The 144,179-nt window shown below is 44.7% G+C and overlaps 4 protein-coding genes across 10 annotated transcripts in view; all 4 read right to left on the bottom strand.

Moving 5' to 3' along the window:
- Nucleotides 1–5,561: 5,561 nt before the first annotated feature.
- Nucleotides 5,562–33,767, bottom strand: SMAD4 (SMAD family member 4). Of its 2 annotated transcripts, none has more exons than XM_081929797.1 (12): nt 33,541–33,767; nt 20,398–20,719; nt 19,948–20,122; nt 16,884–16,913; nt 15,564–15,779; nt 13,184–13,303; nt 12,944–13,057; nt 12,296–12,346; nt 11,750–11,927; nt 11,162–11,330; nt 9,248–9,386; nt 5,562–8,246 (listed from the first exon to the last, which is right to left on the bottom strand). In XM_081929797.1, the coding sequence occupies exons 2-12, from the start codon at nt 20,644–20,646 to the stop codon at nt 8,035–8,037; spliced, it is 1,653 nt and encodes a 550-aa protein (XP_081785923.1). In that variant the 5' UTR covers nt 20,647–20,719; nt 33,541–33,767; the 3' UTR covers nt 5,562–8,034. The 2 variants fall into 2 exon arrangements, with proteins under 2 accessions (XP_081785923.1, XP_081785922.1); XM_081929796.1 differs by having other exon boundaries at nt 11,750–11,933; nt 33,541–33,766.
- A 2,867-nt stretch (nt 33,768–36,634) lies between these two features.
- ELAC1 (elaC ribonuclease Z 1) lies at nt 36,635–48,944 on the bottom strand. 3 transcript variants are annotated; one of them, XM_081929899.1, is made up of 5 exons: nt 48,269–48,944; nt 48,089–48,131; nt 44,478–44,658; nt 42,916–43,383; nt 36,635–37,295 (listed from the first exon to the last, which is right to left on the bottom strand). In XM_081929899.1, the coding sequence occupies exons 1-5, from the start codon at nt 48,361–48,363 to the stop codon at nt 36,811–36,813; spliced, it is 1,272 nt and encodes a 423-aa protein (XP_081786025.1). In that variant the 5' UTR covers nt 48,364–48,944; the 3' UTR covers nt 36,635–36,810. The 3 variants fall into 3 exon arrangements, with proteins under 3 accessions (XP_081786025.1, XP_081786026.1, XP_081786027.1); XM_081929900.1 differs by lacking the exon at nt 48,089–48,131 and having other exon boundaries at nt 48,269–48,375; XM_081929901.1 differs by lacking the exons at nt 48,089–48,131; nt 48,269–48,944 and adding an exon at nt 47,611–47,652.
- Nucleotides 48,945–51,877: 2,933 nt separating this feature from the next.
- Nucleotides 51,878–91,093, bottom strand: ME2 (malic enzyme 2). Its single transcript, XM_081929786.1, has 16 exons — nt 90,935–91,093; nt 77,390–77,511; nt 72,967–73,100; nt 70,259–70,408; nt 68,608–68,683; nt 66,836–66,997; nt 64,763–64,866; nt 64,214–64,323; nt 64,009–64,106; nt 62,862–62,975; nt 62,645–62,759; nt 60,801–60,943; nt 58,644–58,746; nt 57,929–57,999; nt 57,368–57,466; nt 51,878–56,601 (listed from the first exon to the last, which is right to left on the bottom strand). Exons 2-16 carry the CDS (start codon nt 77,495–77,497, stop codon nt 56,437–56,439), a joined length of 1,752 nt encoding a protein of 583 aa, XP_081785912.1. The 5' UTR covers nt 77,498–77,511; nt 90,935–91,093; the 3' UTR covers nt 51,878–56,436.
- A 10,105-nt stretch (nt 91,094–101,198) lies between these two features.
- MAPK4 (mitogen-activated protein kinase 4) overlaps nt 101,199–144,179 on the bottom strand; it is a 90,222-nt gene continuing 47,241 nt past the window's right edge. For 3 of the 4 annotated variants that reach the window (XM_081929783.1, XM_081929784.1, XM_081929782.1), the window contains exons 3-6: nt 117,001–117,166; nt 104,013–104,174; nt 102,670–102,871; nt 101,199–101,925 (exon numbers count right to left, since the gene is read on the bottom strand). In XM_081929783.1, coding sequence (XP_081785909.1) covers nt 101,238–101,925; nt 102,670–102,871; nt 104,013–104,174; nt 117,001–117,166 — 1,218 coding nt within the window. In that variant the 3' untranslated portion in view covers nt 101,199–101,237. The remainder of the gene's footprint in view (nt 101,926–102,669; nt 102,872–104,012; nt 104,175–117,000; nt 117,167–144,179) is intronic. The other variant, XM_081929785.1, reaches the window with a different exon arrangement.

Consider the following 144,179-nt stretch of genomic DNA (forward strand, 5'->3'; position numbering starts at 1 on the left):
GGAAGCTGTACGCCAGCTCCCTCGGCCAATAAAGCGATATGAGTGCCGCAACCCCAGTCGGTCACGACTGGACCTCATGGTCAGGGGTACCTTTACCTAGGTTCAAATCTGGCTGCAGGGACCTTTGATATGTGATTGGAGCCACAGCAGTGCTGAAGTATAGTGGTACCTCGGCTTACAAACGCTTTGGGTTACAAACTCTGCTAACCCGGAAGTAGTACCTCGAGTTGAGAACTTTGCCCCAGGATGAGAACACATATCATGCGCCAGTGGTGCAGCAGCGGCAGGAGGTCCCATTACCGAAAGCGTGCCTCAGGTTAAGAACAGACCTCCAGAATGAATTAAGTACCACTGTACTTCAAACCTTTTCCTCTATGACATTTCCTGGGTCTAAATCCTGCTCTTCCACACACACACCCATCTACTATTTCCCCAGCTGGAAGGGACGGTGGAGAGCAATACAGACAGTACCTATGTTGTTCCTTGCCACTTGGCGCAGCCTCTTTTAAAAACCTGTTAGTGCAAGTTGTTATTCTTCAGGTTTCAGTTGACTATCCCTCAGCTGCAGAAGTGCCAAATCCAATTACACCTTTCCATTCACAGAAAGGCTTTTGATCCAGAGACTAATGGAAGAGGATTTTCACCAATTTACCCTATAGGCCTTCCACCCCCCGCCCTCCATCTGCTCCAGGACCAGGCGGGCTGGGGACCCTTCCAGTTCTACACTGATGAAGGCGTTGGGGGAGGGTGTTAGGGGAAATAGAAATTGGCAAAAAACACCTCCCCTGGCTTGTTATCGGAGACCCATCACCTGAAAGGATTGGGAATCCATCGCATACCTGCAATTTCAGGTTGTGCAGTTATAGCTGATTGGGCACAAGAAACCCACTTGCCCCAAAGGAACGGACTTTATGCGATAAGGAAAAGTGACAGGGAAAAGTATGGGATGACGTCATCTAAATTCCCCACAAGCGAAGAATTAATACTTGCATCCAACATCATCTAATCTCTCCAGAAACAAATGTTTATGACTCCTCAGAGTCCACTTTTCTGCGTACCAAAGAGCTCTCATTTTGTAAAAGGGCACAATTGCATCGTGTGTCTAGTGCCCATGCAGGCAAATGTATGCAGATGAAGAATAAGGCCTTAGACCTTTGATGCAGTTGGAGGATGAATGACAGCTAACGGATTGAGGTTGAATCCTGACAAGAAGTACTGTTTTGCGGGGACAGGGCGGGTGGGTGTGGGGGACTCCCTGGTCCTGAATGGGGCAACTGTGCCCCTGAAGGACCAGGTGTACAGCCTAGGAGTCATTTTGGACTCACAGCTGTCCATGGAGACGCAGCTTAATTCTGTGTCTAGGGCAGCTGCCTACCAGCTCCATCTGGTACGCTACCTGCCCGCAGACTGTCTCACCAGAGTGGTGCATGCTCTATCTCTCGCTTGGAGTACCGCAATGCGCTCTACATGGGGCTACCTTTGAAGGTGACCTGGAAACTACAACTAATCCAGAATGCAGCAGCTAGGCTGGTGACTGGGAGTGGCCGAGACCATATAACATGGGTCCTGAAAGACCTACATTGGCTCCCAGCACGTTTCTGAGCATAATTCAAAGTGTTGGTGCTGACCTTTAAAGCTCTAAATGGCCTTGGTCCTGTATATCTGTATACCTGAAGGAGCATTTCCACCCCCATCGTTCAGCCCAGACACTGGGGTCCAGCTCTGAGGGCCTTCTGGTGGTTCCCTCACTGTGAGAAGTGAGGTTACAGGTAACTAGGCAGAGGGCCTTCTTGGTAGTGGCGCCTGCCCTGTGGAACGCTCTCCCATCAGATGTCAAGGAAATAAACAACTATCTGACTTTTAGAAGACATCTGAAAGCAGCCCTGTTTAGGAAAGTTTTTAATGTTTCATATGTTAGTATGTTTTTAATATTCTGTTGGGAGCCACCCAGAGTGGCTGGGAAAAGTCAGCCAGATGGACGGGGTAATAATAATAAGTATAATAATAATAATAAATAATTCCACCCACTACAGACCCTCAAATCTATGGTGAACTGTTGCTCATGTATAATTGGGCAACCATATTTGAAAAAAATGTTTGAACTGAAGGCACATGCCAACTGGTTTTTTAAATCTATGGAAGGCAGACTATGCCTTTAAAGTACATTCTCCAGCCTTCCAAGAGATTTTGTCAATGAGTGCTACACCTGCCTTGCTCAAGCAATTCTACAGCATCTGCAGCTTCCGGACCATTTACTAGTCCCAAGGCAATAGTATTTTGAATTCAGGCAGGTGTACCTGAGGACAGAATGTACAATGAGAACCATTGTACATCAAACAACTCCCATAATTGGTTAGCATGACCACATCTCCAGTGTCATGGAGTCGGACACTGGTTTTCTTCCTATCTTGCTTTGTCAAAGCACATTGCTGTTCTGGGTATACGGTATTTCCTGTTAAGAATACAACAGAAGTTGGAAATGGAGATGAGTCAGCCAACTTGGGCCTTGTTTTTCAAGGTGTGGCTATTGCTGTTCCAGAAAGGCCAGCGTCCTTGAAAACAGTCCGTGGGATAATTTCACCAGTGACTCACCTGTACTGCAAATAAAAGAGCCCAAAGGTAATAATTAATGGTATATTGCAACATCTGGATAATTGCCTGCTTTTTGTGGCTGATGTGAATGGCGGGAGGGGATCGCAAGGCTGCAAAGACTTCAGAGGACTGCTCATTGTTAAAATTAATATTCAAGGTCTACTTGACACTGCAAATTTAAGAAGCAGCTATCTAGTACTTAGGGTGGTGAAACCTTTGCTGATGCTTGGTGGTGTCATTAGAAAATGTTTAGCTGCTCAGGGGGCGGTTGGACAGTCCAGCTTCTCTGAGGGAAGGGAACATTGTCAGTTTGGCTCGGCTGGGAAGAAAACCTCCAGCACAGGCAAGATTGGAAGCTCAGGAGAGGATCCCAAGACCTATGGAAATAAAGAGAAAGGGGACTTCTAGGCAACACAGGAGAAGGATGAGAACACAGCAACTTGTAAAAAGAATAAGTGGAGAATGAGACTTGCCAGGTAAGGAGAGATAGGGAATTGAAAAGGTGTTAAATCAGAGAGGGAGCGCTGAAGAAACTTCACAGCATGTAAGATGAAAAGGAGTTGCATGCTAGGGGGCAAGGAAGAGTACTTAGGAGTTTGGGCAAGAGCTGAAGCAGCAAAGGAAAGTGGGACAAAGTAGGCAGTGATCTGAAAAGCAAGAACCGGAGGGAAGAAGTATGTGGTGAAGACAGGAGTGAAAGAAAGGAGGAGCCAAGAACAGAGGAATGGAGTTATGTGCTGTTAGGAAGTGAGCGAGCAAGGGAGAGTTGGAAGACTAGCAATTATGGACCAGGGAGCCAAAGCAGAATAGGGTCGCTACAACTGGAAATTCGACCTGTCAAGGGAAGACGGCTGCGTGGGGTTTTTCACTGCAGTTTTGGGAGCTGACCACAGGTGTTTTTTCAGTGGAAGTGCTTAGATGTGCAACACACACACACCAGCAGCCCAAAATACCATCTAGTAAGAGCCAGGCATGTAAAAATCCCAAGAAACTGAACTGCAGAACACAAGCAGTATAGATGTCTAATGGGCATGCTTGACTTCTGCTGTTTTCCCCAAGCTTTCCAAGTCTCTAATGTACATTGACAGCCAGTGTGGTACAGTGGTCGAGAGTGTTGGACTAGGACCTGAGAGACCAGGGTTCAAATCCTTGCTCGGCCATGAAGCTCACTGGGGAACCTTGGGCCACTCACTGCCTCTTAGACTAACCAACCTCACAGGGCTGTTGTGCAGATTAAATGAGGGGGAGAACCATGTACACCTTTGGAAAAAAGGTGGGATATAAATGCAATAAATTTATATTTGCATAGGAGACACAGCCAACAACTGGAAGAAGAAATGGCATTTGTGCACCCAATACATTAATGTCTTAAGGGTCAAACTAGATTCTTGCAAATAGAGCTTTCTTTTTTCATGTGAAAAGGATGAAGCAGACACATTTTATGAGACATTTCCTTCCAAACGTGGAAGAGTGAGGACACCTAGTGGTTACTTGCACTGTCAAAAGTTGTTTCAAGCAGCCCAATTATCATCAAAATTTAAAATCTGCCTTGATGGATCATAGCAGAGTCAGCTTCTATTCTGCAAGACAGATCCCAAACCCTCTGGACATCAGTTAAACAGGAACTTCCTGGCCACCACCAGCTGGCATACGGCTCACAGGAAACTCTGGGAGACAAGTTAACATTCACAGGTCTCATTGGTCCACTTCATGGCATTAATCTTGCAGCTCTTGACCAAAAGATTTTTATGTGGGCATAAGCTTTCATAATAGGGACGCGGGTGGCGCTGTGGGTTAAACCACAGAGCCTAGGGCTTGCCAATCAGGTCGGCGGTTCGAATCCCCGCGACAGGGTGAGCTCCCGTTGCTGGGTCCCTGCTCCTGCCAACCTAGGAGTTCGAAAGCACGTCAAAGTGCAAGTAGATAAATAGGTACCGCTCCGGCGGGAAGGTAAATGGCATTTCCGTGCGCTGCTCTGGTTCACCAGAAGCGGCTTAGTCATGCTGGCCACATGACCCGGAAGCTGTACACCGGCTCCCTCGGCCAGTAAAGCGAGATGAGCACCGAAACCCCAGTGTCGTCCGCGACTGGACCTAATGGTCAAGGGTCCCTTTACCTTTTTAAGCTTTCATAAGCACAAACCAGCCAATGAAACATGTTTTAACTTTTTTTAAAGGTGCCCACAAGAATGTTTGTTCTTTATGTAGTGTGAGACAGACTTGACACAGCTGCATCTTTTAAGGATTTGCAAACTCATGCAACCCACAACTGCCATTTTCCCCACTGAGAACAAAGGTTCAAATTAAAACCACTTGGTACAATCGTATTGAAATCTGCAAAGACTAAATACCTTGGCTGTCATAGACAAAAAGCAAGGTATCACAGCAGCTCAACATCTACAGCAGGTAAGGCGTTTTTCATGACCAAATAATGCAGAAGTGGGACTCTTCCCCCAAATATGCATCTCTTACCAATTCCTTTGTACAGCACAGCAAACTGTTATTTTCAAGCAATGAGTGTATGCTCCAGGGGGCGTTCTTGCTTGTTAAGAAGATCCCAGCAGGCAATTATACACAGCCTATCTCTATATTTTATTTTGCAACAGGAGTGACATCAGCTCCGGAGGTTTTCGAAAATGGGGAGTGTTTTCTTTTCCACTTTGAAAGACCTAAAGCAGAGCTGTTTCTCAGGCAAGAGTTTCACAACCAGGAAGGTGCCAGGACCATAATTACCTCACAATTCTACAGCGGCATTATGCAAGCACATATAGATCCTAGAAGCAGAATACAGCCTGAGAATTTCAACTTTCACTTACTTACTTACTTACTTACTTACTTACTTACTTACTTACTTATAAAGAAAAACTCTCTTTATAGAAGATACAGAAATAGGGGATAAGGGAGGTGACCTATGCAGGTTTTCCAACATGCCCAGTGTCGTGACAAGAGGAGGAATTATGCAAAATAGGCAAGTATGCAAATTTGCTTTATTTCTATTAATTCGTACAGTTTGAAGCATTCCATTTTTCTTCACACAATTCTGGGTTTTCATGATATACATAGTCTCCAGGTTGGAAGAAATTGTTTTGCCCCCCCTTTTTTTATTACACAAATTGGAACTGGGGCTACACAGGGCTCTCCTTCAATCACTGACCATTCAAAGTAGCCCAAGATGTATACTGAGGATAGACTTGGGAGGGGAGCAAAATCTGGCACTCACACATCCTCTCCCCACAAGGCCTCCAATGCTTTTTTTGAAAGAAAGCCAAGGCAACTGGTACATTTGCATCTCTGAAGTGAGACTCGCCTAGGAAAACCTGTCTGACTGCTTTGATGCTTCTTGCACTATTTACAGACTTGGAAAAGCTCTAGCACACATTGGGTTCCAGCTGCCCTCCACTCTGATGCCCTGGTGTGCTTGTCAGGCCCTATACTGATGACTAACTCATTCAGAGGCTACACTTGGGGCCGGGTTAACCATTCTGCTGAGCCTGATTTAGAGCAGCCCCTGTGTTTCAGTTCAACATTTAAGAGCAGGGCAAAAAATTCTCTTCCAGGAATTGCAAAGTTTCAAACACCCACACCCCACCCACAAAATGCAAAGCTGTATTTTTTTGCTTAAGCGTGGGGGCGGGGAAGAAATTCTACATGAAGAATAAAAAATGCTGAGTACTTAAAATTACTTAACTTCTATTGGGGCTGTCACTCATTTAAAGAACTCTTTCCTTGATTAATTGTATGGCTTTTAATTGATTACTCAATTAAGTCTGCATACGTTTGCATAGGAATAACATAGTTTTGAAGAAAAACCATGCTTTGTCTTAAGGTTATAAAAACAGGCACCATCTTACAGAGCACTCCTTTTTCAGGCAGCAGGGGAGAAGGACACTCCACTAAAATTGGAGGCTGCCACCTACAGTTTTATGTATGCACTTATACTGGCAATTATTAAGTTTAAAATAAAATAAAAAATTGCCTGATTAATCAGGACACCTTTTCAGATGATCAATAGTTTTATAATCCTTTGGTTTCATAGAAAACTGGAGGGTGAGGCAGAAAATAAGTCAGGATGAATTGAGGAGGGAGACTAATACAGGCAGGAGACTCAGATACCAGGAGCTGGGTTGGGCATAGGGGAGAGATGCTGCAGGCCAGATGTGCTCCTCACTGTTCTTTATGCCTGCTAGCTAGGGGAACTGCCAGTGTCCATTCCTGCCACCGTTTGTTCTTATAATACTGGATCTACGTAAAGGGGAAAGACAGCTGAAACCACAGGGTTTGAAAGCAAGCCGGAAAGTAGAGAGAAACCCTCCCATTGATTCCTGCAGAATTTTCAGGCAGAAACTTTATCCAGGACTCCAGATGAAAGGATTCAAAACGTAGGAAAATACTTACAAAAACTGTCGATAAATTTCTATGAGTTCTGAGAGTTTTTTCCAGTAGTTTTATTAACTAGAGAAAGCATAATATTGCATCTGTCATACAGCCAATACATTTGCAACTTCTACCTGAAATTCTCTATACAAAGTCAATGCAAATAGATAAAATCATTGATGGGATAAAGAGCTTAAAATAACCAAGAGGTATAAAAACAAGTTTGCCATCTTGCCCTGAGTAGAAATGTTAAAAAATATAAAATCTGGATTCTCGGCGACGCAACCATCAACATGATTATGAGGTTTTGAAATGGCACTCCAAGTGCAGTAAAACACATATTAATGCTATCTCAACTGTCCAGGTTTTACAGCCTTTTCACTGTAGCGGAAATCAGTTGGGAATAGTAATGAAAATATGTATCATTGCACACTGGTTACATAATTTAGCTGGCAATTCTCCTTGCTGAATATTTTATGTTGCATTTACATTTAGTGCCAACTTCGAAGCCCATCCATTTCTAGTGTGTTTCAAATGATTATGTGTACATAAATATTTCACATACAGAGCCTTGCTATGAGACGTGCCCCAGTGCTGTAGCAAAGTGCAGCACCAGAAACCATCCCTTTAGAATAATCAACATGATTTTGCTCATTTGGGGTGGATCTAGCTAAGGGGCAAGCTGAATAAGTGCTTAAGCGGAGCCCCCCCAAATCCATGCCACCAAGAGAATGGAGCCGGGGGGGGGGGGGTTCCCTTAATCAAGCCAAGTGAGATTTCCAAGGCCTAAGCACAGCAGTGATCACGCCAAGACCACAATCAAAACTTTGCTGCTTGGCGTCAGCTTCCCACAACTACAGAACAAGCCCGAAGGTGTGAAACTATTCAGAATTCCTGCAGGTTCTGATTTATTTTTTCTGCTGAGAGCAAGGTGGCAAAGACATTTTCTCTTTAAAACCTGGTTAAAAGATTAAGCAGAACGGAAGCAAAATATATCTTCCGGTTAATAAAATTGTATTTTACAATCCGCCATCCTCACTCTATAACAGCTAAGAACAGCAGCAAGGTCTCAGTCTAGGGGCTGGGGGTCTGCAATAGGCATGGTATGAAGAACTTCGTCTAGGAGCTGCAGGGCCCGATGCAGGTGGATTTCGATCCAACACGGCGTCTCCTTAATGCTCTGCCTCGGGTAATCAGGTCCCCAACCTTTGACAAAGCTCATCCTGAGGATACACAGGCGGCGAAGGTCATCCACGCCAATTCCAGCTGCAGCTGACAAACCTAAAAAGAGCCAGGGACTACATTAAACACCCTTCTTAGCTTTCGGTTTCAGGTAAGCAATTTGCCAGCCTCAACCCAGCTTTCGAGTGGCTTGGGTGCTTTAACAGCAACAATGCTTGCTGCCAAACACTTCCCAGATTTCTGAAAATATTTAAAATTTGTTTGCTGGGTGAGCGGCAACAGTTTCCAATAGTCTCAAAATGTTTATGCTCTTGGCTAAAGAAAATATGCAACAAATGTGTAACAGCTATTAATGTCCTATTAGAATCCTCAAAGCCTAAATCCTGATGCCAAAGCTCAATTTAACAGAGCCTAACATTCCAGCAGCATTTCAGAAGAAACTTACACTACCCTGCAGAATCCATGATTCTTTTGACCAATTTTGGTAGCAGGTCCTAACCAACCCCTGCTTCTGCCCTGCAGGGAACTTTTTTAAACCATCTTCCAGATTTAAAAAGCAGTAGGAGATATAGCTGTCTCATCTGAACTGCAGCCTCCAGTTTCCTGCTTCATGACATTCCAAGCATTTATCAAAACCTGCTGCACCATGTGAATTCCCATGGGAAAGGAATTCTGTAAATGCTTTCACACCCAGCACTCCTGTCAACTCACCACAGGGGTATGTCATGTTGAAAGGGGACAAAACAAATTCCCTGATGAAAACCAAGATAGACACGTGTACAGCTCAAGCCAGACATCGTGCAAAGCTATGGTTCAATAGGGTTGCAAACCACGGTTTGTTTTGTCTGAACTGACAAACCCCAGTTCTATTAATTTGTCTGCCTCCAGAGATCACTGCATCTGGAAACGGGAGTGATAAACAAAAAAAGGAAACAAGTGAACAATTATAAATCATGGTTTGTTTACACATTTGGAAGCTCAATCCACAGTTTGGCATGGCATGATCAAATTTAATTTATCCCTGCCAAAATCATTTCAAAAGTGAATAGTAGCAAAGAGAGGTGGGGAAAGCTGGTAATTTACTTTTATATGCCACTTACTGATGGCTGGAGCGATTCCTCCTACAGATCCTGGCCCAGGAATATTTCCTGCAACTGCGGCAGCTTGAGCAGCAGCTGCAGCCTGTGCTGTAGCAGCCTGCTGTTGCATCTGACGGTGACACTGACGCAAATCAAACACCTTATTAAAAAAGAAACAGCAGAGATTACAAATTAGTCTTCGAAAGAACACCCGCCAAAATTAAAACAACTGGGAATTCCCACCACTTAAGGCTTTCACAGTGCAGAAAGTGCAGGTAACTCAAAAAATTAGGACAAACTTGTCTGGCTAAGTTTATTTCTAGAACATATAGCTGACTGTTCTCTCCCTTTGCTATTCTCCTTCTAAGAATCTCCTTCTAAGACTCTGACGCCACTGGTTGTATGCACTGTGTATGCACAACAAGAGCGCTGCAAACTGGGAAGGCAGACACCAGGAATCATGCAGAAGAAGCCACATAAATGTATTCTGTGTAGGGACTGTTACTACATAGAGTAGCAACTGTTTGTTAAGTTCCTGCCACATGCTTCAGGAACAGAAGACCATGGACCAGACTGAATTATGGTGGCTTCTGTGAAAAGGCACACAGGAAACTTAGGCACCAAATCAGACCAAACTATTTGTGCACATGAGAATTATAATGAATGGCTGGGCAACAACATAAACAGCACGCTTACACCACATGGTTTGAGGCTATTGAATGTTGGAGAAGTGACATGTTGGAAAGACAGAAGCGCGCACACACCCGCCCCTGGGGAGGATACATTAAGGGTGGGGGTATAGGAAAAGAACAAAGCGAGGGAAAAGTGCTGAACAGGGTGGAACTGAATTTGGGGAAAAGAGTAGGGATCTATAGTAAATTATGTGGGAAACTGCAGCCCAACACAAGCATGCATGAGTGCTAGTTAACACATGAAGGTTTTAAGACCACAGAGTTCTGTTCCTAGTCTCAGCTAAGTCACACCCCTTCTCTTCCACAAGGGAAGGTGTTTCTATTCCTTTCTCAAACTCTCTTGTCGCCATGTAATCCACCAGGACGGATGTGTATGAACTTGGTCCATGTTCAGATCACATGTTTGAAATTATATGCTGTATTTTGCACCCAAGAGTAATCTACCTGTGCTCTCTTTGCTGCTGCATGGAATAATACATGAACCACTTTTGGATTTAGTAATTAAAACATTTTAAACTTATTTATAACAGTGTGTGGTCTGCTCATTGCAAGGGTAGAAAGCGGGGCAAGCATTTTACGGTAGACCAAACGGGATATGCAAAAGGGTTTAACAACCAAGATTCCACACTGTGCTGCTAGCTAACTGAAGAGTGTGCAAAGCCCCATGTTTTGAATCTAGGCGCCCAGCCAAGTCTTTTGTTAAATACCCACATGTGGGTCAGATCTATTTTCCTTCCACAAATTAAGGGAGGTGAGCCTGATTTCATGACGTTTGAGAAAGACCACAAATACATGCTAGCATGGGCATGGGTTGAGTTCTTAAAACAGTTCACATTATAGATAGAATTAAAATGACAACCTGTCAACATCTCACAAAAATCAACTTGCATAAAACGATTAATTTTAATGTTTGAAGTCATCAAGCCTAATCGAGGGTTTTAAATCTGATCATGGGTCTCATGGCTTACAGAGAGAATGAATGAAACCAATGTCTGTGAGCCCGGCAGCAAACCTCGAAGGAATGGTCTCCATCTTCCCACCCCTTCCTAAGACTGCTCTTCATAAGCTTATATTTCAATTCTTATTTTGGCTATAGGCTGTTCTTAGAAAATAAAAACTTGTTTCCCTTCTACTTGCAACGCCAAACACAATTACAGTAAAAAGAAAAAGAAATAAGGAGAAAAAACAAGTCAGGAAAGGCTTCTAGAAAATATTGACTGCCACCCAACAGATTCACACAAACCTTTATATATGCACTTGGATAAATTTTGTGGACTGCATCGCCTGGCGCACGCCCTGCTTCCCGATCTAGGTAGTAACTCTGAACAAAGACTGCATGATCACTGAGGCACCGAACCCACACGTCACCTTCACCCTTGCATTCCAGCTGCACACCTTTGCCTATATGCAACCTGAAAAAGACCAGACCACTCAATGCAAGAAGGGGAAACAGTTATATAGAAAATCAGTTCAGTTTGTAGGTAGCTCCTTCAGGGGGAGGGATACTTAAAAAACATTAATTTCCAGTAGGATAGCAGTCCTAATCTGTGGACAGCAAAAACAATAAAGAGTCTTGTGGTACCTTAAAGTGAGAATTCCATGTTTTAATACTGCACAAAACAACTGTTGATAACACAGGGATCCTGGGATTAGTGCTGCCTTTTGTCTGTCTTGAATATTCCAACCTTTAGCTTCATTACATGAAATTTCCTTCTGTACCTGCCTTTTTTCTAAACTAAAGCTCCCCAAATGTTGCAGCCTTTCCCCACAGATTCGCTCCAGCCCCTTGTTCATTTTGGTTGCTTACTTTTCCAGAAATAACAAAACATACCTCGCTCTCTCAATGGCTTCTGTTCTATGAACGTTGGAGAGCTGACCGAGGCAAAAGCGGTCTCCACCTGAAGGGTCCACATATCCATCAACTGTAACAATTGGGCAGCTTGAAGGTACTTTAAATGTTTCGCCAACTTGGACATCCATCTCAAAATAGGCAATTGAACACCAGTATTCTGGAGCTGATTTTTATCCCCCCAGGAGTAGGGAGGAGGAAGAAAGAGAAGAGAAGTGAATGCAGAGCACCAGGCAAACAAGCAGCAGAGAAGGAGCAGAGGGAATCAACTTCTAGAACATAGACACTCAAGCTTTTGCTAAATCTCTTCACTGCGTGTCTCTAGAAATAGGGAGCTTATTCAATTTTGCCTTTCAAAACTGTAACGTTTTTCACAGGTTTCTTTAAAAAAGTTTACATATGGGGTTTTTTTAAGGTCAGATGAATGGTAGAAGAGATTTTAAAGGGAGCATGAAGCTGCTTTCAATTTGACATTCTTAACTCATAGAAGAACACCAATTCAACTGAACGTTCTTTATATGCACTTACCAGGGTGGTTTGATATAGGTGGCTGGAATGCAAGTTCATTATGAACTGGCCCTAAAAAAAATGCAAAATAAATACAGTCATGGTGCTTATTCATTGTCTACTCTCCTCACAAGTCCCTGCATCCTCCAAAAACAAATGACCACTAAATATTTGGATTTATTAGTTACAGTAAATAGGACAGACAGTAGAAATCAGTGGGGGGATCGTGTACAGTGCAAATTGTATACATAAACTCAGATAACTCAGCCTTTATAGAAACACATACAGAATGCCCAAATGTGTAAGGCAGAAACGACTTGTGGAATAGTACCCCAACCATTGCTCAAAGTGTTGTTTGTACAAACATTTGCAGTTTGTTAAACATAAGAATAAGAGATGAGCATGGCTACTTGAAACATGCGTGGAGTTTTCCTTGTTTCGTTACATTTATATCCCACCCTTCCCATATCACTTCCTTTCCTGTGTGGTAGGTTTGGGTAAGAACAGTGACCTACCCGAGACCAGACAAGGGCCTCTGTAGCTGAGCAAACACCTAAAGTCAGATCTTTCTGGTCCAAGCCCACTGCACCATTACTGCCTCTCCTGCAGCCACCAAGATGCTGCACAAGAAGTAAGTGCATCTCAATGCGGTAATAAAAGGGTGCTTACAGTAATGTCCAGGATGGGGCATAGGTGGATGATGTTGAAGATGCCCATTCTGATGGTGAGGGATGGTAGGTGTATAGGCGGCAGTTCGACTCCCAGTCCAAGTTGTTGTACTGTCTTAAAAATGCAGAGCAGAAAAGTCTGACCAATTTGCTTTACCTAGGAAACCCCCTCAGGGCTCCATTTCATTTGAAAAACTAGCAGTGCCCTAAAACACTGATGTACGGTATAAAAAATACTTACTGTGGTGGTAAGTAGCTGGCTGAGCTGTAAAGCCATTCTGCTGTGTCCCTGGCTGAGGCCCTGAAGCAATCTGCAAAAGTCCATCACTGTGGCTACCTGGCAGCATACTGGGGGGTTGACCTGGCAAAATTTAAAAGAGTTAATACCTGCCTTAAAATGAGTTATCATTAGACAGATGTTAGCATCACAATTCTGCTTCTTTGCTCTTTATTTTGTAAAATTACTTATTTGATTTTGGCACCTTCAGGAAGCCATGACACAAAATATGGTTCATTACTAACACTGGCTGCTTAATGCCAAATAACTTATAAACGGAATTGCTCTATATGCCCCAAACCTGTAAGGTGGGAAGAGACAAACTAGATCAAAGAGATTCCTTGTTGATGTTCTGCAGTGTGTGTGAATGGGCCAGGAAACAGTTCTAGTATACCAGGTAAGAGAAGGCTGTGGATCAAATTATATGAGTGCTAAAGACTGATAGAAGTATGGGCTACATACACCTTTCCCCTGCCCCAAAAAACTGTAATGGATCTTGTTTGATTCCCTATTCTTTCATTTACATGTGTATGGATTAATGACAAAAAAGACACTGCTTGACAGCCTTTTTCTTAGTTATACTTGGAGGTGCATGGACTTATTTTCATCCTCTGGGTAGGTTTTAAATGACGGTCTGAAAGTCTTAGTATTAACTTTCACATAAGTTAGTTTGGTTATTCGTCATAGTGGTTCTGTGTCTGTTTGTTTACTGAACAAGTGAAGTGCAATGATGTACAGAAAACTCCCCATTTACAATCGCTCTATTTGTGTGCGATCTTGTGGTGCCAGGATCTCAAAAGTGGAACCTGGAAATGGGGAACACATCCTCTTTGGGCTCTGGAGAGGGTCTTCTCATGAGCTGGAGGCCCAGTGGGGCTTTGCTGAGGCCTCCCCACCTAACCGCTGATGAGCAGGGTAGCGCAACAGCAGCCACTGCCCCATGTGTCAGCTGTGGAAGAGCCTGAGAGGCAGAAGCACTTAGCTGAGCCAATAGAGGAACAGCAGGGCTTGCTGATCAACTCAGCTGACGCGTGGGGGCTATGCAAGCCCCACTGCCCCTCCGTGATGCTCCCAATAAACATGGTTTCTGTTTCACGCAGGGGGCCCCAGAACGTAACCCCCACATAAATTGGACGTTGCCTGTAATGCAGATGTACTAACATACTTTATTGAACTTCCTCTGCTTACATATTTACCTACTTCTTGAAAACTCAATAAAACTATTTAAATGAAAAAAGAATTAGCTTTCGCATGTTGATACTCAATGGTAGATACTTTCATGAACAGTGTTATCCAGCATATACCGCCCTATACCCAGGGGTCTTCCATTAACTCTTCACTATCAAGTCACTAAAGCATTTCTCAGTCTTCTGACTTCTGTACGTACTTCAGGTAACTGCACACACAACTTCTCTCTACAACAATGGGAACTAGAACTGAATTTCAAAATGTTTTCTAATGCTAAACTGTTGACCACATACTTGCACAAACAAATCTGCACTCACACAATCTACACAGCTGTGAGCATGCAAGTGTGTGTGTGTGTGTGTGTGTGTAAGTTTAGCCATGTTTCCACCGCTCATAAATTATCTTCTTCAATCCAATCATTTGCACAACACTAGGAAACAAATGATAACAGCTTTCGAGACTTACATTCCTACTCAGCTTAAGGGTTACTTAAGAAGCATATGTCATATAATTACAAAGCATTATCAAATTTCCCCACTAATTAAATTGCAGTAAAATCAATAATGAAATGTAACAAAATATCAATCAAGGATGTGAAGAAGAGAAAACATATAAGGTAATTTGAGACTGCGGCTGTATTCTAAACCCCTGACCAGCAGCAGTGGGGCTTAACAGGAGTGGTGCAGCCACTGCAGCGTCCACAGTCCTGCAGTTCACACTGGCCAGAGTGGAAGGGAAGCAGGGAGAGAAGAGGGGGAAATGTCTGTATGCTACACTAGTCCCCATGCTAGCACAGTGAAGAGGCCAGAATCGCATGTGACAGAAGCACAGCCAACTCTACCCCCTCCGTCGCATTTTGGTGTGTTCCACTGGCAACAACCAGCAGGGAGAACACTGGAAGTAGCTTCCATTTGGGCAGGTGCCATGGGGAGTTCTCCAGTGGAAAAGCTCCTGTGTCAGCACAGCCAGGTGGAGGAGCATCACCACCTCATCCAAACCCCCTCCAATACGGCAGAGCAAGGTTTGCTTTGCTCTTTGAACCACATCAGTATTCCAATTTGTAATCTCGCCAGTTTGAAATAGAAGTTAATTTTGCCAAGTTTGAAAGAAGTTGAAACAAGTTTTGTAATCTTTAAAATAAACAGAGTTATCTTACTTGTGGAAGCGACAGGAATGTTGGGAAAGTTGGTGGTGCTGGTGGTGCTAGACTCAGAAGGAGCTAACATGGATGGGGTGCTGTAGGTTTCAGTAGATGCCCTGTTACTAGGCGGATGTTGGATAGTCTGAACTGAATGGCCTTCAGCAGTTGACAGCGATGTCTGCCCCTCAAATTCATGAACATATTCATCTTTCACCAACATGCTTGAGGGTGCTGCGATAAGAGAAAAGGTTAAGTTACAAGGAAATACTAAGGGACGGAATACACTTTTTTAAAAAAAATCTCAGAAAGGACAGCAATTGTTGACATTATCCACAGACTAGAAAGAGAAGATACTGTTTTAAATTACAAGGAAGGAAACTTAGGATAAGTGAATTGGGGAAACTCTTCTAACTATAAGGGCAGATCTGTAATAAAGTAAGCTGCTTGGTGATATATTCAAAATAAGGTTGGACAGGCAACCCCTTTAGGGATGTATTTCCCCCCATTATTTATTTCATAAAATGTGTACACCACTTGACTGTAAAAGAAAACATCAAAGCAGTACACCAAATGAGTAAAACAATAAAATTATATTTTAAAGTGACTAATTGAAACATTAAACAATTAAGACCAGCAATAAACTAAAAACAGTCATCAGCATTCTACATAACAAAAACATTTTAGGGGCCAAAACTCTTAAAATTCAGAACTGGTATTATGCTTTATGTATGTACAGATTATTCAGTTTTGGAAAGCGGAGCAAACAAAGCAATTCACATCCTCTTCAAATCAAAGCCTATTTGCCTTGTCTATGCCTATTCCAGTTTATTTTGTTGGGCCTCCTAATCCCTTCGATCCATCCCACATTTGTGCTCTAGGGATTAAATCGGAAATTTCTGGGGCTTGCTTAGAACCCCTAAAAGTTTCAACTGCTTTAGAAAATCAAAATAATACAGATCAACTATAATATGAACAGAACACAGATACCTCTTTATATTATGTAGGTACAATTCAGCACCATTATCCAAAGATGCACATTTGGATATGCAAATAATTCAGTGATAAAACAGAAGTGGTCAGACACAAGACTCTCCATCTCTCTCCCTCCATTTCCGGGTATGAATTAAGTTATTTTACTATTTCCCGCCACCACGCCTATATGCAGGCGGGTGTGAGTCCATCGCACACAAGCGGAAGATGTCTGTATATCAATTAACTTGAGTATTCTCAAAGTAATTTCCCTAGCAATGCTTTGCATAAGCTTTAAATTGAAGAGGCATTCACCTTAAAGAGATATTGCTGTTTATACTTCTTATGATTTCACGTATAGCTTACCTGAACTCTGCAGTGTCAATCCTGAAAGATCTTTAAAGAGGAAAGAACATATAAAGTCACTAATTCAGTTTTAAATACCAATAAACAAATATTTTACTATCTATAAAGCCTATAAACAGAAGGTGGGTAAATAACTGCAGGCATACTGTATATGTCAGTGAAGCACAATTAAACATTTCCTTCAGTGTTTGTGGAAAACTGAAATTTTACTCTTAAAATACTAATTAAAATAACTTTCTATCACAACTTTTATACCAAACTGGAAAACTGTCTCCTTACCTGTTCCCTTCCCTCTACCACAATATTGGAGTTAAATATGGAATCGTTTCTAAATATTGGAAATGTTTTACTTGTTTTTATATATGATAATGTTTTCAAATTTTTTGAATTCTTATAATTGCTTTTAGCCAGGAAATTGTGTAATTGTTGTTATAGCTGATGCTTTTTTCCTTCAGTGTCTGTGGAAAACTGAAATTTTACTCTTAAAATACTAATTAAAATAACTTTCTATCACAACTTTTATACCAAACTGGAAAACTGTCTCCTTACCTGTTCCCTTCCCTCTACCACCAATATTGGAGTTAAATATGGAATCGTCTCTAAATATTGGAAATGTTTTACTTGTTTTTATATATGATAATGTTTTCAAATTTTTTGAATTCTTATAATTGCTTTTAGACAGGAAATTGTGTAATTGTTGTTATAGCTGATGCTTTTCATGTGAAATCATTTTGAGATTTCTATGGAAAGCAATTCATAAATGGAATTTAATGAATAAATTACATGATTAAGGTCTTCCCTGCTCAGTCAGTGAGGTGGCTTTAATAATACAGTGGTGCCTCGCAAGACGAAATTAATTCGTTCCACATGTTCTTTCGTCTTGCGAGTTTTTCGTCTTGCGAAGCATGGTTTTCCATAGGAATGCATTGAAAATCAATCAATGCGTTCCTATGGAAACCGCCTTCAGACCAGGTCCGGGGACAGCCTGTCCCCCGACCTCTTCTGAAGGCTGGGGGAGGGCGGACAAGGGCTTTTCTTCCCACCCCCAGCATTTTAAAAAAAACCCGGGACAGCAGAGGACTTCTCCGCTGTCCCGAGATTTTTTAAAATGCTGGCGGGCGGCAGCGAAGGCTTCGCTGCCGCCCGCCAGCATTTTAAGATCGCCCCGGACAGCCTCCGCTGTCCCGGGGTTTTTTAAAATGCTGGCGGACGGCAGCGAAGGGTTCGCTGCCGCCCGCCAGCATTTTAAAAAACCCCGGGACATACTCCGCTGTCCCGGGGCGATTTAAAAGCCCCCGGGAAGGCAGGCAGGGGGGACAAAGACTTTTGCCCCCCGCCAGCCTTCAGAAGAGGTCCTGGACCTCTTCTGAAGGCTGGCGGGGGGCAAAAGTCTTTGCTCCCCCCTGCCTGCCTTCCCGGGAGAGCGGAAAAACGCGCTGCGATTCTCCGCTCTCCCCGACGGCTTTTGAAGGCAGGCGGGGGGGAGCAAAGACTTTTGCCCCCCGCCAGCCTTCAGAAGAGGTCCAGGATAGCGGGAAGCGCTTCCCTGCTATCCCGGACCGCTTTTAAAATGCTGGCGGTGGGGAGCAAAGCCTTTCGGCCCCCGCCGGCCTTCCTGGACTTCTTCTGAAGGCCGGAGGGGGGGAAGGCTTTGCTCCCCACCGCCAGCATTTAAAAGAGGTCCCCGAAGATTTCCCTATGGGCTTTCTTCTTGCGAAGCAAGCCCATAGGGAAAATCGTCTAGCGAAGCGACGCAAAAACCGAAAAACCCTTTCGTCTTGCGGGTTTTTCGTCTTGCGAGGCATTCGTCTTGCAGGGCACCACTGTAATAAAAAGCCTAACAAATCTCCAAACCTGGACAAGGGATCGACCCTTCCTCTCCACCACGAAAGACACCCCCCCCTTTTGTGTTTAGACTCTCATCCAACCCATCTTAGAGGAACTTTAAAAGATCCTTCAAAAGGAAGGAAGGTTCATGACACAACTGTTTTCAAAAGCCTTCCTGAATGCTCTATACATTTTGTTGGAAGAGACTGCATTAGCAATAGGTGCCACCTGTGAGGGATGGCCTAAAAATCTTATAAGATAGAACAGCATTGCTCAGGGGTCAACTTTTAGCAAGAACAGGTTGGCTGCAACAGTACAGAACACAACCCTGATGCAACAGGTATCCCGATTCCTGCAAGGAAAAGACACAGCTAGACAAAAAATGCCAGAATACCACAGTAACCAAAGCCAAAGAAGAATTCCCAAGGTCATCTATGGCACTGGACATCAACTGGTAGCACAGGACCTACTTCCAGGTCATGGCCTAATCTAAGGTGGCAGGACTACCACCATACAAATATATGGCCTTTTTAATTTTTTTAAAGAAAGGGAGGGCCACCAAATGAATGTTTAGGTTGGGTCTCAAGTCAGAAAATGGTGAAGACAACTGCTCTGTGATATGGTATTTCAAATAACCCTGTCCAAAGAGAGGCAGGAACTCATGTTAACCCCACAGCTGTTGTACCTCTTCCTGCTATTGCTTTCCCTAAGAGCAGAGAAATACAGAACATCACTCCCTGGTGTAAGATTTGGCCTGCATCCCCACTAAAGTGGGAAGGAAAGGTCTGGGTTGTTCCACTGTCAGGAACAACCAGCAGATTGTTCTCCCGGCAGATCTCCCCAAGCGCTGAAGTTACTTTGTGTGAGGGAAAGGCACAAACAAAGAACTGCTGGCTTAAGTGACAGAGGTGAAGATCAAGAGGACCTGAGGGCTGCAACCTTGCTTCTACCAGCACAGCATTCATGGTAAGCAGCAGCTGCCACAGCAGCAACCTACCTGTAGACTAAAAAGCAGTAGATTCCTTCGTCCTTTACAAAAGCAAATACATGCAACTAGGTTTTGGAGGGATGGGCCCTTGTCCAGCCCCAAGGGTGTTTTGCAATAATCTAGAATCAACTGGCTACATGAGGTATCATGAAAAAGCACAGGACAGCAGGGTGAATGAAAAACCTGCAATACTCCTTCTAATGAAACATTAATGAAATGCAACTCCACATACAGTATGAACATACTTACCAATGCCGGGTGATACAACACGCTCATAATGATATGGATTCACGCAGACACTATCACACTTCAAGTCAAAAGCATACTGACAATATTTGACATGTTTGAGTTCGTTTTTGTGAAGATCAGGCCACCTCCATAGCCGTGCATAAATTACATGAGGGAAACCCTTACGACCAGCCACCTAGAAAGATTGAAGATCAGAAAAATTTCAAATGAGAATAGAAAATCACAAAGGATGACAAGGATCAGAATCAAATGTCACTAAGCGGTAGCAACACAACACTTTATACCCTGTGAATACCACAAGGACCCAACCCCTTTTATAAACCCCAAATTGATTTCCATGACACAAAGCAAATTATGCTCTCGTACCACTACTCTCCCTTCTTCAAAATGTCCCATACCCTGCTGCTCTCAGAGTAAGGATATTAAAGTATCATATGTGCTTCTACCAACCTGAAGTCTTCCATCCAATGTTCTCTGAATTGTAACACACTTGCTAGGATGAGCTCCATTTGTAGTTATAGCTGTAATCAAAGAATCCAATTCATCTTTTTTCTCCTTCAGTTTCTTTACTAAGCTTTCAATTGCTCGCTTTGCAAATGTTTCACTCTCCCCTCCTTGTCGATGGCACATCAAACTGTGAACAATGCTCAGACAAGCATCATTACTTGTTGGTGTGTTAGTAATAGACATATTGTCCATTTGGTACAGCTTTTACTTCCAAGACCAAATAATCTTGCCAGTCAGTGGGCCAAGAACTGTCTCCAACATGCACCTAGAAGGAATAGAGAACAAATATCACAAGAATGGCCATGAAATGTTTACTGTCTGGGCCACCAGGAAGTATCATGTATGAGAAATCAACATGTTTTTTCCATGTGCAATATTTGAGTGTGTTCAAGCTATTTTTCGAGACGATTATTCAACAGGAAGTAAGCATACTCCTGTTCTTCTGCAACTACGGTATGTAACAGCCTTCCCACAGTATCTATACTTATTTGACAATGTTTTATCCTGTTCCCTGCCCCCAAAATGTAGCTCAGCTGATCTATCTGGTTTAACCCTTTATGCACTTTGTTTTTCAAAAAGTAACCACTGTAATAGGATTGCTGCATCGATACGAGCCAAATCACGTGAGTTTATCGCAATTTTAAAATTAGTACCAGTAAGAAATTGAGTAAGGGGGTGAGGAAGAGCCCATCATTTTCATTAATCACCACATATATTTTTATAATGTCTAGTTCCGCTCTCAAGAGCCACACTAGACATCAAAGCAGAGGATACATTTAGTGTTTCCCAAATTATGTTGGCTTTTTAATACTTTGCCGCTGCCAAATCAGAGATGGGGGTGAGGCCCAAATCTGACTGGCAAAGCAGCAGGGCAGAAAGAGTGTTAAAAGTTTTCCTCATGCACAATTTTTGCTTTCCTTTATAAAGGGGGAAAGATATAGAGATGAAAGCAACTAGGAAAGCCAATTCTGATTTGATAAACAGTCCAAAGAAAAAGTGCGAAGCATTCCACACACATACACATCTGCACCAATATTTAAGTTTCCTGGACACACTAACCCCTTTTTGCAATAGAATATAACAGAATACAGTGGTGCCTCGCAAGACGAAATTAATTCGTTCCGCAAGTCTCTTCGTCTTGCGAGTTTTTCGTCTTGCGATGCACGGTTTTCCATAGGAATGCATTGAAAATCAATTAATGCGTTCCTATGGAAACCGCCTTCCCCCGACCTCTTCTGGCGGGCGGCATTTTAAAATCGCCCGGGACAGCGGAGGACTTCTCCGCTGTCCGGGGCGATTTAAAAGCCCCTGGGAAGGCAGGCAGGGGGGACAAAGACTTTTGCCCCCCGCCTGCCTTCAGAAGAGGTCCAGGACAGGCTTCGCGGACCTCTCCGCAAGCAGCGGGAGCGCTCCTTGCGGAGAGTTGCCAGCGCGCTCAGGCTTCGCGGCCCCGCCGCCGGGCTTCGGGACATCGTTCCAATGCCGGGCGGCGGGGGGAGGCTTTCCCGCCCCGCCGCCCGGCTTCGGGACATCGTTCCGATGCCGGGCGGCGGAGGGAGGCTTTCTCGCCCCGCCGCCGGCATCGGGACGATGCCCTGAAGCCGGGCGGCGGGGGAAAGGCTTTCCCGCCCCGCCGCCCAGCTTCGGGACATCGTTCAGATGCCGGGCGGCGGGGGGAGGCTTTCTCGCCCCGCCGCCCGGCATCGGGACGATGCCCCGAAGCCGGGCGGCGGGGGGAGGCTTTCCCGCCCCGCCGCCGGGCTTCGGGACATCGTTCCGATGCCGGGCGGCGGGGGGAGGCTTTCCCGCCCCGCCGCCGGGCTTCGGGACATCGTTCCGATGCCGGGCGGCGGGGGGAAGCTTTCCCGCCCCGCCGCCGGGCTTCGGGACATCGTTCCGATGCCGGGCGGCGGGGGGAGGCTTTCTCGCCCCGCCGCCCGGCATCGGGACGATGCCCCGAAGCCGGGCGGCGGGGGAAGGCTTTCCCGCCCCGCCGCCCAGCTTCGGGACATCGTTCCGATGCCGGGCGGCGGGGGGAGGCTTTCTCGCCCCGCCGCCCGGCATCGGGACGATGCCCTGATGCCGGGCGGCGGGGGGAGGCTTCAAAAGCCGTCCGGGGGCTTTTAAATCGCCCCGGACAGTCCCGGGGCGATTTAAAAGCCCCCGGTTAGGCAGGCAGGGGGGGCAAAGACTTTTGCCCCCCGCCCGCCTTGGGAAGAGGTCCTGGACCTCTTCCGAAGGCAGGCGGGGGGCAAAAGTCTTTGCCCCCCCTGCCTGCCTTCAAAAGCCGTCCGGGATAGCAGGAAGCGCTTCCCTGCTATCCCGGACCGCTTTTAAAATGCTGGCGCTGGGGAGCAAAGCCTTTCGCCCCCGCCGGCCTTCCTGGACCTCTTCTGAAGTCCGGGGGGGGGGGAAAGGCTTTGCTCCCCACCGCCAGCATTTAAAAAAAGGTCCCCGAGATTTCCTTATGGGCTTTCGTCTTGCGATGCAAACCCATAGGGAAAATCGTCTAGCGAAGCGTTGCAAAAACCGAAAAACCCTTTCGTCTTGCGGGTTTTTCGTCTTGCGAGGCATTCGTCTTGCGGGGCACCACTGTAGAATATTACCAGAGAGCAAGTTCATGCCCCTAGCTCTGCCCCTGAAGATATACAGTTCCCCCTACATTCTCTATTCCACAGTATTCACATATTAGGCATGCTTCATGATGGATTCCAGCTCTAATGGAAACCTATGCACATAGGCTTTCCCCTTGCGGAAGTCCTTGTGCAACTCTGCACTCTGGTAACTGAGTCCTGGATGGCCTCAACAATGGGCTGCATCCACTTAGTCATACTTACAGCAGACTCATTGAAATAAATGAGAATTGAGTTAGTCATAACTTGTTCCTTTGATTTCAATGGGTATACTCTAAGCATTTAGTCTGTATCCAATCCACTATACCCTGTCAACAGAGTAGCTGTAATTCTTTCCAATTAAGACTTATTGTACAACTGACATTTAACATTCAGAGCAGCCAGGAAGTTATAAAATCACTTCCAAGAAAGCATTAGCAACACACAAATGTCCTGTTGAATCACAGAGCTATCATCAGACTACATTTTATGCATGTGTGGCTTAAGGTAGTCCCCACAAAAATGCCACTTTGAGCTGACCAATGCACTGATTTGGTATGGGATTATGTCTTTGCAACGGAGGCGTAGGAATTCAAAGCAGATGGCAGTTCTTCCAATTAACATTGCTATTATGGTGCAACATGCTGCCTCTGTTCATTCCTTGGGATATTTCTGTCCCAAAGGGGTATTTGAACAATTAAGAGACAACATTTGTAAGCTGCATTGCAAAGATAATGCCTCGCATGCTTTAAATGTCATTGCAGATACGGCATAGCTTGCTTTAGCATCTCTTCTATTTACTGGTGTTTACGCCAAAGAAAACAATATCAACAGGGATCTGTGAAAATCACAGGATGTTCTGATGTGTCAATTAAAAGTTAGAAATTCCTTCCCTCACTTCCTGGTTCCCTCCAGATGCTGCTGAGCAGCCTTGAACGGCCTCGGCTCACATGGCCAAATGTCATGATCAAGGAGAGTTGCACTCCAACAACAGGAGGACCCAGGTTGGGGCCGAATGCTTTAGTTTCTCAGCTTAACACATACCACCCGCTTGCTTTTCTCTCAGTCACTGATAGGATAGCCCTAATTTGCTGCCATTTGCTGCCTTGTGGTGCTGGGGCACACATGATTCAGAAGGTGCACATCCATAAAGCCAAAATCCCCTGCATCAACCTTCTTGAACTTTGGGTCCCCAGATGCAGCTAGAATACAATTCCTTTCACTCTTGGCTAAACTACTTGGAAATTATCAGAGTTGGAGTCCAGAGCTGGCAACCCAAAGTTGAAGAAATGTGCGCTTTTTTTTTTTTTAAGAGTTCCAATAAAAAAGAACAGGCAAAATGCTCTCTGCTAGTGGTGATTCTAGGTGGCTTAACTACAGCATGCATGTAAAATCTCCATCTACAGATGTCCTTCCAGTACCCTATTCTCTCAAAGGATCTCAGGGTTGACGGGTATACGTGAGTAAATGCATATCCCCTCAGTCTTGATGCTTAATTCCCAGGCTGCAATAGTCTTGTGGGGACATCCTCATAAGGACAGATACAAAACCATTACTATACATTTGGCACAAGCGGAAACATGGAAATGTAAAGTGCTTCTCATGATGTGGCCACCAAATGCAAGGTGCTTCAGCTTAGATTGCTGTGACATCTGTTCCACAAGCCCTGGCTGGCATCCAATCAATAATATACTTCATTAATAAAGAATAGCTAGAGGCCTCAAGCTGCCACTGCATCTATTTGTGAGCTATATAGACTTGAAGGTAGCGAGGTGGGGCAACACAAGTGCAAACTTGTCTTCCATGTTTGCAGGTCACATTGCTCTACATGTTTCCCTCTTTAACACCCTTCTCTTGTTGGTTGCTTTGTTTTCCTCCTTGCTTCAGGCACCTTCACAAGTCTCTTCCTCCTACATCAGGGTTGGCTAACTTGAGGCCCTCCAAATGTCATATCTCCCATCAACCCTACCCATTACTATGATCTGAACCCCTGCTGCTCCTCTTCCCTTCCTAGCTACAGTCTGACCCTGGTTCAATACACAAAATGGACAAACTGAAGCTCAGACCAATATGTTTACTAGGATCCTGCTGAATCGGTTAGTGACCTGACTGTTAGTCTTGGGAGTTGAAATCATGCTTATCACTGTAAGAGGACTGATGTGATGCATGCATTATCACAATGCTTACTCAGCCAGTCTTCAGTTGGCTTTCTGGGCTATATTTCCTAGGGTACAGCTGTGGCCCTCCGGGTTTCATTGTTTCCCGTACCTCTTAGCACTGCCCAAGACAGGAGGCATTGATGGGAGTGAAAGTACAACATAGGTACTGCACCACAGTTTGCTCACTGCTGCCCTATGCAATTCATAAAGACCAGAACCAGGCCATTAACTCTTCCTCTTTCTAATCATGTACACGGTATTTCTTCTGCCCAGGCAGACACACGTGGTTTAGAGAAGCAAAAATACACCCATATGCATGTGATGTATTTTATACATACAATCATAGAATTGTAGAGTTGGAAGGGTACTTGAGGGTCATCTAGTCCAACCCCCTGCAAAGCAGGAATGTCAACCAAAACATCTATGACAGATGGCTATCCATCCTCTGCTTTAAATGTCCACTGAAGGAGAGTCCACCACCTTCTGAGGGAGCCTGCTCCGCTGTCAAACAGCTCTTATCACCAGAAAGTTCTTCCTGATGTTGAGTTGGAATCGTCTTTCTTGTAACTTGAAGCCATTGATTCAGGTCTTACCCTCTGGAGCAGGAGAAAACAAGCTTGCTCCATCTTCATGGGACAGCTCTTTAGATATTTGAAGATGGCTATCATATCTCAGTCTCCTCTTTTCCTGGCTAAACATACCCAACTCCCCCATAGATGATGCTAAATAGACTGTTTTGAAGCATATTCCTAGAATTGGCCTCTTCTGTTTTTTGTGTGGGAAAATTTTCTTGATAAATTAATAAGGATGTCAAGAGCCAAGATATTCAACACTAGAGTAATGCTGCTACTGAAATATAAGGTAAAACAATAAATACATATCTCAAATGATATGTATTAAACCATCTAATGGACCAAAGTTTAACCTCAACTCATTTCTAGACCAATAATCTAGTACACAGCTTAGATACTTAACTGCTGAAAACATGGCACAAATTCAATAATCACAATCACTGACACCAGCTACAACAAATTTCAAGGCTGGGGTGAATCATTCAGCAACTGTGCAGAGCAATAATGCTTTTAAGATCATCACGCCACTGGTCTAATGGAAGCCATTCAAGCACTTGAATCAACAAGAGGCTACTGAAGTTTTAATCTAGCTTTTGAGAGCAGTAGCAACCACCACTGCCTTCTCAGCAAATAAAAATAGGATTTTAATTTGTATTCAAAGGGGGGGGGGGTATTCACTTGCCAGTCAATCAAAGGAAAGCAATTAGACAGCACCCCTTAAAATTAATGGACTAAGTTAGTCAGGTCTTTTCAATGGATCAACTCTGAACAGGACTAACATTGAATACAACCCCCAATTTTAACCTTGCGGTGCATAACTACCTCATCCTGCAACACCATATATTTATACATTTCCTTTTACTGACCTGGGTGAAATATGCTTAATGTTGTAAAAACAATATGACAGAAGAGCAGCTCAGGAATTCCAGATATTTAAGCTTGCTTGCTTACTTTAAAAAAAAATCTACCTGTTTTTTATTTGTGTGTGCACACATGCACACTCACATTTAACTCTTTCTTACACATGTTTAATTCTCAGGTTTATCTGTAGATTCCAATCCAATGCACACTTACCTGGAAGTAAATTCCTTTAAGCTCAACAGAGCTTCCTCCAAATTTATCTCTATCTATACATGACTGCACTGTAATAGGGCTTATCCACGCTTCTATTTTCTCCCGCTCTATCTAGGAAGGTATAATGCTCCGTATCCGAGGCAGAATGGGCTCCCATCCCCAAGCTTTCCCCACAAAACCCACTCTTCAAAGTTCAATCAGAGTAAACATCAATTCAGGTTTTGCGCAGAATTATGCTTGCTCTGACTAAGCTTTAAAGAGAAGAGTTTTGTGGGGAAAGCTCTGGAGAAGAAGAAAAAAGAGGCTCAGACACAAAGCTGTAAATCACAAATTGTGCCTGGAAAGAGGAAAGGAAAGGAAAGTGTAGATAAGCCCATAGTTGGCATATAAAGTGATTAATCCTTAAAGAAATATAATCATCATTATATATCCTCCTTCCTCTCAAAGGCACCCACAACAGAGTGACTAAGACTGCAATCCAAACCCATCTACCTAGGAGAAAGCTCCACTGAATTCAATGGGATGTACTTCTGAGCATACGTACCGGTAGTTAGGATTGTGGTCTAATCTGATATTGGCTACGGTCAAATAAACAACAAAGCTAGCTTTACAAGTTAACAACCTCTACAAACCTAGGTAAATAAACATAACAAAATGTATTTATTGTAGAATTTATATTGCACCTATTTACAGTTGAAGGCAGCCAACAATGCAAAAAAAAAACCAACCCCCACACAATAAAAATGGTGACAGAACAAAAAAAATAAAAAACAGGAGCTTCTAGAACATACAAAGCTGAAGGAGTAGAACCTAAATCAAACAGGAATATTCTTTACAAATGTACAACTAATCCAAGCTTGTAAATAGCAGCTTGACAGGTCACCTGTCCAGCAAACCCAGTGCTTGTAAATTGGAAATATGTCAGTTCTTTTTTTTTTCATGTAGTTGAGATGCCCACATGACTAATAGAGCCATTGCCAATGTTTTTGAAATGTTCGTATTGTTTTCACAATTTTGTTGTTTCCTGTCCCGGTCTCCTTTGGAGGAAAATGACTGATAAAAATGAAAATAACAGTAATAATCCTAAATTCAATGGTCCAAAATATGTGGAGGGCAGCAGCCTGGGGAAGGCTCATTTAGATTATTCATTGACCGATGTAAATCTGCTTCAATGAAACACATTCTGCAAGAAGTAGACTTAGGTGTGTCTCTCACTGTCCCCTTTCTACCTCAAAAGACCTCCTCTTCTTGTCACCAATTAAAATTTGTTACCTTTAAGTAGCAAGAAGTTGTTTTTCAAAAAATGCTTCATGTGGTTATATAAAAGGATCATGAAAATGACTGCAGCATTTGTCCATCTGTGCCAAACACTGAAACCATCAACTAAGCACCCAACTCCATTTGATCTTTTTATTCACTCCAGAAGTTATGTGGCTTTTATCCTTCTTAAAAACCTGTGACAATTTTATTTAAAAAATCAAGAAGTTACATCTCACTTTACAGCCAGACGAGGCTCTCAAAAACATTTACAAAATCAGCACAATAAAAACATCATAATTATCTAAAAGTAGCATACAGTAAGAAAAGCTTTCCAAAGAAGCCACAACCATCACATGGAAGCTCAGAGAGAAGGGGATATCATGTTAGCGCATCCCACAGTAAGGTGGGAACTACAGTGGTACCTCTGGATGCGAACGGGATCCGTTCCGGAGCAGAACGCTACCTGCATCTGCGCGGGTCGCGTTTTGCCACTTCTGCGCATGATGTCATTTTGAGCATCTGCGCATGCGTGAGCGACGAAACCTAGAAGTAACGCGTTCCGTTACTTCTGGGTCACTGTGGAGCTCAAACTGAAGCAACTTTAACCCGAGGTATCACTGTACTGAGAAGGTTCTGTGCCTTGTAGCCAGCCAAACTTTAGAGTCTAAAGGCAGGTGGGTTATCTGGGATGACCTTAAATGCTGCTGGGATTTATGATGTATTGCGTAAGGTTAGGGTGACCTTCAGTGTGCGCAAGAATGCTTACATCAAGGATCATTACTAAGTATCTTAATGTCTGAAGGCACACCAGTCCCAGAATGTGAATTCATAAACTGAAAAAATCTCAAAACTCATAGATTTAAAAGCTGAGTTTTATAATCTGTAAAACCTAACTGTTAATTAAATGGGAACTCAGATCTACTATGTGATTCTGTTCTGCATGCACATTTGATTTTCTGATGGCATAATGGAAATTCAAAATATGAATTTGATTATCAAGGGAAAATCCATGTTAATAATAATACAGTAAATAATAATAATAATTTATGCTTAGCCATGGGTCAAAAGCTCTGGGTTTCATTAAAAAGTAGCATCAAATTACATTGTGTGAAAGCATGGTTTAGCATCAAAACTAAAGAATAATGAATAGGGAGTATATACAAACAGGAAAACTGATGATAAAGATTTCAACATAGCAACATACAATAGTGAGATAAGGGACAGCAAAGACTTAAGACATATAAATGGATACTTCTGTCAGAAGCAAAAACGAACAAATAAACCCCAAAAGCTTTGAATAATCAAAAGGAATCACTTAACTCTGGCTAGCAATAGGACACTGTTTTGTTTAAGAATGTGAGAAATCCCACATAATAGGGGAGGGGGAGGAATGGAAGAACCGAGCTGGAGAGCAGTGAGAGTGCTTGCAGCATACAAAGTGCTTAAATACGAGAAAATAAATAAGTTTCTATAAAGTAATTGAGATTATAATGTCAGAGGTGTCCCTAATACTTAAATGACATTAAATGAGTACACTAAAATGTAACATACTGTTACTAACCAGAACATCCAATCCATTAACAATACAAAGGGGGGGGGGGAGATGTAATGGCAGGATGCGGGGGAGATTGTCAGGAGGCAAAGAATGCTTCTTTACTGGAAACACTCTCAAATGTTTGGTCCCAGTAAAAAGCCATTCACAACTGCATGGAAGATCACCTTATCATCTGAAAGAAAACAGCAAGGCAAGGGTAGCTAAAAGTGTACAGAATTAACTTAATGGACAGTTAGGATAATTTGCTTAAGTGTAGCTATAGGGGACGCGGGTGGCGCTGTGGGTAAAACCTCAGTGCCCAGGACTTGCTGATCGTAAGGTCGGCAGTTCGAATCCCCGTGGCGGGGTGAGCTCCCGTCGTTCGGTCCCAGCTCCTGCCCACCTAGCAGTTCGAAAGCACCCCTAAGTTCAAGTAGATTAATAGGGACCGCTTTATAGCGGGAAGGTAAACGGCGTTTCCGTGTGCGGCACTGGTGCTGGCTCGCCAGTTGCAGCTTCGTCATGCTGGCCACGTGACCCGGAAGTGTCTTCGGACAGCGCCGGCTCCCGGCCTCCTGAGCGAGATGAGCACGCAACCCTAGAGTTGGTCACGACTGGCCCATACGGGCAGGGGTACCTTTACCTAGCTATAGCAAGGGAATCTAATCACAGTCGAAAAGTAAGATGCCTACAAGATTCCCATATTCTCTGATATCTAGGAAATGTGATCATCCTATTCAGAATGGATAGTAGTTTTTGCATCTAAGGAAAATTCGACTCAGACAGCTTGACTTAGCCCACTCCTAACAGGCTGGTGGACTCACAGTCAATGATGCATACAAGCAACTGATCAGTTTTTTAATGTCAAAGAAAAAAAATCATTGGTGCATTAATTGTGGTGGGGAAAGCTATCTAAAGAGAATGTATCCATAAAGCATGGGTGCTAGTCTCTGGCGCTCTAGATGTTGTTGAACTCTGAACTCCCATGAGTCCTAGCCAGTGTGGCTAATGGTCAGAGATAATAGGAACTGTGGTACAAAACATTTGAAGAGCCACAGATCACCCAGCCCTGCCACCAAGTCTACTGGAAATAGCTATCCACCTCTATCACCCACTGAATACTACCACCACACTGTCAACCCTTTCAACAGCAGTCACAGTGTCTAACCTTTTCCAATGCCTGGTTGCCTGAAGTTGGCCTTCATTCCCAGAATACTGTCTGCTCATAGCTTTATTCAACTCTGTTTGCTGGACTTGTTCAAGGATGTGTTATCACCCGACATTACTTCCAACCCACTCCCTTCCAACACCTGCTAGCACCCAAGGCTACACACTAATCATGACACATGTTCAACACATTCGCTCTAATCCTTGCTATTCATCTCAGTGATATTTTTTTCTGTGCTTCTGAGTTTAAGCTTATTTTACATATCGATTTTTCCCATTCCACCAACATAAGTGGCATCAACATGTCATGGAGTGCATATGGAACTTGTTCTCACAGGAGGCAGCAATGGCCACCAACTTGCATGGCTTTAGAAGAGGATGAGACAAATTCATGGATGAAAAAGCTATCAAGGGCTACTAGCCATGATGTTGATGCTCTACCTTCATGGCAGAAGACAGTAATGCTTATGAATAATAGTTGCTGGAAACTTCAGCGCTCTTGTCCTGGGGTCCTGCATGTGGATGTCCACAGGCATCGAGCTGGCTACTGTGAGACCAGCCTTATTCAGGAGGCTCTTATGTTCTTAATCCACATTAATGATAGCGAAAAGAGGATAAAATGTGTGTGATTGCATGGGGGATGGATGACATGCATCCCTACTTGACAGATGAACAGTAGAATAAATATTCACAGCAAATCCATCCCTACTTAATATGTGATGGAAAAACATCTTGTAAGCTATTATAAGTTCGTTGCCATTCACAATAGAGCTCTTTTACCATGCAGTATTTTTTATTTACTTAACAAAATGTATATAGCGCTTGATTGTAATAAAACCACTCAGTGGTTTATGTACCTCTGAGCAACGCAATGAGGCAAGATTAGTTTTAACACAGTGCATTGGGGAAGTTCTTTTGCACAAAAGTCTGAGCTAATAAGATTGAAGTCAATAGATAACCCACCCTTCTTTTCACAAACTGAGGCTGAAAGGCAATAGCTAGCAATACCCCCAAGGCTAAATCTAGATATGGAACCTAGATCCAACACTGACTCACATTTCTACAGTACTTTTACATCAGGCTTTGTGTTTTAACAATAATGTGAAGAAGCATAAAGAACTTCTTCCGACACTTACTAAAGAACTGAATAGCTTCTATAACCTTGTATTTCAGTACTTCACAATCCTTGTATGACAAAGACAAGTTTCTTATATTGATTGTACAAAATGCTTCCCACTTACTACCACTGATTCAGGCAGTATTATTCACTTCCAGATCACTTTTTTCGGGCACATCACAGCATGCTTTACAAAGCTTCTCTCTCGACCCACCAATTCACCTCTTGTGAGTGTGTAATCTCCTTCTATATTTTAAATATGGATGGGGGCTATTATCCAGAAAGACATAATAATAGAGTTTTTAAACATGACATTCAGGAGCAACTTTTCAGATCAAGTTTTAATGAAGTTGGTTATAGTATAGCCAACTCCTTCATTAACTTACTGTAGAGGTATACAGCAACCCACAGAAGCATATGTAGAATTACAGCTTATTATTAAAATTAGTTTTCTGAATTCATTCTTTAAATGAAAATTAACAGAAGTATCCATGCATTTTATAATAATACCCACAGACATAACTGTCTCATGTTGCTGAAGGCACTTCATTACTATGGTTACTACTAAAGGCTAACAGGTGTTTTTTAATAAAAAATGGCATGAGCCTTCAAGGACTAGAGCCAGCTTCATCTGATGCAGATGAACTCATCACAGTAAGACTGCTAGTCTCCAAGGTGCCACAGGACTGTTAACCGCAATAATTCAAAAAGAGCAGCCTTGTGGCCCATGAGAGATTTAGAAGATGTACAGTGGCAACAGTTTTTCTTTCCTGCATCGGATGAAGCAGACGCTATTCCATAAATGCTCATGCAAACAATAACTCTGTTTTAGGTTTTTTACGGTGCCACTAAGCTCTTTGTTCTTTTCGCCACAACAGTGTCACCACAAGCTTTACGATACTTTAAAAAACTAGCAGGTTTACTGTGGCAAGTGTTCTCGCTCCGCTGCAAACAGAACAAAAACCACTCATGCCATTGCAGGGGGTTGGACTACTAGACGACCCTCGGGGGAATCGCCCCCCTCCAAAAAAAAAAAACCTTCACGATTCCACCAACTAGTCATGTTAAGCCTTTAAAAGGTACCATTGGGGGGGTCTCCTTCCGCTGCAAGAGCAACAGATGAAAGAAACACTTCTGGAACTCTTACACCGCGCAAAGGGGGCAGGAAAAAAAATTAGAATAATGAAGTCTCAAAGCGAATTTGCAAGGGAAGCCCCCCCTACCCGCCCAGAGCCACTGCTGGGGCTTCAATCTTAGGCAGGAGTTACTCGGGAGTAACTCAAGTAGACTAAACGTGCAGAGTTTCCTTTTAAAATAATTACAAACGGGGGTCCCGGGGGAAGGGGGGGGAGAGTAGGGAAAACAGACCTCCCAGGCTCCCTTTGTCTCTGCTTCTCTGCTCGCGGCAGATTTATTACAATCACAGCCTGGCAATGTTTATACACAGAGAGAGATTACTCCTCCTCGCCTCTTAACTCGGGAAGGAGCTTCAAGGCCGAGTAAGTAGTAAATAAAGCGAGCGGAGCGAAAACAAAAGCCCGAGCGGCGGAGAGGGGAGAAGAAGAAGAAGAAGGGGCTGAGGGGGCGTTACCTGGGCCTCGGCCGGGACCCCGTGTCGGGCGGCGGCGGTGGCGGCAGCAGCAGCAGCAGAGGCGCCGCCGCGGCCTGCCCGCCCGCCCTCCGGTGAGGGGCCTTCCTGGGCGCCCCTAACCCACCTCCTCGGCCGCCCCTCGCGATCGCCTTCCCGCCTCCTCAGCGGCCCTGAGGGAGACGAGCCGGGAGGGGGGAGGCTTCCTGAGGGGCGCCGCGGCCTCTCGCTCTGCGCACGCGCGAGGGGGGGCCGAGGCACGAGGAGGAGGGAGGAACGTTCCAGCCGCCGCCGCTGCCGCCACCTCCTACGTCGTGCCCCTGGCTGGCTGGTGTTGTTGTTGGTGCCGCTGCTTCTGCCGCCGCAGACACGGCCAGGCAGGCGCCGTAGCGCGCATGCGCCACATCCGGGTTTTTTCCCCCTCTCTCTCCCTCCCGCACTTGCTGCTGCTTCTCTCTGTCGCGCCGCCGCCGCCGCACGCCGCCCTCTGCTACGGCTCCTTCACCACCTCCCGCAAGCGTGCGCACAGCGCGCATGCTCAGTCGAGGACAAGCCAGGCGACGGCGCCCTAGGTTTTTTTCCTCCTTGGAAAAGAATGCGGGCGGGCGCGGAGCAACCGCGGGAACCAGGAGAGGGAAAGGGAGTTGGGTTTTTGGTTTTCCGGAGCGTCGTCAGCGTGCGAACACAGAACGGGCGGGCGGTTTTTTTTTAAAAAAATCTTTTGCCCTGGAATTGCTGGCTGGCAATTTCCTTCAGGGAAATACCGCCGATTTTGCTAAAAAAAAAAAAAAAACCGCACTGCTTATTGTTTGCAGCGTGCACGCGGTACTGGATTGCTACCAGGTGACAGCTACCAGCCTTGATCTGCCAGCAGCGCTGGGTTTAGGGCACACACACATTTTCAAAGAGAGGTTGGATGGTCATAAATCATAGGTGACCTAGTTGAGATTCGCGCATTGCAGGGGGCTGGACTAGATGATTCTCAGGACCCCTGCAAACAAGTCTGTTTGTATAAAGCAAGGGATCTGAGGGGAACCACCAAATGACGTCCCCCTCCTCACTTTTGGGATGGGGTGTAAGGTCCTTACACCCAGCCCAACTTCAGCTTGGGTCAACAAGGCGAGAGAATCCAATTGTGAAAAGCTGGGCTTGCTTGCTGGTTGCCAAAGTCCAGGGATTTCCACGGTTCAAAATCCCGGCCCTGCCAACCATAAAAGCACCTAGCACTTGGGATGCGATTAGATGCAATAATTGCAAGTTGCAAGGGACCTGCTTGCAGGGAGAAAGTGTTGAACTCCCAGTGATTAGCTGCAGGAAATTTTTCCTTGGCTTGGGACGCTGAACAGGAGGAAACCCTGGGGATAGCCGAGCCAGGCTATGCTATTTAAAGGGGAGAATGTGCGCAGCAGTTGGGATCTTCGGCCCAAGCCACGCCCTCTTTCTTTGAACATGGGAAAGATTCAGCCTTCATGGCCAATGGGCCTGCCAAGTTTAAAATTAGATCAAGGACATCTGAGCTTGGATGGGATCTCGGGGGAGGCAGAAGTATTTTTAAACTCTGGATGCACTTGGATCCAAAAAGCAAAAGGGGAAGTAAAAGATATCCAGTTTCGTGACATTTTAGAAGCTGCAGAGGAGATGAACCACATTTCGCAATCCTTCGTGCAGCTCGCTTCTATGCAGCGGCTTCTGCTAAAGCGAAGCCTCCAACACATAGTTGCCTTCTGCTACATTCCTTTCCATGCAACACAACGCAGTAATTTGAACACCAGTTCTTGTACTATTAAAGGTAAAGGGATCTCTGACTCGGGACTAAGCCGCTTCTGGCGAACCAGAGCAGCGCATGGAAACGCCGTTTATCTTCCTGCTGGAGTGGTACCTATTTATCTACTTGCACTTTGACGTGCTTTCGAACTGCTAGGTTGGCAGGAGCAGGGACCGAGCAATGGGAGCTCACCCCGTCGTGGGGATTCGAACCGCCAACCTTATGATCAGCAAGTCCTAGGCTCTGTGGGTTAACCGCGTCCCATTCTTGTACTATTACAGGTGCCAAATAAACTGCATTTTTAAGAAACTGACATTTGATTACGATGGTACTACACTTTGGAACTCCTTGCCTCTTGACATGAGGCAGGCACCTTCACTGTACTCTTTCTGCCACCTGCTAAAAATTGTTTATACACGCCTACATAGATACCTATCATGTCGGTGGGTGGGTGTTTAACCTGTTTTTAGTTTATCACTGATTATATATTGTTTCGAATTGTAAAAATGGTTGTTCTTAACCGTTTTGACTGATCATTTTAGCGTTCTTTTTGTAAACTGCTTTGAGGTTTCTGACAACCGAGTGTGATAAAAAAAATATGAAATAAATGAACAGTGGTTTTGTGAGTGGTTTTGTGAGTTGATGTGCAGTCTGTGGATGAGATCATGCACTTGAGTTCTCTGACTGCACATATTTCCGATCCCTGTTTTATGATTTTGCCACATTGCACAGGTCTGTGTTATGGCCGATGGATCATGGAATCTGATATCACCTGCAGGCACCAGGGTCTACCCACCTTTCCCCCATTATAATTCCATCCCAGATTGCACTTCACTCCAAACCTATTTTCAACAGATATGCATTATGACTCTTAAAGAACCCCTGACCATTAGGTCCAGTCATGACCAACTCTGGGGTTGCGGCTCTCGTCTCGCTTTACTGGCCGAGGGAGCCGGCGTCCAGCTTCCGAGTCATGTGGCCAGCATGACTAAGCCGTTTCTGGCGAACCAGAGCAACACATGGAAACGCCGTTTACCTTCCCGCCGGAGCGGTACCTATTGATCTACTTGCATTTTGACGTGCTTTCGAACTGCTAGGTTGGCAGGAGCAGGGACCGAGCAATGGGAGCTCACCCCATCACGGAGATTTGAACCACCAACCTTATGATCAGCAAGTCCTAGGCTCTGTGGTTTAACCCACAGCGCCACCCGCATCCCATTATGACTCTTAAGAATGCTTAGTTTAGGAAACTGAAATTTGTAATGGTTTGCCTGAGATCAAAGGCTAAACCAGCTCATTATGCCTTCAGCAGAAAGTAAGCTTTCTAGCTCAGTCTTTTGATGATTTAATTAATATATTTGTCAAAAGGAAAGCACGGATGAGGTCTTTCAAGTAGGAAAAGTGCCCATAAGTAAGTCCAATGGATCAGGTCCGTAACCCCCTCCAACTGGGCATTAAGAAACTAATTTGGAAGTAAACTATAGCTATAGGTTCCGCCTATCAGCAAATTAATTTGGCGGCGCTATTGTTACTTTTTTCATTGGAATATCAATGGTCATAAAATCCTCGGCTAATACCACTTCTTGGCCATCCAGTACCTCCTCGGCTTGCCTCTTCAGCTCCATGACATCCACATCTCCTTCACCAGTCTGACCTGCGGGCTTGTATCTCTGACTGAAGTGAGACAGAACCAGTTTCTTCACTTTGCACAACTTTGCAAACTCCGCCGCCACCCGTGGGGTGCTGTGACCATGCTCCTTCGCCTTGTCTGCCTGGGCATCGTCCAGCGTGGCTTCGTGAACCAAGAGATCGGCTCCGTAACAAAGGGCCGCCGCTCCGTCTCCTACAATGCCAGAGCAGTCTCCTAAAATGCAAACTTTTCTCCCAGGAAGCGGGTCTTCCGTGACATCTGAAGGAAAGATGGTTGTACCGTTTTCCAGGACAACTGTAGCCCCGTCTTTCAGTCTGCCGTATATAGGGCCTGGTGGAACTCCTAGAAATTAAAACACAGGTCCAAAGCTATTTGTCAAGAAGCTTGGCTTGCAACAAAATTTCAAACACACTTTTGAGCAATCGGCAATTCCCCCAAAATTCACGCATCCATGCCACCAAGTTTCTAGTCCTTATGGATGCACATTTGCAAAATATGCAGGCATTTTCTGCAGCATAATTTTTCCTCTGATGGTACCTATCCAATGACCCATCCCAGATCCATAACCATTCCCTCCCTGCATCAGTGACCACTGCTAAAGAACATTTAGCTGGACAGCTCAGATGGTTAGAGTGTGGTGCTGATAACTCCAAAGTTGCAGGTTCAATCCCCATAAGGGCCAGTTGCATATTCCTGCTTTGCAGGGGGTCGGACTAGATAGATAGATAGATTCTTTATTGTCATTACACAAGTGCAACATTTCACAAGTGCAACGAAATTGGATGCCATCCCTTAAAAACAACAAAAGCAAAACAACAACAACAACCAAACAAACCACATTCCAGCCGCACCCACACCCACACCCATCAAACTCCCAGGTCACACTATCGAGTTACAGCATTCAAAAAGGCCACAGCTCTTGGGTAGAAACTATTTTTCAGTCTATTTGTCCTTGACTTGATGTTTCTATATCTCCTGCCAGAAGGCAGTAGTGCAAACAGACTGTATCCCGGGTGAGATGAATCCTGCAGGATGTTGTTTGCTTTTCTAAGACAACGGGAACCGTACAGTTCTTCCAAAGATGGGAGAGGATGACCAATAATCCTTTGGGCTGTGGTTATGACCTTCTGGAGCACCTTCCTCTCCCTAGCTGTACAACTGGAGAACCAAGCACAAATACAGTATGTGAGAATGCTCTCTATGGAGCCTCGGTAGAAGGACACCAGCAGTCTCTCACTCAGATTGTTCTTCTTTAAAAGTCTGAGGAAATAAATTCTCTGCTGGGCCTTCTTCACCAGAGCAGTGGTATTTGCGCTCCAAGTCATGCCCTGATCGATAGTCACTCCCAAAAACCTGAATTCCGCCACCCTCTCCACCCGTTCCCCGTTGATATACAAGGGCTGAATGTCCGCCTTTTTTTTCCTGTAATCCACCACCAATTCCTTGGTCTTAGCCGTATTAAGAGCCAGATTGTTCTCTCCACACCAATCACAAAGCCGCTCCACCTCGTCCCGATAGGCGGACTCATCCCCTCCTGAAATGAGCCCCACCACCGTAGTGTCATCAGCAAACTTGATGATTTTGTTACTGGAATAGATGGCTGTACAGTCATACGTATAGAGAGTATAGAGCAGGGGACTCAACACACAACCCTGTGGTGAGCCGGTGTTAAGGCTAAGGGCTGTGGACATATGTGACCCTACTCTAACCCTCTGAGAATGATCCTCAGGGTCCCTTTGAAGTCTGTATGATTTAACATTTTATGCAGGGGAAATACTGTGTTTAGAATAAAGTGCATGCAGGGTTTTCATTTTTAGGTACTGAATTGTTTCTGTTGCCTAACAAGTTCTACACATGAAAAAGTTCCATCCTATTCAGATTCCTTTTCAACCCTTTCTCGCTGCATCTATTGCCACATGACTTTTTGCCCTATAGATGATAGATATTTTAATACTTGCAATATCTGCAGTGCTTCAGCCAAGGCCAGCCTAATACTCCAGCCCCACACATTAAATATAGCTCTCAGTTAGCCTTGGTTGAAAAATAAAAAGGGTAGAGCTATAATCTTATGCAACACTGATTTTTCCTTCCCTGTTACATGAAGGATGCTCTACTTTGAAATGCTTTTTTGGAGGGTGGAAGGAGCTCTGCTCTTACCCCGCATAGATTTCTGCACTAAAGTTTTCAGTTTTGATCAGAATCATTAACCAACATTACCTGCGTCTCTAAACGAGGGAAATACAGTGGTACCTTGGGTTACATACGCTTCAGGTTACATACGCTACAGACTCTGCTAACCCAGAAATATTACCTCAGGTTAAGAACTTTGCTTCAGGATGAGAACAGAAACTGTGCTCCGGTGGCGCGGCAGCAGCAGGAGGCCCCATTAGCTAAAGTGGTGCTTCAGGTTAAGAACAGTTTCAGGTTAAGAACGGACCTCCAGAACGAATTAAGTACTTAACCTGAGGTACCACTGTATGTGCATTAGTCTGCAACAGCAAAGGGAAAGAAGAGCGCAGGCATCTCAAAGACTGGCCTCAAAAGCACATCCCACATGAAACCAATGGCGATTACATGGAGCAGGCCGATGGCTTTGAAGACACACACACACAAGCACTGTGCTAAATTAATTATTCCCTAAGTTGCCACAGCACTCTCTTTTATGGGCAAAAGCAAGCCGTTTCCCCTGCTCGGAAAGTTATTAGTCACACTCGGGAGCTGCGGTGCGACGTCAGCGCTCACGACAGTCAGCAGAGGCGCTGTGGGAATTTGAATCCATCAAGTGTACAGCAGTGGCTAAGAGGTGGCGCTCTGCACCAAGAAGCCCTCTGCTCAAATCTCTCACGGCTACCTCTGCCAGCAGCACAATGCCAACCTACAATTCAGGGCCGTTGTGGGAACTGTTGAGATACTCTGCCTGAAGTAAATGTTAAGTACGACCATCATTTAAAAGTAGGCCTGGCTGATACAGCGGTACCTTAGTTCTCAAACGCCTTGGTACTCAAACAACTCGGAACCAAAACACTGCAAACCCGGAAGTAAGTGTTTTGGTTTGCAAACCTTTTTCGGAAGCCAAACATGCTCCATTTTGAGCGCCACACTTCCATTTTGAGTATTACGCATCCGTTTTAAGTGTTACGCTTCCGATTTGCATGCCACACTTCCGTTTTGAGTGTTACGCTTAGGTCTGTCTGTTTTTGCTATTTGTTTTGCGTTTTTGCGGCTCTCCTTGTTTTGTTTTTGTGACTGTGTGGAACCCAGTTCGGCTACTGTTTGATTGTGTGACTGCGGTACGTTGTTTATTGCTTTCATTTTATGGATCAGTGGTCTTGTCAGATAGTAAAATTCATGTTAAATTGCTGTTTTAGGGGTTTTTAAAAGTCTGGAATGGATTAATCCATTTTGCATTACTTTCTATGGGAAAGCACACCTTGGTTTTGGAACGCTTTGGTTTTGGAACGGACTTCCGGAACGGATTAAGTTTGAGAACCAAGGTACCACCGTATATCAATATATTGCCTAGGAACAGACCGCGATGTCAGCTTCATTCAGCGGTATATTGCTGGTGAAACCGCTACCGCTTTTGAGTCCCTCTGCTAGCAACTTCCTCCAGCGAGTGTTGCTAGCAGAGGGACTCAGGAATGGTGGCAGTTTCTCCAGTGATATACCGCTGAGTGAAACCGCCATCCCACTCTGCCTCCCTCTGTATCTTTAATTGCTTGGCTGAGGAGTGTGCAATTGCCGTTACCCTCAGCGAAGCACTTAAAGGAGCCCCGAGCCCAGCGCTGGCTCCCACGCAAGCGGGGGAAGCACCAGGGGTGTCTCAGCCGGGGATCGGGTGCACCCCAGCTGAGCCATACAAACAAGCTGCTTTGTCCCAGCCCACTGGAGGTAAAATCAAACCTTGACTGGGATCCAATGAATATTAGTACATTGACCAGGATTTGGCATGGTGTGTGCTAATGTTGATTGGATCACTGGATTAACATGATCAGGAGCACCCTAGATGCTAACAGCAAAACCAGTCTTCAAGTATCAATACTCCACCAGGACCAGGGCCTTTTCAGTGATGGCTCCGACCTGGTGGAATGCTCTGTCCCATGAGGCTAGGGCCATTCAGGATTTAACCTCCTTCCATCAGGTCTGTAAGACAGAGCTATTCCGCCTGGCTTTTAATTTGAATTCAGCCTGATCACAGTGACCAGATGTTTGGAAGCTGTGGCTGGATGGTTACGTGGGAGCCGGTTGAAGCTAAATCCTTCGAAGACAGAGATCCTGTGGCTGGGACGGGACGATATGGGATTGGGGGGGCAACTCCCATCTCTTGCGGGGGTGCAATTAGTGCCAGCACCGTCCGTTAAGAGTTTGGGTGTAATCTTCGACACCTCCCTTTCCATGGAGGCGCAGATTGCAGCTATAACAAAGGCGGCATTTTTTCATCTCCGCCAAGCTAAGCAGTTGGCTCCTTACCTCTCTCGCCCTGACCTAGCCACTGTGATCCATGCGACAGTCACCTCCAGACTGGATTATTGTAACTCGCTCTACGTGGGGCTGCCCTTGAGACTGACCCAGAAACTCCAGCGGGTGCAGAATGCTGCAGCGAGACTCCTTACGGGGTCTTCGCTGCGAAACCACATTCACCCGGTGCTATACCAGCTGCACTGGCTCCCGGTGGAGTACAGGATCAGGTTTAAGGTTCTGGTTTTAACCTTTAAAGCCCTATACGGCCTAGGACCCTCGTACCTACGGGACCGCCTCTCCTGGTATGCCCCACAGAGGAACTTACGGTCTTCAAATAAAAACATCTTGAAGGTCCCAGGCCACAGAGAAGTTAGGCTGGCCTCAACTAGAGCCAGGGCTTTTTCGGCTGTGGCTCCAATCTGGTGGAACGCTCTGTCACTAGAGACTAGGGCCCTGCGGGACTTGACATCTTTCCGCAGGGCCTGCAAGACAGAGCTGTTCCACCAGGCCTTTGGCCAGGGCACAGCCTGACTCCCTCCCTCGGCAATCTTCGTGGAGCTCTGGCACAATGGTTGCCAGTAGCTTGATTTGAATCAATTTTATAATGAATGATTTTATAGTGTTGTTTGTGCTGTACCTTTGTACTGTTTTATTGTTGTTAGCCGCCCTGAGCCCGGCTTCGGCTGGGGAGGGCGGGATATAAATAAAATTTATTATTATTATTATTATTCTCTTCCCTTCCCCTCCCCTTTTAAGAAGATTACCCACTCTGAGACCTCACAGCTAATTCTCCCCTGGCCTTGTTGCTGGCCCAAGTAGGACTAATTCAGCCAGCTAGCCCTGGTGATTATCTAATATTTATTAGATGGATTTCCCCTAAATTGATTTCTGAACTTTGAATTTTATTGTTATTCATGTTTTTATACTGTATTTTATGCTGCTTTTACAATTTGTTGTTAGCCGCCCTGAGCCAGGTTTTTGAACCAGAAAGGGCGGGGTATAAATAATAATAATAATAATAATAATAATAATAATAATAATAATAATAATTACCAAAACAGGACCATCCACACACAAAAGGGCACAATTGGGGAAATTGCAAAGTTTGCCGTTGTAAAAATCTTACCCAAAAAAACCCATTCTAATGAGAACTGAGCATGCTCAGTGGCCACAGAACACTGTCTGCTGGACAAGGGAGGGGCAATGGAATGGAGTACCCTGAGGAAAGGGCTTGGCTGGCTGGCACCCTGAACAGGAAACCTCCATGCTGCAACTTTCTGTTGCAGGTCTCACTAAAAAAAGGAAAAAAAGACTAGAGGTAACCACTGGGTGTAGATTCCCATCATCCATAATCATTGGCCAAGCTGGAATGGGCTGCTTGGAATTGCTATCCACCAACTCTAGATGGTACCTGTTGGTTGTCCCTGTTTTAAGACAAACTTCAAAACACCTGCTACAGGACAGTTTTCCTAAGGGTCGAAAGAGGCAGGCCCGTTATTACCTAGTTCTTTCAGCTTCTGGGCGTTGAGTTTGCCAGGCCGTGGCTTCTCTTCCACGAGAAATCCGAAGGAAGGTATGCGGTGAAACAGCCTAAACGCCTTCACCACAAACTGAGAGTTGTCCACCAAGGTGTACGAGTCTTCTAGAGGGTCCAGGCGAAGGGTTTTTCCTGGTGCCTCTTCAGACGAGACCTTGTCTCCGTCCACAAAAGACAGCTCCTTCCGTTCCTCTGCGGGGCACTGGTCTGGTGTAGGCACCAGTTCGTGAACAACCCAAGGGAAGGAGAGTTGTGAGTGGGAAAGCTCCAAAGTTCTGCAAAGGAAGCTCCTCAGCCCAAGAGGTCCATAAATCTCAACCGGCAGCTTGTTTGTGGCAGGGCTACTCTGGAGGCTGATCGTACAAAGAAGCCCAGGGAGGCCAAAGATGTGGTCCCCATGGAGGTGTGTTATAAAGATCTTGGCAATCCTACCTAAAAACACAACAATGGATTGGAGATGAGAGAATTCAGGAGGCATACGTTGAAAACAGCACATGGAGAAAACAGAGGTTCACACCAGAGAAGTACAAATATGTTAGGCTATAGTTCCGTTCCACCTTTAGAACAGGCATATGGAGTTGTTCTTTTTCTTAACTGCCATTGCTTCTGTCGGCGAGGTCCACAGAGGTATTTTTGGTTCCAACATTCCTTTATATTTTATCCAGATCTTATATAATGATTTCCTTATTAGATGATTCAGGAAACCCCTGTGGACTTCACCTTGTCATAAATTAGATAGGCATGCCACCCATAATCGGTATGAGTCAATATTTTATTATTGATGCTTCCTGGCTTGCACTTTAGCTTCTTCATTTTATTTTATTCTTGGCTATGTTTGCCCTTCTTAACAAAATCAATAAATATTATATGAAATAAAACATCAAATGAATAAATAGAAATGGTTGGTGACACCTTGGTGCACAGTATAGGATTGCCGCCTTAAGCATGGAACTGGAAACACATACTTTTCCAAAGTTGCCAGCTTGGCTAGAATCTCTAGCTTCTGCTGGAAGAAACAAGATTTACCAACTATAGAAGAATGGCAGATGAAGATGATGGACTATATGGAACTTGCCGAACTGACTAGGAGACTCCGAGACCAGAGAGAAGAGACGGTGGAAGAAGATTGGAATATTTGAAAAAATATGTTAATATTTAAATCTTAGAATAGCTTTGGAAGTGGATTTAGGCTCTAGGGTTAGAAGTAGAAGATAGTGTATTTTATTTGCAAGTGAAGATTTTTATGGTTAAAGTAAGTGTGATAAAAAAATGGTTAGAAATTATGATATATGTAAACTGCTAAAGATGAGGTAAAATAAAAATCAGATAGGGGGACTCAGGGAAGCCCACCTAACAATGTTTTAAAAAAATAAGGATAAGACAAGAATCTGTTTCTATTGTTTGTTTTCCTGTTTGTGCTGTTTATTTGTGTTATAAAATGAATAAAAAGTTTTTTTGGGGGGAAATAGAACTTTGGGGGAAAATAGAACTTCTATCTGACTCAAGAGACAATGGAGTTCGCTGACCTGCTTTCAGATGACTTTTCATGAACTGGGTTTGCGTCCCCTCGCCACAATCGAACAACCAGCTTTCTCCTTCAAAACGGACCACCGTAGCTGAGGCCCCTCTCGTTGGAGACGGGTAGGCAGCCCCGGTTCCCAGGAAAGTAACATCCATCGCCATTTTGCTCCAAATCAGCGCGGTACCCTGGCGGAGACAGTAACAAATGGGATTTACTTTTGGGTTTTCTGGCCCCGTGCACAAAGAGAAAAGCTACGTGACATCAAAATGTACTGGTAAAGGCTAAGGCTGCAATCCTACGCACACTTATTAAGGCGTAAAGGCCTAAACACCAGAATTCTTGAATACCCAATGAAGCTGAATGTTGCAAGATTTAAGGCAGACAAAAGAAATCCGCTCCCAAAGAGGCAATGACTGACGGCCGCCAAGTTGGATGTCTTTCAAAGAGGATTAGACAAAGTCATGGAGGTTAAGGCCTTCAGTGGCTACTAGGCATAATGGCTACGTTCTACCTTCACCGTTGGAGGAATTTGCTTCCGAACACCAGCTGGTGGGGATTGTAAATAGAAAGCATGCGGCTGTGCTCAGCTCTTGCATGTGGGTTTTCCATAGGCATCTGTAAGAACAAACTGCTTGCCTTTGGTCTGATCCAGCAGGGGTCTTCCTAGGTTCCTAAATTCAATGGAGTTCAGGTTTACTCCTATCATAGAATCACATAATAATAATAATAATAATAATAATAATAATAATAATAATAATTTTTATTTATACCCCGCCCTTCCCAGCCAAGGTCGGGCTCAGGGCAGCTAACAAGCAATAATAAAAACAAGTTGAATGAATACAACTTAAAAACAAGATTAAAATACAACATTAAAATATAGAAACATTAAAATATTAAAATGCAGCCTCATCACAGTAGGAGAAAGGAAAAAGAAAGAGGGGGAAGGAATCAAATTGGCTCCAAGCCAAAGGCCAGGCATAACTACTCTGTCTTACAGGCCTTGCGGAAAGAAATCAGATCCCGCAGGGCCCTGGTCTCATGAGACAGAGCGTTCCACCAGGCCGGAGCCAGTGTTGAAAAGGCCCTGGCTCTGGTTGAAGCTAATCTAACTTCCTTAGGGCCCAGGACCGCTAGGGTGTTGCTATTTATGGACCTTAAGGTCCTCCGTGGGGCATACCGGGAGAGGCGGTCCCGTAGGTACGAGGGTCCTAGGCCGTGAAGAGTTTGAAGTAGGGTTGCCAGACGTCCCCGGTTCCTAGGGACAGTCCCCGGATTTGCAAACCTGTCCCCAGACAAATTCTGTCCCTGGAATGTCCCCAGATTTGCAAATCTGTGCCCGGGAAACATGGCAGTGGCAGCCTCAGCAGCCCGGAGCCAGCCTGGTAGCGCAGTTGGCTCTGGCTGGCTTCAGGAGCTGCTCACTGCTGCCGCCACTGCCGAAGGAGAACCGGGGACATCTGGCAGTACAGATCTGCTGCCCCCTTCCCCTTTATTTTGACAGATCGAGGGAGGCTCAGGAGTCATGGGTGGGCGGGCGTTGCCTAGGAGGGGCGCAAGGTGCTCGGTTTCTCTGCCAGACAAGGTGCAAAGCCCTTCTTCCGCACCCTGTGAAACATAAATGCACAGTTTTTTAAAAACTGGGCAATGGCCGCCCACCTGCGACTCCCGAGCCTAACCCGATAAGTCAAAAGAAAGAGGGAAGGGTGAGGAGATTAGGGAAGGCTCGGGAGTCACAGGCAGGAGGAGCTCAGTTTCTTAAAAACTCTGCATTTATGTTCCACAGGGTGTGAAAGAAGGGCTTTGCACTTTTATACAATATGCATGTGTGCTTGGGCCCAGGGTCTTTTGCCTCACCATCCCCACTACTGACTCCCTGTTGCTACTCAGCTTCAAAAAAACAAAAGTGTCCCTGGATTCATTGGGAAAAAAATCTGGCAACCAGTTTGAAGGGACTCCAAGGGTCATCTAGTCCAACCCCCTACAATGCAGGAATCTCAGCTAAAGCATCCATGACAGATGGCCATCCAACCTCTGCTTCAAAACCTCCAAAGAAAGAGAGTCCACCACTTTTCGTGGGAGTCTATTCCACTGCCAAACAGCTCTTAACTGTCGTAAAATTCTTCCTGATGTTTAGTCGGAATCTCCTTTCTTGCAACTTGAAACCATTGGTTCGGATCCTACCCTCCAGAGCAGGAGAAAACGAGCTTGCTCCATCTTCCATGAGACAGCCCTTTCTAGATATTTGAAGATGGCGGTCATATCTCCTCTCAGTCTCCTCTTTCTCAGGCTAAACATACCCAGCTCCTTCAAGCGCTCCTCATAGTTACCAGACCATTGATCATCTTGGTCGCCCTCCTTTGCACACATTCCAGCTTGTCAATATCCTCCTTAAAGGATATTGCCACATCACACTGTTGACTCACTGTTAAGCTTGTGGTCCACCAAGATCCCTAGACCCTTTTCACATGCTAGTAAGCCAGGTGTCCCCCATCCTACATTTGTACATCTGGTTCTTTCTGTCTAAGTGCAGAAACTTCAGCTTTTTGTTGCTGCTGCTTTGTTAATAGTGTTTTATAGATTGTAATGGTTTTATTAATGGCTTGTTACTATAGATTGTAATGGTTTTATTAATGGTTTGTTAATTATTTTACATGATCTGTGCTGGATTTGTGGTGCTTGATTATTTTTTATTATGGCTATTGCTATTTATTATCTGTGAGGGACGCGGGTGGCGCTGTGGGTTAAACCACAGAGTCTAGGACTTGCCGATCAGAAGGTCGGTGGGTTCGAATCCCCACAACGGGGTGAGCTCCTGTTGCTTGGTCCCTGCTCCTGCCAACCTAGCAGTTTGAAAGCACACAATGCGAGTAGATAAATAGGTACCACTCCAGTGGGAAGGTAAACGGTGTTTCCGTGCGCTGCTCTGGTTCACCAGAAGCAGCTTAGTCATGTTGGCCACATGACCCGGAAGCAGTACATCGGCTTCCCCGGTCAATAAAGCGAGATGAGCGCCACAACCCCAGAGTCGGTCACGACTGGACCTAACAGTAAGGGGTCTCTTTACCTTTACAGTATATTAATAGTGAAATTTGGGGGGTGGGCCAAGGGAGTGGGGCCCTAAGCTATAGCTTGTTTACCTTATACGTAAATCTGGCACTGCAACCAACCAACTAAATCAAACATTCGGCAAGAAAATGGCCTGTGCCACTTCAGGTTGCAAAGGAGGGATAGCATTGCTTCCAAACGGAAACTCTCGCTGCAGGAAGAAAACCAGCATTGATCAATGCTAGAACCAGGCTGCTCCATGTCAACCTTTCCTTTCGCAGAGAACGCTGGTGTGGTTTTTTTGTTTTAAGACAAGAGCATTTAAAAATGGCATGCATTTTAACCCTTTCCTGGCATGCATAGAACCTCAGCCAATCTGCAGACGGCATTCATCGACCTGGGAATTCCCCCCCCCCATAGCGTTGGACTACAATTCCCATCATCCCTAGTCATTGCTGGGGCTCATGGGAGCTGGAGTTCGCCACCTGATTTTGCTCCTGAGCTTAAAAGCAGCTCGTTTACAGTTTCGCGGGGCGTTTGGTGTGTGTGTGTGGGTTTTTTCCTACCCACCTGGGGTTTTCTCTCTCGGAGTCCTCCTAGCTTGAGAGCCCGGCTACCAAGGAGGGGAAAGAAGAAAATAAAGAATAGGTGATTTTTGTTTAAAGAGGAGGGTTTTTCGGGGCTCTAGCAAGCCTCCCTGCTTGAAAATCAGTTTTGCTCATTCGGACCTTTCCCCGGTCCAAAACGCACCTTGCAAGCAAGCAGCCGGAAGCGGAGGAATGAACTGCTCTCTTTGCAAGCTCAGAGGCGCCCTTCTCCTGCGGGATGGGGGGGTTATTCCGCATGCTCAGGAAGTGAGCATAATAGGAAAGGCAATAGGTTCCGGGGTTGAGTCCGTTCAGGGGGAGGAGGAGTCACTGCAGAGGAAGAAAAGGAACCGCTTTGGCATTTTGGATGCAGCTGCTGGCGAGTCTGGAGGTGAAATGGCTGGAAATCGGGAACTCTTCTAATTTCATTATTTTATGCAAAGTATGTTAAAAAGTGCATAAAAGGAAAAGGTACAATCGGCAGCTGAAACTGATGGAATAGGCTGAATTAGCAAGTTTAACTAGTAAAATTGGACTAAAATGGTCAACCCAAAGCTTTACATTTCTGGTGTTTATCACCACAACAGTTCTCAACACTGGGTTTTAGGAAAGCAAATAATTCAATTAGGCAGCGCCTATATGATACTGAGCGGCAGAATATTTTGGCCGCGATAAGGAAATTTTGTCCATGGTTATGATTATTTCCCACCTAGGCATTTTGACACGTTGGCTCCTTATTTGCAAAATTTAGCAATTCCAGAATACAGACTGTACTTGAGGGTCGATTTCGAAAAACTCCCCTGGAAAAACGGTTATGTCCCTTTGGAGATGGCAGGATTGAATCATGTGCTTCTGGCTTGGGCTCCTTATAAAGATTTCTAGCAGAGAGATGTCTAACTGCTAGATCCCGTGCTGATCCTGGTGGATCGCAGGATCCTTGCGTACAAAAAGTTACGGGGGGGGGAGCTAAAAAAACCTGCAATCCTCCCCCACAAAAAGTTCAACAACTCTGGGCAATCCACCCACACAAGGCACAATGGGTAGATCACTGCCAGGTTTTTTTTTTTATACTGGGAGTAGATTGGGGTCTCTTGAGAGTTGGACATGCCTGTCATCAAAATAATCAGGTGACAGCAAAAAAAATAATGCAGGGGGCAATTAGAATAAGAGCTATTATTTGATTATTGATGTGAACCTCCAGAATGTATTTTCTTCTATCAGATCAAAATGAGCAGATAACAGCAAAGGTTGGTAGGTTCATAGCAGGGGCAATCAGAATAAGGGCCACTAACTGACTAATTCAGGACTTTAAACTGTGTTTTTATATCAAATTTCCTTTTCTGCGTATACTGTAATGTTTTACTGTTGCTGTGGCCATTGGCTAATGCGAATAAAGTTTTATTTATCTATCCAGAATGTATTTTGCATAGTTAAGTTTTTACCTCTATCTTCAGTACATTTTTATTTTATTGTTATGGCTAGTGGCTGGTGTAAATAAAGATTCTTCTGATGATGAATTAAGAGAGCAAGGTGAGATAGTTTATAAGGAGGACTGGGAAAAGTTTGTAGATTGCTTAATTTTTTTTTGTAAACGTGTTAAAACGCAAGGCAGTTTCAAGTAAGAACAGCAGCAAAGTGTATACACTGAGAAGGTAAAGGTAAAGGACCCCTGGACAGCTAATTCCAGTCAAAGACAACTATGGGGTTGTGGCGCTCATCTCGCTTTCAGGCCGAGGCAGCCAGCGTTTGTCCACATGTGGGTCATGTGGCCAGCATGACTAAACCGCTTCTGGCGCAACGGAACACTGTGAAGGAAACCGGAGTGCACAGAAACTATTATCTTCCTGCCACAGTGGTACCTATTTATCTACTTGCACTGGTGTGCTTTCGAACTGCTAGGTTGGTAGGAGCTGGGACAGAGCAACAGGAGCTCACCCACAGGGATTTGAACTGCCAACCTTACAATCAGCAAGCCCAAGAGGCTCGGTGGTTTAGACCACAGCGCCACCCGCATCCGCCACACTGAGAGGTGGAGGAGAGATGGCATAGTATAATTTTAATATGTAGCAGTATTAGGAAATTTGGGGAAACCATGGAAGGGTGGAGGGGAAGTCGAACATTAATGGAATGCTAATTGGAAAATGTTGTATAATTTGTTTTATTTTCCTTTGGAAAACTTGAGAATTAAAAAGAAAAGGTACAACGTATCACTATGTATGCAAACAGCTGCCATTTCATATATGCTTGTCGTGTATGTAGGTATGTGTTATCTTTATCCAAATACACATATAGCTTTATATATATAGGGGCCACCCTGTGGAAGCCAGAAACCTGCTTCTGCATGGACAAGACAGGTGCATCACCCACAAGCAGTTTATCACATGCATCAGCTTGATCATATGTAGAGGATTTTATGCGTCAGCCTTCCTGGTGCCCATTCCAGATTGGTGCTGTCCACTGATGCCAATAAGTGCTGCAGTTTTCCTATGGCAGCACCACTATGAAGATGACTGAAAAGCATATTGACAAGCAGTACGTTTCCGAACACAATTCAGAGTGTTGGTGCTGACCTTTAAAGCCCTAAACAGCCTCGGCCCAGTATGCCTGAAGGAGCGTCTCCACCCCCATCGTTCTGCCCGGACACTGAGGTCCAGCGCCAAGGGCCTTCTGGCGGTTCCCTCACTGCAAGAAGCCAAGTTACAGGGAACCAGGCAGAGGGCCTTCTCGGTAGTGGCGCCCTCCCTGTGGAACACCCTCCCACCAGATGTCAAAGAGAAAAACAACTACCAGACTTTTAGAAGACATTTGAAGGCAGCCTTGTTTAGGGAAGCTGTTAATGTTTAATAGATTATTGTATTTTAATATTTTGTTGGAAGCCGCCCAGAGTGGCTGGGAAAACCCAGCCAGAATATAAATAATATTATATATATTATATATGGGAGGATACTGACATGCTGGAATGTGTGCAGAGGAGGGCGACCGAGATGACCGAGGGTCTGGAAACCAGGCCTTACGAGGAATGCTTGAGCGAATAGGGCATGTTTAGCCTGGAAAAGAGTAATCTGAGAGGAGATACGATGGCCATCTTCAAATATCTGAAGGGCTATTCCCATGGAAGATGGCGCAGACTTGTTTTCTCCTGCTCCAGAGGGTAGGACCCCAAACCAATGGATTCATGTTACAAGAAAGGAGAACTTTCTGACGGTAAGAGCTGTTTGACAGTGGAACGGTCTTCTTTGGGAAATTGTAGACTCTCCGTCCTTGAGAGGTCCCCCCCCCAAATAATATTTATTATTCTCAGTAGATAAACATAGTAAAAAAAAAGAAAAGATTAAGAATAATAAAGACAAACAAAAAAGAAAAGAAAAAGAGAAAAAAGATACATTCAACATATTATCACTTAATTAAAATTAAGTACCATCCATCTTCATAAACATAGTATTTGACTTCCTCGAATCTCTTCCATCCGAATTTCTTAGTAATTATATGTAGCAGTTTCCAATATCAGTGTTTCAAAAGACCATATCACAGTCCTAATTACATAGAGGTTTTTAAGCAGAGGTTGGATAGCCATCAGTCACGGATACTTTAGTTGATATTCCTGCATTGCAGGGCGTTGGACTAGATGACACTCAGGGTCCCTTCCAGATATTATTCTATGGTGTAGGAAAGCTGCATCAATGAACGAATGAGTAGAGAGGGGCAGAGCTCCCTTGTGTGTGAGCCGAAGGCTCGTGCAACTTGGCAAAATAATAGTTTCACACACACAACGTAGGCAAAAGGGACGGCTTTTACTATGAAAATAGAAGACCATAACACATTATCTCAGTACAGTTACAGTATTACCAAAGGAGAAAAATAAACCCACATTTTTAAACACAGTGTTTGTTCATTTTTAAGCCACACAGACTACTTTGCAATAAACCATATTCTGAAAAAAGGTTCATCCTGAGGATTTGTATTTTGACTATGAAAGAATTGCTCCCACAAAGGTGTTTTGATTTGCTTTAGAAACAGCCCAAACAGCATTTATGCAAGACACAACAGCTGATGGAACTAAAATTGCCTTACTTTTATGCTCCGCTTGGGACATTTTGAGCTACCAGAGAGAGTTGGGGTGTCTTTATTTCCCATCAAGATTCCTCATGCAGAGGAGCCAGAAAAATGAAAGGGTTTTCCCACTTTAGCCATAAGAAAACTGTCCCTGTTTCTGTATACAGTACATGGTTTCAGGGCCAAATCCAGGAGCCCAACCAGCACATGGCAGTCAACAGAGATTTCCTGTTGTATAGATCATCGTGTACACATGCATATGTTCAGTTTAAATTCAGACCACATTGGGTTTCGGCACATCTCCAAAAATGTAGCTTCTGTCACATTTCTGGTGGCATGTGCCTAAAGCAGATCTGGGCTGAATTCAATAAATAGTGGCTGTTACGCAGACCCAAAAGGGCATCATGGGTTCAGGCAGTTGTGTGAACAGCACCTTCACTGACACTGGACAGCTAAGGAGAGACACGGGTCAAGTTTTCCAAACACGAGTTTCACCTCTCAAAAATGAATTCCAAGCTAACAAGATGTACAAATACATAACGAACCCTCTTCTGAAGAATTGCTTTCGGTCCCTCTAAAGCAGCATTTAACCTTCTGTCGCACTCACGGAAAAGCAATCTTCGTGCGCAAAGCCTCGAGAGCAATCATTAAAACAGATTTGTTAAAAACGACTTACAGAATAAATAAACGTCGCTAAAAAGAAAACAAGGGTTAGGAAGTGGGGAAGTGCAATGATGAAGCCATGTTATAAGGCAAACAAAGGGGAGGGGGAATCCCTTCTAAAACAGGTGCCAGGTGATGCTATTTTGTGTGCAAAGAAAAAAGACATTACAACTAAGACACATTTTTAAATAGCATTGTCGACACCCCATTGTTTTTTTGCCAATAACACAAGAGAAACATACGCTCACAGCTACATTATAGTGCCTTGTTTTTCACATGTTGTTTTACTTGTACTATTTTTAAAAATGGTATTCGTCAAGAATCTTGCAAAGGTTGACTTGAATGGAAGGCTCACATCCCTGGAGGAGGAAGACTGATTGGATCGGAATTGAACTACGCTTGGCAAACACAAGATTCACCTGTTCCCAGACTACCACTTCACACTTGGGGGCAAATAAATATCTGAATATCCCTATTTTATTTTATTTTTTAAAACACCTTCCTGCACATCACAGAACTAGTATAAAGGGAAGGTTGGTTCAAGGCAACTTTCTCCTTAACCTATTAGTTTTGCATGTGCACAGTGCTCTCTCGCTTTTTATTCTGGGGAACATTTAAGCACGCAATTCCCCACCTGGAGTCTGAAGAAGGTGCAATCCAGCGACAGATGCATCACCAGAGTCTGAAAGTTGTGTAAACTCAGTTCTCACAAGAGCAACATGGGGAGAAGGGAAACATTAGCTGGACTATCTCTCAGACTAAATACATTCTGTCAAAGCTTGTGTACTTGGATCCAAGTCTGACCACACAACTACCTCTAGAATCTAGCAAATTATGTGCCCAATTGCATTAACCTAGCTATGGCTATGAAGGACAGTGGGAAGACAGTTTCAAACTATGCGAGTGCTCCTGTATCTTAAAACTGTAGCATGGAAAAGACCCTTAAAATACTCCTTTGAATGTTCTGTGTGTCCAAGACACACTGGGCTGTTCATATACCGTATGTATGATCCAACTCTTAAAGCCTTGAGGGTGTGTATAGGAGAAAAGGACCATTCTGTTCTGCTTTCTGTTGAGAAGTGTGGCATAAGCACTGCTGCAGGAACAGTCCACAAACCTCAGTGAAATCCAGACTTTACCCAAAAAACAGTAGCTGGCTTGCACAGCTCCAATGAATTTACTGGAGCTTGTGCAAACTCTGGTAAATTACGCCTTTTGTAATCACAACCTTCGCTGGTGCAAAAAAATTCATCTCTTTGCTGTATGAGCATGCAATCATCTTGGGAGACAAAAAATTATGCAAAGAATAGGGGAAATGGCAGAGAAGACGTTAGCATAATGCCAATCTAATACTAAGTGATGCTTGTCCGGCAGCTCATCCGTCTGCTGAGAACATTTGAATTAAATCTGTTCAGAAATGTACCCCGTATGCTTGATTGGTTTAATTTCTTTCATCACAAATGTCTTCCATCTCTTTTGGCAGGCAGAAGAGCCATTAAGGGCAGGGAGTGTGGAGTGCCAGATATAAACCCCGATATCTCATTGTTGCTTCTACACAAAATGAGGCGGTCAAGAAATCCTAATCGGTTTCCCAAGTCTATTTAAAACTAGAGCTGTTGTTGCCTGGTGCTTATCGGAAGACGTTTCTCCACAGTAAACAGGGAACAATGCCCACTCCCCATTTCCCACGACCACCACAATTTTAGGTAACAACTCATTTGAGAGATTAAAAAAAAAACACAGCCAGGCACCAAATAAGTCTTTGTACTAAATGTTCAATCGGTTGAAAAATCAGTTTTGCAACAGCTGTACACATAGCGGATCTATAGTTAAGGGTGGCTCAGTCGGGTGGAAGCCGTGGCCGGACTACTCACCAACCACGTTGCAGGCCAAACGCAAGCCTTGCATCTGGTCAGGTCAAAATGCAGCTTAGCACTGGGGAAGCCCACACTGAAACTGCCCCTTGTTTTAAGAGGCACAGTTCTTGCTATTATGTTGTAAAATAAAGCGAGTTCAAGCCAATTCCTAAATGCATGCCTCCATTCAAAGTTTGGGAGTGTATGCGTTTTTGAATGCAGAATTTCCATGGGAACTGGGAATGACCTGTACAGGAGGCTGAAATTTAAATATGGGAAGACCACCCCGATGCTGATGCCATTGGGACAGAGTTCTGAGGATGCACTGGAGGCCCAGGATTTGGGGCTATGGAGTGTAAGCACCCCGCAGAGAAAAACTTTGAAAAGGCAAAATTGGAACATTGTAGAAGCCAACACTGGTACGCGGGGTGGAGAACCTTTGGCCCTCCAGATGTTGCTGAACTCCAACTCCCATCAGCCCCAGCAAGCATGGCCAATGGCCAGGGATGATGGGAGTTCTAGTTCAGCAACATCTGGAGGGTCAAAGGTTCTCACGCCCCTTGTATAGATTCAAGAGACTTAGGTCACTTACACACTGTGGACTTTGTGCTGTTCACACATAAAAGTTTTTTGCTGCATCCCTGAAACATCATCCTCATCAAAATGCCATCCCATAATTTAGCCCACTGCATTTAAGCCAGTTTGATTGTCTGGGGGGTTTTTTTTGCGAGGAGGGTGTTACTTGCTGGGTTTTCTGGAAGATTTTCTGGATTTTTAAACTGGAAAATAATATGGGAGGGCATTGTGACATTGTGTGGATGCTGCATTTGTGAACAGCACAGACTTCACAATAAACTGCCATGTGGAAGGACTTTGAAACCATGCTTGCTGGCAAGGGTTTGTTTTGGGGGGGTTTTGTTGCAGAGCTAAGAAGGGCAAAGTTGCTTACTCAGAGCTCAGAACAGACAACTCACCATGTTTACCTGCAAAGGAAGCTGGTAGCCCGTCCTAAAATCTGACATTGCTCAATTGAGGCCACAAAGCTCAGCACATCAGACAACTGCAAGGCCCATCAGGCCACATATAAAATAGGCAACCAGAGTACAAAAAGGGATGAAGAGGTTTGGTAGCCAGCTTAAGGCCCAGTTTATGCATGCAGCAGTATCAAGAGGTAAAACCATTTCTGCGCTGTACCACTTTAAGATGCTGGAAGGTTGCCTGTTTAAATGTTTTCTCCATCAAAAACAAGTTCTGTGCAAGCAGAAAAGCAGCACATGCCAGAAGGCTAAGCCAAATCTTTCTGACATGCTCATTTTCTACACTCGGTGAGTTTATTCGTTTCCAATATAGATAAAGAAGATCATTTGCAGTCTGAAGTGGGGCAGCTCAGAAGAAGCTCTACCACTAAATAGATAAACTGGGTCTATATAACAGGTATGACAAGATAATTAAGGATTTCCTGTATATGGTTAAGTGACCCTGAGGACTGTAAAAGTGATTTAAAAAAAAAAAATCAGTGTAAGTTTTTGTATCTTGGTTCCAGATAAGTCACTTCCATCCAATGGAATGCAAATCGTCAGAGGGAAAATCTATACCAGGAGCAATCCCAGCAATTGTTATGGGGCAAGGCTTAAAAATACTTCTGTCGTTGTTGAAAAAAATCAAAGTCTCAAAACGTTCCTGGTTTTAAATCTGTTCCGGAAAGAGATTCCCTGCAGAAATTCAGGTGCCACCTGAAGAACATGCCCTCTTAGGCGAGTCACTGTGTTTTTGGTGGATGCGCCGTAGATTCTGGCCAATCATACAAATCCGGCAGAAACGATTCATACTTGTAGTTCCAGATCCTCGACCGTATGTGCTTGTTCTTGTCTGCAGGCTCAGGGTAATGGAACGCCATGTTGTTGGCATACAAAAATTCCATAACCTGGAGGGCGGGAGGAAATCAGATTTATTGATCTGCAGGATTCCCATGATCTATCTCAGAGATGGAGAACACAGAAAGCAGCCTTATACGGGTCCATCTCATTCAGTATTGTCTACACCCTGGCTAGCCTACCTGGTGCCCTTCAGATGCTGGACTACAAAACCCATCATCCATGACCGTTGGGCCATGATGGCTGGGGCTAATGGGAGTTGGGAGTCAGGCAACAGAGGGTGCCTCTCTATGGTTTCACATGGGTCTCTCTCAACCCTGCCTGCAACTGAATCTGGGACTGTCAGCACGCAAAGAAGAGGTTCTGCCACTTAGCTACAGTCCTCCTTGTGGTCCTCCAGCTTGCCGTTGGAGCATCCAGCTCCCATCAGCCTCAGCCAGCAAGGCCAACAGTCAGGGATGTTGGAGAGCCACAGATTCCCCATCACTGGTGTCTTCCTATTTTGTTTCTAACCACAAGTAGCCAATTGCTTCTGGAAGCTCACAAACAAGGCCTGAAGATGGCCTTGGCATTTTGGGTCCAGACATGTGCTACCTTTGTCCTTCAAGGTTTCCGTTTAATGATGATCGTCATTATCCAAACCTTGTTCAGACACCTAGAATGGGCAGTTTAGGTTCATCCCACGCAATCAATTCCAGCCCCTAGAATGTCATTGAATGTCCCCACCCACTCCACCCTGCGATATTCAGAAAAAAATTAAGGTGGGCTGTACATCTATACAAACGCTCCTCCTGCCACCCCCAAAATTGCACTTACTTTAACGGCAATGTTAATGGAAACCTCCCGGATGTTTGCAAGAGGAGGATAAAGCCGTCCTTCCGCAAGTTCTTCCTCAGTCAGCTGCTCTGTTAACGCCTTTTTTAATATGAAGAGAAAAATATTACACAGGAACGTACCGACATCTGGGGTTACACTGGTCTTGGGCCATTTAAGGCTTTAGAGACGATAACCAACGCTTTGGCTGAGGTCTGGAAATGGCTCTCAAGCCAGTGATGTTGTTGCAATAATGGGAGCCACGCAATCGCAGTAACTGGCTCCGGTCTGCATCTTTGCTGCTACGTTTTTGAACCAGAGGACCTTTCTAAACCGTCTTCCAAGCCAGCCCCATATAGACCACATTGCAATCGCCTTGATCTAACCAAGGCATTTGACATCATGGCACAACCTCCTCACTTCTAGCCTCTTAAGCCAACCAATGCACAGGTCAGTTCTGAACTCATATTCTATCTTTTCCATTTGAAAATTCCCTCACACGTGAGGAAACTGCAATGCACGTACTATTTCACCCACTGGGCGTTTCGCCTTCGGACCACTTACCTTCGCAGCCTCCAGGAAAACTTGATCGCTAATGTGCCGAACCCCACTGAGAATAACAGCAAGAGCAACGCCTAAAGAACAGAGACATTCAAAGTCGTTTTGCAAAATCGTCTGGATTTGGGGAACTGAAAGGTTTTTATGCCGCTGTTTGCGTAGAAGCTTACAGCAGTGTTTATTTTTATAAGCGTTGCTACCAACAATGCTCAGCACTGAAAGCCAATAGCATGAAGGGAACTGAAGAAGAAGAAGAAGAAGAAGAAGAAGAAGAAGAAGAAGAAGAAGAAGAAGAAGAAGAAGAAGAAGAGGAGGAGGAGGAAGAAGAGGAGGAGGAGTTTGGATTTGATATCCCACTTTATCACTACCCTAAGGAGTCTCAAAGCAACTAACATTCTCATTTCCCTTCCTCCCCCACAACAAACACTCTGTGAGGTGAGTGGGGCTGAGAGACTTCAGAGAAGTGTGACTGGCCCAAGGTCACCCAGCAGCTGCATGTGGAGGAGCAGAGACGCGAACCCGGTTCACCAGATTACGAGTCTACCGCTCTTAACCACTACACCACACAGGCTCTCTGTGGGGCAGCACAGAATTCCCTGATGCCCTTGTGGCAAAAACTATTTTTTATTATGAACTTGTAACCTGCCATCGTAAAGCCCGTCTCGCAATGCAAGAGGCCTTTTCTTACAAGCCAAAATTGTCTCTTAACAAACTGCTTTACCTGGAAATATGTATGCATTGTTTCCTTGTCCAGGTTTGAAGGATCGCCCATCACTTAGCTTCACTGGCTCAAAAGGGCTGCCGCTTGCGAACAGACAACGCCCCTGTCAAATAGAAAAAAGAGGAAACGATTCACCAGGAAGCCACTTCTGCAAGAATAAGGGCAATACAGTACAGATGAAGTTCCACTGCAATTTTATACATGTGAGTATTTGTACACTGGGCAGACACAACACTTTTAGCTACACCAAGAGGTGCTCACACATGTCTCCAGCCAAATAATATTACAAACTGCCAGGGTGGATTTGATTTAAGTCAGTGAGACTTGGTTTAATTGATTTTATTTTATTTTTTACAGAAAGGCATTCCTGCTGGTATAATAATAATATTTACAACCAGATGAAGGTTTCCTTTTTGGAATAATACATTTTCAGAGTAGTTTTTACAGTTATATAAAAAAATACTGATTTGGTTGTACTATTAAATACAAAGGTAAAGGTAATGGAACCCCTAACCATTAGGGTCCAGTCGCAGACAACTCTGGCGTTGCGTGCTCATCTCGCTTTATTGGCCGAGGGAGCCAGCGTACAGCTTCCGGGTCATGTGGCCAGCATGACTAAGCCGCTTCTGGCAAACCAGAGCAGCGCACAGAAATGCCGTTTACCTTCCCACCGGAGCAAATAAGTTAACTGTTTTTATATTTGGACAACTTTTCTGCTGTACTTTATTGGAAGGAGAAAAGTAATCATTTCCTTAAGAACAATTTAGACCATTTATTTAACTAAAACAATAACATTATAGCATATGTATCCATGTTTGTTAACTGATGTGGTTAAAAATAAAAAAAAAACTTAGACTGAGTTTCAATACACATGAAAAGCTTAAAACAAATCCTTATTTCCTGATGGCCTTTGGACTATAATGCAACTTAAATAGAAAACTATCTTTAGAAAGATTTTTTTCCTTCAAAAACATTTTATTTTAAAAATCTAATTTAAATAAAAAAATCCAATTTAAATAAAAAAATCCGATTTTTTTTATTCTTTTAAAAAACAATCATTGATTTTTTTATCTGGCCTCTTGGCAAACCTACCAGATATCTGTGTGCTGGACCCATGTTTCCATAGGGCCTTTGGAAGTGTATAAGCCCAACAATACGACAGTTAACTTTTGAACACATAAAAAAGGGATAATATTGCTCTATTCAGTCCGTGTGTTTTGGATCCAGTGTGTGTGGATCGTAAGTGATTATGACATCCAATGTGTGGGTGTCTGGTACACCCAGAGTTAGGGCAGATATTCCTGGTAGGCAGCTGAGATTCTACTTCACCATGCCGATTCCATATCTAGTTAGAGCCTAATCAGAAGTTGTTGCTGCTGGCATCCATCTGTCTCAAGGGACAATGGAGTGCACCTCTGGGGATTACCATCTTCCAAAGCAACTACTCTATTCCGAACCTAAAAATGGAAAGCGTAATGCTGGTGGTCATCAAGAGATTTAAAGCCTCTCTCAAGGGAAATCTAAAAAAAATGTAGTATAAACACAGACAACTGGGAAACACTGGCCTGCGAATGCTCCAATAGGAGAACAGCCTTTATCAAAGGTGTCATGGGCTGTCAAGATGCTCAAACTCAGGACGCAGGGGAGAAACGCGCTAAGAGGAAGGCATGCTTGGCAAATCCTCACCATGATCAACTCCCACCAATGTCCCCACTGTGGAAGGACATGTGGATCCAGAATTGGCCTCCACAGTCACTTACGGACTCACTGTTAAGACTGTGTTCATGGAAGACAATCTTACTTGACTATGAGTGATCAGTGAAGGAGAAGGAGAAGGAGAGGGAGAAGAAGGAGGAGGAGGAGGAAGAGGAAGAGGAGGAGGAGGAGGAGAAATCAAACCACTGTGTTAGCAGCACCCAAGTGACCTGCCAGGGCACAAATCTGGGCAGTGTGTCTCTTGAGGTCCTCGTGAGAGAGGGAAAGAACCATTGATACCAGATACCAGTTCTCTGCAGGTGAGCTGATCAGCCACACTAGCACACGAGTCACAACCACGAGTCCTGATCAAGCTTCCGGCAGTTCAGTCAAGCAAGTCAAGCTGCACAGTCCAGGAGAAAGACTGTGATGACCAGCGATGCTTCAAGTTATTTGGCCCACCTCTGTTAATGTGTATGCCTCCTCAGCGGTGCACTCGGCTTTCGCAGTAGGGTTACTCAGTGCAAATATGATCGGTCTCTGGTTGATGGAGCCCATCGCTTTGAGAACGTCATGGGAGAAGAGTCGGCCGGCGCCTGCGACCCCTGGAAGAAGCAAATAACATGATGCCTTTTCCCCCGCCCTCCTGCCAAAAAGAGGCTCACATGCACTTGTTTGAAAAATGGTAGCAATAAGACACTGGAACACAGCAAGTATTTCTGCACCAACTGGGCTGGACACAGCACGGCCACGCTGGGGATGTGACGGCACACGTTCCTGCTAAAGCAAAATTATTTCTCATGTTCCTACTTGCCTCAACGCCAGTGGGATATGAAAGCAGTTAATGCAGGACAGGCAACAAACAGACTCAGCAAGGTCTTGTCTCATGGCAAGTTCGTATATTCCCTTGTCTCCACACGTGACTGACAGGGACATGGGTGGCGCTGTGGTCTAAACCACTGAGCCTCTTGGGCTTGCCGATCAGAACGCCAGTGGTTCGTATTCCCACGATGGAGTGAGCTCCCATTGCTCTGTCCCAGCTCCTGCCAACCTAGCAGTTCAAAAGCACGCCAGTGCAAGTAGATAAATAGGTACCACTGTGGCGGGAAGGTAAATGGTGTTTCTGTGCACTCTGGCACTTGTCACGCCTCAGATGATGCATGCAGAGTCTGGGATGGTTTATATGGGGAGGGGTGGTCCTTGAGGTATCGAGGTCCTGGGCCACACCTCTGTGGGAAGTTGCACAACTTTAGGGGCTACAACAGAGAATGCCCCCATCCCAGCAAGCTTCTGAGTGGAGGAACTATCAAGAGGGCCCCTTCTTAATATCCAAGAGGGACTATAGGGATAGAAGTGGTCTTTCAGATATTTGTAGCCTACAACTCTTAGGACTTTAAGCACCAACAGGAATTGGGCCCAGAAATATTCAACCAAATGCCTACGGAAAGCCGTTAAGCAAGACATGCCACCTCTGATCCTGGAGGCAGTATCTAGCCACTAGTACTAGCAGCCACTGATAAATTTATGGAGGATAAGGCTCAGTTCTGCTTTATCGGGAATAGCATGGCACAGGATGACCAACACACCCATACTGAGAGTTCAGTTGGGACACGGGTGGCGCTGTGGTCTAAACCACGGAGCCTCTTGGGCTTGCCGATCAGAAGGTTGGCGGTTTGAATCCCCACGATGGGGTGAGCTCCTGTTGTTCTGTCCTAGATCCTGCCAACCTAGTAGTTCGAAAGCACACCAGTGCAAGTAGATAACTAGGTACTGCTCCGGCAGGAAGGTAAATGGTATTTCCGTGTGCTCTGGTTTCCATCACAGTGTCCCGTTGCCCCAGAAGCGGTTTAATCCTGCTGGCAACATGACCCAGAAAGCTGTCTGTGGACAAACGACAATTCCCTTGATCTGAAAGCGAGATGAGTGTCGCAACCCCATAGTCGCCTTTGACTGGACTTAACCGTCCAGGGGTCCTTTACCTTCACACGGGTGTCTATGTCACACTCAGGCCTGTTGACAGTACAAGCACACACAGGCCAGTCACCGTGGAAAATGTAATTTTTGCAGGTCTGGTGCTCAGTAACCACATAGCCTCCTTTGGGAAGGCAGCCCTGTTTAGAGAAGCTTTTAATGTTTGATGCATTACTGTATTCTAATATTTTATTTATTTATTTATTTATTTATTTATTTATTTATTATTATTATTATTATTATTATCCACCTGACATTAAAAGCCCTTCCTGAAAGCATCAGTACTATTATTACTGGGCTGCTAACCCGATATGAGAAGAGTCTGCAACACTCACCAATGATAGCTGAAGGCTGAAGCACATTCACAGCTTCTAAGAAGGTCTTTGGCACCTGCTCTGGGGCTGTGTGAGTAAAGGACTCTTGGTTGGAATCAACTGTTTGTTCCCGACCCTGGACATTTTAAAAATAAAGAATTATTGAGAGTTGGCAGGGCGGGGGAGGGGTGGAAGAGTAGAGCAATAAGATTGTGCCCAACCAAACCCCAAGCCTCACCTGAACCAATAAGCCATATTTGTCGAACATCCATATTTTCTTATAAGCTTCTTCCGGAGAAAGACCGCTTTCCACCATAGCCATGACGATGAGATTTGCAATTCCAAGGGCAGCCTGATAAATAAGAGAAATGCTGGGGAAATACCGTATTTTTCCGTGTATAAGACGCCCCCATGTATAAGACGCCCCCTATTTTTGGGGACTCCGATTTAAGAAAAAGGGGGAGAGATGTATCTGTGTAATAATAATAATAATAATAATAATAATAATAATAATAATAATTTTATTTATATCCCGCCCTCCCCAGCCGAAGCCGGGCTCAGGGCGGCTAACAACAATAAATCAGTACAAAAGTACAACACAAACAACACTCTAAAATCATTCATTATAAAATTAATTCAAATCAAGCCACTGGCAACCATTGGGCGAGAGCTCCGCGAAGATTGCCGAAGATGAGCCCTGATTTTGAACATTATTTTAGAGTAAAAAAAATTAGTCTTATACATGGAAAAGTATGGTATGTCACTCTGTAGAGCTGCTGACCAACTGCCTTTCAATAAATTAGTTACGTAGTCTGGAGCAAGGCAAACCATGAGCCCGGGTGCTGATGATGCGTTTAGCCAAAGAATGGTTTAGCCAAAGAATGGTTTAGGCAACACATCAGAAGAAGGACCAGGAGTGAGACAGCAGTGATCACTTCTCCAGGAATACTTGTGAGTGTGTGCTAAGCCACAGTTTGGCTTGGTGTGTCATGTGAAACAGGCCGATATTATATGTGCAAAGCTTTCTGTAATCCCTTACTGCGTTTGGTCATTGCAACAAAGCTGTAAAAGGTCAGTCGCAGCTTTTCCAGCTGGGAAAGAACTACCGTATTTTTTGCTCTATAAGACTCACTTTTTCCCTCCCAAAAAGTAAGGGGAAATGTGTGTGCGTCTTATGGAGCGAATGCAGGCTGCGCAGCTATCCCAGAAGCCAGAACAGCAAGAGGGATCACTGTGCAGCGATCCCTCTTGCTGTTCTGGTTTCTGAGATTCAGAATATTATTTTTTCTTGTTTTCCTCCTCCAAAAACTAGGTGCGTCTTATGGTCTGGTGCGTCTTATAGCGCGAAAAATATGGTACATGCCTCAATCAGAAGCACAACTCACCTCTCCTGCACCAAGGAACAAGATCTGGTGCTCTGTAATTGGTTTACCAAGAACTTTCTGCGCTGCCAACAACCCAGCTAAGGCCACCGAAGCTGTCCCTGTGAAAGGAACAGACCTTGCTGAAAAGAGCTGGAATAAAAGAGGCGTCAACAAATATAGCCAGCAAAATATCATCAAAACAGATACCCAAGAGGGGCTGATTTACCCTGTATATCATCATTGAAGGTACAATATTTCTCTCTGTATTTCCTCAAAAAGCGGAAAGCGTTGTGGTTTCCGAAGTCTTCAAACTGAATGAGGGTGTTTTGGCCATACCTTGAGGGCAGAGTGAGAAATACGGAGTCAATAGCTGTGCTGCAAAGGGCACAATGTTTTAATACTTCGTGCATGTTCATGCATGACTTGGAAACAGCCATGTAAGAATCTTGCCATGTAAGGAAACCAGGCAAGAAAACCTTTGTAAATCTAAGCTGCTGATTCTCTTCTTAACTCAGTTACTTTATAGTGAGTTGATTGGTCCATCTAGCCATCTATGGCCTTCCTTATTTTTTACTTTTACTTTGCTTCAGGATGAGAACAGAAATCGTTCTCCGGGGGTGTGGCAGCAGCAGGAAGCCCCATTAGCTAAAGTGTTGCTTCAGGTTAAGAACAGTTTCAGGTTAAGAACAGACCTCCGGAACGAATTAAGTACGAAACCAGAGGTACCACTGTTCTTGAAACATGGGTTGATGTCTGTGATTATTGGAACGCATACCTGTCTACAATGGCTTCCATGAACTCGTCGATGAGCTCATCATACAGCTGAGAGCGGTCTCGCTTCTGGTAGAGCCCCATATAAAACGGGTCATGAAGAAGCGTCTGTGGAAAACGAAGAACAAAAGCCATTAAAGGAAGCGCTTAGATCATTCTGCAGTACCCTGCTCTACAGAGGACTTACTTATTTTGTGCCATTCCCAGGAAGTGTGGACTTTAGCAGCAGATATCAAGTAGCCTTTCACATCTAAGTCAAATTTTAAATGCTTCACCATCTCTTTAAAAATAAAATTAAGAATACTATGCTCCCAGACCAGGACCACCGTCCCCACCATGTCCCACTACCCAAGGACCCCAGGCAGAAAAGCATCTGGCTGAGCTGGCTTAATAATGAGCCTTATGGGAGAAATAACAACAAAAGAAGAACTGCAGATGAAACTGATGGAATATGCAGAGATGGCGAAACTGATGGGGAAGATCCGAAACCAGGAAGATCAAGTATTTTCTAAAGACTGGAGTAAATTTGTCATTTATTTAAAAGACTACTGTAAATAGTTAAATTTTTGGCAGGGATGTAATGACACTTGTAATGTGGAATTATTTATGGTAATTATGGTTATATAATAGATGGATAATGGTAAAAGATGCAGCAAATTTAAACTTAAACATGGAACCCATAGAGGGAGGGAAGGAGGTCCAAAAGTTCAAAAAATATTTTAATGTTTGAAATGGTTATGTTTTATATGTATAAAATTATCCAAAAAAAAACCCCTAATAATAATAATAATGAACATTATGTGTATTTCATGTGTATTTTAATGAACTGAATAGTGTTAAAGATTATGAGTCATAGGTTGTGGAGAGTGTGTTATGAATTTAACAGCGCTTAGCTTATTTTCTTATAGTTGTTATTTTGTTAATGCTGTTAATGTTGTTTAATAAATTATAAATGTTGTATTGATTTGTTAATCACATAATACGACATTTCCTGTAATTGTGGCTTTTTAAAGTTGCTGCTTTGTTAATAGTGTTTTATAGATTGTAACTGTTTTATGATTTGCTAACTATTTTATATGATTTATGCTGTATTTGTGATGTCCTATTACGTTTTATTGCATTACCTTATTTATTGTTTGCAAGCCGCTTTGGGATTTGTCCGAATGAAAATTGGCATAGAAATGCAATCAATCAAATCAATGAACCATTCTGCAAGAAAAGTGTCTACCCAGGCAGCAGAATCAGGTGGTGGGATGAATGAATGGCCCGCACCACTTCAGACTATAAAATGGAGAGGACTACATTATTTTCAAAAATGCTACTCTACATGAAACTCCCGCTGCAGAGAGAAAACCAGCCTAGGGAAAAGCTAGAACCAGGCTGTCCTACGTCTAGCTTTCATCTTGCAGAGAAATCAAATCAGATCAATAAATCAAATCAAATCAAAATAAAACCTGCCATGAAATTCTCAAAAGGATCTCTACTCTTCTCTGCCGTTCCACAGTTCTGGGAAAGGCTATAAAGGTAAAAGGTAAAGGACCCCTGGACAGTTAAGTCCAGTCAAAGGCAACTATGGGGTTGGGGCACTCATCTCGCTTTCAGGCCAAGGGAGCTGGCGTTTGTCCACAGACAGTTTTCCAGGTCCTGTGGCCAGCATGATTAAACCGCTACTGGTGCACGGAGGACCGTGACGGAAGCCAGAGTGTGTGGAAACGCCATTTACCTTCCCGCCGCAGGGGTACCTATTTATCTACTTGCACGGGCGTGCTTTCAAACTGCTAGGTTGGCAGGAGCTGGGATAGAATAACGGGAGCTCACTCCATCGCGGGGATTCGAACTGCCGACCTTCCAATCAGCAAGCCCAAGAGGCTCAGTGGTTTAGACCACAGTGCCACCCGTGTCCCTGACTGGAAAAGGCTAGGGCTTTTTGTGTCCACCAAGTGGCAAACCAAAGCGTGGAAGTCTAAATAACCCCATCCCATAAACAAAGGGAAGGCCAAACCTCCCACTAGGCCTGAGCGATGTAGCGATACAAAGCTGGTATCGGGAGAGGGGATGAGGCAGTGTTGTAACTTACCTGATTGTCTGTGCCGACATCAATACACACAGGGAGGCACTTGTCGGGTTGTATTCCAGCACATGCTGTGTATAAGCAGAGCTTGCCAACAGGAATACCCATCCCATACACACCCAGATCACCAAGGCCCAATATCCGTTCTCCATCTGTGACGACCACAGCCTTGAAGGCACAAGGGGGAAATTAACTTCAGGCACATGAGTAAAAAGATGGAAGAGGTACAGTATAAATCTCCACAGTCTTTCTTTTCTGGTAGGTAAGAATGTTTAGGCTGAAGAAGCAATTATTTTCCTAAGTAGGATAGGGCAACTAGGAGTACCCGGCACGCTGCTGAACTATAGACTTAACTATTAAATCAGTTTGTTCTCCTTTCCCAGAGAATCCTGAAACCCTTAGATCAGGGGTGAGGAGGAGCAGCCAAGAAATTTCTCAGCACCCTGACTAAACCACAGGGAAAAGAGGGGACCATGAGATGTCACTTTGAGATTGCAAAGAGGTGGGGGTTGCACAAATAAATAAAAGAATAGGCTTGGATTGGGGAATAGGAGGGATGTGATACATAAGTAGCAGTCAAGTACAACATTCCTGGTTTTCCTAGAGAATACATGTGGGGGAATGTTTGGTCCAGCCAGTCAAAAACTTCCTGTTTCCTCCTGGCATGGAGCATCCTTCCTCTTGCATGTGACTAGAGGTGGGCATGACCTTACCTGTCTAGGTAACAAACGGACAAGGCACGCAACACACCTACTCTTTTTGACTTTTTACATCATTGGAGCAGCTCTTTTTATCCAGAAATGCTCTGCTGGCTTTCAGCCAATAGAGGACACTGGGATTATCCCCATATGGGATAGATCGACAGGTATATACTTTGTAACTAAGTCTGCCTTCAGGAATCCAACTGTGAACTGATGTTGTGAGTAAACTTCTTTTACAGTGGTACCTCGGGTTAAGAACTCAATTCGTTCTAGAGGTCTGTTCTTAACCTGAAACTGTTCTTAACCTGAGGTACCACTTTAGCTAATAGGGCCTCCTGTTGCCGCTGCACCCCATGGCACAATTTCTGTTCTCATCCTGAAGCAAAGTTCTTAACCCGAGGTACTATTTCTGGGTTAGTGGAGTTTGTAACCTGAAGCGTCTGTAACCTGAAGTGTCTGTAACCCAAGGTACCACTGTATATACTTTACACAAGATTGTGGTGTGTTCATTCTTTTAAGAGGGATATAAGGGAACTTACCAGGAACCTAATATTGAGAGGTTTAAACACGCCTGCAACCAGCTATCTGCTGTGCGTTTAAAAGGGGAATGTAAAACTCTGCTGTTATAGAACTTGCTAGCGCAAGTTATGAAGGATATTAATAAACAATATATCCTCTCCTGCCTCCCTGAACATTCCCACAATGCACACACATTGTAGAAAGCTCTGTCAATGGTAGAGAAGCGAGGAGATGCAAACAGCTGCCCAAATCAGTCTTCCCCAACCTGGTGCAGTCTAGTTGTTGTTTGGCTCAAAGTATGAGCACAGTGGGTCTCACAAAAATGGTCCTGTGTTGATGCATTCCTAAGTTTCATACTCAGAAACCCAGAAGCGGAGCACATGTTTGTCGAGACATGGGACAAGGTGACTATACAGTATTCATAGTTCTTGCATGACACAAATCCCTGACTGCAAGACAAATAACCCCCGTATTTATTTATGCAGTTTCCCCATTGCTGAAAAAGCAAAGCTGGAATTAAGAGAAACACACACATATGAGGAATAGGATGCATCATACCTTCACATCGTTTTCTGGCCAGTTATTCACAACTGATCTGATATGGCCCCTATCTGTTATGGCAATGAATAATCCTCTGCAAGAAAATAGAAACATATCACTCACTGATGCCTTCAAATCGTTCCTTTTCTTTGCAGTGTGAGCTTAGCAAAGGGCACCCTCTCAATTAATAAATCAAGCTAAAGATAGTGCTTTTAAAAAAGAAGACGACACAATGAATATTAGATTGGAATTCTGGAATGTATTATTTATAGGTTATGGAGTTTGGAAAATGTGAAATTAATCCACCCCAACTTCAATCTGTCACATGAAATAAAATTAGGCAGAACTTCATAAATCTAAGCTGACAGAAGTACTTAGGGTTTAGTTCAAGTATAGGAATGAACAGGGAGAGAAAGATGGGGGTGGGTGGGAACCAGTCCTAACATTCTCTTCTCCACGCTATTCTCTGTGAACAGAAATTCACAGCTGCACAAAAGGCAAAGCAGATGTTTGTCACCTGTGAGGGAAGGCAAAGTTGTCTGTTTTGATGGGTTGAAAAGCTCACATTAGCCCCAAAGGAACAGGAGGATGAGGATCTTGGTGGGGCAAGTTGAAGACTGGAAATCAAATCAAGTAGCTGAAGGAAGGGTGCAGAGAAGTTAGCTTGCAGAATATTTGCTTGCCCTCCCTGCTCGCAGACTGTCTCACCAGAGTGGTGCATGCTCTGGTTATCTCCCGCTTGGACTACTGCAATGCGCTCTACATGGGGCTACTTTTGAAAGTGACTTGGAAACTACAACTAATCCAGAATGTGGCAGCTAGACTGGTGACTGGAAGTGGCCACCGAGACCATATAACATTGGTCCTGAAAGACCTACATTGGCTCCCGGTATGTTTCTGGGCACAATTCGAAGTGTTGGTGCTGACCTTTAAAACCCTAAATGGCCTCAGCCCAGTATGCCTGAAGGAGTGTCTCCACTCCCATCATTCAGCCCAGACACTGAGGTCCAGCTCCAAGGACCTTCTGGTGGTTCTCTCACTGAGAGAAGTGAGGTTGCAGGGAACCAGGCAGAGGGCCTTCTCAGTAGTGGCACCTGCCCTGTGGAATGCCCGCCCATCAGATATTAAGGAAATAAGTAACTATACAACCTTTACAAGACATCTGAAGGCAACCCTGTATCGAGAAATTTTTAGTGTCTAATGTTTTACAATTTTTTATGTGCTGTAAGCCACGCAGAGTGGCCGGGGAAACACAGCCAGATGGGTGGGGTGTAAATAACAATGTTGTTGTTGTTGTTGTTGTTACTGCCTTTGAATTCAACAACTGCCACTGTGAAACAGATTAGGCAACGGACTAACAAACACAAATCTAAAGGAAAATAGATGAAGGAGAGGAAGGCTTGAGGGAAAGGGTAAACAGATAAAGAATGGAAGCAAGTGATGGTAGATAAATTAAAGATGTCAATTTGGACCAAATTAGTCCATTATTTGGCTGCAGGCTCCTGGTTTATTTTTTTATAGCACATGTACACGGTGCTTTATCAAGTAACATAAACAAGCAAACAGACAGCAGCATATCTGCTCTTGAGTCACCATGGTACAGCAACTGTAAATTCTGAAAACCTTCATTGGTTGAAACATAAAAATCAGAAGATAAAAATGTTCTTACTTTGGCCTCCTAAAGATATGTCCATACTGGGAACACGCTAAGCCCACTGTTGGTGTATAAACAATTGGCATTAATTGCTCAATATCATCTTGCAATACCCTGTAGAATAGCTTCTCGTTTCTTTCCTGCATGCCCATCACATAGATGTATCTGTAAATGAAACAGTGGAGATGCAAGATTAGATTTATTTATATACCTTCCCACTAATAAGGAATACTCTGAAGCTGAAATGAAAGACGGAGAACAATAACAAAATCACCCCCCCCCTTTTTTTGCTTTTTGAATTTGTGGTTCTCCCGTGCTATCCTTCTCAGGGAGAAACTATTCATTTCACTTAGATGAGCATCTCTTCTCTTTAAAAACAATAAAAAAACAAGGAGCACGATTTCTGCTCTCATCCTGAAGCAAAGTTCTTAACCTGAAGCACTATTTCTGGGTTAGCGGAGTCTGTAACCTGAAGCGTATGTAACCTGAAGCGTATGTAACCTGAGGTACCACTGTATTGTTTCCCCCCCATGAACAAAAAGCAGCTTTTAAAGAGGAGTGAATTTTGAGCAAAAATTGCCAGAAGGGGGGGGGGAATTAAGCGGGGTGCTGCAGAAAGAATGCAGTTGGTCGAGGGAGCCATGGACTCAAAAAGGTTGAAAATCTCTGGACACTTTGTTCATGGAGGTTACTTCCAGTTAAGATAATGCAGGATTTTGGACTCCAATTCAAGGTTGTTTTTACAACCGACAGTAAACTTTTTGTTTTTATTTTGCACTCACTGAATGCAAAGTAACCTATGTGAACCAAGTGGTAGTTTCTTCCAAGAAACACAGACTGGATCAGGATTATGGAAAAACCTACTTAAGGGACATTGGAAATGAAGGTGATCCGGTGCAATCATCGTTTGCTCAATGGACATGGCACTCCCTTGATAAGAGAGCTGTTTTATTAGGCAGAGCACTGCTTTATGGGCACGCTATCTATCTTTCAGTTACTGCCCAGATCCTAGAATCATAGAATCATAGAGTTGGAAGAGACCACAAGGGCCATCGAGTCCAACCCCCTGCCTACACATCCTAAGTGCCTACACATTAACACTCAAGTCAGTAATTACTCTTAGATTTATATCAGGGGTGGGGCAAGGGCTCTAGCTCAATGGCACAGCATCTAAATCTTAGGCAGAAGGTCCCAGGTCCAAGTAGGGCTGGGAATCTCAGAAATGGAGAAAAGAAAGCATGTTGCTTTACTAGTAAATATATTTAATAAGAAGCAAAGCAACAAAGGCTTCAAAGGGGTATATTTGGAAAATGGGAACGAGTTGAAGGAAGCATGGCTAATACATGGCCTATACCCGGTCAGAGATGCTTTGATGGAAGCCCTGATGATGTTTCGATGGACGTGTTTATTTATTTATTTTTTAATATTCTTTATTGATTTAAAAAACTGCATGTCTATGCAAACATTATGTACTATCTCTTAACAGGTAGAAAAAAGAAAATTGTATAAAATAGAAAATTTATAAAGAAAGAAAAAAAAGAAGTAACAAAGATAATAAACAAAGAAATTTTTAAAAAAGACAAAGTTATTTACATAGTAAAAGTACTCATCGACGCAATCCTTCCCATCCTTCTCATTATATTGTTTGATATAACATTCTTTTTTACACAGGTTTACATTATATAATATCATTTCTTTCTGCTTTCTATACATTCCTTTGATCCTTCTCTTTACAAAGATCACTCAATTTCTGCCAATATGGAGTTATTTGTACAATAAAGTTTTACATAATTCTTAAATATTATCCATTTTTGTTTTGATATTCCTCTAACTGATCCCGTCAGTTTTGCTCATTGTAGATATTCTAACATGAGTATCTGCTAATCTGTAATCTCTAGGAGAATTCATTTTCCCAATTCCTTGCTACAAGGGTTCTAGCTGCTGTTATACCATACATAAACAATGATCTTATATATTTTTTAATTTCTGATGGTAATATACCAAGTAGGAAAATCTCTGGGGGTTTTTTGAAAGTAATTTTAAATAGTTTCTTAAACTCGTTATAAATATCATTCCAGTATTTGCCAATGGCTACACAGGTCCACCACATATGATAGTATGACCCCTCCTCTTTTTTACATCTCCAACAGGTTGATATTTTCTCTTTATATATTTTAGCAAGCTTTTGGGGGTAAGATGCCATCTATATACCATTTTCATGGCATCCGATATACGATATCTTTATTGTCATTGTCCCATGCAGGACAATGAAATTGAAAAACTACATAAAACTACTACAAAACTACATAAAACTACATAAAAACTACATGAAAGTACATAAAACTACATAAAAACTATATGAAAGTACATAAAACTACATAAAAACTATATGAAAGTACATAAAACTACATAAAAACTACATAAAACATTCAAAACCCCCTAAAAACTCTGAAACCCCATTTTAAAATACACTGAGATTATAGCATGCTGTAAATGTAATGTCTGTTGTTCGATGGACGTGTTTAGGCACTGCTGAGTGTTCTCTTATCAGACATTTTTTAAGGCCTGAGTCAACCGGCTACTTTCAAAAGCTGAGTTTGGGCCAAACTGGCTTTCCCCCTGTGGATATGGGTCCCTGACACATGTCCAAGCTACAACAGCAATAGCAATAAAAACTTGAGAATGAATGATACAAGACTAAGTGCCTGCCCACACACACTTACTTTTCCAAAGGGTCGGTCATTTTTGCCACGTTCCTGTGAAACCGTAAGGCTTGGATGTCTTGCGTCTCAAACTTTGGAGGTAGAAGTCCCTGGAGGCCAAGCATTTGACGTTCTTTTAACGTGAAAGCCATGCCCTGGAGACAGAGAGGAACAAGCGAAGTCAGACGCTGTTCAGCCTGGGGAAGAGAAGACTGAGAGGAGATATGATAGATATCTTCAAATATCTCAAGGGCTGTCACATGGAGGAGGGAAAAAGCTTGTTTTCTCCTGCCCTGGAGGGCAGGATTCGAACCAATGGATTCAAGTTACAAGAAAGGACATTCCGACTCAACATCAGGAAGAGATGTTCTGCAATGGAACGGACTCCCTTGAAAGGTGTGGTGGACTCTCCTTCCTTGGAGATTTTTAAGCAGATGTTCAATGGCCATCTGCCAGCGATGGAGCCAATGCAACTTGTTTCTCATTTGGCGTGCTAGCAGTAGAGGAACTCTCTTCGCCACCAGCACATAGCTGTCAACTTACAGATTTGAAAATAAGGGACCAGCAGCCTCGAAAATAAGGGATCAGCAGCCAAAATAAGGGATTTTTCAGAGCACAGGTATGTTCAACTTCTGAGCCCCTCCGAGCCAAAGGCAGAAAGCCCAGCCAGCAGCCAAACAAAGCCTCAAGCAGTGGTTCCCACAGCACAGCAACTCGGCAAAGGGGATGCAACAAGGGAAACCACTGTCACCTCTCCGCTGGGAAGCGCTGAGCAAAGGTGAGTCCCCAAGCAACACAGCCGATTTGATCGGCACAAGGCATGCAAGCTCCACCCCCCAGTCGTTCTTAGACTCCTTATTGGGTGAGCAACGTAGCCAAGCAACACAGTTGGAGCCTCCCTCCTCCCTGGCCGGCAGGGAGGGAGGGAGAGGAGCTGCTTCCTTTGAAACCCGGGAAATTTAAGGGACACCATCAATGAGGGACAGCAGCGGGACACCGCGCTGGGATAAGGAACTTTCCCACCAAAGAAGGGATGGTTGACAGTTAGGCACCAGCACCCGCCAAGGGACCTGAGGTGGTTTCACCCTGTACCTTGCAGGGCCAGGGCTGATGCAGCTCATTCCTCCCTCTGCTTTTCAACACTGCAATGTGTTGGCTGGGGATACATCGTGATGTTGAAAGGCTGATCTTGCCTAGCGCTAGTCCAGGATTCTATTTAGTCCAGGAGACCACAAGCAGGACATGAGCAAAACAGGCCCCTCTCACTCTTGTTTCCTAGCAACCAGTATCCCCGGCCCTACTCTTAAGATTTGCTTCATCAAAAGAATACTAAGGAAAATAAAAACAAGCACCCCGTTCTAGTTTAGGGAAGCTTTTAATGTTTGATGCATTACTGTATTTTAGTGTTTTGTTGGAAGCCGCCCAGAGTGGCTGGGGAAGCCCAGCCAGATATGTGGAGTATAAAAAATAAATAATAGATTATTATTACTATTATTATTATTATTATTATTATTATTATTATTATTATTATTATACCAACACTAATCTAATTCAACAAGCCAAAACAATTCCTGGCAATTCTCAGTACCATCTAGTTGGGTTTTATTTTTTTTAGCAAAGCTAAATCTCAGTGAGCCTGACATTTTATTGAGCTAACAGGGCCCATAGTTTCCTCAATTTTAATCTGCCAAGGATGAAGAGGCTTGGAGAGTAATGAAGGATATTGTTTTTTGAAGGAAAGTCGGGGTCACTAATCTCATATGACATCTTGTTCAGTCTCTTTAGAGATTTGAACAGTGTTCAGAGGCCCTCCTTTTTCAGAAGATTGAGCTTCAATATGGCCTACTTAGGGCTTATCCAGATGCTCAACAAACATCTGTTTAAGAAATAATAAATATTAAAAATATTATTGTTGAAATGGGCAAGGGTCCTTTTTGGGGGGGAGGGGGCAGAAGAGAACCAGGCAGCCATTATTTAGCACTTTTATTTTTCAGAGCCCATTCCCTCTCAGCAACCACAGCTACGCCTTTTGACAGCTATCTGTCTCGACTTCATTCTTAATCCTCTTATGACTCAGCCTCAATAAAAACTGCCGGATTGAACAGTAAACCCAGCAGTGACCTCGGGGTTCATCACTCCTATCGTCTTGTCACACGGAATTGCTTCTTATTTTTCCTGTCAACAGAATCGTAACTCATTTTTTGGCGTGGGGGGAAGAGATCAGTCTGTCAGAGCTCCGTACTGCCCTACCTCCCCTGTGACCCTGTGGTCAAGGATGTTGGGAGCTGCAGTCCCAACGACATCTCGAGAAACCTTTTCAGAAGCGAGAGCCACCTTTGGGTCAAACATGCCTTTGGGGATCCACTTTTAAACAAACACCATATACTTGTACCATTGTAGTGTTGTGGCTGTGACCCATTGTAGGGCAGGCTATAGGTTGGAGGCCAGCTAACTAGAGGGCCACAAGTTTTGTGGTAAGAGACTTTGGTCAGTTGGGGCAGCCAAAACCCAAACCTCTTGCTGTACCCATTGCTCCTCTCTTGGCTCTGGGCATCCCATCAGATGTCAAAGAGATAAAGAATTACCTGACATTCAGAAGACATCTTAAGGCAGCCCTGTTCAGGGAAGTTTTTAATATGTAATGCTGTACTGTTTTTAACACTGATTGGGAGCCGCCCAGTGTGGCTGGGGAAACTCAGCCAGATGGGTGGGGTATAAATAATAAATTATTATTATTATTATTATTATTATTATTATTATTAGGCAGCCAGGTGACATTCTTCTGAAGGTCAGATTTAGCCAAGAACCACTCAAGATAATCCTGAGAGTTTTCAAGGAAATGAGCCCCGTATTTAGCAGGCAGACAGCACCCGCCCCACTTCTTGTTACTTTCCATTCACTAGTTAGGAACTAAAAAGTATGTGGAGAGTGTTGTTGAGAAAAGGCCTGCTTTAAAAGTTACTTACCTTAAATAACCCAATTCCCTCCCTCTTGGTAAGTGCTAATCTTAAACCATATGCGATGAACCTCTTCTCTGATGCAAACTTTTCCTCTTCTCTACCCTTTCCCTCAAGATTCATTCTCCCACAGCTTCTTCTTCTCATCTCAATTCTCCCTGTACCATTCCTTGTCACTAGATTCCTTTATCCTCTGGCTGACCAAATCCCTGTGCTTTCCCTACCAGCCCTGCACCTGCCACCTGAAAAGTTTTGATCCCAGCCACACTGACAATGTCTCCTTCCCTTATGGAAGAAGGACTGCAAACTGCTGTGTTTCCCGATCAGCTAAGTATTCCATGACACTGCACCAACACAAGCACAATGCACTACCACCACCAGTATTATACAGTGGTACCTCGGGTAAAGTACTTAATTTGTTCCGGAGGTCCGTACTTAACCTGAAACTGTTCTTAACCTGAAGCACCACTTTAGCTAATGGGGCCTCCTGCTGCTGCCACACCGCCAGAGCACAATTTCTGTTCTCATCCTGAAGCAAAGTTCTTAACCTGAAGCACTATTTCTGGGTTAGCTGAGTCTGTAACCTGAAGCGTATGTAACCTGAAGCGTATGTAACCTGAGGTACTACTGTACTGGTATACAGATGTACCTAGGAAGTCAAATGGAATCCGTTCCGGAAGTCCGTTCGACTTCTGAAAAGTTTGAAAACCAAGGTGCAGCTTACAATTGGTTCCCAATTGCGCAGGCGCACCAGAAACAATAGCGGAAGCCATGGCAGACATTCGGCTTCCAAAAAAAAGGTCAAAAAACAGAACACTCACTTCCGGTTTTTGATCGTTTGGGAGCCAGAACTTCCGACTCCCAAAGCGTTCAGGAGCCATGGTACGACTGTACAGTGGTACCTCGGGTTACATACGCTTCAGGTTACAGACTCCACTAACCCTGAAATAGTGCCTCAGGTTAAGCACTTTGCTTCAGGATGAGAACAGAAATTGTGCACCGGCGGCGTGGTGGCAGCAGGAGGCCCCATTAGCTAAAGTGGTGCTTCAGGTTAAGAACAGTTTCAGGTTAAGTACAGACCTCTGGAACGAATTAAGTACTTAACCCGAGGTACCACTGTACTCATATTACAAGAGGAGGATTTGTTGTGATTCTCTACGTTGTCGCCCTTCCATTCAAACTACCGGTAATAAAGATATGCAAAGTTGGATGTGGTCATTCAGGCTTTGCTTAAAGTAAGGCTTCTATCTCATTTACAACACCATCTGAACAACACCTACTCAGAAGTCAATCCTACTGAATTCAATGGAGTTTACTCCCAGGTAAGTGTGGGTAAGAACTGCACCAGCCTTAGTCTTTTCTTTTGAGGCTATGAGTCTCAGAACAAAAACTCCCCCTGCTCTTGCAGAAGCTTTTAGCTCTGGGTAAGATCCACAGCACAGATAGCAATTCAAGAACAGACGTGAAAGACATTCCATGCGACCGACCTTATTTGTTCTCGGGTTCAGCATCAAAACCTTGCCTTTTTCTTTTGTATGTACCCTGCGACATGCCAACACGCAGGGAGCGGAAGCTATTCTTAATCTGGAGAACATTCTGTATGGTTTGCCTGGAGAAAGAAAACATTACGTTACACATTACAAAGAGGGCAGTCTTGTTTCACGCTGGCAAGACACAGAGGTACAAGAAAACCCTTTATGGATAGTTAAGCTTTTCTCATGCTGGCTAGATAACACCTATAGCCTGTCAAAACAACAACAACTCGGTCTACAAGCAAGGCAGGGACACCATTTGGATGAATGAAAAAGAGCTAAGAGAAGGGGGTGGGAAGGAACATTAGTGCTTTGCTTTACTCCTGGCACTTTGTGGCTGCGTATATGAGGGTGCAAGGGACGCGGGTGGCGCAGTGGGTTAAACCACAGAGCCTAGGACTTGCCGATCAGAAGGTCGGTGGTTTGAATCCCTGCAACGGGGTGAGCTCCCATTGCTCGGTCCCTGCTCCTGCCAACCTAGCAGTTCGAAAGCACGTCAAAGTGCAAGTATATAAATAGGTACCACTCCAACGGGAAGCTAAAATGGCGTTTCCGTGCGCTGCTCTGGTTCTCCAGAAGCAGCTTAGTCATGCTGGCCACATGACCTGGAAGCTGTACGCCGGCTCCCTCGGCCAATAAAGCAAGATGAGCGCCGCAGCCCCAGAGTCGGCCACGACTGGACCTAATGGTCAGGGGTCCCTTTACCTTTACTATATGAGGGTGCAGCATGACTACAGTAAAAAACAGGTATAGGTAAAGGGCCCTGGACAGTTAAGTCCAGTCAAACACAACTATGGGTTTTGGCGCTCATCTCACTTTTCAGGCCAAGGGAGCCGGCGTTTATCCACAGACAGTTTTCCACGTCATGTGGCCAGCAAGACTAGGCTGCTTCTGGCGCAACAGAACACTGTGATGGAAACCAGAGTACACAGAAACACCGTTTACCTTCCCGCTACAATGGTATCTAGTTATCTGCTCACACTGGCGTGCTTTCGAACTGCTAGGCAGGCAGGAGCTGGGTCACAGCAACAGGAGTTCACTCCGCCGCAGGGATTCAAACCACCAACCTTCCGATCGGCAAGCCCAAGAGGCTCGGTGGTTTAGACCACAGCGCCACCCATGTCCATCATGTGCCATTGCTCACCGAGTTGCAGAAATCGCAAATTTAATTCCCATAACCCTAGAGCAGCAGTTCTCAACCTGTGGGTCCCCAGATGTTGTTGGACTACAACTCCCATCATCTTTGAGCTCTGGCCTTGCTAGCTAGGGGTGATGGGAGTTGTAGTTCAGCAACATCTGGGGACCCACAGGTTGAGAAAGGCTGCCCTTAGAGGCTCAGAGACGTCAGAGAGCTGAACGCTGAGAAATTCAGAATAGACAAAAGAAGGCATTTCTCTGCACAGCTAACCTGTGGAATTCATTCGCACAAGATGTAGTGATCGACACCTACTTGGACGGCTTAGGAAAATTCCACAGAAGACAAGGCTAATCCATGATGGCTATGTTCAGCCTCCATGGTCAAAGGCAGCAATGGTTCCAAAGGTCAGCTATAGAAAGCGCAGAAGCGGAGAAGGATGTTGTGGTTGGCTACAGGATGTTGGACCAGGTGGGCCACTGGCCTGATGCAGCAGAGCTCTTACTACTGTATGTTCTTACTGTAGCTCAGGCATGTCCAACAGGTAGATCGTGATCTACTGGTACATTGCGGGGCATTCCTGGTAGATCTTTGGCCCCCCAGCGATCTCCTCCCCCCTGCAGCTCAACAACTTTGCCTTTCCCAAAAAAGCTCAGCAACTTTGGTCCATCCAACGACAATGGGTAGATCACTGCCCGTTTTTTTATACTATGAGATCGCAGTCTATTGGGAGTGGGCGTCCCTGCTGTAGCTAAACCAAAGTACCTGTAACTGAAACAATCCCATTCCAGGGAAGGGGTACGTAGGGTACATTCTACCATTCTTCCTCTGTTGCTTCCTTGGGTATATTTTAAGATTGCTAGCCCTTTGCAGTAGGGACTTTAGTAAAGCATCTTATACATGGCACAATATAAATAAAATCTTAAAGTTGGAAGGGACCCTAAAGATCATCTCGCCCAACCGCCTGCAATGCGCGACTCTGTAGCTGCCCCATACGGGGATCGAACTTGCAACCTTGGCGTTATCAGCACCACGCTCTAATCAACTGAGCTATCCAGGCACTATAACAACAGCAGCATCTATTGAGTCTTAAGTATTTGTTTTGCAAGCTTGGGCGCAACCTGCATTTCATGGTTTGAAGCAGAGGCCATGCCTATAAATGCTGAATTTTTCAAAAGGGGGAAGGGGGGGTTCTTTGATATGCCATAGCAGGGATGACGAAGCGGTGTTTCTTTGGTCTCATTTGGGTCCCAGAATAATTTTATCTGGTTTTCTAATGTCATTTTATAGAATATTAAATGTGGCGGGGCAAGGAGCGAGATGCCAACGTATTTTAAACAGCAATGAAAATGAAATTCTGGTGGAGGCCTCTTTTGAATAGCATACTGCTCCATGTCTCAAGTTATTGATTACAGTGGTGCCCCGCAAGACGAATGCCTTGCAAGACGAAAAACCCGCTAGACGAAAGGGTTTTCCGTTTTTTGATCCGCTTCGCGAGACGAATTTCCCTAAGGGCTTGCTTCGCAAAATGAAAATGTCTTGCGAGTCTTGCGATTTTTTCCGCTCCCCCCCTTTTTCTAAGCGGCTAAGCCGCTAATAGCCTTTTACCCGCTAAGCCGCTAATAGCGCTAATCCGCTAATAGGGTTGCTTCGCAAGACGAAAAAACCATTAGACGAAGAGACTCACGGAACGGATTATTTTTGTCTTGCGAGGCACCACTGTAATTAGCAAGGGAAGTGGTTATAAAGGTTTGATGAGGCCCTAAGCTACTGAAAGTAATGGGGCCCTTTATATGTCCAGCTGTCATAGAAAACGGGAGATACGTAGCCGTTCCAGCAACATATCTCTAGTTCCTCACACCCAGAAATGCAAGAAGGGCTTTATCTCTTGCTAGAAGCTCGGCCTTGCCCTCATCGGAACTGGAAGGCTCCTATGGGAAAGTCCTGTACACACAAAGACTGTGCACCTGCCCATTAGGGGAAATAGGGAGCCCTGAACATATATTTTATAGACCTCCTTTTTATGCTGAGATTCGTAGAGACACCACTGACTCTTTGCTGAAGAGGCTCGCTGATATTTCAGAAAAGTCTAAACTTAATTCTCTCCTCTTGGGCAAAGATCACAAGACGACCTGGCTGGTAGCCAGATTCTGCGCCCAGATTTGTAGGCACAGATCATCCTCTAGAATAAAATAGCTTATTAGGGAAAAGCTGAAGTCGTCCTTTGGGGTGCCTTAGGGTCAATTTTTATGATAGTCCAAATCTCAGTTGTACGGGTGTATGTATATATCTCAATTTTAACACATGAGCTATTGCTGCAAGCTGCTCTAATTGTATATTTTATCTTTATGAACGCTTTTTATTGTGTTATGCGAGCTGGTCTTTGACCGTAATAAATTATCTCTCTATATTAAGTACGGCTTTGAAATCAAGATTCCGGACCCTATTATACAAGGTGAGGCTACTGCCATAAATTGCTCTTTAAAAACAATAAATCCATTGCCAGGAATGTAAAAACCTCCAAATGTCCTTTGGAAAGTTCCGACAGCAATGCGGGAACCGATTGTGCCTTTTTATTTTTAGTCTGCCTTGAGTTCCATCTCTCTTAGCTGCCCGCTTTAAGATGCAGGTATTATGGGAGAGAGAAACGACTTTGTTTTCTAAATCACGAATTTGGTGCACATCTGCAAACCTTTGCTGCGTAGGCCCTTTAAAAACAAAGTAGAAAGAATATGAATAAGAAGTTTTCTTTTGAATCAGGCTAGTTCAGAGGGACCTGTGGCCAAGTTTATTCATTTACAGCCTGGCAACAGAAGCAACGGAAACTTCGTTGCTAACAGAAACACAAGCTGCTTTCTGAAGAGCGCTTAAGTGACTAGGGACAAAACCCAGCTGGCCTGCTGGAATTAATTGGTCGAGAAAGATCTATGGCAGAAATCTGTATCAAATCCAATTTATTGAAGAGATGCCATTGGTACACAGACAATTCAAACAGGAGAACTTGACCTAGGTTGAAGGTTTTTAGAACCTGTCAAACAACAAAAAGATTTTGGAGCTTATTTGCCACTCGGCTTTTAATGGAACTAATTAACTAATGCTTTGAAGTTATGCTCTGCAATGCCTCAGTGAAGAAGCTGTGAATCAGTCGGAGTTCTCCAATAAACCCCCCTGAAAGGTAATTTCCCTGGACACAGTCTGAAAGGCAACTCCAGACAGATTCGTCAATTGCTACTGGGGTTGCACCTCAGATAACGCGGGTCCTTAGATCCCAATTTGACAGCAATTAGCACTACAGTACGTTCTGCTCTGCATTACTGACAGGCATCCATTAGAGGAGGATAAGCACCTTCAAATATATTTAGCCATGATATAAAGCCAACAGAAGGTACTCCTCCCAACAAATTAATTTACCTGTCTCCAGTTAATGAGCAACCTGTGGAACCGGATTGCTCTCCCGTTGCAGGAGGAGGAACAAATGAAATATGATACAAGTGTCATCTGGCCCCGGTACAATCTAATTAGCCATTACTTATTCTCTCCCAAACTCTGTCCTTGAACTCATAATTTAAAATAAATGCCGATTAAACCATAATGAATTCGGACTTTCTACTTGTCCTTCAAATTAATTTCTTAATTTAGTTTTTCAACACAAGGAGAACACACACATTAGGTTTGTTTGTTTTTTATTATTTCTTTTTGCCATGGGTAAGAAAAGTTGCCCCGGTGCTTTAAACCATGGGGCAAGCAGGAGTTGGGGGAATGAGGCAGCGTGGGGGAAATGGGGCAGGGCACTTGCTATGCCCCTGCTCACCTAGGGGCTACTGCTAATCGCCCCAGGTGAGCGTGTGAATATGAGCGTGAAAGGTTGAGTCAAGTGTGCCAAATACCAGCTTGGCAAAACAAGTAAGTCTTGCAGTGGTTTCAGGTTTAGGGCTTGTCCACAAAGCCCAAGTGATTATTTTCCCCACTTGTCCTGTGCTGTCTACACAAGTCCAAGTAATTTTTCATTTGTCACAGTTTTCTCTTAGAAAACCTGCTATTTACTGCTGAAACGGAACAAGCTGCAATCCACAGAAAAACCAATTAACGTTTTGAAATATACTCGGAGTCGAGTGTGGATTTCATGCTCTTTATTCAGCTCATAGTAGTGAGGAATGGAAGTTCCCCTGAAATGTCTGCTTTATATACCGTATTTTTCGCTCTATAAGACGCACCAGACCACAAGACGCACCTAGTTTTTGGAGGAGGAAAACAAGAGAAAAAATATTCTGAATCTCAGAAGCCAGAACAGCAAGAGGAATCGCTGTGCAGTGAAAGCTGCAATCCCTCTTGCTGTTCTGGCTTCTGGGATAGCTGCGCAGCCTGCATTCGCTCCATAAGACGCACACACATTTCCCCTTACCTTTTAGGAGGGAAAAAGTGAGTCTTATAGAGCAAAAAATACGGTACATTATTTACACAATGGGCCCCACGTGATTGGCTAATTCTGGGATTCTCCTGTAGGCCAATGAGGTTGTGGAGTCACTTCCACCTGGAGCTGGATTGGGTGGCTCCTGCGGACCAATCAGACTGCTGCATTCTGAATGCTATTGTTCTAGGACCAATCAGACTGCTGCATTCTGAATCCTATTGTTCTAGGACCAACCAGACTGCTGCATTTTGGATCCTATTCAACTCAGTACATAACATGTTTATTCTGATTCAGCGGTGAACAGCGGGTTTTCCCGGGGTGGGAGCAGTGGGACAAGCAGAAGTGGGGGCGACCACTTAACTATCACTAATCCGGTCACTTACTCCACACAAAGCACTGGCGCAGCTTTCCTGGGGGAGGAATCCTCAGCAAACAGCAGGTAAGTTGGAGGTAAGTTGAAAAGCCACAGCAGTTCAGACGAGGAGGAAATCAGAAAGATGTGGACTTGGCAAGCCACGGATGCAGGGGGAAGCGATGATTTGAAAAGGGATACAGCTGCGATTGAATCCCCTTCAATGTTTTTGTTTTTTGGGGACGGGGAATAAATGCAATTGTGGCAAACCAAGGATGCAGAAGGGAGCCATGATGCTGGGACAGGGGGAATCATAGAGTTGGGAAAGACCCCAAGAATCCATCTAGTCCAACCCCCTGCAATGCAGGAATATCAGCTAAAGCATCCATGACAGATGACCACTGAACCTCTGCTGGAAAACGAAGGGGAGTCTACCACATAGCTGTCAACTTACAGATTTGAAAATAAGGGAGGAGCAGCCTCGAAAATAAGGGATCAGCAGCCAAAATACGGGATTTTCCGGGCACAGGTATGCTCAACTTCTGAGCCCCTCCAAGCCAAAGGCAGAAAGCCCAGCCAGCAGCCAAACGAAGCCTCATCAATAAGGGACAGCAGCAGGACATGGCACTGGGATAAGGGACTGTCCCACCAAATAAGGGACGCTTGACAGCTATGGTCTACCACCTCCTGAGAGAGACCGTTCCTCTGTCAAACAGCTCTTGCTGTCAGAAAGTTGTTCCTGTTGTTTAGTCCTGTTGTTCAGTCCAAATCTCCTTTCTTGTAACTTGAAGCCATTGGTTCGAATCCTACTATCCAGAGCAGGAGTAAACAAGCTTGCTCCATTTTCCATAGGACAGCCCTTGAGATATTTGAAGATGGCTATCATATCATATCATATCATATGCGGCAGCTAGACTGGTGACTGGGAGTGGCTGCTGAGACCATATAACACCAGTCCTGAAAGAGCTTCATTGGCTCCCAGTGCATTTTGGAGCAAAATTCAAAGTGTTGGTGCTGACCTTGAAAGCCCTAAACAGCCTCGGCCCAGTATACCTGAAGGAGTGTCTCCACCCCCATCGTTCTGCCCGGACACTGAGGTCCAGCGCTGAGGGCCTTCTGGTGGTTCCCTCGCTGCAAAAAGCCAAGTTACAGGGAACCAGACAGAGGGCCTTCTCGGTAGTGGCACCCGCCCTGTGGAACTGGTGACAGACATAATTCTCCTCCTTCCCATTTTATCTTCACAACAATCCTGTGAGGTCGGGTAGCTCAGATACATTGGCTGGCCCAAGGTCACCCAGTAATCAACCTTGATGGCTGACTGGGGACCTGCACCCTGGGATGCTAGTCCTACCCAGAGTAAACCCATAGATCACAAAGTAGGTGCATTAATTTCAACGGGATTACTCTGAGCAGGGCTTGGTTGAATAAAACCCCAGGTTCGCTAAATCAGGTTGGCATCCTACAGCTCCCTGCCTGATTTTATGTAGAAAAGTTCTGACACTCATTTTTTTCCCTGGAGACATGTGATTTCCGTTCAATCAGACCAGAGGCACCAATGGCTTTCCCCCTCCTAATTGTATTACCCATCTCGATTTCACAAAGCCAATAATTTTTGGTATCTGGAAGACGGCATTTCTCTGAGTCACGGACGATTGCTGGTTTCTGAGGGGAAACCTCTTATCAGAAGGGCAGCTGGCCAGTTCAAACTAATCGTTAGCACTGTACAAAGGCGCTTATCTAGGGAGCAAATGTTTCCCATCAGTGGGACCCAGTGTACACTGATGTTGAGTTTCAATCTGTTTTTGGTTTATTGTTAGTTTGAGCTTTTCCAAATTATTGCTGTTAATTCTTGTTCTCTTCTTATTTTATCTGCAAGCCGCCTTGAGTCCCTGTCAGGGGGGAAGGGAGGGCATAGCTAAATATATTCTATTTTTGCAATAATAATTCTTGTTGATAAAACCATTGTTTTATATTATCTGTAAACCACTGACAGGTTTATTGTTGTTGTTTTTTACTATCCAGAAGTGTATAAATTCCATGAAATAAATAAATATTAGAGCCAGCTGATGCATTTACATTATTCGTCTCCAGCCAGCCCCTAACACTCAGAGGTAGTTATCATAACATTTTTTTTAAAAAAGAAAATGAAGGTGGGGGCACGAGAGAGTACATTTCTGACGATCGATCGTCAAATGACTTATATCTGTGGAATACAGTTTATTAACACTGCAATATTGCAAGCAGTTTGCCCAACAATTTATAATAACAACTCAACAATGTGGAAGGTACTGTGTCATTAAATCTCCAAAGGAAGGTTTGGATAACAGCCCGGATTGGAAGGATTAACGACTTGGGAGTTGCTGCATCATGAAACTTCAGATAACAGACTTGGACAACAGCCCGGACTGGAATGGAGTCAGGGGAAGCTGCGCTGGCAAATAGACAGTTGGAAAAATATACAGACACAGAGATAAAGCTGTGTTCGACGGACGAAAGGATATATGATTCCTGACACGATTGAGAATCGTAGAGACAGAGACAGAGAACTTTAAAGCGTTAAAATCGGGATGTGGAAAATACGAAAGGTCCAGACTATGAGGAGCCCTGAAAAATTAATAATTACAATTTGGATTCTAATTTGGTCTTTTTTATTTTAGTTTTTTGTTTTAACTGGATTACGATTGGATATGTTGATTGGATGTTTTTTATTGGAAAATTAATAAAAATGATTAAAAAAAGAATGTACATTTCTTCTGAATTAAAAAAAAAGTTATTCAAAAGCAGTCAAAGCAATGTTTACACGAAACATGGGGGAAAGTGGACGGCTCAAAGATGTAAATTTTATTTTTCTGAGCTGGGCTAGTTCCCACACATATTGACACATACCCTCCATCAAGACAAGCAAGAGGCAAATTCCAGCCAGGCAAAAACACTCCAGGAGGGTGCAAAGTCAGGCCAGCAAAACGCACGGGCTAGGAAGCGGGTGTGGAATGGGGAGAGAAGTTTGAGCGCTGGGCTAGAACCTGGGAGACCAAGGTTCGAATCCCCACTCAGTCATGAAGTTCACTGGGTGAACTTGGGAAGGTCCCTGACTCTCAGCCTAGCCTACCTCACAGGGTTGCTGTTAGGAGGATAAAATGGGGAGAAGAATGCACACCATCTAAACATAGAAATAGAATAAGCAGAGAGGTCTATGCCAAGAGGGAGCATTCCATTGGGCCTCAGCAGAAGAAAATAAGAAAAGCAACAGGACATCGCCTAGACTTAGGCCCATTCACCTCCATTGAGTCACATGCTGCCAAGACCACATAACACTGGTCTTGAAAGACCTACATTGGCTCCCAGTACATTTCCAAGCACAATTCAAAGTGTTGGTGCTGACCTTTAAAGCCCTAAACGGCCTCGGTCCAGTATACCTGAAGGAGCGTCTCCACCCCCATCGTTCTACCCGGACACTGAGCTCCAGTGCCGAGGGCCTTCTGGCAGCTCCCTCACTGCGAGAGGCCAAGTTACAGGGAACCAGGCAGAGGGCCTTCTTGGTAGTGGCACCCACCCTGTGGAACGCCCTCCCACCAGAAGTCAAAGAGAACAACAACTACCAGACTTTTAGAAGACATCTGAAGGCAGCCCTGTTCAGGGAAGCTTTTAATGTTTGACGGACTATTGTATTTTAACATTGTGTTGGAAGCCGCCCAGATGAAACCCAGCCAGATGAGTGGGATATAAATAATCAATTATTTATTATTATTATTATTATTATTATTATTATTATTATTATGCCCATCCTGCTTATGGATAAAGCAGAGGTGTCTGTTTTTATTTTCACCAGAACTATTAGGGGGAAAGTGCTTCAGGTAATGAGGCACCATGTTATTGGCCAAACCACTTCAGGCTCCGTGTGGGGGCTCACAAAACGGAACACTCCTCCATGCAAATCCTTCCTTGCATATAGAAACCTAGCATGTCAGGAGAAGAGGAACACATTTCCTTGAGCATACTGAACTCCCTGCATTCTGAAAACCAGGGGATAGGGGAGCCTTTCTCCCTGACATGCTAGCTTTCTAATCTATGGGGAGGATTATTTTCTTTTTAAAAAAGGATCACAAGGGCCTCCAAGCTGCAGTCCAAAGTAAGAAAGAGCAGAGACCTTGTACAGGATTAGACCTCATCCAAAGGCATGAGGACCATTAAAATGAAGGACTTTATGCTCCTTAGAACAAGCAAGATGAATCACAGTACTAAGCGTCCGCTCTTTTTGTGGAAATAGCCAGACCTTTTTATAAGCTTGAGACAGAACAGCTCATGCTAGATTGGCTCACCACTTTAGCAGAGATAAAACAGGCTATAATTCATTAAGCTGGGCAAGTTCCAGGTACAAATTGATCGATGCATTATGCCTCTGCTTCAAACAAATAGAGACACTGCCTCTGCATATTAGATTTCAGAATCAGTTAATTCTTCGCATTTTTGTCCCGCAGCAAAAAAGTGAAGACATTTAGGTTGGATGTTACAGACATAATAATGCAATTATCTTGCTCAAGATGATGACTACATCAAAAATATATAATGTACTGGAGTGCAGTGAGCAACCACATATTTTCAGGTGGTCCTAAATAATCTACTTTGGACTTCATGACTTTATAGACAGAGTAGGAAAATTGGAAACACGTTAATGCCCGTTTTTAATAGTTTGTTTCTAGACCTGTAGTTAAAGGTAAAGGTACCCCTGCCCGTACGGTGCCCGACTCTAGGGTTGCGCGCTCATCTCGCTCAAGAGGCCGGGAGCCGGCACCGTCCAAAGACACTTCCGGGTCACGTTGCCAGCGTGACGAAGCTGCAACTGGCAAGCCAGCACCAGTGCCGCACATGGAAACGCCGTTTACCTTCCCGCTATAAAGCGGTACCTATTTATCTACTTGCACTTAGGGGTGCTTTCAAACTGCTAGTTGGGCAGGAGCTGGGACCGAACGACAGGAGCTCACTCCGCCGCGGGGATTCGAACCGCCGACCTTGCTATCAGCAAGTCCTAGGCACTGAGGTTTTACCCACAGCGCCACCCGCATCCCTAAGACCTGTAGTTAAAGCCTCCTAATAGTGTAAATAGTAAAAGTAGGCATACAGTATTTAATTCCTTTGCCTGTGTATGAAACGGAGAGCATCACAGAGACACAGAAAAGAAACTTCAAAGTGGCACTTCTGTGGCAAGCAAAACACATCTACAACCAGCTTGTTCAAACTAGAAGCAAGTTTTAGGTTTGCTCCTTTCAGGGATGAAGGAGTATGTAAGTATGTGATGCAACTGTCTAAGAAGGGACTCTCTAACATTGTCTCTCTACTTTATTTCCTGCTAATGGTAGATTTTAAGATTTCATAATGCTAAAGAAAGAGAACCTACCTCACCCCATGACAAGCTGCACTCCATTCCCAACAACAGGGGAATTTAAAGACCGCATATCAAACATAGTTTGTCCTTGCATTTTTGTGTGCTTTGTTTTACAAACTGGGGACATGGAACCATTTTCCAGCTGTGTGGAACTCCGCTTTTGTCGTGATACACAAGGCCCTAAAAACTTATCGATTCCCTGCTGCTTTCTTGTGATTAAAGCTCTTAACAGGCCTGCTGCAGTTCAGCTATTGATTTTGACCCTGAAAGGCAGGTTATGCATATATTAAATAAATAAACATTAACCTGCAAAGGAAAGTGGAAGACCAGTGCGTGAAGTGGGCGGGGTTTTCAACCTCTCCCCTCATACCCCTGCGGCTAAAAAGCTGCTTAATTTGGCCGGCAAAAGATCCTTTTGCATTTTATAACACAGGACAGAAATGGATGAGGACAGACAACACACAACTAAGTCCTCATGGCTATTCTTCCCCCATTGTGCTAATTTTCAGGGACTTATGAAAGAAACTGAAGAGAAGGCACTTGTCACTGTGGGTATGTTTGTTACACCCCTCCACCACATAAAATGCAGTAAGATTGACAGCTCCAAGCCCAATACTACAATGCAGAATTTCCCATGCAGCAGTATCTCACGGGACATTTACAGTGCTCTGGAATACATAAGCAGGTGGCAGAAGCCAAAGTACGGTACTCTACATGCAAAGATGTGCACATGGCAGGTGGCTCTAGCAAGTGAGCCACTGAGCATATTACAAGGAACAGACTGAACACTATAGAAAAATACCAGAGCCACCAGCCCACCTGCTAAGGAGAGACATTCCTGTGTTCTGCGTATGTCCCTCCAAACTAAGGAAATGGTTTTATACAACAGAAAGCAAAACTCACTATGGCTGTGCTGACAGCACAAGTGGTCTTTATTTGCAGCAATTAAAGGTGGAATGGAAAATAATATTCCAGTGAACCACAAGCAAAGAAAGGATCAGGAAAAAGAGTCAAGAATTAACCATCAATTAGTTGTTTCTATTTCTGCAGTTTACATGATAAACTTACAAGGAACATTTCATTATTTCTATTCTGGTCCTCTTTCTATGGCCCATTAGAATGGGATTTTTCTTTCTCTCTTTGCTGCTGCAAGCTCTAAGTGACGTTTTGGCTCTACATATGTCAAAGTCACTGCAAAAGAAATCTGCGATCAAACCCAGAGTGAAAATGTTTGCTTCCGAGTCTGAAATCTTCACTTCCTGACTTTTACGGTTGAGAAGAGAGAGGTTCACTTCAGGCCAAGAGCTGACACACAAAATGGCTTTGCTCTAAGGGCTGGACGTGCAGCAATAAGGATGACTAGTTTTAAAGCTCAACTACTATCAGATTTTAGCTTGAAGGTTTAGCTACCCTTCAGGATATGTTTCTTCACCACACAGACCTGCCTCTTTACTGACAAGTCTTCACTAAAGTGAAGGTTTTTTGCAAATATGCTCTCACTTGCTTTTATAACACACACACACTTGATTTCAGACAGCTTGTTTCCTTCAAAATAAAACCGTAAACACTGTCCCAAGCAGATTGTGCTGTCCCAAAGAACTTTGCCAGATACCAGTAAGCAGCCTGCAGAAATGCAAACCATCCCCACTGTTGGAAGTAATGATTTGCAAACAGAAGACTGCGAAAAATAAATCGGATATGGATCTGAGCAGGAGGGGGGCTCGTCCTGCCCATGCGAAAAATCTGTTTCTAAAAACAAATTATTTTTAGGAGATCACCACCCCACAGCGTGGATGCTTAACAGTCTACTTAAAGACACACAATTTTACCCGCATCCTAAATCACTCAACAGAGGGCCTGCGGAGATGCACTATTTACCAAGCAAGTTTCAAAATGCCAGTGGTCCATCCAGCAGCCACTGCTATGATGAATTATTATTATTAATAATTATTATATTATAATATAATAATTATTAATAATAGTAACACCAGCTTGAGCTGCAGTTTAATTATAAATTTGCCCACAGCAAACACACACACATACATGAAAAGTATATGTATATATGTAAAGGTACATTAAGAGTCTAAAAGACAGGTCCCGGGGAGGGAAAAGGACTGAACTGAAAGGCAACCAGGAAGAAAATAAATTGAATATAACTACAAAGGGCAACCATAAGAAACGCAGGTTGTAGATTTTAATAAAAGCGCGAAATAGTTTACCAGGCAAGTGGCTGCCGACACCTTCTGCTCTTCGTCGCAGCGCTATGTGATGCTATTCCACCATCTAAGCCCTCTGCCAAGCCCACGATCCTCCTGCAGGCCCCGGGAGTGAATAACGCACGCAAGCCGGAGTCAGGGAGCGACACCCTGCGGGGCGGGTCTTCCCTCGCTGAGCGACATCGCAGCCCGACCAATGAAAGGCGCAGGCGAGTAGAAAGCCGGCCGCGGCCGCCAGCCAATGGTGCTTCTGCCGCTCGGTCCCGCCGCTCTCGCCGTGGAACCACGGAAGGCGGAAAGGAGGGGATGCGCGGGGGGGGGGGGCTTATTTGAATTATGCTGATAAGCTGGCCGGAGCAGCCAATCAGAGCGCTCTCGTAAGGCTAAACTAAAGCATCTTCAGAAGGACCACCGCGCCGGGATGCAGAGGAAAACATCTGGCTGGGGAGATGATGGCGGACTTGAGAGGCAAGGAAAGCGACGCGAGGTTGGTGGGTGCGGCTTGGCCAGCCGGCGCTGATTTAAAGAGGAAGTCTATGAGAGAGTTCGCACGAGCGTTTGGGGGTCACCTGAAATTCCTCCACGTGTTGCTGGCCACCTGTAGCCAAGCAAATACATATTTTGTTGACAGGGCTTTTTTTCAGCAGGGATTCACCAGAACTCAGTTCCGGCACCTCTCAGGTGGACACCATTGCCATTATAAGAGAACAAGGGAGGCTTTAATTTTGAGTTCCAGCACCTCTTTTTCCAGAAAAATAGCACTGATTGGGACGCGGGTGGCACTGTGGGTTAAACCACAGAGCCTAGGACTTTCCGATCAGAAGGTCGGAAGGTTTGAATCCCCGCAACGGGGTGAGCTCCCGTTGCTCGGTCCCTGCTCCTGCCAACCTAGCAGTTCAAAAGCATGTCAAAGTGCAAGTAGATAAATAGGTACCACTCCGATGGGAAGGTAAATGGCGTTTCTGTGCGCTGCTCTGGTTTGCCAGAAATGGCTTAGTCATGCTGGCCACATGACCCAGAAGCTGTACGCCGGCTCCCTCGGCCAATAAAGCGAGATGAGCGCTGCAGCCCCAGAGTCGGTCACAACTGGACCTAATGGTCAGGGGTCCCTTTACCTTTACCTTTAGCACTGATTGTTTACATTTATATCCAACCTTTTTCTCCAAGGAGTTCAATATGTTTACACTTCTCCTCCTCCTCATTTGATTCTCACAACAACTCTGTGAGGTAGGTAGTTTTATTTTATTACATTTATGCACCACCCTTCATCCGAGAAATACAGGACAGTTTACAATGTAGAAACACAAAGATACATAACATAATGAAAAACAAAACAATAACACCTCCTCCCCCCACACACATAAGACACATTTATTAATGTAAGCTGCCAAATGTCCAAACCGATAGGAGGCCTTACATGTTTGTACGCACCAGAGCTTGGTAAATAGGGACACCTCTCCAGGTGAATAGAGAGGAGGTGGGTGTAAAGGGTATGACAAAACAATAGTTGCGTAAGAGGCAGCAGCAGAGAGAGAGAGCTTGGGATTGACTGAGGGCACCTAGAGATGCATGACTGTGGCCATATTCACACCATTTAAAGCAGTATGATACCACTTTTAAAGTTACAGATAGGTAGCCGTGTTGGTCTGCCATAGTCCAAACAAAAAAAATTCCTTCCAGTAGCACCTTAAAGACCAACTAAGTCAGTTCTTGGTATGAGCTTTCGTGAAGTGTGCATGCACATGAAAGCTCATACCAAGAACTGACTTAGTTGGTCTTTAAGGTGCTACTGGAAGGATTTTTTTTTGTTACCACTTTTAAAGCACTATGATATCACTTTGAACAGTCATAGCTTCCCCCAAAGAATATTGGGAGCTGCTGCACTTTGTTAAGGGTGCTGAGAATTGCTAGGAGGCCCTTATTTCCTCCACAGATACAATTTAACTATCAATCCCGTGTCACAGTGAAATTTACGTTCTGTGAGGGACAGGGCTGTCTTGGGAGACAATGAAGGAATGCACCTCCAGTGGATTGTTGAAAGGTTTCAGCACCTGCTGTGGGTATAGAGGCAGATACAGGAGGGACATATTGTATTGCATCTGGGGCAGATGATGATGTCCAGTTGTGCTGCTGCAGATACACCATGGCGTTTCTTCTCTCTGCACCCAGCAGTCGCTCCTCCTCTGGTGTCTGCTATGGCTACATGATCTGACTGTCCGTCTCCAGGCACTGGTGTAGCAACTAGAGGGCATCAGTTTCACAAAAGCTCTCTTATCAGCAGCAATGTGAAGCAGTCGCTTCACTCCGATGGTAGCGTTGTTCCTGCTTGCTGTTTTCAAACCCCACTCCCCTTGCAAAACCAAGCTGCTTTTAACCATAACCCCTTTGGGAAACATGGATTGCAGATTGTGGAGGTGTGCGGAGAACTGCCAGAAAGTTACACAAGCAGCCCCATCTCCTGGGGCTTATTCTGATGGGAAGCATTTCCATGTAGGAGCTAGTGTGAAATCCATAGGCTGAGCTTCTCACTGTGCATCTGGGCACATGGAAGGAAATGCACAACACATCAAGACACACACACCACAGGTTAAAGACTTCCACTTCATAGCCATCGGCGCAGAGTGGAATCTCATTTGATGGTAGTGAATATTACAGGTCATGCCTGAAATCTGGGCTCTGACTTCAGAAATAACCAGGGAGTGCACAGAAACCAAATGATGGTTTGGAATAGTAGCCTACAGCAGATAACCAGAAGAGGGCACTCATCAGCTTCTGTTTAATGGTATAGTTTCAAATATTTCTGTGTTATGTTCTATGGAAATATGTGTTCTTTTCCTGCACATTAAACACAAGGAAGGGCCCTGTGTTATTCAAAAGCTTGCATATTGCATTTTGAACAGTGGCTAGTCTTAGTGAAATATACTACTTCACCGGCACTGTGATTTTAATTCAACTGGCTCCATTCCTTTTTGTTTTTATTTTACCATGTGTTCACACCCGGTGAGTTCATGGCAGAGCTGAGATATGTAACCAAATGCAGTTTCACCACCAAGACACTTGTCTCATTCCATTGTGCCAGTTAAGACAGATAGGATAGTAAAGAGTAAATGATATCTTTGTTTGAATCCAACTTCCACAGAACTCCTCGTTGAGCCGGACTTTCTATGCTGCCCCTTGAAGCCCACCCAGCTTGCAACACCTTGCAATGGGCCCATAGCAAAGGAGCATTCCCCCCCACCTTTGCTCACACCTTCCACCAAAACCTGCACAACCGCTGGGACTATGGATGCGGTGCTGGCTATGCCGTTCCTTCAAGCCCCACCACTGCCAGCCAGGAGTTTAGAATTGCAGCTTAAACTCTTGATTGATACATACATACATACATACATACATACATACATACATACATATAGTATTCCTGATTCTAGTCAGAAACAATGAATACAGAAAATGGATGGAACTATGCTTTCTAAGAGCAGCACTTAAGGGATTTTGAGCACAATACCCCCCCTCCAATGTAACCTTAATACGTTTCTCATTTGGAGTGCCAGTCCACAAATATTTACCCCCAGTTGTGCTTTTCCTTCAGATACCAGTACCACTTTTTTCTATGTCAGTTCATCTGCCAAGGTACCGGCCAGTGGTTCTCACCCTGTGGGTCCCCAGATGTTGTTGGACTACAAATCCCATCATCCCAAGCTAGCAAGGTCAGACCTCGGATGATGGGAGTTGTAGTCCAACAACATCTGGGGACCCACAGGGTGAGAACCGCTGCAAGCAGAGGTGAAACTAGGTTTTATTTTACCCAGGTCAAAAACCCAGTTTGACACCCCTGCCATGCACATTTGCATACACACACACACACACGTGTCTTCAGACCATGCACTGCACTTTATTGGGGAACATCAGTAGTTATAGACAAAGTTGTCTTTAAGAAAAGCATACCTACCTGCCATTTCTGATCTTCTAACTGAGGTATCCCAATAAGCTTACAAAGAAGTGCAGGTTTCTCTGGGAAACCATTTGAAAGCCTTGCTTCATACCAAAGATATACATCTCCAAACGGAAAGCATTGTTAAATTTCCTTTATTGTTGTTGGTTACATACATGAGAAAGTCTTGACTCATGGCTGGCTGAAAACAATCATGTGGTAAGTTTAAGAGCGCTCTGTTCTTTTTAAAAGTGGTTTGATAATACTGGAATTTGAAACAGTGTGAACTGATTGTGTACCAGTGGAGATCCAGAGAAAATGATAGAGTACTAAGAAACAGAGTTGTGTGGGGTTTTTTCCTGATTTTTCAATGGCTTCCTCTTCACAATGGCCATTTCAAAGAAACATAATTATTTTATTAACATTCAAATCCACGGTGATAAATTTCAAGATGTATGATGACATTCAGACTGTATGTTTAAAAGGAAATGCATATAAATGATTACCGTACTTGTGACTTGTTGTTGTAGCTATTTATGTTGTAGTGTATAGCAGCATCAAGTCTCTTGCGATGGGAGTGCACTGTCTTTCTTTCATCCATCGAAAGGGTACAAAAGAGACATTTAAAACCTGACAGTAAAATAATACCAAATATTCAAACATCCGTTTTCCAGGCGCAAACATTTTAAACATTTAAAATGTAAGATCAGTTGCTCAGATCTCGAATCTTAGTAAGAAAGTTTTCGATGCAACTGCAAATACCAGATACTGGTCACTGGGTGGGGCTGGTGACAATATTTCGTTGCTCATGCCAACACCTGCTGAGATTAAGAAAGTAAGAAAACCCTGGTGGATCAGGCCAGGGGCCCAACTAGTTCATCATCCTGTTCTCACAGTGGCCAACCAGATACCGTATTTTTCGCTCTATAAGACGCACCAGACCACAAGACACACCTAGTTTTTGGAGGAGGAAAACAAGAAAAAACATATTCTGAATCTCAGAAGCCAGAACAGCAAGAGGGATTGCTGTGCAGTGAAAGCAGCAATCCCTCTTGCTGTTCTGGCTTCTGGGATAGCTGCACAGCTTGCATTCGCTCCATAAGACGCACACACATTTCTCCTTACTTTTTAGGAGGGAAAAAGTGAGTCTTATAGAGCAAAAAATACGGTATTTGTGGGAAACTTGCAAGCAGGACCCAGGCACAAGAACACTCCCCCTGCTGCAGTTTCCATCAAAAGGAAGCATTTAAAAACTGCTTTTGAAACTTCTGCCTTTTAAGGCTTACACCAGTGACCACCACAATGGATATGGTTTGGCCACAGTTAAGTGCTTTTAAGTCCCACTGATTTCAGTGGTAGAGACTTACAAGTGTTTAACTTTCAGCTAGAACATGAGCCTCACCATGGATACTTTTTCAACTGGTACATTGTTATGTGGGCTGACCATAGGGGATTCTCTGTTTCTCAGCTTCCAATTTGCTTTCATACAGGAACATAAGTTCTAGTGATACAGCAGTAACCAGCTATAAGCTATTGAAAACAAACTCGGTCCACACAAACTGTCTACGCAGGTGAACAGCATAAGATCCGAGACCTGAACTCATGTGGAACTGCTTATTTTTCTCAAGCTGGCTGCTGGTGTGGTGTCAGATCCAACGTAGAGTGAGCGAACGAAGTCAGATCTATGCTACAAACTTGGTTAGTAGTCATTCCCCCGGGGCAAGGCAATTCTCAGGGGGCAAAGTTAGGAATCTCTAACAAGGAAGTCTCAAAACTCTCAGCAATCTAAAATTCCTAGTGTTCTTTGGAGGAAGCCATAGCAGTGAAGCTGGCATAAAACAGTTATGTGGGATACTGAAGATACGTCTAGAGAGAGAATCAATAATAAAGCTCTAGTTTGCTATGAGCATTTCTTTCAATAGAACAGCGGGGCAACTTCTCCAAATAAATAAACACATAAATACATAAAATATCTAGTGCTTTCCCTTATGGTTATGATGCTTCAAATGTTCATCAACTTTTGATTTGTCATAATAATAATAATAATAATAATAATAATAATAATAATAATAATTTATTATTTATACCCCGCTCACATGGCTGGGTTTCCCCAGCCACTCGGGGCGGCTTCCAACAAAACACTAAAATACAATAACCTATTAAACATTAAAAGCTTCCCTTAACAGGGCTGCCTTCAGATGTCTTCTAAAAGTTTGGTAGTTATTTTTCTCCTTGGCATCTGGCGGGAGGGCGTTCCACAGGGTGGGTGCCACTACCGAGAAGGCCCTCTGCCTGGTTCCCTGTAACTTGGCTTCTCGCAGTGAGGGAACCGCCAGAAGGCCCTCGGAGCTGGACCTCAGTGTCCAGGCAGAACGATGGAGGTGGAGATGCTCGTTCAGGTATACTGGACTGAGACTGTTAAAGGGTTGCATAAAACCTGAAAGGAAGATTTTTAAAAAAACTCCTGGCAAGATAAGATGCTCTGCTGTAGAGTACTAAACATTTGGGTCCCCTGCAATGCTGCGGGGCCTTGACAGGTGCTTCACAACGCCAAACCCTGGCACCAGCTCTGACAAACCAGAACCACCAGGTGGGTAGGAGGGCAGGAAATGGCGAAGAGGTAAAGCAGTCACAACAAGAAAACAGTTGCATGATCACCCTCATCCCAAAGAGGGGGAGCTAACTGGGCCTGTTACCATTAAACTATGAGGGCACACACAGGAAAAACTCTGAATTCATTGCAGCCTGTAGTAGACTAATAAATACATCAGTAATACTTGTACGAGTTTGGTGGGGCAACGTAAAATTCATACTGTACCTAAGGTCCACGTAGTTATAACCTCACTGAAAACAACTGGGCTTGTTATATCAAAGATTAAATTGGGCTAGTTTTTGTTGTTGCTGTTTTTGAAGTATATCAGTTCTTTGGAACCCCTCTGCTCCTGGTTCTTTCATTTTGTTCATTGCAGAAAAAGACTCACCTGAAAATACCTTTAAATTTTTTTTTTACTGCCATAGAAAAACTCCCTGCCTACAGGAAACTAGCAGGTCAGGAAGATGTCTCTAGCTTAGCCTTCTTGACACGCTAGTTTTCTAAGTACAGGGAAGTGGAGCGATGTGCAGGGGGAGCACTTTCCTCCACGAAAGACTGCACTATGTTGTATTTCTTTTCTGAATATGCAGCACATCTGTGAATTCCAGCGTTCTAAGTTTTGCCGAACTAAATGCTGAGGTCTGCTGCAACCTCTGCCTCGGAGTTAATCTTGTAACCAAATTCCAAGCCCATCTTTGCCAGAAACGTCAGCATCATGTTAATACAAACAATCATTAGCGCAAGCATTCTGCTTGCCGGACAGAATGATCTCCCATCTCTCTCCTCCCCCCACAACACGCAGGCAATAGTTTACTAACTTGGCTACTAAATGGCAGAATTAGCTTTTTAGGATGCAAACTCTTGGTAGAAGCGTTGGCCCCACGGTAAGTGGGAGGGTCAAACCATAGAGCAAGCAAGATAGAAGATGCCTTTTATTGAGATCTGTCAGCTGAAAATGCAATGCACATTTTAAAAGATCTCCGTGGAACTCAAAAGCTTGCACACGTTCTGAATGCCACTAATAAAAATAACTATCTCAGCAGAAGTAATATACCAGCTTTCCAAGTGTTAAATAATAAGCAGGATGAATTTCCCAGAAGAAATTTACATAATCCAGTGAACAAAAATGGTGCAAAGAAGGTAACTCTTATTATTTTTTTAGAAAAGCGCATGCTAATTACACATTTTCAGTATTTCCTTTTTTTTTGAAAAAAATTGATCAGGCAGATTACATAGAAGTTCGTAACATTTCTTGAATATACAAATCAAACTCAACTGATTCATTAATAAGGTGCTCAGAAATGTGAATGAAAATAGAGCCTACAGCAGATCCATGGTGTGTAATTTTTATTTACAAAGCTTCTTTGAGTTTTCACTTGACTCCTTTTCCTCCCAAGGACACTTCAGTGCAAAAACAACTGTGGCAGAAGAGCTGGAGTTCAGTCTTGGCTAATCCCAGGAAACTCTTGTGAGTGTCATTTTCAAGATGTAAGGCCTACAACCCTTGGCCTCAACAACTTCCATTTGTGTAATCATCTTCCCCCTTCCTCCCCCTGCCTACACCCTACACCCCCCCCCATATCTGCTCCCGGGGGGTTAGGGCAAATCCCAGAACATATTTAGGGGAAGATTTTGGGTGTGGGAATCCCATTGCACAAGTGCAAGGAATTCTGCTTGAGCAATTATTTAATTGAAGACCACCCAGATTTGTTAGCATCCTTTTTCAGGGTGGTGTTTTGTTTGGGGGTTGTTGTTTTTTTCTGCGGGAGAGTCTGTGCACTAAAGACCATCACTTAACATTTAAGCCCTCAGCTTCACTACTTATTTGGGGCACCTGGTTTAAGGGTATATGCGAAACTAAATTCCACAGAAGTTCCAACATTTGACGGCACCTCAGAATTCAGATTCAACTTTCAGAATTTCTGGTCTTTTTCCTCGCTTGGCTTTTGAAATCTGACTCTTCCTGGTGGGCTTTAAGGCAACGGCATAATAAATTCACTATGCTTGTAAGGCGTTTGGGGAGGGGGGTCTTGAACTGGGGTTCCCAACAGCCAGGCTCCGCTGCCATGCCTCCTAAGAAACACTAGGGCAAGCCTGATAGACTTGGTTCTGTGCTTCAGGGATGCCATAAAGGCCTCAATGCCAGCATCCCACTGTGTACTGAGATATCCTTCTAAACACCTAGTCCCTTTCTCTTACCGCTGTACAGTGGTACCTCAGGTTACATATGCTTCAGGTTACAGACTCTGCGAACCCAGAAATAGTACCCCGGGTTAAGAACTTTGCTTCAGGATGAGAACAAAAATCATGCTCTGGCGGCACGGCGGCAGCAGGAGGCTCCATTAGTGATGCTTCAGGTTAAGAACAATTTCAGATTAAGAATGGACCTCCGGAACGAATTACGTATGTAACCAGAGGTACTCAGCCTGGACAGCCTGCTTGTTTGAGGTGATACAGCTGCTTCTGAAACATGCATACTGACAGTCTGGAAATTGATAGCCTAGGTGGGGGTTCCTCAACTTTTTGAGGTCCAGGGGCACATTTGGAAATTTAAGAAAGTGTCGTGGGCACTATAAAAGACACAGAATCCAAACTGGCAATGCTCAACCCCCTGTGCGCAGACACAAAAAAGCCGAGGCAGAACACAGACATATCTCCCAAAACAAATAAACACACAAATACAAATGAGGCACGCACGCCCTGCAAAAAAGAAAAAAAAAGCAAACAGAGAGAGCGAGAGAGCTGGGAAGAACAGGGGACTTAAGGGTACTATGTGAAGGGCAAGGGAAGGTTAGAGTCCTGACAAGCATCTTGACACCTTTGCCCTGATCCGACAAAGAGCAATGCGTAAGCAAATAAACGTTGTGCCCTAAAGTTCTTAAGGTTGAGATGTTCAAACTGATTTAGCTGTACGGCGGTCTTGTTTCCAAGGAATGATGGTAAAATACGTCTCAGGAGAAGCCCTACCTTTCCACTCGTTAAGTGTGACAAAGAGGGTGTGCTCGTGTGGTGGTTGCAAGCATGAACTACAAGCCAGAGATCCCCATTCCAACTCTCAGCTCAGTCACCAATTAACTAGGAAGCAAAGTCTAGCTGTAATAGCAGGAGAGTACTACCAGCCTACCTGGCCAAGCTAGAACGAAAGGAACCTTGCGGAACAGAGGAACTGTGGAAGCTGCCAAGTCAATCTAGCTCAGTATTGTCTAAAGGGGGACATTCCTAGCCCTACCTGGTGGTGCCAGAGACCTGGGACCTTCTGCATGATTAGCAGGTGTCCTACCACTGAGCTACAGCCCTTCCTTAAATGCTCTGGGCTCTCAGGAAAAGTGTCATACCAATGCAAAGCATGAGGTCACTAAAAACCGGGCTGCCCGGTTATCAAAGGATCAGGGGCTTCAAGTCCTACGACTCTCAAAATCATGCCAATTCAGCCTCTCTCTGTAAGATCAAGAGTTTAACATCCAGAACACCTCCGCAATGGGGGACTCATGTCCAAAACACACCCCTGGAGGTACAAGGCAAGATTGTTAAGGCAGCGTAAAACCCCTAAAATTTCATTCACACCTCTGGATTCCTTTTCCGTTCAAGGCATCAGAAGGGGACCTGGTTTTGTACCTGCCCTTAACAAAAAAGGCATTTCAGTAACATTGGGTACCAAGCATGCTTGATCAAACCTGGGTTACTGTTCAGCATTGGGTAATTAGCACGAAGACTGGAAGAATTTGTAAGGAATCAGCCACGAATACCAGCAGCAACGTTTAATTATTATTATTATTATTATTTTACCACCTCTCTTTATGGTACACCTCCGTCTGTACAATCTCACTAGGGTGTTCTGCTAGGCATGCGCCGTTGATGTCTTTGAGCTTGTTGTCAGGCAGATCTTCTGGCTTTGTGCAAAGTTTCAATGCCCTGGAAATGAAGACGTCCAAGTCAAACTGGGGGTCGCTTTCGCTGCCGACCTCCTTGGGTTCTTTGTGGAGATGGTGAGGAGAAGATGGTAAGCTCCTCTCCTGGATCTCTGGGAGAGGATTTGGGCATTCAAGTCCTGTCTGGGTACTTGTAACCCACTGCGCTATCTCTAGGAATAGGTTGGATGGTTCCTCCTCCAAGGCAATCTCCGCCGTAGGTGCAATGGATGCCCTTTTCCAGTGGGACAAGTCTAAGATGAGCTTGGGCTCTGAATAATGATGGAGTTTGTTGTCCCTCCACAAGAGCTTGTCCAAATAGGAAGGTGAACCCACTTTGTAATCACACGACCGCCCGTAATCTCCCTCAAACGCTCGGTCCATCGAAGAATGCGACTGCTCCAGGAATCTCTCGGAGCTGCTCTGGGAATATTTGCGCGGGTCCACCTGAGCCTCCTCAGCAATGGATTCCGATCCCGCTCTGGGATCTCGTTGCACCTCCTCCAAATCGTGGCACTTCTCTTGCCGCCATTCCAAATCCGAAGATAAGCTGACTTGGTACCTGTTTGTTCGAAGTGACAACAACATTAGACACACAACTAAGGGTCAGGCGCATACTCCCATTTAAGCAAATTTAGAAATTATTTCTTTAATTTCACTGAATACATCTGCCAGAAATTAGGAAGGGCCCTAGCTCTCTGCTTTGCTTTGTCCCTCATTGGGTGTCAGTAACCTTTGGGCCATCTGAAATAACTCCAACTGGTCAGCTACTAGAGCTGCAAAAGCTGCAAAATGAGCCTTCTTTTCTGACAATTATGTACACTAACTAGCATTCTATTAGCTTTGGAGTGAGACTTGCATCATTTGTGTAGTAGTCTTTGTCCAGCTTGCTTCGTAGCCTGAAGCTCTCCAGAATACTGAGAAGCTATCTGGGCTCCACAAAGCCAGAGAAGGCACTCAGAAGTGGTTCTACCAACCACCCACTCCATCTTCAGCAGAACCACCAACTTTTTCCATTAGAAGATCCTCCAGAGCAGTCAGGAACCTCTCAGTTTCCATTGGTCTCCAAGAGCCGGTCATCCAAATGAGCTTACTATCCTTGCAAGGACAAATTGCCACTGCTGTTCCAAACTTCACCAGCTAATCGTTCTACTACCATTTCCATCAGAATTCTCCAGCAACCCTACTCTCCGAGGAAGCTCAGTACAGGATTGCAGCCTGAGAATCTTGGAAACTGGTCTCAAAGGGGGGGGGGGAAGAAGCAGCTCAGCAGCAGAACACGTGAATAACATGTGAATTAATGTACCTGTCCCAGTTGGACATCTGGCTTTGGTTCGCTTCCATCAGCAAAATGTCGTCAATCTCGTCTTCAATCCGGAATGGGTGCTGAGAAACAGGCTCATCTTCAGGACAGTAATAAGGACTCATATAAGGGTGTTGCAAAGCCATCTCTGCGGTCAGCCGGTCCATGGGATTGAATGTCAGAATCTTCTCCAGAAAATCAATGGCTGTGAGGGGCAAGTTAATACAATCAGGTCAGCAGTTCTTAGTCCCCAGGACAGAGTCACCTGGGAACACTTATATGCATGATAAGAACAGTCACTCTGAAATCAGATAAAAGACTTCACCTTTAAGCTCCATTTCTATTTAATTATTGAATGTAATTGTCCTTGATTCAGATGTAAAGCTCTTAATTATATTTAATGGGAGTGTTGTGCAAGCTTTGGAAGGACGGTGAGTCTTGGAGATGTTACTTATTTTTAGAAAGGACAGGAGTCACAGTTAAAGAGAGTCTGGTCTAACAAGCATGAAAGAAAGAAATCCTATGCATGTCAACTCAGAAGTAAGCCCTAATGTCCCTAACCCAGGGGTTGCCTTTTTTAATTTTCTTTTTTTGACCCAGTGGGCACATTTGGAATTTTGAGAAAGCATATCCTCCAAGGCTTTTGCCACAAAAACAACAGGATGCCATCTTCCAGGGCAGCAGTCCCACACGAGTCACATGACCCGCATGAGAGTGCACCCCCCAAGCACTTTTTTCCAGTAAGGTAAAGGGACCCCTGACCATTAGATCCAGTCGTGGCCGACTCTGGGGTTGCGGCGCTCATCTCGCTTTATTGGCCGAGGGAGCTGGCGTACAGCTTCCGGGTCATGTGGCCAGCATGACTAAGCTGCTTCTGCCGAAACCAGAGCAGCGCACGGAAACGCCGTTTACCTTCCCGCCGGAGCGGTACCTATTTATCTACTTGCACTTTGATGTGCTTTCGAACTGCTAGGTTGGCAGGAGCAGGGACAGAGCAACGGGAGCTCACCCCGTCGCAGGGATTCGAACCGCCGACCTTCTGATCGGCAAGTCCTAGGCTCTGTGGTTTAACCCACAGCGCCACCCACATCCCTCTTCCCCCCCCCCCAGTACAACACCCAAAAAAACACATTTTGGGATGCTGTACAAGAAAAAGTGCTTTCTTCAGGGCATGAGCTCAGCCTGAAATCACACAAGAGCACAGTGCCCAAAATGGCCGCCATGCTCTCTCACAGGAGAAAACAGAGTGCCCCATTTTTTCTGGGACAGCCCCACTAGGAACCAAATGCTTTCCAGCAAAGGAGATCCACCCTTGGATCCAATCAGATGTGGAACCAAGTCTCTACCTTTGCTGTTCACTTCAGGAAGGAGCTTCCGCAACGGCTTCTTCACTTCCCAGGTGCTGTTGACGAACGTCGGCATCACTTTGAGCAGTTCCTCCTTGTCCTCTTCATGGAAAACAGGGATGGTCTCCAAAATGAGCTGCATCTGCTCCAGCTCATGGCTTCCTAAATGACCAAAAAGAACGTTGCTCAGAAGGGTGACATTGTGATCTCTGGGGCCTTTGGCCTTGCTCACGTGTGCATTCCACCACTTGATAGCTTTGGCATGTGCTAATAAGCCACCACAGAGCAAAAATGACGTATTCATATCACTTCAAAACACATGGGCCTGGGTAGGATGCAATGCTGAACAGAAACTTAGTACTACAGGAGAAGTACAGAATTTTTGGGAGCTAGCATGTCAGATCTTTATCGCCCCCTCCTCATGGGCCAACTTTGATAGGTGGACAAGGTCACCCACCTGTCAATCATCTGACTCCATGATGGTGACTGAGAAGAGGGCAGTCCTGCCCACCTCTCAAAGTCAAACTGGGTGGGTGGGTAGAGGGATCTGCTTCACCAGCTCATTTTCCACAGGGAACCAACTGATGAGCGGAGGTTTCAATCCAGCTGACTACAAGTGTCTGCTTAGCCATCACGTTTACCAGCCAGGCCAGCACATAAGGTGATGATGATGATGATGATAAATTTATTATTTGTACCCTGCCCATTTGGCTGGGATTCCCCAGCTGCTCTGGGTGACCTCCAACAAAATATTAAAAATACAATAAAACATCAGACATTAAAAACTTCTCTAAACAGGGCTGCCTTCAGATGTCTTCTGAAAGTCAGATAGTTGTTTATTTCCTTGACATCTGATGGGAGGGTGTTCCATAGGGCGGGCGCCACTACCAAGAAGGCCCTCTGCCTGGTTCCCTGTAGCTTCACTTCTCGCAGTGAGGGAACCACCAGAAGGTGCTTGGAGCTGGACCTCAGTGTCCAGGCTGAACAGTGGAGGTAGAGACGGTCCTTCAGGTATACTATAAGAACTTAAGATGAACCTGCTGGATGAGGCTAACGGCCCATCTAGTTCAGGATCCTGTTCTCATGGTGGCCAACTGGATGCTGGTGGGAAACCCATGAGCAGGATCCGAGCACTTAGCCACTCTCCCCTCCTATGGTCTTCAGGAACTGATATTCAGAAGCATTACAGTGGTACCTCGGGTTAAGTACTTAATTCGTTCTGGAGATCCGTTCTTAACCTAAAACTGTTCTTAACTTGAAGCACCACTTTAGCTAATGGGGCCTCCTGCTGCCGCTGCACCGCCGGAACACGATTTCTGTTCTCATCCTGAAGCAAAGTTCTTAACCTGAAGCACTATTTCTGGGTTAGCGGAGTCTGTAACATGAAGCGTATGTAACCTGAAGTCTATGTAACCCGAGGTACCACTGTACTGCCTCCAGTTATGGAGGCAAAGTCTAGCCATCATGGTTAATAGCCATCAATAGCCCATCTCCCCCATGACTTTCTTATCCTCTTCTAGAGCCATCCAAGTTGGTGGCCATTGCTGTCTCCTTTCAGAGTAAGTTCCACAATTTAACTATGTGTTGCGATTAAAAAAATCTGTTTTGAAATCATTCAGCTTCCTTGGAAGCAGGAGCCAGAAGGAAATAAATCCAATATAAAACTTGGAGTGTAGCTATGTTCTCAAGATTCAGGTCTATACCAGCAGAGTTCGGTTGCACAATTAAAGTGGGTTTGGTGCTCTTTTACAAGAAACTCACGCCCCCCAAAATTGTTGTTGCTCCTTTTGTTCTTTTAAGGTAAGGAAAGTGGCAGAAAAATATACTATAATGTGTGACATAACAATCTCTTGATGCTGTGTCTTAAAACCTACGCGCAAATCGAATGAAGGCTCAGTAAACAGGAGGCATCATATAACCTCCCCACAAACTTAATGGAAATAAATGTGGATGAATGCTCTATAAGAACTCTCAGAGACAAGGACTCATGGTTCTTTTTTGCCACTAGGTGGGAGAAGACAACAGTTTTCTGTGCCACAATAAACAGCCAAGAGATCTTTGCACAGTCCACCGATTGGCTGTGCAACTTCCATAACAATTCAATGAATAACTTCTTTGTGTGCCTTGCACCTCTAAGAAGGACAGTTGTGGCTCTGCCTATTGTTGACTTCCCTTCCATCTGCCCTACAAGTTGCAATGGGCACCAGTCACCACTGGTGGTTTAGAAGAGAGGCTTTGTTAAGGGAGATAACAATTTTTTTTTGGGGGGGGGGGTCCTTTGGGTGCTTCCACAGAGCAGCTTGTTGTGGATTTGGTGCTGCTTATGCCTGCAAGTTTTCCACATCATCCACACAACATCATCCTCATAAAAATGCCATTCCATTCCCACTCCTTTTATCTGGATTTAACATTGCCCAGGCTTGTTTGTTTGTTTGTTTGATTGATTTACTGGATTTTCTGAAGAAATGATAAATCCAGATTAGATGGGAAAATCACATAGGATGGCATTTTGATGAAGGTGACATCTTGTGGACACTGCGAGGTCCACAATCACCTGCTGCGAAGAAGCACCATCTATGCATGTTCTCTCTCCCACCACCACTACCAAATGTTCAGAATTGGCTATCAGTGCAACTTAATAAGAGTAATTGCTGAAGGACAAAAAGTAAAGCAAGGAGGTTTACAGCAAAAACAAAATAATTTAGCATAGGGTGCATTTCATTAGATCACTTTGTGCATTTATTTCTGAGGACCATTAGCCAGAGATGTCCAGGTCAGACTGAGAGAATAACTACCACAACAGAGGGGTTTGTTTTTTTATTGTTGGAGTCTCATTAACGTTGCCTAAATAATTAACAAACTCCAGATCTGCGTTCATGATTATTTTAGCAGCTGAAATTGCCTACTTCCAACAGCCATGCAGGAATTAGGTTGGGGTCTCATCTCTTGAAAGTGGCTCACCGCTCTCACATGCTAGCGAATGAGGTCGCCCTCTTTAAAAAGTGGATTATGTGAGTTAATTGAAGATGGGGGGAATGAAGCATGAAGAAGGGGTTGGGTTTGATAGTCTGCTAGTCTCTTCAAGCTCTGTGATTTCATGAGGACAGGCTAAAATGGACCAGCTTTATTAAGACCCTTTAACCATGACATATACACAGCAGCAATTATGCATATGGAATAAGGGGCAATAGCTATCGCTGGTAAAGGTAAGTACAGTGTTAGGAACCCATGGATATGCTGATATACTGAATTTCTGAAGAAATGATGCCATCTTTTGCTGGGGTCAAAACCCGATCCATCTAGCCCAGTATGGACAAGACAGATTGGTAATAGATCTCAAGGTAGGAGGTCCCAGGTTCCTGATATCTCCACATAGGACTGGGAGAGCCCCTTGTCTAAAATCCTAGAGATCCACTAGGTGTAGAAAATGCTGAGCTTGATCACCCAATAAGTCTGACTCCAATATATCAGGTGAGGGAGTGGTACACGTCTAAAGTCATGTGTGAAAATTATGGTACCTATGCATGTTTGAAAGCCATTATAGACACGGTCCTGACTTTCCTCCTAGAGATCCTTTATATTGGGGGTTAAATCTGTGGTTGTCTGCATGCAAAGTGCACACTCTGCCAATGAACACTATGACAATAGCCTCTTGGGCCACATCAGGGCTAATTTGCCAGTGGAATTTCAGCTGCACGTCAGCAAATTTGGGTTGCCCAACCAAAATGGATTTGACATGCAAGAAACTTGCTTCCAAAAACAATCAGACTTTCTGCTCTAAAAAAAGTGACTGGGAAATGCACTAAGAAGGTTAGGGTAACAATTGCCTGACGTGATGTTGTATAATCTTCCGCAAACTTGGTGCAAATGATTCAGAATGAATGCCTTCTGAACAGGTCATCTAGAAAACCCCTTGCACTGTTCATTTTAAAGGTACGCATATGCCCACAACAGCCACAGAAGGCATGGTGCTATAAAGGTAGGAATGCTCATAAAAGGTAAAGGTAAAGGACCCCTGACTATTAAGTCCAGTCGTGGCCGACTCTGGGGTTGAGGCGCTCATCTCGCTTTACTGGCCAAGGGAGCTGGCGTACAGCTTCTGGGTCATGTGGCCAACATGACTAAGCCGCTTCTGGAGAACCAGAGCAGCGCACGGAAACGCCGTTTACCTTCCCGCCGGAGTGGTACCTATTTATCTACTTGTACTTTGACGTGCTTTTGAACTGCTAGGTTGGCAGGAGCAGGGATCAAACAACGAGAGCTCACCCCGTCGCAGGGATTCAAACCTTCCGATCGGCAAGCCCTCGGCTCAGTGGTTTAGACCACAGCGTCACCCTGGTGGGAATGCTCATAATGTGTACCTAATTTTGGTGTGCCCTTTAGAAGAGAAACGGGTCTACTATTTACACATATCTTCAGACACTAGTAAGTCTGGAGAACTTTGGACACATCTATGGCGTGGCCACACTTGTGCATGCTCACCATTATTTATCGACTGAAGAAACTGCTGGGCGCAAATCAGTTCTTGCATAAGAATATTCTGCAGATTTGCACTGACATCCTGGAGTCTGGTCAGGTCAGTATTTTGATACACAGGTCAATGCATCGCCCTGCTATGTCCTGCATTCTCCAATCCCCCCCTCGCTCGTTCACAGGAGGGAACTGATGTTGTGATCAAAGAATCAGTTGACTCATTTTCCATCCCTACCCCTCTTCTCCTGCTTCCCATAGCTTAATTGGGTGGAGAAGCACATCATCAGCACAACTGGAAAGCACTTGACTATTTATTTTAAAACAGCAGCTCTAATTGTACGTGTCTAGCTGGGGGTTGCTGAAGAATGTGTGTACACACTGTCTCCCTCTCCCCGGGCCCCAAACAAACCAAATCCCGCCCAGAATAGATTTAGCAGTACTTTCTTCTTCTTCTTTTATCCATAGCTGTCAACTTACAGATTTGAAAAAAGGGACCAGCAGCCTCGAAAATAAGGGATCAGCAGCCAAAATAAGGGATCAGCAATTACTTCGATAAAATACATATTTTGTTGTGTGCAAATAGCTTTAGATGCCTATTAGGTCCATAAATTACCATATAGCATATATTCAACACACAGAAACCACAACAATTTGTTGTTGACAAAGTACAGCTGAACATAGAAAGGGCCCCATTACCTTCAGTAGCTTATTTAAAGGGCTTCATCAATAAGGGACAGCAGCAGGACATGGCGCTGGGATAAGGGACTGTCCCGCCAAATAAGGGACGCTTGACAGCTATGCTTTTATCCCTTAGCTCAAAACAATTCTTTCTGCAACAGTTTTAGTCAAATTATGAAGCGGCAGACCAGTGGCAACTCTGATCTACCACTCCAGAAGCCATCAACATCACCCGAGTTTTGCATTCGCTGTTCCCAGTGGTGCGTTTGGACTGCGCCACTTAAGGCACGTCAAAAGTGGTGGCTCACAAGATTGAATGCTCCTCCACAAAATCCCTGCACATACAAAATTAGGTGTCAGAGACAGAGTCTGGACTAGCATGGCAAGCTACTAGGTACAGGGAATATTTGCCTGGAGAACTATGTGACCATACAATCAACCTTCAAGCCAGGAGTCTGGGCAGGGCATTCTGGGCTGCACTGACCACTCATGGACCTAAGCTGTTTAGCTACAATTCCTGCAGTGCAGGGGGCTGGACTAGAGGATCGCTGAGGTTCCCTTTCATTCTACAGTTCTAGGATTCTAGTCAGCACCTGCTCATTTTAGCTTCCACCATCAGATGAAAAATCTCCTTATTCAGGAAGCCTATAGTTAATGATGCTGCTGGAATTTGTATTTATGGTTGTTGTTGTTGTTTTAAAAAAATACTTATACTTTTCAGATATATACATTTCATTGCTTTTACAAGCATTTTAAAACTTGACTTCCTTCCCTCTCTTTCTGTGGTTCCTTAAATTTATTTCTAATATTTTCTGCATATCCAAATTAACGTAACTTACTCATTTATTTATCATATATATATATATATATATATATATATATATATATATATATATATATATATATATATATATATCTCTATGCAGGTTTTGGTGTCCTCGGGTGTCTTCCCGTGTAAAAGTTGGGGTGTCTAGGCGACGTTTCGACGAGGTCTCACTCGTCATCTTCAGGCTGGTGCTTTCGGCTTCTTGTTACTGGAACAGAGCAGGATCTCAGTGTTTGAGTTCCTATAAATACTGTTGAGGGGGTGTGGTGTATAGCCTCCAATGTTCTGGGCAGAGAGGAAGTTCCCAGGCTAGTGTGCCTTTTCTTCTTTTGTTCCTTAATTACTTGAGGGATATCTTGAGTGATTTCTTGAGTGATATCCTGAGTACCACTTAGGTGGGTCATTAGGTGTGGATTAGTTGCTAAAGTCTTTGTGTCTTGACCTCTTGAACTTTGTGAATGACCAACCACTGCCTAACCAACACGTACTTCATCCACAATGGACAAAGATACAAACAGATAGAAGGAGCACCTATGGGATCACCCCTCTCACCGGTCATCGCAAACCTGTACATGGAACACTTTGAAACCAATGCTTTAGACAAGTCAGAACACAAACCCAAACTTTGGCTCAGATATGTTGACGACACCTTTGTAATTTGGCCACACGGGAAGGAAAAACTGGATAGCTTCCTCACACATCTCAACAGCCTACACCCCAAAATACAATTCACTATGGAAATAGAAGCCAACAACCAACTTCCCTTCCTTGACGTCCTAATCTACAAAAAACCTGATGGCTCCCTAGGACACACTATCTACCGGAAAAAAACACACACCAACCGCTACTTACATGCACAATCACACCACCACCCTGCACAAATAAACTCCGTAGCCAAGACTCTCATCTCCAGAACCAAACGCCTGGCTGACAAAGACCACTTGACAACTGAGTTACAGAATCTCTCAAATGTGTTAATTGCCAATGGATACCAGCAAAACAGGGTTACGAAGCTAATCCAAAAAGAAACACCCCCCCAAAACCAAGACACAGAAGAAAACAATGGCATGGCCCTCCTTCCTTATATCAAGGGCACTACAGATAAAATTAGCAAAATCCTCCATAAACACAATATCAAAACAGCCTTTTGCACCAACCAAAAAATAGCCAATATCCTCAGAAACCCCAAGGATAAAATCCAGTTGGAAAACCAAGGGGTCTATGAAATACCCTGCAAAGTCTGCCCAGCCACGTACATTGGACAAACAAACAGACGAATAAATGCACGTATCGCAGAACACAAGAATGCCGTCAAAAAAGAAGAAAAAACTTCCTCTCTTTTCCAACACATGAAAGAAACAGGACACGAAATTAATTTTGCAGATTCCAAATTGCTCTTTAACATGGAACATCACCACAAGAGAATAATCATGGAAGCCATCGAGATAGAGAAACACCCTCACAACATGAACAAGCGTGACGACACATCCCGCTTGCCAGACATCTGGAAATTAGCCCTCCCCACAAAAACTGACACCAGATCCAGAGGCACACAGAACGCTATCACCAATCAACCACACCAGACCCAAACCCAGACCCTCTCCACAGATAAATTACAGACACCATCCAGTAGCCAAACCATGGTGGCACCTCCGGATGCTGCACCCCCCTGCAATCCCTACACAGATCTGGCTGACACAGGCCACAAAACCACAGCTCGCCCCTATACACGAAGCCAAGCCAGAGCACAACTAAGTGCAGTACAGCCATCTTCTCAGAAAAACTCTTCACAAAGTTCAAGAGGTCAAGACACAAAGACTTTAGCAACTAATCCACACCTAATGACCCACCTAAGTGGTACTCAGGATATCACTCAAGAAATCACTCAAGATATCCCTCAAGTAATTAAGGAACAAAAGAAGAAAAGGCACACTAGCCTGGGAACTTCCTCTCTGCCCAGAACATTGGAGGCTATACACCACACCCCCTCAACAGTATTTATAGGAACTCAAACACTGAGATCCTGCTCTGTTCCAGTAACAAGAAGCCGAAAGCACCAGCCTGAAGATGACGAGTGAGACCTCGTCGAAACGTCGCCTAGACACCCCAACTTTTACACGGGAAGACACCCGAGGACACCAAAACCTGCATTCCTGTACCCGTGAAAATCTACGAAAGCATATCTATCTATCTATCTATCTATCTATCTATCTATCTATCTATCTATCTATCTATCATCTGCAGGTTATTACAAAAATCCTGCCAGTGTTTTTATCTGTTTACAATTTATCTGTAAATATTCATTAAACCATTTCCATTCTTTTATAAAAAGTTTGTTATCTCAATTTCTTACTCTTCTGGTAAGTTTCGCTTTTTCTGCATATTCCATAAGTTTTTGTATCCATTCTTCCTTTGCTGGGACTGCTTTCCATTTTGGAGCAAGTAAAATACACAAGTAAATTTCTATACAATTTAGGTAGTTACATCCCTATAAGTCCCAAGAGAAAAGCTTGTAGGTTTTTTGGGTGTGTTTTTTTTACAAACCTTTTATTTATTTATCTCTATGTTTTCTTCTCATCTTCTTCTATGCTCAGGGTTGTATACAACATAGTTTTATCCAGAGCAGATCCACTGAAATTAATGGAAATAAACTAGTCATGTCCACTCATTTCAATGAGTCTGCTCTGAATATTACTAACATTGGATTCAGCACTCAGCTATTGGTTTTGTGGTTTACGCTGCTCAGTAGTGCCTTTTGAAAATGAGATCAATGTGTCAGGTGAGATTACATGAAAGAAGACTGAAATTAAAAAGGACATTATTTCTTCTCTCTGTGGGATGTAATCCACTGAGAGCAGTTCAAACACAACATTCCTCGTAATGTTAGAGAAGACATGCGAGGGAATGTTTGGTCCAGCCAGTCGAAACTTCCTGTTCCTCCTGGCTGGAGCATCCTTCCTTTTGCATGTGATAGAAGGGTGGGCGTGACCTAACCTGTCCAGGTAGCAAAACGACGAGTCACGCAGCACACCTCTCTCTTTTTCACTTCCTTCCTTGTTGGACCAGCTTCTTAGCTAGGAATGCTCTGCTAGCTTCTCAGCTAGCAGAAGCACTGGGATAATTCCCCCATATGGGGTAGATCCACATGTACTTATTTGTAACTAAGTCTGCCTTCAGGGATCACACTGTGCTCTTCCTGATGTAAGTAAACTTCTTTTATTGACTTTAAATAAGATTGTGGCGTCTTTATTCTCTTAAGAGGGAATCATGCGAGCTTACCAGGAACGTACAATTCAATCTCAGACAGATTGAATTGTATAATAGTGAGAGGCTTACACAAGCCTGCAGCCAGCTATCTGCTGTGCATGTAAAAGGGGAATGTAAACTCTGCTAAGTAAAGGAACTTGCTAACGAAAGTTAGGAAGGATATTAATAAACAATATATCCTCTCCTGCCTCCCTGAACATTCCCACACTGTCAAGTCATAATTACCTAACCTGTACTCAAAAGACACATCCCAGAACATGTAATTAAAGCCCACCTGCCACGCAAAACCTGGGTGCCCCAGGGCAAAAAGATCCCATTGAGCACATGGATTGGCAATATGGACAGACTATTTTTTTTTTTATAAAAATTTTATTGAGTTTTCACATTTTTATAGACAAACACACACACAAATACAAAACAAAACATATATAATTTCATCTCTTACTTTCTTTACCCTCTTTCATTGACTTCCCCACATCTCCCCTTCCCACATCCCAATTTCAATAATTAATTCAGCAAGTTATTTCCTCTTCTCTCTATTATATTATTATTATCTGTTCTTAATATTTAACACTTTTTATTAGGCTCAATTTTACTTATCCAATTTTTACACATTAGCTCCTTTCTCTAAGGTCGACCTAAATTCTCTCCCACGAATTCCTCCCTTTTTATATTAAACAAAAACATATCCAAATTGAAAAATCATAAATCATAAATTTTTACTATTCTACTCTCCCCCTCCCTCCCTGACCCGGTTTCTGTCCCTTCCCAAATCAATATCCTAAAAAGACAGTTTCAGCCCGGATTTCTCACATCCGAGGCTCTTAGGCCCCAGTTAGTCTCTCTCCGTCGGTTTTGTTGCTTGTTGGCCTTCAATTCTCGAAGAGGTTGTGTCCCAAGCTCCCTATTCTTTCCTTCCACCAAATCAGTCAGTAGCAATTGCTGCCAAGGATCTGCCAGTCTCCCATACTCAAACTTAAAGAAGCAGTCCCAATCATGCTTGTTTGTTCTTTTGTATTCCAGTATTTCAGATATTCCAGGGGCTTCTTCCTTTGTCTTTCTCTCCTTTTGCAGATTTATAATCCACTGGTCGTCTTCTTTAATTCCTTTGTTTCCTGAAGCTGCAGGCTTTTGGTTAATACTTTCCATCTGAACTTCCTCTCCTTCTTCTTCTTCTTTTCCCCCCATTTCCAAAGCTGTCTCTTCTGTTTCAGCTGCCGGGTTTTTTTCCACCCCCTTTGTGTCATCAGCAGAGTTGCTCAGTTTAAAGTTCAGGGTCACAAGTTGTTTGTTCATATCCGCACTCTGCTCTTGTAAGATTCCCACGAGAAAGAACATCCTTTCTATCTCTGCCAGTAATTTTCCTTCTGCAGCCATTGCAGTATCTTTTGTTCCCTCCAGGGGGATTACCAGTCCAATAGTTCTTTTCCAACAATCCGTTACTTTGTTGTTCAAAATTACTTTGTTTCCAATCAGTTCAGTTTCAATGTACCACCTTTAATCCAGAAAAAATATTAAATATCACAGTTCCAGACTTTAACCGCCCGTTTGACAGCTCTTTTGACAGCTGTCAAACTTTTTGCTCTTTTTCCTCGGGCTCACACGCAGGGCACTCCCGGGTCCAAAAAGGGGGGGGGGATTACACAAAAGCTTCTAAAATTCCTCTCTCCTCTCCAGCACAATAACTTTTTAGTCCAATTCGTGCAAGTTGTCTGTCTAAGCACAAAAGTCTTTCCACCTTAGTGCTCCTCTCCTTGCTTTAAATCTTTTTGTGGGGGGGGGGGAGTGTGGACTTCCTTTTAACACATCCCCCGATCGTACTCCAATCAATGGTAAAATTTTAGTGTCGAAATTTCATTTTACTCATGGGTTCTTTGTTTCAGTCCAAATTTCAGGAAGGAAGACAGCGCTCTCCGGCCATGGCTCGCGGCTTCGCTCCGCTGAGGTAGCGATCTACTCTCAGCACCACCTCACTCTCCGGTCCTCTCCGTAGCCTTTAAAAAGGCTCTTCGGGGGTCGGGGAGGGCGCTTAAGGTGCCCACTGAGTCACCAAGTCCGCAGGCTTCCGCGCCTGCGGTTTCTGAGGGTCCCCGTGTCGCCGGCACGGCAAGACCCGTCCTCAGCAGAGCCGATTCCCTCCGGAGCTCGGAGGGAATCCGCCATTAGCCGTTCGCGCTATCCCGGAAGTCGGCAATATGGACAGACTAGTTACCTACGAACGAATTGCATATCGACGCAAATTAAGAATGGATAAATATGAAGAAATCTGGAAGGAATACTTAAGTGATAAGGTGGGAAGTAGGGGGAGGAGAGGTGGGGAAATATTGTTAAAAAGGTGTAGTTAGAGGTATATCAGTACTCAAATCTGAATTGTTAAATTGTGTTATTAGTGTTATTGTGGTTTTTGTTGTATATGGTTTTTTTGCTGTTGTTGTTTGCATTGAAAAAATGATTAAATAAAAAATAATAATCCCAGAACATGTAATAAATCCCACCTGTCACTCAAAACCTGGGTCCCCCAGGACAAAGACAGAGGCCAGGGCAGTCTTCAAAGAAAGTGGGGCCATCCCTCTTAAAATAGGGAACTTGGAAAATATGGAACTATCGTCGTAAAAGTGGGGGGGTTGGGGGGAGCGGTGAGGGAAAGGCAAAACCTCTCGGACCCATGCTTAGAAAGTACAGGGCCAGTGGAAAACCCCGAGGTGCAGGGCAAACAGGAGTGTGGACAAGGCCTTAGTCTATGCACAGCCAACGCTACCAGAGCAGAAATATTTTGGAAGGCCAAGCGTTAGAATCCATTATTAATGAACCTTGTTATTTATTTAGAGAAAGCTGCATGCGGCCAGCTTACCCAGAGTGTCAAAATCCTGCCGTCTTGCAAAACAAATAATGGGCAAGGATAGGATAATAATAACCACCATGAAAGCAGAGATGAAAGAAAGGCTGTTGGGTCAACCGAAAAGGAGGGATGTTTATTTGTTAAGTAGCATCAGGGGGTGCACTTGATTCCTGAACAAATATGGATGGCCCCGTTTCCAGCTGCTGGCGATGGACTCGGACAACAGCCTTCCAGCAGGTGGGGAAACTTCTTGTTCTCGCCAGGTTATTTTTTTATAAGCACTTTGGACCCCTCCAGGCATCCTTCCTATTGTGCATTCTTGATGATTTGTGCTTGTGATGCTATCCAGGCAGTTATTCGCAATCCCACTTTCAATTCTCTTTACCATTATCCCACACTTTCCGGTATATTTTGCCATCACGTTCCTAATCTGCAAAAAAAATCCAGGGTGTTTTGGTTTCTTAAGTGGTTTGTTGCACAAGACTGCCGGATTCAATTGCGCAACCTAAATTCACCAGTACAGTTGTGCCTTGGTTGTTGAACGCCTTGGTACTCAAATGTTTTGGCTCCCGAACGCCACAAACCCGGAAGTGTTCTGGTTTGTGAACGTTTTTTGGAAACTGAACATCTGTTTCGGCTGTCGGCATTGTTTCCGGGGCCAATCAGAAGCCACGCCTTGGTTTGCGAACATTTTGGAAGTCGAACAGACTTCCAGAACTGATTCCATTTGACAACCAAGGTATGACTGTGTACAACTGAATTATACCTGCAAAATACCTGGCAATCTGAAAGCCAACTGAAACGCTCAGCATTTTACTCTCAACCTAAATGGACGTCCACTGCAGAGCTATTGCATTTAAACAAGCTTCTTTCCAAGAAAGAAAGAAAGAAAATTTGAGACCTACCAGCAAGAACTGAAGACCTACCAGCAAAAAGCATCTTTCCTGTCAGCATCTCTGCTAGAATACAGCCAGCTGCCCACATGTCAATTGCTTTGGTGTAGTTGTTTGGTGAAAGCAGCAGGCGAGGAGATCGATACCATTTTGTCACCAGCCCTTCCGAGAGGTAACCCTGCAAGAGAAAGAAATATTCTTTTACACCCACACGTATATAAATCATCATGGAAACGATAATTTGGTCTAAGGTACCTAATACAGGCACGTTGCACAGCACACTAGCATCTTACATGGGGGTTCGGTTCCACGGGTAACACGGACACACAAAATTTGCGTTTGTTCAGAATCACGTTACTGTTGGAGCCACCTCGCAGCTAGCCAGCCTGCCTTCAATAAGGCGGACGATGAGAGGGAGGCTAGAACTGGCACACTGAGCAGGCCTTGCTGGAGCAAGGCCAAGCATTCATCCACCTGGCCCAAAGAGAGCTTTTAAGCTCTCAGCCTTTCTCCACAGGCAAGGTCCCCTTGGCACACTGGCTCTAGGACCTAAATATTTTTTGGAGGAGCAAAGGAGCCAGGGCCTCATAGAGTTGGCACCTATGCCCCACCATGCCCACTTATAGAACATGCACTGATTGGAAATGAAGTGATAGGACCAGCCCAAAACCTCTGCAGGTGCAACAAGTATTGAAAGCGTCATCACGTGTGAATGTCCCTATAGCATCATGAGAACCAATCATCATGAAAGCACAATATGGAGGACATCTAGAGAAGCCTATAGCCACCAAGCTGTAGTTGTCAATGTCTTTTGAGTACAGGTCTCTAAGAACTGCTTCTTTATGGAGACATTTACAGCCTCCTGGGCCCAGCCAACTGCCCTTTCACTGCTAGTTGCCGTAATAGGCAAAGACGGAGAGCTGGCATTGACCAAATACCTTCTCCACAAGCCCCAATAACTGAAACACATTCAGCGAAACTGGACCAGATGGGTGCTCAGAATATCTCCTCTGTATTAAACTGCAAAATTCAGAAGTGAGCAACTCTGAACATTCAAAGAGCACAACCTGCCATTGTTACTGTGGGTATTGATTTGAGAGCTCCAGGAAGATTCTCTCTTCCTGCTCTTCCACAAAGCTATAGGGCATCTGCTAAGATAATACTTCTTGCATCTTTCTTTTCCCTTGCAGAACCATAGCGGTTATTCTAATGCACCCAGCGCCTTTTCATTATTAATTGCTAAACAGCCTGCCTATCTGACGTCTTAGGGATGAATAACTTAATCCAACTCAACAGCTGGCTGGAGGCATCCTCTTTCATGCACCGATGCGTTCATGAAAGGAGCAGGTACACTCCAGCTCCCAGCTTAAAAGAGACACTTACACAGCTCTCAATGCAGGAAAACTGGAACCCAAGAGAGCCGGCTGTAAGATAATGAGCCTCGGGCTGGTTCAGTCACTGGACCAGTGGGCTAGTGACCCTGGGAAATTCGTACTGTTCTTTGCTGATTAGAAACTCTACCCCAAAGTGAAAGCAGCCCTTCCCAGAGCTCAGCTGCAAAACCTAATATGACACAAGAGAGGTAGGAGGAAGGATATCATAGCTTAGTTGGTAGAGCATGAGACTCTTAATGTCAGGACTGTGGGTTCGAGTCCCGCTTTGGGCAAAGAATTCTTGCATTGCAGAGGGCTAGATGATCCTTGTGGTCCCTTCTAACTTTGCCAGTTCTATGCCCCACTCCCATTTTTTTCTGGTGCTGCCACTGGTAGTACTAAGATCACCAATTGCATCATTTTTGAAGCTAACAATTGTGTCGTTAATATATGAGAGTGCTGGAGGTAAAATAGTTAAACAGGTTACCCAATCAGGACCTGGGGGGTGGAGTCAGAGGGACTATAAAACCAGCTCTGGGAGGGGCAAAGGGAGGAGTTCGTTGGGAGGCTGGTTGGAATGGGAGTGAATTGGGATAGAGTCTGTGGGTAGGTTGAGTTAGTGTAGCGAAATAAGCTGAGTCAGGAACAGTTAGGGGCTAGGAAGACAAGTAAATATCTGAGAGGTGATTTAATGAGTGAGAGTAGGTAGCGGAAGTTGTAGGTCTGGATAGGCACCCCATGAATGTAATTTATGAAACCACACGCTTGTTAAACTGCAATAAATAAACAGAAGTTTATGTTCCAATTTAACCCTGACTGGACTCAGTATTATCCCAGGTAGGGCCTGGGTGGTGGCAGCGAGAAATAAAGTGGTGGCACAGGGATCAATAGACGGTGAAACGTCCAGGGACCCTGTGTGATAGCCAGAACAATCAGCAAAGGTTATACGACATTGCATCAAGGGATGGTTATACCTCACTTTGTAGTGCATTTTTTCACCCCCTTACTTATTGTAAAATGTCCTTGTCTGATATGCAAGAGCGCCAAAGCCTCTTCAACTGAGGAACCTAAATTTACTGAATCCCACAAAGTAGCAACAGTCTCAAATTGGCTCCCAATGCTTGCAAGCAAAAATAGGAAGGGGAGAAAAGAAACACCATTTACCTGTAGAATGGAATGCAATTTGCTACAGGCTCTATTAAGCAATGCAAGGGACACACAAAGCATATTACCTCTTTGCTTTCTCTCTGCGACCATGTGCTGCTGTTCTAATTTATAACTATGGATTTCCATTCAACACGTCTCTCTGCACTTAAAAGGCCACTTTAATTTTTCTCTCCCCAAGATAGGCAAGTAATTGAGACCAATTTGCTGAGCTCCTTTGCAGCCAGCTTGTTTACAGCTTTTGTCTTATTGCTAATGCTGCTGATGATTATGAAGACTCCATCAGAGATGGTCCTTTTCCAGACAGACTCTACAATTAATTCATTTCCACGGAGCTTCTCTCCTTTGTTGAGAATAAAACACAAGGAAGGAAGGAAGGAAGGAAGGAAGGAAGGAAGGAAGGAAGGAAGGAAGGAAGGAAGAAAGAAAGACTTATTGCCTAGGTCTTGACACAGGATCTTCTGGGGTTGTAGGTAAGAGGCTATTAGTGGACAATGAGTATTGGAGGAGGAGAATGAATACAAAGCCCAAAAGTCACCATTGCCTTCAGGGCTGCATGCTCCATCTCTCCCAGTATGCACTCTGGGCAGACCAGTAATGTGATTTGGTAGGAATGCTTCTTGTCACACACATAATGCAATAGTAGATCCATTTTTCTCCTGGGACATCAGCTGGCCTGTTTATTGAGCATCCTGACTGTTTGCAGGCAGATCAGATGAGACTGGCTATTTAATGACCATTCATTCTGATTTGTTTGTGGGGAGGTTAGATGAGGCTGCATCCAAGCAGGTGTTATCTCGTATTTTCCCAGGTATATTTTCCTGTCACTTTCCTTGTTGCAAAAAACTTTCAGGAAAGTGGGTTTGTTGTGCACAACCATCCCATCGGTTGTAATTTGCTGGAAGGTGATAGAATCCCAGCTGAAAACGTCGACAGTCTGGAAGGGCCCTGAGTGCATAGGAGCCAACTCCTGGGGGGCCAAGATCCCTTTGCCCCTTCCCCAATAAAATATTTGAGCCTCTCCCCCAAGTTGATGGGCACTGCCATTCAAATGGTGTTTGCGGCCACATCTTGTGATCGATTATGCAGGGTGAGACTTACCTGCTCCCACCCTGTATTTTATTCAAGTTGGCACCCCTGCCTGAGTATTTGAACCCTTTTCTCCCCAACGTTAGTCTGATTCTCTGACCATTACACCACACTGCCTCTCACTATGTAAGCAGCAGGGAGACCTTCCTGAAATGTAGGCGCAGAAGCAGCCTGGATTTAGGGTAATTCAATGCGCAGTTGCTGCACGTGTTGTAGAATCTCTTTGCACAAGATCACAAACCCACAAGGGACCGGGTGGTTGCTGTGCACGAGAACCTCGTTCTGCATGCGAAAGAAGCCAGCGTGCAGGTCTCGTGGGGAGAGAGCGTTGCCTGATGAACAAACAGGCACTGATCTCTCATTGCTCACAAACGGCGCTGCAGTTGCCTTCGCTGGCATGTGTGGAGAAAAGCAGTTTGCAGGCTAATGCAATGTGACAGTTGCTTTATGACCCAGCCAGCACCCTTAAAAGGGAGGGAGGGCAAAAATACTGCTAACTTCCTCATCACTCTGTCTGTACTTTTCCAGGATCCGCATCCAGCCCCGCAGGGTAGTCCCATCCTAGGAACTGAGGTGATGCAGTAAAATGAAAATATTCAGCTGCGGCACATTTATGTAACCTTCCTCTAGGTAATTTGGTCTCTGATCACCCTGCCAGATTCCAGACATTGCTATGGCGCAAGAAGTCTGATCCTTGCAGTCTGGGCTTTGCAAACGAGAACGAACCGAAGACCTAGTTTTGTTGTCAAGTAAGGATGGGGGGAAATGGGATTCAGTTTGCATTTAAAGGCAAACCTGCCTGATTCACATTTTCCCAAAACAGCCATCCCTCGAAATTTGCGCTTCTCAGAATTTTGCTGCGCCGTTCCCCAGTCAAGTAATGTATACAAAAATGCATACGCTAGGGTGAAGTGTACATTGAAGTGCATATATTAATGGAAACAATAACGCATTATATTAGGGAGGAATTGCTTTGCAAAAAATGTATGTATTAGGGAAAACTGCACACAAGCAACATTTGTGTAGTAGGAGAAAGTCACACTAAAATGCTGATGTATTTTGTTGAGGGCTTTTTTAAAAAAAACAACAACCACAAACTACAGTAGTACCTCAGTTTTCAAGCGTCTCGGAAGCTGAAAACCCAGAAATAATTGCTTCCATTTTTAAACTCCCCTCGAAAGTCAAACGACTTCCGCTGCATGTTTTTCAATTTTCTCCGTTGACTTTGGAGACCACCCTTTGCTCCTCAGTTGTCAAACGTTTTGGAAGTCGAATGGTCTTCTGGAACGGATTACGTTCAACAACCAAGGTACCACTGTAATGTGGAAATTTGGAGAACTGAAGTTTAGATGGGACAAATGAGAAACTGAAATAGAGAGATTCGCCCATCGCTACTGTTGTGTTGTGGGGAAAGAGAAAGGTTGATGTTGCCAGCCTTCATGACGCATTTGCAGACATCTTTGGATTTGATATCCCGCTTTATCACTGCCCTATGGAGTCTCAAAGCGGCTAACAATCTCCTTTCCCTTCTTCCCCCGAAACAAACACTCTGTGAGGTGAGTGAGGCTAAGAGACTTCAGAAAAGTGTGACTAGCCCAAGGTTACCCAGCAGCTGCATGTGGAGGAGCGGGGAATCGAACCTGGTTCACCAGATTACGAGTCCACCGCTCTTAACCACCACACCACGCTGGCTCTCTCCTTTGTAACACAGAGTTGGTTTGCCAATGGGCCTGGTGCCTGAAGCCAGCTCCCTGTAGAGCACGTCCTTAGGAATCATGCCATCTTCCATGTTGTGAACATGACAAAACCAGGAGTGTGAACATGCTGGGAATGTGGACTTGGGAGAGCATATTATTTGCACCATTGCCGTTTGGAGCAGCAACAAAACTGGGACTAAACAAACAAGCCCTGGAACAATTGTGAAATGAGAAGTTGCAGGATTTTAGGAAGTTATGGGATGGGCACTGATTGGAAAGGAAGTAGTATGTCCGCTCTGGAACATTTGCAGCCGCAAACAGTATGGAAAGTGGGGTCACATGTGACTTCCCAAACACCATTATAAGCACAAACCAACATCAAGGCACAATAAAAAGGACGTCTGCTGGGAAAAGACCTTGCTGGTGCCGTCCTCCAAGCATGGTATTTGAAAGTTTGGGAGATAGCCTTCTTAGAAAAAATTAGCATATAAATTGTGAATTGTTAAAGGTCAAAGCAAGAAAAACAGATTTCCTTCAGTGTGGCACAGTTTTGTTATGCTTGTCAATGACACATGGACATTCTCCTCCACCTGGTTGATTCAATAGATGTCATGCGCCGCAGGCCTCTTGATGTCTCTTTCCCGTTCCACCTAACAGATTAAATAAATTAGCTCAGAATTGTAATCCTTTGATATTGGAGATACCTGTGTTTCCTAATCTGTATCTTGTGCTATTGCCTTTTTTTCATTCTCCCTGCTTTTTAAGTTAAAAGCATTATATTTGACATTGATCCACAGAGCAGCTTTGTGATATGTTTCTTTGTTCTGTCTGGATTAAAATAAATAAAAATGTATACCAAAAAGGGAGAGGGGAGGATGTTTATAGAGCGGTGTGTGGTCTAACTACTGCATAAGCTTTGTGCAAGCAAATCAGGATGAATGCTCAACGGATAGGTTGTTCAGAGGAGCCCAAGGATGGATTGAAGTTTCATACCATTGAAGTTTCATACTGCGGATGCATTTTCTGTAGATTCATCCCAATGCCTGGGGAGGGGTAGCTGGCTTGCTCTCCCTGCGCTGCTTTGTTCAACTAGGAAAGCACCCACATGGTTTTCAGTAATGAGCATGGGGAGTGAGTATCCAGCATAAATCAAGAATCTCCTTGCCAAAGTACAATTATCTTAATTAGGTGGCTGTTCCCTGTAGCTTATACATATAAACAATAGGCAGGGTGGGAAATGCCTGTTATTAAGCCTGTTTAATATTGCTTTTCCTGTTTAAAAAAAGAAGACAAAATGGCACCAGCACCCTCAGCCTGAGCCAAAGCTTTTCAGTTCCAAGGTTTTGCAGATAAAGCGTTAAGGCTAAGAACATAATTGTGGCAGAAGAGTTAAAACAATGCACAGATGGCCCACAGATACTACTGACCCAGAGATGGAATGAAGAGCCAACCCCGACCAGAGAAGAATGGCAAATCAAGATTGATGGACTATGCCGAAATGGCAAAATTAACTGGGAAGCTCAGAAATCAAGAAGACAAGCACTTTTTAAAAAATTGGGGAAATTTTATAATTTACATAAGAGACCACTGAAAGCAGGTTAAAACATTGGCAGGATTTTAACCACACTTGTAAAGTAACGGATACTATGGGTAATTCAGAAGGAAAAATACTTGGATAAATATTGATATGCAGTTGTAAATACTTTCATTAGGACCCATGGCAGGATGGGGAGAAGTCAGGATATTCAGAGTAATCTCATTCTTTAGATTGTGAATTGTTGTTTGTCGTATGTTTAAATTTTTTAATATGAAATAAAAAACTTATTATTATTTTTAAATGCACAGATGTATACTTCAATCTCTACACTAAGGAAAGGGAACCTAAAACACGGTGGCTAACTCTATCACCCATGAATGTTTCCTCAACACCCCACCATAACACCGGTTGCTTCCAGGAGACTATTGAGCATGCATTCTGATTTGTTTGCAGGTAGATTATACGATATCAGGACAAGCAATTGCCATTTCAAAGTTGTTTCAAAATCCAGCAGGTTGAGGCAGGGGAGTGTGTTGCTTGCACAAAGTACAGATAATAATAATAAAATTTTATTTATACCCCGCCCTCCCCGGCCGGAGCTGGGTTCAGGGCAGCTAACACCAGTAAAATTACAATAAAAACATAATAAGGGGGAAAAATAATTTAAAATAAAGGTTTAAAATACAATTTAAAATGCAGCCTCATTTTAATAATACCCCATAGATCAAAAGCATAAGGGGAGGGAAACATAAGGGTCAGAATGAGTCCAAACCAAAGGCCAGACGGAACAGCTGTGTCTTGCAGGCCCTGTGGAAAGATGTCAAGTCCCGCAGGGCCCTAGTCTCTTGTGACAGAGCGTTCCACCAAGTCGGGGCCAGTACTGAAAAGGCCCTGGCCCTAGTTGAGACCAATCTAACCACCTTGCGACTTGGGACATCCAAAATGTTGTCATTTGTAGAACTTAAAGTCCTCCGCGGGGCATACTAGAGAGGCGGTCCCATAGGTAAAGCAAACCAAGCTTTGCAAGCTAATGGCAGACCATGGATTCAGATTGTGGGCTTGGTGGCAGTAAACAAACCATAATTAAAACACCACACAAGGTTCATTCATAACACTAAGCCAGGGATAGAGAAGCGGACCTCCCCCCCCCCCCCGGGCCAGGTTTGACAAGTGTGCAGGGCTACCCACCTGTCAGTCATCTGATGTCAGGTGACCTGTTTTTGCCTGCAAAATCAAATGACAACTGCACATACACATTGCTTTACAAGTCCCAGCAATCAGCTGGTCATCATCGCATCTGATATCATATATAGCACCAGGCGTACAGTTGGTGGGCATGGTTTGGTCAAAACAGCTTCACAGACCAAATGGGGAGACCTGGTGAGCCTAATCAGATCTGCAGACCAGATATTAATTAATTAATTAGTTAATTAATAATAGGTAATGCTCAGAAGTAGGTCCACACACATACACATGGATCTTGATTACATTCTCAAGGTCTGATACACAGCCTTTACACATAAACACTACTTAAACACCTCAAGCCCGTTACATTAATATACGTTTGAGACCGCCTCATAACATACAAGTTCTGATTAAATCCTAATGTTTACCAACCTAAACATTTAGCACCATAGATCTATGACAGCATTACTTGTAGGTCTCAATTAAACACCCTTGTTTTCACTCTGCGCTTTTCAACAGAAAACAGACAAGAGGATCTGAGCCATCACTGAGCCAACGCTGGGAACGGTGCCTGCTACCGATGACGCGTCTTCCCTCAAATTAGACGAGGCAAAAGATGGAGCACCCTCCTTCTAGCTTAGGACATCTGGCCGTAGGAGGGAAAGAAGCAGGACTTGTGAGCTGGGAACTCCCGTGCCATATGGCAAGAGTTGTACTCGGAGCTGCTGTAAAATGGCACCACATGGTCCAATCAGCCCGCCCACTGCATCAAGTGTACAGTAACAACCACTCGCTCTCATTCCTTCTCTTGGGTGCATAGAGACACACAGAGGAAACCTTTGGGTCCCTTCCAACAATCCTATGATTTCATTATTTCTGCCTACCTGCACCCATTACTCACGGCCATCTCCCATACACTCAGTGGGTGGCGGAAGGCTGAAAGGTAGTTGTTGGTGACTCTCTGGTGGGTGTTGTGGTACCATTCTGCACGGCTATAGTCACGAATACTTGTTCCCAGGGTGCATCATTTCTTCTCAGGGTGGGCTCGGGGGCCTCCTCCACACAGCAGACTGTGAGCCGCAAATTATGCACAACAACACATAATCCTCTACTGTCTGGGGAGGTACTAAAAACCAGCCACTCTGGGAACGACATCCCCACCCCATTGAGCAGGCCCATTCACTGCAGGGATACCAACCAGGTAGGACTGCCTTCAGGGGCTGGACTGAGGAGGAAGGGTGGGGACCACCCCACCCCTCTCCTGAACCTTCCCTAGAACAGGAGGACAGTATAGATTTAGAACAGTGGTTTGCAGAAGGGCATAGTTCAGAGGCTGCAGAGGGCAGAAGCTGGGAAATATTTGGAAAGGAACAGCAGGAAGAAGCAGCACCAGGAGGAGATAGCTGACAGACTCAGTGTCCTTGGAAAGCATTCCTCTCCCAGGACCAGGCGTGCATTGAGGGTAGTAGAACAGAGAGCTCAGAGGCAGAAAGCTCAGATTAACCGACAGAGGAGTGACGTCGAACAGGGGAGACGTAGTGGGGTGGGGACTTTACTTAGAGCAATGCCATTATTTAGGGATGACTGCATTCCTTCATCACTCTCTGTGAATTATTGAATACATTGCTTGGTAAGAACTTTTATCGTTTCTCTGCTTCTTGGCTGCCACTGTGGGAGGGATCTGATTCCCTGAAGCCTGACAACCGCCCTCAAGAAAACTCACCTCATAATGGCTTGGCCACAAAGGGGGGAAAAGTCAGTCGCTCCACACTGTGTGTGTTAATTTGTGCTTTTGTGGAAGTGTCTAGCTCTGGCCACACCCACTCTAACATGCCCTGCCAACCAATCTGTGGGATGCAATCCACTGAGAGCAGTCAAGTACAACATTCCTTGTTTTGCTAGAGTGGACGTGCAAGGGAATGTTTGGTAAAGCCAGTCAAACTTCCTGTTCCTCCTGGCCTGGAGAGGCCTTCCTTGCATGTGACTAGTGGGTGGGTATGACCTTTCCAGACCTGGTAAAAGGACAAGGAATGCTGGCACTGCCTTCTCTTTTCCATATTCCTTTCGTCCTGCGAACTTCCCGGACTGCTAACTGCAGTCACTAGGTCAACGCACATATGGGGTAAACCAGTTTGTATATGCTTGTAACTTTAAACCTTAAGCCTGCCTTCAGGGATCACACTGTGCTCTGCCTGATTGTCAATAAACTTTCCTTTTATTGCTTATGAATAAGACTGTGGTGCCTTTATTCTTTTAGGAGGGATTTAAAAAGGGGATCTTACCAGGAACATACAATTCAATCTGAGGGAGATTGAATTGCATAATAGTAAGAGGTTCTAATGAGCCTGCAACCAGATTTCTGCTGTGCATGTAAACTCTGCTAAGTAAAGAAACTTGCTAACGCAAGATAGGAAGAATATTAATAGACAATATATCCTCTCCTGCCACCCTGAACATTCCCACAAAATCACCCCTGCCTGTGACCAACCAAGGGCCCAAAAGGTGCTCATCCCCGATTTAATAGAAACCACAATCTTTTCCAATAAATGTGCAATGGAAGACATCAGAGCGTCAGAAGATGGATCAGGCCAAAGGTCTGTCTAGCACACCCTCCAACATTTCTCCGATGAAAATAGAGATGTCCTATTCCATCATAACAACAATAATGTTACTATCTGTATACACGGCCCATCTGCCTGGGTTGCCTCAGCCACTCTGGGCAGCTTCCAACATATCTAAAAACATAATAAATCATTAAAAGAAACTTCCGTATACAGTGGTACCTCTGGTCGAGAACGGGATCCATTCCAGAGGCACGTTCGCAACATGAAAAGAGTGCAACCTGCAGCGATGAGTCTGCGCATCCGCGGGTTGCGATTTGCTGCTTCTGCGCATGCACGTGGTGTCATTTTGTGCTTCTGCGCATGCACAAGCAGCGAAACCCGGAAGTAACCCTTTCCGGTACTTCCAGGTCGCCAGAGGACGTAACCTGAAAGAACGTAACATGAAACGGATGTAACATGAGGTATGAATGTACAGGGCTGCTTTCAAATGGCTCGGGGATCGGATAACTTCAACACCTCTCCAATGAAAATAGGGACGTCCTAAGGGAAAGCAGGACATTCTGGCATCCAAACAGAAACTGGGACGGCTTTTGTAAATTTGGGACCGTCCCTGGGAAATAGGGACACTTGGGAACGTCTGGTCTAGTCCAGCATCCTGTTCTCACAGTGGCCAACCAGATGCTCATGGGAAGACTGCAAGCAGGACTTGAGAGCAGCAGCACTCTTCCCACTTGCGAATCCCCAGAAACGGGTATTTGGAGGCACAGTGTCCCTGTCAGTGGAGGCTGTGCACTTCCATCATGGCTAGTAGTCACTGTTGGCCTCTTCCTACATGAATTTGTGTGTCTAGACCCTGCAACCACCCCCTCATAGAAGAATAAAATACACCAGGACACAGATATTAGGTTAATGTTATTGAGCAAATTTGGCCACAGCTTTATTGATTACAGAATGTGAGCGGTAATTGGCTTAGGCATTGAATATAAAGGTAAAGGTAAAGGTACCCCTGCCCGTACGGGCCAGTCTTGACAGACTCTGGGGTTGTGCGCCCATCTCACTTAAGAGGCCGGGGGCCAGCGCTGTCCGGAGACACTTCCGGGTCACGTGGCCAGCGTGACATCGCTGCTCTGGCGAGCCAGAGCCGCACACGGAAACGCAGTTTACCTTCCCGCTGGTAAGCGGTCCCTATTTATCTACTTGCACCCGGAGGTGCTTTCGAACTGCTAGGTTGGCAGGCGCTGGGACCGAGCAGCGGGAGCGCACCCCGCCGCAGGGATTCGAACCGCCGACCTTTCGATCGGCAAGTCCTAGGCGCTGAGGCTTTAACCCACAGCGCCACCTGCGTCCCTGAGGCATTGAATGGACCCGACTATATCTGACTCCTGCCTATTGTGCAGGGAGTCTGGTAAGGGATACCACCGGAAGGGGGAGCCCCGTCGATGCAGACCAACTCAAGCTCCCCCAGGTGTTCCCGATGAGGTCGTGTCATGGCCCTAGCCCCGCCCCGGGCTTCGGACAAGATCCACATCCATGGATTCCTTTAACAGAATACCCTTAAGCTTGGAGGGGCAGGTGATGGCCACACCTCCCCTCCCCCATCAAAAGGTCAAACAATGCCTAACCGCAAAACCTTACCAAGTTGTGACGATTGCTACGAGGTAGGCGAAAACCAAATGGGCCATGCCAATTTTGCCAAGTGGAAAAAATCCTACCAGGCCCCTTAACGGCGACCAAATGAGGTCCATAGCAAGGCCAGTGGAAACCTGCAAACAAGGGGAGGGAGGGTAGGAGATTGAAGAAGAGAGCCAAGTGGAAGCTCTCTGGCTTGCACCTCCATTTAAATGGTCCCGGCCACACCCCCACCAGCCAGCTGATTGGCTGGCTGAGTGCTGACACGGCCGAGATCCCCAGGGCAACGCGGGACTTCGTCCCCCGCCCCTGGGGAAAAGTGTGTGGCCACGCGGTCCACCGCAACTCCTCCCCACGATGAAATGGAGTGGATTTCTTAACTTCCCTTCTAAAGCCAACTAAGTTGGAGGCCTCCACTCCATTATAAATCCCACAATGTGCACTGTACAAAGGGCCGTCCATTCAGAACCTTTACCAGCAGACGGTGCTGATGGGCGGACCAGACAGCATCCTGGGGCATTCTGCTAAAGGTGCCCTCACAACAGAATGGCAGCCGTTCCTGACGATTCCGGTCGGACATCTCCTTGGCGGTGCTGCTGGCTATTAATCCAATGGACGAGTGCCCTGGAAATAGCAGCAGTTTACCAGCAGGAGTGTGTAGACATTTCCTATCATCATCTTCGCTCCCTGATGAGATAATGATATCCTTCAACACCATTGCTTTCTGTGCCCGTGCAGCAAAATTGAGATTATTATTATGATTGGTTGCATTTATTTTTTTTAAAGAAAAACCTTTTTGCTCTTCTGACGGCTTCCTTAAGAAGGATAGCTCAGTCGGTAGATCATAAGACTCTTAATCTTGGGATCATGGGTTCAAGTCCCACATTGGGCAAAAGATTCCTACATCGCAGGGTATTGGGCTAGGAGAACCTTCCAATTCTACGATTCTGTGATTCTAAGCCCACTCAAAACTAGCGTTTCCGAATCGGGAGGCAGGTCTACCTCAAATCTCCCAAGCCTATGCTGGGACGGAACCCAGAGGAGGAAGAAATGCCTTGGGTTAGAAAGGGAAGGCCAGAATTCGACCTCCTCATTTGAAATGGTCTGAGGCCAATGGAGGCTTGTCTATTAACTTATGGTCCGTGTGTGTGGTTTGCGAGCTGCACGGTCAGGGAAAAAACAATGCTGTCCAGGGTTGTAAAAACTGTGGAGAGAATAATTGGGTGCACTCTTCCCACCTTGGATCAAATCTATGCTTCCAGGTGTCATAAGAAAGCTTCAGAGATAGTGCAGGATAGTATGCACCCCGGAAGTGATCTCCTTCAGCTTCTGCCTTTTGGAAGAATGTACAGGGTTATAAAGACTAGGACTAGCTGCCTGAGAAATTTTGCCGATTTTGGTTTTAAACGCAGTGTAAGGAAGTCTCTGTGGGAGTATATTGTATTTAATTATGGGGTATCAGAGTTTTTAGGGGGTTAACCAGACTGGGATAGCAGGCTTGTCGGTTTTTGAATGTCTGATGTAGATTTTTTCAATTTCATTGTTCTGTATGGGACAATGACAATAAAGATTATCGTATCGTAAAGGTAAAGGGACCCCTGACCATTAGGTCCAGTTGTGACCGACTCTGGGGTTGCGGCGCTCATCTCACTTTATTGGCCGAGGGAGCCGGCGTTTGTCCACAGACAGCTTCCAGGTCATGTGGTCAGCATGACTAAGCCGCTTCTGGCGAACCAGAGCAGTGCACGGAAACGCCGTTTACCTTCCCGCCGGAGCGGTACCTATTTATCTACTTGCACTTTGATGTGCTTTTGAACTGCAAGGTTGGCAGGAGCAGGGACTGAGCAAAGGGAGCTCACCCCGTCGTGGGGATTCAAACCACCGACCTTCTGATCGGCAAGTCCTAGGCTCTGTGGTTTAACCCACAGCGCCACCCACATCCCTGTCATATCCTATCGTAGGGCAAATGGGGCTTTACCCCACCAAGTCCAATCTGCCCCACTGATCTGCTTTCTTACTTAAAGCTAATAGAGCTTCCTCCTCTGTAGTCTTAGTGTTGCCCTCACAGAACCCAGCAGAGAAGAGGATGGGGACAAACTAGAATTCATCGGCTCTGCCTGTCATTAGCTCTGCCTCCATCTCCAGTAGGATACTCTGCTTTCCGCTCTACCTGTCCCAATGGCCACTGGGGTCTGAGGCAGCCCTTGCCAACCTGGTGCCTTCCAGATGTTTTGGACCAGCTCTCATCAGCCACCGCCATGCTAGCTGATGGGTACGCTAGCCCCAAACACTTGAAGGTCATGTGGTTGGGGGAAGGCTAGCCTAAGGCTGAGAGCCGTGCAGATTGACTTTCTGATTTAGGACCAGAGTGTGAGCTGTACTCTTGCACCCAGAGCACTGACTCACACATCAAGCAGCCTACTCTGAGACCAAGTCATTACTTCTGTGGCCTCCACATCTGAAGCAGAGGAACCGCAGACCCTGACGAGAGATGTCAGAGGATTCCAACAAAAACACAAGCAGAAACTACATATGTTCGATTATTCCCCCCCCCCCCATGCGTGAAACAGAAATCCAACACGTCATACTTGGGGTTGTCTTTGAAGACGGTTTGAAAACTTCAGCTGGTGCAGAATTTGGCGGCCAAATTGCACATTGCAGCAAGATGGCTTGAGCATATAACAGGGTTGCCATTTTTCAAAAAGTGAAAATCCGGACGTAAAAGAAGTTGTCGCCCAAAGTTGTTGAGCTTTTTCCCCACACGGACACCCTTCTGACAGCCGGATCCTGGCAATGTCTGGGAAATCCCAGACGTATGGCAAACCTAACATATAACACCTGTGACAATAGTCCCGATTTCTCTGGGACATTACAGATTGACAGAATGTGCTGGTCCCGTGTGTTACCCTAGAGGCGAGGTCCAAGTCCGGTCCGTGGTCAAAAGTGCAACAAGGAGGCAGTCTGTAGTAGGTGAAACTGGGAGCAGGGCAGGGTGTCGGGTGAAGTCAGGAACAGGCTTGCAAGCAGGGAGCCAGGGCTGGTCAGAAGCTCAGGCAGGAAAGCAGGACAGGGTTCAGGCAGGAACTAGCAACCAACAATGTTACTCCCGCAACTTGGGACTGGGGCTGGCCGGCTTTTATCTGCCCCGAGGCATAGGGCAGTCCCAATCCTCTGGTGACTCGCCTCTCCTGGCCTGGAGGCGAACACTCCTCCTGCGGGAACTTAGTTCCCTCCACCTCTCTGCCCTGAGCCTCTGCAGCTCAGGAGAGGCTGGAGGGTTATCGGACCCAGAGGCAACATCAGCTTCCTCTGACGGGGCTGAGAGTGGAGCACCTACAGGCAATGGGTCCTCCATCACCTCAGGAGCCAGAGCAGACTCAGCTAGTGCCTGCACCTGAGGATCCAGCACAGGTGAGGACCCTTCAGGTTCAAGCCCCAGCCCCGGCTCAGCTGGTTCTGGAGGCAGGGACTCCTGTGCAGGCTGGGATTCCTCAGATTCAGCATCCGAGTCCGAATCCCAGGCCATCACACAGAAGCTGCCCTGGCACGGGCACGGGTTTGATTAGATGATCTACAATTCTAAGATGCTCAGAAGAATTATTGACTGCCCTCGCAGAGAAAGCAACGCAGTAAAAGAACGGACATTTGTTCCCAAAGACAGGAGGTTTTTCCTCTCTCTATAAAACAAATGAACAGCACTTTCTGATCTACGAACGGGAGAATGTCGGTTGTAAAAACCAACGCAATATTAGCTGCATTCAGGCACCAAAAAAATCTGAGAGCATCACAGCAGCATTGGTTTCAGAAAGGGGGTTGTTAATTAGGCTTCACTGTAAGAACAACAGTCTCAGAAGTCTGAGATGGTACAAAGACACCAAAGCAGATCGAGCTCCCGCTGAAATTAATTAGCACTGCCGCATACCACATCGCTATAGCAAATGCCTCATGTTTGCATTCGATTCCAGGAAGCTCTCCGCACTCTGTGCAAAAGGGAAGATGAGCCTTAATTAGAAAACAGAGGCCAGGGTTTGATTGGTCGTAAGGAGCTGTAAATCGCCCAGCGAGGCACACAGAACCATGCGGCGGTCTGTATTTTATTTTAGTAGCACCAGGTGCAATAATATTTGTAATATTCGATACTGAATGATATTTATATCTTTTTAGAATTGGACTTTAATAGCATTAGGTGCAAAGATATCTAAGTGTACATTGAATCAGCAGCTGTGTGTTTTTAAGTTCTCCTGCTTGTTATAACTGCACTCCACACTTTAATGTGCTTGTCTGTAGCAGTATTAATTTTAGGGAGCTTTCTTTTACTTGACATATACCAGCTAGGAAGCAAAAGCAGGGGCGTCTAACCTGTGGCCATCTGGATGTTGTTCCCATCAGCTCCATTCATCATGGTCAATGGTCTGGGATGATGTAATCCAGCAATATCTGGAGGGCCACAGGCCAGTCACACTATGCCAGGGGAACCAAGTTGCACCAATGCAACTGGGAGGATTTGCCAATGCATCTGGATGCTGGCCTACCTGTTCCATTGGTGGCAAGGCCACTTGAGTCTTCAGAGTGCAGCATGGAGCTATCTGAAAGCCCTTTGCAAGCAAATCGGATGCTTAAATAAGTTTAAAGAAATTTGGATAACAGAGACTTAAAGAGGAGCAAAGGGCTGTTCAGGGGAAGGCTTTCAAACTGCCCTGTGTTGCTCTTTGAACCTATGAGCACATACCTGCATATTCAGGTTGTAGAATGATGGTTGATTGAGAGGTCTTGTGCAAGAAACCCTCTTCCTCCAAAGATTTGACTTTTAGCAGTAAGGAAAGTGAGAAGAAAATATATTGTGAAGTATGAGATAACACTTGCTTTGATCTCTCTGCAAACCAGTCTGAAGGAATTCTCAATGAATAGGTAGTCTGGTAGAGCCCTTGGATTTCATGTGCCTCCTACCTGCCTACCTTTCCCTGTCTTCCTTCCTTCCTTCCTTCCTTCCTTCCTTCCTTCCTTCCTTCCTTCCTTCCTTCCAAAAGCAGTCTGCCAGATGCACAGGGGAAGCTGCAAGGCTGATCTAGTACTTGACTTGCAGGTATGAATTATGTTAAGAATGAAAACAGAAGAGACGTCCAAAAGGTACACAGAAGATCATTTATTGCCTGATGATGCGTTTCATGTACTGTAGCTCTTTCTCAGGGAAAACTGATTCAGCTCTTTCAGAGAAAAAACAAGACCGTATTTCACATTACATCAAGAAAGCTGGAGACTTGAAATCTAGATCTTAATAAATTATGGCACATGTAACTTTGCAGATCTCTACCCCTTCTGTTCCAGTGGCTACATCTGATTCCTCTCCTTTCCTCTGCCGGTTCCTTGTTTTATGAATTACTGTACGTTCAGGAAGTTGTGAATCTAGTTTATATGGTAGGTTACAAATAGACAGCACCCTGCTCTTAAAAATCTATACCCGTCTTCACCCTGAAACACTCTGTCAAATCAGAGCATCGTAAATCACACATCCAGGGGAGCTTTCTCTGTTGCTATCAATTCCAGATTACACAAACTTCTTTTCTTGATGCATTTGCCTCTAAAGATTTGTGAGCAAGTTAGAGATCAGCAAGTCTCTCTGGTGCAGGCTCGCCAGAGCAGCTTCATCACGCTGGCCACGTGACCCAGAAGTGTCCTCGGACAGCGCTGGCCCCCGGCCTCTTAAGCGAGATGGGCGCACAACCCTAGAGTCAGACACGACAGGCCCGTACGGGCAGGGGTACCTTTACCTTTTTAATCCAAAGCAAGGATTGCATTGCAGCCTAAATGTGCTTTCAAATTAGGGCCGGAATGCATTCTAAGGGTCCATCCTATGCAGACCTACCAGGAAGCAGGACTCTTACAATTGGGTGGGACTTATTTCTGTGTGAACTTTTCAGCTGCATTTCCCAGATGCGTTACAAGGCTGGATCTGGAAAAGGAAGTAACCAGCTGCTCATTCCTGGTCTAACACAGATATGGAATACAGTGGTACCTTGGTTCTCAACCGCCTTGGTCCTCAAGCAACTTGGAACCCAAACACTGCAAACCCGGAAGTAAGTGTTCTGGTTTGTGAACTTTTTTCAGAAGCCGAACATGTTCTGCTTTGAGTGCCACACTTCCGTTTTGAGTATTACGCTGAGGTCTGTCTGGTTTTGCTATTTATTTTGCGTTTTTGTTTTTGTGACCGTGTGGAACCCAGTTCAGCTACTGATTGATTGATTGTGCTACTGCAGTTCATTGTTTATCGCTTTCATTTTATGGATCAATGGTCTCATTAGATAGTAACATTCATGTTAAATTGATGGAATGGATTAATCCATTTTGCATTACTTTCTATATCAGGCACCCCCAAACTCGGCCCTCCAGATGTGTTGGGACTACAGCTCCCATCATCCCTAGCTAACAGGACCAGTGGTCAGGGATGATGGGAATTGTAGTCCCAAAACGTCTGGAGGGACGAATTTGTGAGCAAGTTAGAGATCAGCAAGTCTCTCTGAGACATTTTGTTGTGGAAAGTGACAAATAAATGAAAATAGTAAGAATAGTCTATCAGAAAATATATGAGGCAATTTTCACTCATGGGGCTCAAAGTCAGTACTGAGAGTCAGTATGGCATAGTGGTTAGATTGTTGGTTTATGGCCAAGGTTAAAATTCCCTGCTCATCCATGAAACCCACTGGGTGACCCTGGGCCAGTTACTGTCTCTCAGCCTAACCTACCTCACAGGGTTGTTGTGAGGATAAAATGGGGAAGATAACCACGTACACCACATTGAGCTCTTTGGCAGAAAGGTGAGATTGCGATAAAAATGCAAAAAAAATAAAAATCTGTTTTGGTTTGTCATGGTTGTTTTTAGTATCATATACTGAAGCCAAAACGCTAAACTGTAGTACAGTCATACCTCGGGTTACAAACGCTTCAGGTTGTGTTTCTTTCGGGTTACGGACCGCCGAAACCCAGAAGTACCGGAACAGGTTACTTCCAGGTTTTGGCTGTCACGCATGCACAGAAGTGCTGAATCACAACCTGCATGTGCGCCATTGCGGGTTGCGAACATGCATCCCGCATGGATCACGTTCACAACCCGAGCGTCCACTGTAATAGAAAATTATTCCAAAAGCAAATATATTTCCCTTTTTCAGGAGAGAGAAAAACCCACAAGAAAATTGTGTCATTTCTTGTCAACAGTGCTCTGTGAGAGGACACAAAAATAGAAAGAATGAAAAAGGCACAGATTTGTACATATTAACTTATATGTATAGATAAAACTTTAGAAAGACTATTATTTCAGCAGAAACACAGCAGTGGGGGGCAAATGACCTGGTGATCTGTGTGCCTGATGGGTTTGATGCCCAGGTACTGCTCACTCCAAATGGGCAACTTCAAGGCCTCTCCTGCTCACCTTCCTTAGGTATCTTTAAACCACAAATGAACTACAATACCCTTCTTCTGGAGGACTCCTTCACAAAGAGGAAGGACTTCAAATGGAGGGCTGTCATCTGAAAAGGAAGACACAGGGCCACCCTATACTTAGAGCAAAGTCCACTTTGTTTCAAAATAGCTCCTACTGCAGACAGCATTAATAACGGTTCCATCTGAGCTTTCTCTTCTGAGTTCCCTTCAACATTATTTGCACATGGCACAAAAGTGTGAGAGGGGCTCAAAATATGCCAGCATCATATACAACACAGGGGAGGGGGAATCCTTCTTGAGTACAGTCATACCTCGGATTGCGAGCGTGATCTGGGCGGGAGGCACGTTCACAACCCGCAACATGGGTGTAACGCGATTTGACACTTCTGCGCATGACATCATTTTGTGGATCTGCGCATGCGCAAGTGCCAAAACCCAGAAGTAACCCGTTCCGGTACTTCCGGGTTCAGCACGGTTCGCAACCCGGAAATGCGCAACCTGCAGTGTTCGCAACCAGAGGTATGACTGTACAGTGGTACCTCTGGTTAAGAACTTAATTCGTTCTGGAGGTCCGTTCTTAACCTGAAACTGTTCTTAACCTGAGGTACCACTTTAGCTAATGGGGCCTCCCGCTGCTGCCATGCCGCAGGAGCACGATTTCTGTTCTCATCCTGAAGCAAAGTTCTTAACCCGAGGTACTATTTCTGGGTTAGCGGAGTCTGTAACCTGAAGCGTCTGTAACCTGAAGCATATGTAACCTGAGGTACCACTGGACTATTTCTTTCTACAGATCATTGAGGGGAAAAAACCACTGGAATGCAGCAGTGCTTTGACAAACTGGAGGATAAAATTGTCCCTTTGCAGCAAAGAACAGGGTGCAGGATCACTACCCAGCGGGACAGTTTACCTGCCAAGATACTGCCAGACTAAATCAAGCCTGCCCAAAGCAGAAACACAGCCTTGCCTTACACCATCGCTGCATTTTTGCCCAAATACGGAATGAGCTTCAGTTACCTTAAATCAAAGTTATGATGGCTAACCGTAAAACATATTTTTTGTATGTGTAAATGGAAGGGGTGCCCTCAGCAATGCTTTTTTTTTTCCTTTGCAAAAAAGGAAAACCAAACCGCTGTGCTTTTTGAGCCAGAAGAAAAGAATTGTACAGAAAAGGGCAAGCAAAATGATCAAGGGGTGGAGTGATTCCCTTTTGAAGAGAGGTTGCGGCATTCGGGACTTTTTAGTTTAGGGAAAAGATGAGTAACAGGAAACACGACAGAAATTTATAAAATTACATACGGAATCGAGAAAGTGGACAGATAAAAGTTTTCCTATCTCTCCCATAACACTAGAACTTATGGACATTCCATGAAGCTGAATGTTAGAAGACATTCAATGATGCTGAATGTTGGTTTTAAAAGTGGATTAGACAAATTCTTAGAGAAGGCTATCAGTGGCTATCTGAATGCCACAAAGTGTTGGTGCTGACCTTTAAAGCCCTAAAAAGCCTCGGTCCTGTATACCTGAAGGAGCGTCTCCACTTCCATCTCCACACTGAGGTCCAGCGCCGAGGGCCTTCTGAAGGTTCCCTCGCTGCGAGAAGCCAAGTTACAGGGAACCAGGCAGAGGGCCTTCTCGGTAGTGGCACCCACCCTGTGGAACGCCCTCCCACCAGATGTCAAAGACAAGAACAACTACCAGACTTTTAGAAGACATCTGAAGGCAGCCCTGTTTAGGGAAGCTTTTAATGTTTAATAGACTATTGTATTTTAATATTCTTTTGGAAGCCGCCCAGAGTGGCTGGGGAAACCCAGCCAGGTGGGCAGGGTATAAATAAAAAAATATTATTATTATTATTATTATTATTATTATTATTATTATTATTATTATTATTCCAGCTGCTGGAAACCACAGGAGGGGATAGTTGCCCTTGTGCTCAAATCCTGCTTGTAGGTTTCCCACAGGCATCAAGTCAACCACTGTAAGAACATGATGCTAGACTAGATGGGCCATTGGCCTCATCCAGCGGGCTCTTCTTATGTTCATCAAAAAACCACACAACCAAATTTCCTTGTTGACTACATATTTATACATCCTTTAACTTATCATAAATTCATCATAATCTTTGTAGCATATAACATTGCAGAAGTTAATCAAAGCATGTCAGAGATTTCAAATGAGAACAATGTTCTTTTAAATATAATCTGAATAATTCCCATTCTTTGTTGAACTTTTGGTTTGTCTGATTCCTGATTTTTCCTGTCATCTTTGCCAATTCTACATATTCAAATAATTTCACCTGCCAATCCATTTTAGTTGGTATTTTCTCTTCCTTCCACCCTTTAGCTATTAACATTCTCGTGGCAGTAGTTGCATTCATGAATACCTTTCTCCGTTCCTTCGAAATGTCTGCAGCTATGATGACTAAAAGAAAGGCTTTTGGTTTTTTGATAAAAGTTAGTTTGAACATTTTTTTTTTGCTCATTATAAATAATTTCCCAAAAGTTTTTTATCTTATTACATTTCCACCATATGTGTTACATTGTTCCCTCAGATTCTTTATGTTCACCAGCTTGCTTGGTGTAATGTACCATCGATAAAACTTCATGTTATTTTCTTTCAAAGTATAGCAAGCCGTGAACTTCAAGCCCTTTCTCCAAAGTCTTTCCCAAGATGCCATCTGTATCTTATAACCAAAATCTTTAGATCAGTGTTTCCCAACCTTTTTTGGGGCAAAGGCACACTTGTTTCATGAAAAAAATCTCGAGGCACACCACCATTAGAAAATGTTTAAAAAATTAACTCTGTGCCTATATTGACTATATATAAAGTAACTCTCTTTAATAGGAATCAAATAAACACAAAGAAAGTATTTTATAATTACTTTATTATAAAATAGTAAGTAAACAGAAATATGAAAAATTATAAAATACTTTATTCAGTGCGCCTTTTGTCCCTCTCCTCGAAATGCTCCAACTCAATGTTCCTCCGCGGGCTGGCCATTGGAGAGCCGTGTCGCCCACACCGCAGCCCAATACAATATGAACCCTCCCCTCGCAAGCGGCAACCCCTCCACACTCCCCACCTTAAGCCTCCACACGCGCCCTGCCCAAAGAGATGCCCGCCCGCGAGGGGATCCTTTACCTCAGCATCCCGCCAAAAAAAAAGGGGGGGCGGGAGACTGCGGTCCCTCAGAGGCTGGGCGTTAGGAAGAAGCAGCCGCCTTCATCCAAGCAGGAGCAGCAGCAGCTGTAGCTGTAGAGGCGCCAAGCTGTACCGGGGACTCCGTGCCCATGAGGGGCGGGAGGGGAGAGAGAGGAGAGGGAGCAGGTCGCCCTCTTAAGTCACGCGCGCGCAGGCACCACCACGCATCCCTCGCGCCCTCTCGCAGAGCCCCTGCTCAGCACCTCCCACCTGGGGACACCCGTCATGAGCCGCTGAGAGGCCGCCAAGCCTCCAGGCTGCTCCCATTCAGCCTTAGGCGCGCGCCCGCCTCGGGAAAAGCGGTGCTGGGAGGCGGAGAGAGAGAGAGAGAGAGAGAGAGAGGACGCCGCTGGCCGCGTCCCACCCTCGGTCAGTCGGCTCGGAGCTACTGAGGAGAGGGAGGTGGGGACGACGGCGCGTCTGTTTCGCTCGGGGCCAGCGCGCCCCCGACCCCCTCTCCAGAATCCCCAACTAAATACGATGCGCTAAGGGAGGGGGGAGAACCCACCCACAAAGAGGACGCCTTTCTGCAGGGTGCCTAAGGCCTCTCGCCGCCCGACTCGCCCGCCTCCCTCCCACGGCACACCAGGCAACGTCTCGCGGCACACTAGTGTGCCGCGGAACACCGGTTGGGAAACACTGCTTTAGATCACTGGATCATTACTGATTTAACCTTCTTCTTCATCACCTCCCAATCCAACAGGAGCCTATACTTCTTGGAAAGTAGTTTATCCTTGCTTTGTAGTAAGTCTTTCTCAAGTTTCGGTATTTCAGTGGTGAACCCTTTTCTTTTATCTAATTTAAATATATCATTCAACTGATGGAATTGTAACCGATCAGTTAAGTATTTTCTAATTTCCTCAAACTTTTTCAAGTTTAATCTTTCAGAAGGTCGGCAGTTCAAATCCCCGCAATGGGGTGAGCTCAGTCCCTGCTCCTGCCAACCTAGCAGTTCAAAAGCACATCAAAGTGCAAGTAGGTAAATAGGTACCGCTCTGGAGGAAAGGTAAACGGCGTTTCAGTGCGCTGCTCTGTTTCGCTAGAAGCGGCTTAGTCATGCTGGCCACATGACCCAGAAGCTGTGTGCAGGCTCCCTCGGCCAGTAAAGTGAGATGAGCGCTGCAACCCCAGAGCCGGTCATGACTGGACCTAATAGTCAGGGGTCCCTTTACCTTTTAACAACAACAACAATGCCCCCCAACAAACCCCACTAAGCAATATCCCAGCCCAAGAGTCTGTCCAGCAGCCTCAGCTTTTGTAGCTGGAGTCAGTCCGGGCCCCTCCCTCCCAGGCCAGGTGGGAAAAGGCTTGCATGGCATGGGAACAGGTCTTCCAGGGCTCACAGCCAAGATGAGCAACCCAACCTCAAATCAGAATGAAGCTCAAATATAATCTAACCTCTGCGTAAGCTTTGTGCAAGCACATCAGGATGAATGCTCAGTAAACCATTCTGCAGGAACCCTCAGTATATTCCTTGACCCTGTCCAAGTACAACTTTTAGGAATAAAAATGTTAGAAACCTCTCATTCTGCCCTGTTCCTATTGCAACCAGCTCTTGAGCCTGCCCTGTAGATGGGACCGAGGGTGGCAACCTTTTTGTCTTTCCGCCTTAATCTCATCCTGAATGGGGAAGGTCTGGCTGAGGGTTCTCCAGTTTCTCTTAAGCCAGTAACAATAGAGGTAGGTGATTTATGCCACTATGCCAGAGAAATTATACTCAGCCGCCCAGGTGGAATTAAATCTCCCTCCATTCACCTGCAGGGCACTATAATACAGTGCTGAATAGGTAACCTTTATCTGATTCTATAGCATGTGAGGGGGGGGGAAGGAGTGGAAGGTTTTAAATGTCACTTAGCCCGTGACCACAAGCCTCTCTGCAATTGCATCACAACAGAGAAGCAACAGATGACGCTGTCTGTGCAGATGGAGAGAGACATTAGTTTCAGACAGAGCTGAAAGTCGTTTGAGAGAGACATCATTCCTCACCACAGTGTACAAATATCATCTTAGGCCTGGCCAAACAATACAAAAAAACCTGGAGGGGGGAAAAAGGTTTTCCAGAGTCAAAATGAACTAAGATTATGGCTGTTTCAGGCTAGGCTTGATGCCTACGGTTCTGCAAGCAGCTCAGACATACATTCACACAAAACTCTGCATAGATCTGAATAGTTATCCAAAATCTTCATTTAAACCAGTGAGAGGGAAGAATAACAATTGACGTCCTTCAAATCCCTTGTCAAAACCCAGCTTCCCCCAAAGTCTTTGGCTCAGACCTGACTTTGTCAAATAGCTGAGATGGGCCAGAGTGGACAGAAACTCAATCTGGATCCACTGGGTGATTTACAGTAGATCAACAAACATTTCAGCTCCTAATTCTTTAATAACAGGAGCAACAAAATTAACACTGCCACCTCCCTACCTCTTATAATTATGCTGCTGAACGAAAGAAAGTTGGGTGTCTTCTTTCTGGTTGGAAATGCTTGTTCCTATTAGTAGCCTGACCGCTATAGCTGATGCGTTGCTAACCTCAGGGCTGGATTACTGCAATGCGCTCTGTGCGGGGCTGCCCTTGATGGCTCAGTAGCTCCATCAGGTGCAGAATGCGGCAACCAGAATGCTGTTGGGGTCACATGGCCGACAACATGTGACACCGTTGTTAAAACACCTGCACTGGCTACTACATCTACAACCAAGCTAGGTTCAAGGGCCTTGTATTAATTTACAAAGCCCTGAATAGCTTAGGCCCAGGGTACTTTAGGAACAGCCTGATCCCTTATATCCCAGCTCAGTCTCTGAGATCATCTGCAGGAGCATTGCCCAAGTTGGTGCGGCTCATCGGATAGCAAGAAGATGCCAAGCTTTTAGTGTCATCAGTCCAGCTTTGTGGAATACTCTGCCAACAGAAAATTCGACAGGAGCTTTTGGCTTTAACCTTCAAACACCTGTTGAAAACTTTTCTGCGTCACCAAACTGATAGGGAGTGGGGAAATGAGCAGACTTCAGAGTTAAGCATCTCGTCTCCATGGATGCTTCTGAAAACACAAGCACACACATAGCCCAAAACAAAAACTGTGCTGGGGTTTCATTAGATGTATTTGGGTGTGACGTGAGGTTTGCCCCTGAAAAAGACATTTGGGTTTTGTTACGTACTGAAGTTCTCACCCTGGGCCAGCAGGGGGATACTGTAGATAGTTATGCAAATGAAGGATCGAAAGTGACGTTCAGTGACTGGATAGTTTTAGAAAGTTGCTACAGTAACGTTGTACTGGAGCTCTATATAAGGAGGCTGACTGAGCCCTTCAGCTCAGTTCTGTTCTGGCCTCTGAATAAACAAGAGCTGTTTGAAGAATTGCTGTGTCATCTGATATGTTTACCCACAACTTAACAGGTTTCCTTAAGCCAGCCACTCTCTCCCTTTCTTTTTCTCTGCCTGTAGCCTACCTTGCAGTGTCGTTGTCAGAATAAAAAAATATTAGCACAGGGAGGAGGAATAGGAAGCCCTGCTTATGTTTCTGTGAGCTACTTGCACAGGAGAGGATAAGTACTCCAACCGCTTTAATAATATTCTCAAAATTTTGTAAGCTGCACTAGCTCCCGGGGGGAAAAAACACTGCCTAATTTTCTGTCGCTGCAAATGCTTATTCAAAAATAAATGGCTCCCCCTTAAGTGCCCAAGGTTTCACATTGTTTTCTTACTAAAGTAAGCTAAGCAGTAGTCATGTGTATCCCATAATTAGTAAGGTGGGGTGGGGACAGGGGGACAAGCATCTCTCTTATTATTCATTGGCAAAGGAAGGGCATGTCAGACAAAAATCCCATATAAGCCCCGAGCTGGCAGGCGGGCTGCTGGAAGGGGGTGGAATGTAGCAGCGAAATTGCTGAGCATACTTTGAATTCCTCCTTCTGTCCATCTGTTCCTTTTATCTGGGGAAATCATGCATATGAGCCAAGCCCACGCTTTGGACACAACTCTCTTTTACAGGGTGGGGTGGTCAAAGTTTTCTGAAATAGGACATTCTTTCTGAACAGGCTTTTACAAAGCAGAATTTTCCATGCTGCAGGTGAAATACTCTATCCAGGGACACCAGCTCCTTGGGGCCTGAGCTGTTTTGGGGGCCCTCAATATCTTTTGGGATGGGGCCAGCCTTCAACCGCCCCTAATGTTGAGGGGGGAGAGGGGGCTGAGCATGGAGCTGAGTGCAGAACTGAGCTGAGCACTGTGTGGCTCCAGTGGCCGACTCATTCTACTCCTTCTCCTCTTCCTCCTGCCTGTTAGGATATTGATGTTCCATTCCACCTAAACAGATGTGTAGAGCTG

Source organism: Podarcis melisellensis (assembly GCF_964234715.1).
Source record: "Podarcis melisellensis genome assembly, chromosome: 11".
Lineage (NCBI taxonomy): Eukaryota > Metazoa > Chordata > Lepidosauria > Squamata > Lacertidae > Podarcis > Podarcis melisellensis.

What these genes read in the sequence shown, in the direction of transcription:
- SMAD4 (XM_081929796.1), bottom strand. Translation starts at nt 20,646, where the DNA reads ATGGACAATATGTCTATTACTAACACACCAACAAGTAATGATGCTTGT. An exon ending in GCCCCATCCTGGACATTACT is followed by an intron (nt 12,347 to 12,943) that starts GTAAGCACCCTT and finishes CATTTTTTTTAG; the next exon opens with GGCCAGTTCATAATGAACTT. An exon ending in GAAGCCATTGAGAGAGCGAG is followed by an intron (nt 11,331 to 11,749) that starts GTATGTTTTGTT and finishes GGTCTTTTTCAG; the next exon opens with GTTGCATATAGGCAAAGGTG.
- ELAC1 (XM_081929899.1), bottom strand. Translation starts at nt 48,363, where the DNA reads ATGCGGAATAACCCCCCCATCCCGCAGGAGAAGGGCGCCTCTGAGCTT. An exon ending in TCCGAGAGAGAAAACCCCAG is followed by an intron (nt 44,659 to 48,088) that starts GTGGGTAGGAAA and finishes TGTCTCCGCCAG; the next exon opens with GGTACCGCGCTGATTTGGAG. An exon ending in CCAGAAGCTGAAAGAACTAG is followed by an intron (nt 37,296 to 42,915) that starts GTAATAACGGGC and finishes TTTAATTTCTAG; the next exon opens with GAGTTCCACCAGGCCCTATA.
- ME2 (XM_081929786.1), bottom strand. Translation starts at nt 77,497, where the DNA reads ATGTTCTCCAGATTAAGAATAGCTTCCGCTCCCTGCGTGTTGGCATGT. An exon ending in ATGTCGGCACAGACAATCAG is followed by an intron (nt 64,867 to 66,835) that starts GTAAGTTACAAC and finishes CGTTTTCCACAG; the next exon opens with ACGCTTCTTCATGACCCGTT. An exon ending in TCAGCCTTCAGCTATCATTG is followed by an intron (nt 60,944 to 62,644) that starts GTGAGTGTTGCA and finishes TGCTTCTTCCAG; the next exon opens with GGGTCGCAGGCGCCGGCCGA.